We start from the raw sequence: 144,179 nt of genomic DNA, 5'->3' as shown, positions 1-144,179 counted from the left end.
GCTCATAGTCGCTCTCGGTTTCTGACATGGTTTTGAGAGCAAAGAGACTGGAATGTACTGCTGCTTCTGCTCAAAAATCTGTTGTTTAATTATTGAAATGTTGTTTCAAGGGAACAAATAGCACAAGGGAAATGTTAGGGAAGGGAAACTTTTAAGGGAAATTGGGAAAAATATATGAAATAGGGAGTTTAAGGGAAGGAATGATGATATATCCTATCACACAATTATCATTTGCAAAGTTTTTATGAGAAGCAGGGTTTAGGATTAGATTCTTGATTTTTAGGAATAGGGGTAGGGTTTTAGGGCTTTTCATATTTTTGGTAGAGAGATTGAGTAAAAATGATGAGGGAGGTGGAAATGGGATGTAGGGAAAAAGTGGGGGTGAAGAGGATGACCTTGAAAACAGCAAGACAAAACCCTAGCCTTACTAACACTTTGAGTTTCTTAAGCAAATATACATTGAACTCATTATTTCAAAATGATGACTTTAAAATACATCCTCATGCTTTTCAAGCTTTGGCAAACAATGTATTTTAATGATGGGAGGCCTACCTGCAATCTTGAAGCAATCCGGAGTTGTTTTGCAACTTGCAGGCGAAATTTGGTGGAAGAATTCCCAACAGGTCGCACGCAAGGTTGGACGGGTCGCGCGCGCCCAACGGGTCGCGCCTGTGTTATTTTTGAACTGCGATGAGCACCTTGACGGGTCGCGCTCACCCAACAGGTCGCGCGCAGGCTTGAACGGGTCGTGCGCGAGCACTCTATGCAATTTCGCCCAATTTCTCTTCAATCACTCTTCACTATTGCTTTGAGGCACAATGATGAATAAATGGAGGGAGAAAGGGGCTTTATAGTCTTGTTTTAAATTAATTTCATTTCAAACCCTCTTTCTAATGTTTATCATGACACTTTTTCAAACTTTGAATGTTGCTGACTTTATGGTTTCCTTTTGTCCTGAAATTGGTTGAATTGATGTTTTTCTTGAAAAATTTTGCAGGGATAGCTTCTGAGGAATCTTGGCAAAGGGGACCAGGGCTGCATGCTGACTTTCGAAGAATTTTGAATTTTTACAATTTTTTACAAAAATTTGAGAAAATGACCTTGGGCTTTAAAAACAGGGTTTTTAAATCCAAGGTAAAAATTAACTGTACAAGATGAAATCTTTTGAAGAAATACTTTGATAGTCATCCCTCTGGCCTGCTAGGCATTTATTGACTTTTAAAGACATGACCTTAAAGACAAATTGGACCTAAACCCTAGACCTAGGACTTTTGACCTCAAGACAAGACAAGTAACCTTGAAAGAGTTTATTGACTGAAACAACTTGATCCAGCAGTGCCAAGAGGGGAATAAAGACACCAGCTCCTCCATCAGGGTTATGGCATGCCTAATGGAATGCAATGAGATGACACTGATGAGACACCTACTTATGCAAATGCAAAGAGTTTTGATCGCTGATGGAGGGCTACTAGACCGACTCTAACAGGTCCTGTGGGCGGATATTGATTTGATTATAGCCGGAAAAACCATCCATAAATGAGAATATTTCGCATCCGGCACATTCATCAATAATTTGGTCAATAAAAGGAGTAGGATAATTGTCCTTTGGACATGCCTGATTTACATCCCTATAATCGACACACACTCGAATTGTCCCTTGTTTCTTCATGACAGGAACAATGTTGGAAACCCAGTCAGTAAGAGGTACAGGGTAAATGAAACCAGCGCGCAAAAGTTTTTCAACCTATGCTTTAATTGCAGTGGCTTTCTTTGGATGAACAGGTCGAATTCGTTGTCGAACTGGCTTGACATTAGGGTACATTTTGATTTCGTGTTCAACAATACTAGAGTCAATGCCTAGCATCTCCTTGTAATACCATGCAAATATATCTCTAAATTCACGAAAGAGAGTACGGTAACTATCAAATTCTAATGGAGAACAAGATTTTTTGACTTGAATGTTCTCTACAACATTAGGCTTGGTCGAAAATTAATAGAAATCGTTTCTTCAATATTTGACAGGTTTTGCTCAGATTCTGCTATGTCTATGAAAATTGAATTCGAAAGGAAACCAACAACTAAAGGGTGGTTTAGTTCATTTGAATAATCTTGGATGTCATCTGGAAGATGGGAACGATGATGATAATCTTCCCAAGGTTCTTCTCCTATCATCATTGATTGGACGATTCCTTCATCCGTAGAATGTATATGTGAGAAAGGATCCAAAGAAGTACCATATTCTAACGAATGGTATACCCATACAATTGGTGAATGCGGATTTGGGTTTGCCACACAAGCCTAAAAAATTGATTCCTATGCTAGTTTAATGGGGCTTAGCGGCATGACCTCAATATTACTATCAACTTCAAAATTATTGTTAATCCTCCTTAATTCAGAATAGGTGGAGGAAATCATGTTGCAAGTCTCTACTCTTGCTACTTCCACCAAATCAGATGGTGATGATAGTGTAAAAGTACCCACTAGGGAAGGATCTTTAAAGAGACCTACTCCAACACTTTGAAGTGACAGTGGGGGTCCGTGTACCAACGGAATGCTTCCTATAGCCTGTGAACTATTGGCAAAGAAGGCAAGTTGATCGATGACTGTGATTCCACCCTTATGAGGGAATGAAATAGTACGAAAGTACGTGGAAACCACAGCAAATGTAGCATATACCCATGGCCTTCCCAGTAAAATGTTGTAATCGAGGGGTCCGTCAACTACCTCAACTTCAACAGTAACAGTTTTTCCCCCTAGTTCGATTTGCAGGTTACTCAAAATCCCACAAGGAGTATATGTTTGTTCGTCAAAGGCTTTTAGCGTAGTTGGTGATTGTGACAACGGTGATGAACCAAGTGTTTTCCAGCAGCTCACTGACATAATGCAAGTAGATGCCCCCTCATCAATAATAGTTCGGTGAACATTCTTATTGAGAGCTTTTATTTGAATTAGGAAAGCTAACTACACCGGTAACTGTGGTGTATATCTCGCATGGTTAAAAACCACAAGATTGGAATCCGTAGGGTCTATTCCGCCAATTGCTGACAGTAAAGCCTGCTTCTGGGAGGGACAGTTTTGTAACACCTCGAGTGTCGACATAGCAGAAGGTGATTGAGCAAGATCTTCCACTATGTTATAGTTCTAAGTTGCTCGAGCCCGAGGGTTAAATGTCAATTTATGCACAACTCCATTTGGTGTTTTTATTGCCAATTTTGGTGCAATAGGTGGTGGAATATTTTTAGATGAAGTCGAAGTTGAAGGATTAGGTTGATTAGTGGCTTGGTTATTCGACGATGACAGTGGATTTCCATAATCTTTATTTCTCGTTGACACCAAAACTTCGTTTTGTGGCTTTGTGATGGATAACATGAGTACTTGGGATGTGGAAGCATGGTCTGTCGCAACCAAATGTATCTCCGGGTTTGGAAATGGATCGGTCAATACTGCGGATGTGTTAGAAGTCTTTAAAAGTTTAGAGACTTCTGAGCGGTGTGGACAATCTCTTCTAAAATGCTCGTCATTATAGATTAGACATGGATAATGAGGTTTCCTTGCCAAAGTAGAGGAATCAGATGATTTCTCTTGAGGGGAATTATCTTGTTTCTTCTTGTTTTTCCCTTTCTTCTTTCCTCCTCGTTGCTTTTGATTTTTTTCCTTTATCAAATGACACGGCATTAACTTTAGAAGCAAGAGTTTTTTCTGATGCATTGGTAGTTTTATTGGTAATAGCAAGAGTTTTACCAGATGGTCTTCCTGCTGTTTGCATGCTCAAAGAACCGATCACACCATCATTGGCATGAGAGTCCTTACTCGATTGTGGAGGAGGAGGGACAGTGAAAGTTGGTCGGGGTGCATTGGGAATTTTGTCGTAAAGCATGTCGGATTGTGTGTAAATCAATTCCAAGTATTGGGCACGAGCAATTACTTGCTCTTCTATGACAACTCCAGCTTTTGCCACATCCTCGGTGATTGATGGAAACAAGGAGTTTATGAACCACTCAGCCAAAAGCTAATTGGGAACATATGTCTTAACCATTCGACGACGACGTCGCCACTCATGAATATGATATGATATATGGGTAGTAGTAGTTTGTTTAAAGTTGGTTAGGAGTTCTGTTCCAGTCTCATATTTGATAGGTAACTGGAAGTGGGTCAGAAATGTGGTGGCTAAAGTTGTAAAATTTCCAAAAGAAGCTCTTGGTAACTCAATTTACCATTTAGCAGCCAGACCAGTAAGTGTTCTTTGGAAAAGACGGAGTCTAACCGAATCATCATTTAAGGAGTTTGATGAACACCACAAATGAAAGGCCATGACATGATTTGATGGGTCTTCTCCTAGATTTCCGTTAAATTTCGAAATTTAAGAAGGTAACTTATGCGGAATCACCGGCCACCAAGGTGCATATAAGATTGGATCATTAGTGAGCCGATTTAAATCTGGTAATTCTAAAGTTGCTACAAATGGCAACTGTCGATTCAAGTCAGGTTGAGCATACCCAGGATATGATGGAATTGCCTGAGCAATAGGTCTTTGCATACCAACATAGGGCATCTGCATTTGGTAACCTTGATAAGGTTGTTTTTGAAAAAATCCAGCATAAGGTGGTTGTTGATAACCAGGTTGAATTTGCGGTTGTCCATAACCTGCAAAGCCTTGTTGACCAGAACCTTGGTAAGATTGATATTGTCCAAGCCTAGGTTGAGCCTGTTGGGCAAGTCCAAATTGGGGTTGGAATTGCTGGAATTGTTGGAATTGAGGTTGTTGAAATTTGGGTTGCCACGATTGTTAAATCAATTGTTATTGTTGTTGGTACAACTGTTGTTGATTTAACAGTTGTTGTTGCCTAGCAATGAAAGGTTGGCCAGGTTATGAATAAACTATACCAGTGTAAGCTTGGGTTAGTCCAGATAAGGGTATACTAACCTGAGGTTGTTGTTGAACCCCGGACATAAGTGGTTGTTGTACAACAACCTAAGAAACTTGAGCTTCTTGACCCGAAACTTGTGGTTGTGAGGTAGAAGGACCACTTTGTACTGGTTGAGATACAACAGTTTGAACTTGTGACTTTGGTACAATAGTAACAACAGGTGTAGTTGGAATCTCTGACGTAGTTTTCATTGGTTGTGTTGGATACACAAGCCTTGGTTGAACTGGCATTGCTGGTTGCCATTGACAAACTTGAATTCTAGGTTGACCTGAATACTGTGGGATACTTCCATATGATGGTCCTCCATAGGGAGGATAAGGTGAATAAGCATATTGCTCTCCATATGGTGGCAATCCAGTATTTAATGGATACATAGGTCTTTGTTGACTAGATTGCCTAGCTTGATATTGATATGCAGGATCAAACTGTTGAGTTCCCGTTAAAGAAGAACTAGGTAGAATTCCAGTTGAGGACATGGGTGATGACCATGGTGTAGAAGCAACCCCTGAGTGGGTTCCAGATAAATATTGGTAACCAACCAGGACGGACGATTCACCATATAGGTGCGACTCAGGTGTGGTAGAAAACATCGAAGAGGTTGCAACAAAAGATTTTGCCACAGCTGCATCAGATGATACAGTCTGGGATGTTGACAGTTGTTCAGCCATAGTTAACTGACCCAAAAGTTGTCCTAAAGAATCGACGGGTACTTGAAAATAAGCAGGATCAAACGGAGTAGTAAAATTAGGAGTATGAGGGTAAAGACAAAGCCAAGTTCCAAAGTGGAATGGGGTTCCAAGTGTGGAATCTTCTTCCAATTCTTCCTCGACAGCAATTAAACCAGGTGGAAGGACTTCACCGTCCGGTCCATAAAAGATTTCTGGTGTTGATAAAGTGGAAGTTTTAGTAGTTACTGATGTCCGAGGGCTAACCGGTCGATCGTCTTTCAGTAAAGTAACAACTTTTGAATGTTCAAATTCGAAGTCCAGATGTTCAGGTAAAAGAACAACAGTTTCAGAAAGAGGTTCTGGAACAACTTCAGGTTCAGATGTAACTTCTATTTGAACTATGATAGGTTCTGGATTAACTTTTGGTTGAACTGATTCAAGTTCAAAAGTAATTTCTTGTTGATAAACTTCAAGTTGAAAATCAACTTGTTGTTGAACAACTTCGATTACTGTTTCACTAGGATCAGTGCTAATGTCCTCAGGTAATTGTGAAACTTCCTCTGTAGAAACGGATGTAGCAGAATGGTTGGAGTAACTGGAGTCTTAGTACTTACCGAAATAGATGTTTCAGGTAATTCAGATGAAGAACTAGGATTTCTTGATGTACTTGACTCAGTTAAGTGAGACCGCTTTGACCGAATAGGTGTAGCTTCGGGCGGAAAAGGCGGTTTACTCGTTGTTCTCCGTGAACGACGAGGTAAGGGTTGATGTTCCTCCATGATTGTTGATTAATTTTATTATCAAAAAAGAAATAAACAAAAAGAGGTAAGCTAGGCAAAAGGTTTACCAAGCAACTGTGAACTGTAGAATACCTCCTGGCAAACCAAGAAGTACAGGCAGATAATCTCCCCAAATGTTGTGTTCGGTGTATCACAGTGTACAAGGCAGCTGACTCGGTTACCTAAGGATGGATAGCAACCTAGTGTTTTCCTCCCATATATACCCGAAGGTACGTGGAGGCCCAGTCCGTATAAGCGTTGTCTAATGAAAAACCGCACAGTGAGAGCATTCCCATATACTTTACGTACTGTAACACCGCCCTATATACCCGAAGGTACGTGGACGAGCTACGATATACTCATGTATGTGGAATGAGGTATCACACTCAAGATGTATTGCAGACAAGTTAGCGACAACTGCTTTGTTTTATGACGTCGGAACACGTCTCTAGCCTAGAACCACTAAATGTTCTCGTTAATGACAACGCCCCATTAGGTAAATTAATGTTAATTTTAAGTTGATATTGCTTAGGAATTTACCTTTCAGGTTCACCACGTGATGTATTCTGAAATTGCTAGGAATGAAACTATCATGATAAGCATTCTTTCCATTCAATTTAACAATGAAAATCCTAGCTACTTAGGGATAGAGCAATCAGATTTCTTTCGATCAAAGAGCAAAGAACACAATCTAATGCAATTTCCCTACACTATTCTTATGAGCACACACAAAAAAATTTAATGCAACATGCATATTTCTTTTCGATTTCCTTAATGTGAATATGAACAAAAGGAAATATGCACATACAATCAATCAATCTTTCATAAGAACGAAGACTTTTACAACAGTTATGTTTTAAAGGAAAAGAAGACTTTACGACACTTTCTTTCAAACGAAGATTAATCAACTATATTCTAACTTTGACTATAGATCGATAATGACAAAGAAAACATTAAAGAAAAATTAATCAATCAAATCAAAGTAGGGCTAGACAAGGAGATAGAAACTTGTTCTCTGAGACATAACATTCATTGATCAATCAACAAACAAACAAACAGAGAAAAGTTGGCAAAAACACATTCCAAAGGTGGGAAACTGACCCTAGGAGGATCAACGCAGCCCTGAATGGGAGACAGTGTGCTTCAGAGCACTATCCCTAAGCCAGGGGTGCTCTGCAGCGCATTGTGTCCCTCACAAGCCTACGCTGGTGACAGTGAGCCATTTCAAGAGGAAATTTGACACAATTTTGACCAATTTTTCAATGCAAAGAGCTGAATTACAATCTATGAACACAAATAAGGTCTGCAAGGATGTCCTAGGAGGTGGATAAGCTACTAGGAAAGAGGATCTTCCCCAGTATGGTCGCCAATTTGTTTTGGAGAATTTGGTATCTACGGATAAATACTAATTCCCTAGATAAATAGCCATCTCTAGAACAACAGTTTAAAGTGTTTTAGTCTTTTCCTATAAGCAATAGATAAGATGAGAAGACCGACTTGTAGTTCCACTTTCCTCTCGTCTCCCTTGTATGGATCCTGTCGCTCCTTCTCGTACTTAATACGCTTGAGAAGTACATGTAAACACAATAGAAAACAAAGAATTGATCAAAGCAAAAGATCTATTGAATATAAGTGAATGGAATCAGTTACATTTCACACATATAAGCATTATAAAACAATACAAACATATGGGAGAAAGGTTCAAACACTTTATTGAATAGAAGAAGGAATTACAACCATTGGTGTCTGATTCAAAGCCATTCCTCCAGCTTGGATCCCATCCACATCACATCAAAAGCATGACAAACTTGTAGCATTACAATACTTGACTCAAAGCGAAATCTCATAGCAACATTATCTCCTTACAATTCAACATAATTCAGCCCCTAATCACTTAGATGAGTGGTCCATTTATAGGAAGACGAAGGAGGTTTTGTCATAAATGTTGGCATTGAATGGCCTTCCATACTTAGAAGTCGTTCCATGGAGGAAGGGATGAGAGGATAGGATGCATCTTAACTCATTCTTCATCCATTTTTTAGCTCATATGAGTTGATAAGTGAGGGAACCTTCTACATGACTCCAAAAGATAAGAATATTCCCCAAACCCTATGTGAATTTCACTCAATCTCGCCCAGTACAGGTGAAAGGAGGCCTAAGTGCTCTGCAGAGCACCCTATGATGGACTTAACTACTCTGCAGCGCACCCTTACATGGGCCTACCTGCGTTGGTCCCTCTAGAGGCTATTTCTGGATGTCTTCAAGTCATGAAACTATCTGGGAAGGAGGCATTCAAATGGGTGACTTGTTTAGGGCATGTAGCAACTGAAATTAGGGTTTGATGAGCCCTAAAACACTGATCTAGATGATGGGATTGATGTGCCCAAATGGATCTGTAACAGTTAGGCAAAAGATAATACTTATGGTTCCCTTCTAGTCAATGAAAAAGATGGAGGGAAATATAGTCACACATTAGTTTATAATGCTTTTGTGGGAAAGCTAACATATGAGGAAAAGGAAATGAAGAGAGAGATTGCCAACATTTGTCAAAAGCTACAAAAACTTAATAATTATCTTATACATACATATTTAAGTGAAGGAGATTGTGTTTTGGATTTATTCTCAAGTTTAGTTAAGATTTATGGTATAACATTTATAAAATCAAACTTCTATTTTTATTAGTTTAAACTTATGTGTGTTTACACTAATTTACTTAACTATTTCTTCTGTATTTGATGATTACGTACAACATTATCGTGTTTCTCACTCAAAGGAAGAAATTGCATTGCCATTGAAAAAGCTACAATTTAATTATATTTAGCAAATAACTAATGATATTAAAGCTCTTTCAAATGTAACACAAGAAGTTGGTTTCAATAAAGGGGATTTTGGTGAACCATGTGTGGCAAATATGTCAAAGGAACCTTAGCCAACATCATATAGATTAGTTGGAAAGAATCACTTTGGGGAAATCATGGACATGAAAAGCTCCAATTGGAAAATAAAATGACCAAGTGGAAAAGCAAAATGACCCAATGGAAGGACATAATAGTGTTGAAGAAAATGATGACGGGTATATGAAAATGATGAATATGACATATGATATTGTTGACTAGTTTTAATTTGTCCTTTAAAAATATACTCAATTTGTAACTAAGTTGTCTTTGAAACACAAATTCAATTTTGTAACTCACTAATAAGTTATAGTCATAATGTTTTGACTTTGAAATTTTATAAAATAATAAATATCCATATATTGTTGTTTTATGGTAAATCAATTTTGTTATGTTTTTTTACCATTTAATATAGTTGATCTTTTCACATTTATTTTTATATAAATCATTACTAGAAGGAAAATAGTATTAAATATTCCCTTTTTATTGAAATGTACAAAATTCTATAGAAAATAGTTAATTTTTTTTTCCTCTTTTTTTAAGCCCATTTTACCTTTAAAAAAATCATTTAGTTGAAAAAAATAATTATTTACTTAAATGTTTAAAAATAATTTTATTAAGTAAAAATTATTCATTATATATTGAAGTAAGAATTAAAATTGTTAAATATAATATTTTCACCATAATTAAAAAATATGGCACTCAAATGAGAACTCGGTAATATTCTTGTTAAATTGATAACTTTGTTTCATTTCACAGTTTTTTGAAATGTTAAAAGGCACTTCCTAATTATCTTCTTTATTTTGTTCTTTCACGTTTTTTCATTTATTTTTATGGTCCTCTAAAGCTCTGTCCCAATTTGTTTGGACAAACACATTTCAATTTATGAATATCATAAACTCTTTTTATAAATAGTTGTATATTTAAAGCTCCACAAAGAACTACATGGCGCACAAAGCTAGCGTGATCTCTAGCTTTGAGTTTTAAGCATGAGATTTCAAGTGTGTGTCTTCTCAAAACCTTTATAAGTTTAATTGAATGATCATGTTAAGTTCTTTGCATATGTGGCTTTTTTATCTTCATCTTGCCAAATCATATGAGATGTTTTACTTTATGTTATGTTGGAAGCAATATGTTATGAAATTGCTCATTTTATTATTTTAAGTACTTGTATTCTACTCATCATTTTAAATATTCATTTCCCTTGAAAGGCTTGGTCTTAGCTCAACCAATATTTCTACCTATTGTTTTATATTTATCATTTTTTAAAAGAGGAGTACCCTCTTTCCGAAAATGAAGAAAGAATTTCCTTTGTAATGTTATCTCCAAGACTTTGAGCACTTCTAGAGATCAACATTTTGGGCAACCTAACTATGGAACCAAAATAAAAGGTGGGTTTTGCATACTAGAGATTTTGAATGACTTATCAAAATACAATACAACCATAATTACCACTTATACTTGAACATCAAAGAAGTGCCTTGAACTAGTTATATAAATTGATCTGGTTTATAATAAGAAATCGAGAGGAACTCAAACATACTTAGTAGATCTTGGCTCAAGAAGAAGAATTAACTTAAGTAGAGAGACAAAAATCATTACAATAGAATCATGAAGATGAATTCTTTTCGACCATATCAAGGACCCTTAAGATGAAGCAAAAAGAAAGTTCTAAAACTATTCAAGAAACTCGACAATGTAGTTCTAAATCGCAAGCTTTGGTTGAAGTATCTATAGCATACTAAAAGACATAAGGAATTGAAAATCCCAGTAATGAGAGAAGGGAATATTATAAACGAAGAGATAAAGGAGAATAGCACGAACTAATCCATTAGATTTGCAAGGGGAGTAACACCATTTTCCTAATATTCCCCCTAACGTTTTGCCTATATTTAGTGGTTATGGTGTTATCAATACAAAAAAAACACCTATATGAATTTCTTACTATTTATGACATCCATTTAATTGAGAGTGATGGCACTATGGTTATAGTTATTCTCCAAACTCTACTAGGTATAAATTATTTGTTACACATTATTTTGTCACATTCATGGCAATTGATGTTGTACCCCTACCCTTTGCTTTCGAAGCATTATTTCCATTAATCCATAAAGACTATGGAAGAAAGTCCTCTCCCCAAAAGATGATAAACTTGTTCAAATCCCTTCAAAAACCCTGATTCAAAAGGAGGTCACAACTTACACATTAACAGCCTGTGACATTGTGGATTCCCGCATGATGCATACCCTATAAACTATGACACTAATGCATGTCATTCATTCACAAGGTGCGACATTATTTTAACAAAGGTAAAAATAAAAAAGGACGAGAAACTTCTAAAAGATAAGCCTCATGGATGGCATATCTCCCAGTCGGGTTGGATCTGGTTCACATCCCTAATTTGTTGGATCTTAACCTGCTTCCCTTTTCTTCCTCTTATCCTCTTCCACACATATAAGTATGACCATCTATCATTGAAAGGGTTAGTTAGTTAATCTCAAAAAGGCTTTGGCTTTAGCGAAATCCTGCGAAAGTGTCCGACCTATGGTCTTAAGGCTTTTGAAGGCAAGGTGTTGATATGAAGAATAGTTGGAAGGGGACCTACAACATCAAGGCAACATCAAGTTGTAACCTCTTCTTTCTCATAATACAATTATATGTTCCTTTCCCACAATTATTGTTTATCTGTTTGGCAATTTTTGGTATATATTTCCTTGATCATATATATATATATATATATATATATATATATATATATAGTATGTAAGTTTTATCAAAACATTTTTGGATTATATGTGCTTTGATGCTTGTTTGTTTTTGTTGTTTGCAGGTCTTTGCTTTGGGAGCATTGAGGACAAAGTTGAAATCTACAACATTTCAAATGACCAGTGAGGACAACCTTCGATAAAATTTATGAGTTCATGTCACTCTTTCTTTCATTATTGATTTGATTGTTTTGAACTTAGGGAAATCTACATGTTCCTGTATGTTTTGTTCTAGATCTAGGTACCACTAGATTTAAGGACATCTCTCTTGTCACGTCTTGTCCTGAAAAAATATGACTAGTAAATTCCAATACCATTAATATCTAGTATTTCCTTTGATGATATGGGAGACATATCTATGGCTAGATATGCTCGACCCATTTCACATTATACTCTTCTCACACAGTTCATGCAAATACATCTTGAAAAAATGAGAAGATTAGAGATTTAAAAATTCATTTCTTCATAACTTTGCAACAAATTCCTCAAGAACAATGTTAAATGTCCCAATTATCTTTAGATGTTACAAAAATGCAATGCCAACGAATATAAAATATTCAATAAGGTTAGCCCAAATCACTACTTTAGAAGAAGCTATGAGAAAAGCAATCGAAGTTAAACAACACATGTCTGAAAATAATGCTTATCTATAAATTATTCTCAGATGAATCAAAAGACAAGTATTGAACTTATCTATATCATCTCATGCTCCTTCTTCATCAAAAGTTATTGAACAAAAACTAAAGAGCACATGTTTGAAAATAATTATTATCTAGAAATTATCCTTAGATGAATCGAAAGACAAGCATTGAACTTATCTATATCATCTCATGCTCCTTCTCCATCAAAAGTTATTGAACAACAAGGTGTTGGAGGAGGGCTATTTCAACAATAACCTCCAAATGTAAGTAATATTCATATTCCTAACTTAAATCCAAAGGAATAATCAAGATGGAAATATAACACAGTGAAATTGAACAATCAAACAAATGCAAAATGAAATAATTTGTTTGAAAATAAATGATGATGTCACTCCACAACAATAGTGTCAATATGCAACTGCCATGCTAGAAAACTTCCGAGATCAAAGAAAATATGAGCATAGGCTTAGAGGACCTAGAATACCAAATCCAATTGTTGTTGCATTAGAAGAAATTGTTGAAGAAGATAATTCACTTAAAGAAAAAACAAAAATGATTGAAGCACCAATCGCTGATAGAAATAAAATATGGGAAACCATGGAAATGAAAAAAAAAAAAATTGCCCCTCGTTTAAGGGGATTTTTCCAAAATCAAGAAAATATTGTCTAAACAAGGAGTCAAGCAAGTAATTTTAAACTAAACAATCAAACGTACAAACGAAACACAGTGAAGCAACACGAAATTCATCATTTGATTGCAAATAAATATTAGGACTCGATATAAATGACTTATAATATGGTTGATTAACTTACTAAGTTGTGAACTATTTTTCCACTCCTTGAAATAATCAAGATACCTTAACAAAGGCATAATTTGCTCAATTTGTTGTAAAATATAAGCTCGTCAAGCTCTAGAATAGAAGCAAGTGTTGTACAACAACGATAAATTTATATATCAAAAGGTAGAATTCCATCTTTCTATCAATCACTTGAAAATAATAATTTCATGTTACATGACTGTATGATTGATAGTGGGGATATCAATAATATCATGCCACTTTCTATTATGGAACCTCTTGGATTGGAATGTACCAAATATTATTAAACTAGAGAAAGCATTTATGCAATTGATTCCAAAAAAGTTCCTACATGTGGAGAGATCATATATTTTTATGCCTAGATAAGTTCAACACCTCATATTACAACAATTTTTATAATAATAGTTATAGACTTTCCAACTACATATTGTGTAGCTCTTGGTTGAGATTGGTGTTTTATGATTCGAGGATACATTATAAAATAATGGAAGTTGCATGATGTTACCAAATAAAGATGGAAATATTACTAAAGTACCACGAGAGCAAAGAAAGCCCATCTCTTTAAAAAAGGAAAAGAAAACATAAATGATGGAACATTATATTGATGATGGAATTGGAATTTATGCTTTTTTCCGAAGAAAAACACCCATAATTATATTCGTTGTGAAACAATGGAACAAAATTACATTTTGCATATGCTAAAAAGCATTCTGAAATATATGCCTCTCAATTTATGAGAAAAAATAAAAACTAAAGAAAAGATGCATATGAAACATGAAAGTTAAGTGTGATAATAATCACTTAACTTCTCTTTCTTGCCTTTCTTTTTCTGCACTTTCTGCCTTACCCCTGAGTTGGGGTCAAGTTAAAAATAGCCAAATTGTTTTCTATTATCTTCGGAGGGATTTCTTTATCTGAGTTTACGCTCTCGAAGACCTGAGCTCTCTTTGTGCCCTCTATCTCGTTTTCATTGTGTGCCTCCTTATTCTATTGTTCCATTGCTTTGATATCTTCTGATTCAGTTATATTGTTGCTTTGATCTGAAGCATCCCTTCTGCTTTATTTATAGAGTTCTTTGTGGTTTCTTCATCTTCCTCTTATAACAGGTAGGGATAAGAAGGTTTCCATTCTTATGTTTTTTTACCCTGTCTCTTTTTCTTTTTTGGCATCTTTTTTGCCCATGGGCATGAATTCTGCAAGTGTTTTGTTTGATAATAAATACAACATCTGAAAGTCATATATTCATAATCTAATAGTTGGGTCCACTAAACATTTTTATGTTTCAATTGTATGTGATCTGGTAGGCCTTTGTTGAGGTCTATTTCAACACATATTCTAGCGAAGGTGAATAAACCTTTCTCTATTCTTTCAAGGTCCGTGTTTTTGAATGTTCCTATGGTGTTCTCGATTTCCTGTAGAACCTTATGTTGCTAGAAAGGAAGGGGGATATTTGGTAGTCTCACCCACACTAGCATTTTTTACACCACCATTGTTGTGGCATCAAAATTAGGGAACCAAGGGGTGATGAAGAGCCTAATTCTTCCCTAAAACCATGGTCCATCATTTAATTCTTTCTCCATATCTTCATGAGTATCAAATTGAATAGTAAATAAACCCTTAGAACATAAATAAATATAATAATTTAGGGGCGAGGTTGAGAAGGCTCATTGGTGTACAACATCATATCTAGGTCAGAAACCGTTGAACTTCAAATACAGCCTTAGGAGAGAAGAAAAAAGGTGGGTTACCTCTAGAAGATTTACCTCCATGGCAGGCACTTGTTTCATTTGTTCTACAATGTAAGGTTGTGGGATGAATTTATATCGATCCACTGGATTGGGGCCCTTCCTTTGCGATGCATCCTTGTAGGAGACATATCCACCCTGGTTCCTAGATCCCGAGCCCCCTCCATGCTACCTCAAATTCATAATAATGGTAGATTTTTTGGAGATTCGGTAGTCCTCCATCTGAGAATAATCCTGAAGCATCTTCCATTAAAAAAGAAGACATTAAGTGTTTTTAAGAATACTCATCCTGTTCTCTAGACTTTGCTTTAGTTTTATCACTAAGTCCAAATCTAAGAACCAGAAAGCAGGTACTCCCCATTTAAGTTCTTAATAAAGATTTGATAAATCTCATGTTCTCACTCAACCATTCTACCTTCCCACCCAGACTAGAGAAAACATGGGGAATCCCCTTACCATTATGTGCTCTACGTAGCAGTAGACACCAACACCATTGATGTCGCAAACAAATCAGAGATATAGGCCAACACTCCTTTCTGAGTGACAAAAGAAGTGTGCCCATGAGAAATCCCATGGATGGACAAGATTATTGTAGGGGAGGAGGTTCCATCCTATATTTTCACCAAATCATCCCCGAGAATGAGAATTCCACAATGAAATGTCAACCCCAACTTTACATCCCTGGGAAACCAACTTTCACTACCTGCATCAACAATATCCCTCATATTGGGATGCCTAAATTCTGTAGGTTATCTCACAGACACCACCGTGGCTTCGTTCGCGGGAGCTTCCTCATCTTTCCATGCGCGACAGTTGCATACACCTCTTGGAAACCCTCGACCTTTTTTCCTTTTTTTTGTTTGAATTGGAAACTATGTTGTTTTCAACATGGGGGGAATTAATTATGATAAACAAAAGAATCAATACACTTTTCAAGGAATTTAGAAAATGTCATTTGACGGCGCTTGTTCTAAACCTAGTATCAGAGTTAATATTGTTTGGAAGAGTCCAAAATCTTGTATTTTCCACATGTATTTATATCAGAGTTTCCTTGCATCAACAATGAAGCCGAATATGAGGCCCCAATTCAAGGATTAAATTTAGTGCTATAAATGCAAATTAATGATTTGGTTATATCTGGAGATTCTTATTTGAGCATAAACCATATAGGAAGAAATATAAGATCAAAATGGAGAAGTTGAAAGCATATGCATGGAGAGTTTGGGACATTATTGAAGCATTTAATTCTTCGAATATAATTTTGTGCTTCAAGAGAAGAATAAAAAAGTAGAATCATTGGTAGTTGTAGTTTCTCTTTCCAATCCAAACAATTCCGAATCTACTAATACCTTTCATGTCAAAACAATTTTTTGTTCATCAATATTAGACAATGAAGATTATTGGCAAGTATTTGAAAATGATGGGCACATTGCTAATCTTTTCATATTTACAACCAATACCATTGAAATATTCCAAATAACGATGAATTAGAATCATTTATAAAAGATGGAGAATCTCATCAAATTAGAACTTATAATCAAAGTTGTGGATATCCTCCATAGTATTATGTTATTCTGATCAAACAATGAAAATAAACACAATCAGTGAGACTTCACTTAGGAATGTTCAGGAGACATGGAAAATTAACATTGCTACATCATAAGCTCCAAAGTACCTAAACCTGGGTACTAGCTATACGAGTGGAGAAAGTGATTAATGCACTCTTTTGTTTAAGGAGTTATAGGATGTTTTTTGTATGGACTTATGATTATCTAAAGGAATATCAAATCCATCATTCAACATATCATGCCTCTCAAAGAAGGTTCCAAGCATTTTAAGAAAAAGTTGAGCATTATTAATGCAGAGCTGAAGCCACCTGTAAAAATGAAGAAAGCTTGTATATATTTTTCAATCATACATTTAGAATGGATCTCTGATTTATTTGTGGTTAGAAATAAGAATGGTGAACTTTGCCTTTGTGTGGATTTCTATGACTTGAATCAAGCATCTGAAAAGGACAACTATTCGCTTCGAAATATGGACATGTTAGTACAACAAGTAATATGATCTACATTAATGTCCATGTTGGATGGATTTTCAAGATATCATTAGGCACTTGTTACTAAAGAAGATAGACACCTTGGGGACATTTGCATATGCATGAATGCCTTTTGGATTGAAGGATGTTGGTGTTACATTTCAAACAGCTATGTATTATGCTTTTTAACATATGATTATAAAATCTTTATGGACTATAAAGATGATTTAACAGTTGATTCAAAATTAAGAGAACATCTAAAACATCTTATAATGGTTTTCCAATGATGTAGGAAGTATGACATCTCTCTCAATCCCAAAAAATGCTTGTTTTCAATATCAAAGGGAAAATTGCATGGGCATATTGTAAGTAAAGAAGGATATTTATCACTTACAATAATATTTTGGATTCCATATAGCATTTGGATTGTTTTCATGATTGATTTTGCCACTGTATTTTCTTTATAAGGATGAGAAAGAGAGCAAAAATGGGCATACTTTGTTAGTCAGTTTACTAGTACCATAATGACTTTCTTTCCTCTAGATTTTGACAAACCTATAATAAAATACATTGAAACATCTTCCCAACATTAAAGTGGTATAACTAAGGGCTATAGGAGCCTCGGGGTCTTGATTGTCTCTACCTTTTCATGTTGGAAAACCACACATTCAACCATAAACTTTTGAACATAGTTTTAAGACCTTCTTAGGAAAAATACTTCTTGATCACGTGGTAAGTTTTCAAGAACCCCAAATGTCCTCCTATAGGAGAAGTGTGTGATTCCAAAAGGACCCTTTGTTTGAGTTGGGAATTCTTACATAATATAGGTGATCTTTATGCCACAATATATCATTCTTGCACAGAAATTAATCTATTGCACTTGGGTCCTCTTATAGTTGTTGAATGGTCTTGCATACATTCAAATATTACTTCCCTTATGTCCTTGTTTCTTCCATTCAATTAATTGTGGAATATAAATAACATAGTAAACCATCTATTTATTTTTCTTTCCTTGAAAATGCATCTACCACCATGTTGTGTTTTCCTCTTTTGTAGATAATTTCAAAGTCATAACCTAGCATCTTTGTAACCAAATTTTGTTGCTCTTCTGAAGATAATTTTTATTGTAGAAAGTACTTCAAACTATCATGATTTGATTTTACGTTGAAGTATCTCCCAATTACGTAAGGGCGCCATTTTTAATCGCATGTAGTATGGCCAACATTTTTTTCATAAATGGGTTTGAATAAGTTATTTCCTTTAAGTTGGTTTCTTTCAGGTTAGGGACTTTACTTCTCATATTATAATTGCACTAATACCATGGCCCAAGGAATCACACTCCACAACATAGGCTTTTGTAAACTCGATTGTGGCTAGAATAGGAGTTGTATAAATAGCCTCTTTATTATTTTCAAAGGTTTTGGTTGCTTCTTGAGTAAAAGAAAATGATTTCTTCTTTAATAATGATGTTGGAGGGGCTACTATTTGAACATAATCTGTGACAAACTTGTTGTAATAACATGTCAATCCTAAGAACCCTGTAAGTTTCTTCAAGGATTTAGGGATTGGTCATTTTATCATAGCTTTAATTTTTTAGGGTCCACATTGACACCTTCATGAGATACAATATGACCCAAGTATTCCACTTCTCAAACCCCAAAGGCACACTTGGTAGAATTTGCATATATTTGTTTATTTTCTAATAACTTTAAGACTTGTCAACAAGTGTACATGATTTTCCCAATATGTTCTATAGATTAGTATCTCATCAAAAAATACTAACACAAATTTCCTGAGGAAGGGTTTGAAAACGGAATTCATTAAGCTTTCTAATGTTGAAGGTACATTATTAAGTCCAAATGGCATAACCAAAAGCTCATAGTGACCTTCATGTGTTCTAAAGGTTGTTTTAGGATTGTCTTTTTGCGTCATTATGATTTGATGATATTCCTAACAAATATTCAAATTAGAAAAGAAAAATGTTGCATGGGATTCATCTAATAATTCATCAATGATGGGAATAGGAAACTTATCTTTGATTATCATTTTGTTAAGTTGTATATGATCTTGACGCATATGCCATAAACCATCCTTTTATGTAACAATCGCCATTGGTGAAGAGAAAGCACTTTAGCTAGGTTGAATGATGTCAACTCCGAACATTTCTTAAATCATATGCTCAATCTCACTCTTCTATGCATATGGATACCTGTAAAGCCTAATGTTAGCTAGTATACTTCTAGGCTGTTAAATAATAACATGGTCAAGGTCTTGAGTAAGTGGAATACCCTTGGGAATCTTTCCAAATACCTTCGAATTATTGCTAATAGCTTCTTGGAGATCCATTGGAGCAAATGATGTTTATGTTTGGAAATCTAGTAATCACAATTGTGCAATTATACCATGGTGTCCCTTTATGAGAAATGTTGTTATGTTATCATTCCTCGTCACTTTAGAGGGTTTACATTGGATACCTTAAGCCCAATTTCCTTGTCTTATGTGGAAAATCTCATGTAAAGATCTTGAAAATTAAGGTTCATTATTTCCAATGGTTGTAACAATTGGAACCCATATATAGCATCAAAACCACCAATTTGGATTGCAATTATGGGACTATCCAATAAATATTTCCCCTATTTTTAGCTTAATACTATGGAACTTCCCTGAATAATTTATGGTACCTCCATTTGCAAATATTACTTGAAATTTTGTTGCTAAAAATACAAAGCAACTAAGAAGTTTTGCTAATTTGTAATTAATAAAGTTATGGGTACTACCTAAATCAATTGACATTGTTACCTTTTTATTTTTTATATATCCTTCTATCTTGAAAGCTTGTGTAGTATTGATGCCAACCAATGCATGACATGATATTGTTAGAGTAGTCTGTTCTAGATATAGCTCTTGTGATGATTCAAATACTTGATTTTATTCCTCTTCATGGTTTATGTAGAATATTTTCTTCTCACTACATTTATGCCCAATATTGTACTTGTTACCACAATTGAAACATAGTCCATTTGTTCTTCTTTCTTCCAACTGTTGAGGTGCAAACCTTGTCAATTGGGTGAGGTTAAGAGAGGAAGCATGATGTTCTATATTGTTGTTAGTAGCCACATTTCTAGTATCCATACTTTTACTTTCAACTTTCCTTGCCATACTGAAAGAATGATTTAAGCATTTAGGGTTCAAAGGCACACACATTGTGTTGGATGCTTTCTTTTAAAGTTCCCATAAATAGTCTTACAAATTGTCCTTCAGAATGTTCTTTACCTTTAAATTCATCTTTTGTAATAATGTTGAATGTGCTCTATAATTGTACCTCTTTGTCGAAAATTTATAATTTGACTAAAGAATGTATCTCTCTTAATATCCCCGTAATGTGTTATTAGTTCCTATATAAAAGTGGTCCAAGTTGAAATATAATCCTTTTTCCTTCCATAAAGCCATTGATGCCATGAATATTGAAATTGTTCTAAATACAAGGGTGCAATGGTTACCTTTTGTAAACATGACACTTGGTGTAGGTCAAAGTATTGCCCTACATGGAATATCCATACTATAGGATCTTTATTATCAAACTTCCTCATATCGATCTTGGGAACAAAGCAATTTGTTGGTGTTGCATCAAACCTTTCTATCGACGGTGTTGGATGTCCCACCAACGGCTGGGGGTTCTCCCCGGTGTGAAGTCCCAATTAGACCTCACACCATTTGGGATAGGAGCCCCATCTGGTGTGTATTTTGGCTACCATCATGTTAGTTTGACCCCTGGCTATTAGATGAGGAGATGTTAGAGTGAAGACAAGAATTAAATTCCCAGACAATGGGAACAAGGTCAACCCATGATTGACAGACTGCATAATGAGATACAAGAAAGTAACAACAACAATAAGAAGTATGCCATGAGAAGGATTAGTGAGCTGAAATCGTCTCAGGCATACATGAACATGAACATGCCAGATGTCAATTACAAACTAGTTCACAATAAGTTACGAACATGGCATGGAATAATAAAGCAAAGATTCAAAGCAAACACACTTGCAACAACTTCAAAATAGTCCATAACATATTGCGTGAGTGAAAGCACACGTACAAATACAACGAAAATACCAGACAACCAATACAACTACTATGTGTAAGCATGTGAATCAATGTCAAAAGTGAAGAACTTCTTATTAATGTTGTTGCAAATACAAGTACATATCCTACAAACCATCAAAGCCCAGTAATGGAATATGGGTTACTCATATCGTTATCTAATGCAAAACCCTGGCCTGGCCACAACTCACCCTACTAGCTTCCAAGAGTTGGATGTCTCTAGCTCCTTAAGCACAATTCAACTATCTAATCCTAACCCCAGATCAAATGCTAAATTCCTCCTTTCAAATAAGGCATGAGGGTATATTAATAGAGGTGAGGTTATTGTTCACCTACCATGAATTTTCGCCTACTCTTGTGACTCTTGAACTTCCTCATTGCTCTCTCTTATATAATGATTGTTATATGCTCAAATTAATCTTAGCATAATTGTCAGTATTATGATGAGAAATATTTACAATATGGCAAAAGAGAATTTACGAGGAGAATGCAAAGGGTTCTTGGAAACCCTAGAATGCTTGTTGCCAATGTTGTTGTTGGGTCACAAGACAAGCATATTTTCCTGCCACTACACTTCACTTGCATCTAACCAACCTTTGATGTTGTGCCTTTGATATTGTTGAATGGTTCTAGAAGCTTGTATGGTTTTGGTTTTCTGGCTTGTCGAAACCCTAATTACACAACCTCTGTGAGAAACCCTAGATTCATCCATGCACATCAACATTTTGTTCCCTTCTACTTGCAAACAAATAACATTGGCCATACGGTTGGGCCTCCAATTTGTCATAATTTTGTTGATGAAACCATCAATTTTCAAATCATTCCATTCACCCATTGTCATCATTTTTAACTGTATTTTTTCATAAACGCACCAAATTCCCGCATACATGTTTACATGGTTTATTATTATTATTTCCATTATTTTTAATGAATTAAGAAGAATTTTGCATGGTTTTACTAATGACAGTTTAGAAAGTTCAAGTTTTTGCAATTTTGTCAAGTTTCCGTAGCACCACTTTAGAAGGAAATCTAGCACATGGACATGGTTTCTAAAGGTTCCAATATGGATTTATATTGGTCAAGTTCCACCCAGATCGCACGTGTTGACTTCCAACATCAAATCAAGGGAAAAAAACATCAGTTTTGACGAGTGAACTTAAAACATATTTTCTGAGCAAATGAAAGCGAATTTCAGAAAAGAAAAACATGGGTTTTGTTCAACACGGGCCCAATTAGGTTTTTTATGAGCAATTTTCTCAAACTTGTTACCATTAAGAGATTTTTGAAGTTCTTTGGAGCCTTATTCTGTAGATTACATGGATAAATGGTTTTCCAATTTGTCATTTAATGCACAGTCAACAAAGAGGCCAGAACGAGCCGTTCTTTAGCAAATTCATGGCAAGAAGATCATTATGAACAGATATGGGTTCATCTTTTATCCTAAAATCCTTCAAAACATATTTGATTTTATTCTCAAATTGATTTGTTGAGATCTCATGCTAAGAATTCATGCAATGAAATTCTAAGTTTCTAGTTGCTTCAAAGATCTATAAAACATTGTAATCTATTTGATCGGGGGATTGTTATTGTTTTGAAAACTTTGTTTTCACAAATACAAACTATGTTTTTTGTTTCATTCCTTTGTTGTGTGTGGTATCGATGCAATATAGTCTTATCGAGGAGTCATGCTATTGCCTACATCTCACAAGAGGGCCCCCTCAAGTTGTAAGGTTTTCATTGTTTTAATTAGCATCTTTAATTTTGCATTTTATATAGTATTTTACTAACTGGTTAGTTTTGATTTTGAATGAATGTTTAGATTGAGTTTGAAGTAGGATTGTTTAATCATTTTTGTTGTAGGAAGAATGAGTGAAGTCGAGACCTCTTATGCACATGAAAGCAGTTTGATAGAGTGTGGATTGATGTAGATTTGTAGTGTAGTTTGAGTTATTAAGTGAAGAAGATTTCAATTTCCAATTGGTGTGATTGTAGAGTTAGTTTATTTTTGAGTAATTTAACTTTAATTTCATAAGCAAGTGTGATAATTTCCTTTCTGCAAGTGTGATCTTTCATTTAAGCAAAGTGTGATCTTTACTTTGAGCAAGTGTGATAATTTTAGTGTGACCTTTCTTTTAAGCAAGTGTGGTTTTATTCTTTTGAGCAAGTATAGTGATTTTGGTTTGCAAATAATTTCTTTCAAGCAAGTCTAATCATTTTCATTTTAAGAGTGACATATTTACTTTCATATAAGAGTGATAATTGTTAGGAAAACATGTGTATAACGATATCTCAATTTAATTTAGGAATTGCTCGAATAATAGAGACTTCTAGCACATACAGTGCATGTACACTTCATCAATATACTAGCCCTGGTTGACAATTTATGTAAGTAATTTAACATCAATTAAATTACCAAACACATACATACTTTCAAACAAAAAATGACATTAAAATACAATCAATCGATTGAAAAAAAAGACATTAATTTAGACCCATATACAGTCCCCTTTTGTAATTCAATATCCTCAAGATATGTATATCCCGCGCAAGATCCAAGGCCTAATTCAAGTGGTGCTCTATCAACTAGTGTTTTATGTAATGGATTCAAGGATTTTCCATCATCCATCCCCTATTGGGCAATATTCTAAATATTTTACAGTCCCACTAACAACAAATGTACCTCATTCTTTATCATAGAAGGTAACAGAGCAGATGTTAAATGCAATTTCATTGTCTTGTGGTGTCGTGAGGGCCTGTAGTGTCACCAATTTTGAAACCTAGAATCCTTTATGCACCCACTTCTTTGAATCTGTTTTGGGTAACCATAACACTTGTCAGGAATGGTTTACCAAATGCCATGGTCTCAAGCCCATTGACATTGCTTTCCACTTCTTCAAAATGTTATTCCTTCTCAAAACATGAATGCTAGAAGGAATATAATTATTCCTTGGAAAACCATCGAGAGGAACATGTATTCGTTTCAAAAGACCACTAGGACTGCGAGCGCAGAACAATATGTATTCAACAACTTAGATTTGCATCTCTTTGTTACTAAAGGGATGCATTTCCCTTAAAATAGTGTACAATGTACTTTTCTACTCTGCCACGAGTCAGACCGTAGTGTTTTTCTGGCCCATTCAAAATGACACTTAACAACTATGGCAGAAACTCCTCCAACGACTCCAAATGTTCACATTGAGACTTGCATGGATTCATACCAAGTCTGGCAGCTAAAGTGGGCAACATATTTATTTGCAGAGATGATAGCGGAGCTGGGAGTTAATTTTCTTGCCCGCGAATCCAATGTACGACATCCAAATATTGTATATATTCCTCAATGCAGTCATGAAACAACGATTCTGAAGCAACTGGTAAAATAGCCAACGTTTCACCCAGTATCCTTGTTATAAGAGTTGTCGTAAAGCTGGAGGCAAACTTGGAGAGTCATGGATTATCTTTACCCCTTGATATTGCATTTTTCATCACAATACTTTTGTTTCTTTGTATGTTGGTCACCTGCCATCGTATCCATGGAACAAGATAATGGTGTTTTCAAGATTTTTCAAGATGGTGTTTTATTTTATAAGATCAAATAAAACCCAAAAAATGGATTTCCCCGTCCTCTTTCCATTATAGCTTGTTCAAAGGGGCACCCATCATCAAGCACATACATAGCCATGGTATCAATCGCATGACGCAGATGATCCTCTTCTGGAGGGATGACCTCTACGTCTAGAAAATTTGGGTGACAACTACCTCAACAACCCGACTTGTCACAAGACAAGGTGAAGCACCTTGACCAGATCAAGACACTTTACCACTCTCTTTCGTCCCGGCAACCATTGTGCAAGAAGATCTTAAAAATGGAGTGGCACAGATCTACCCCAACTGCTTCCTAATTCATTGTAATACACAACAACACCTTGTGTTTCATCATTTACTGCTTGAGCCACATCCCTATTCATAAAGGCAACAAAACCATAATTGCATTGTATTCCACTCTCTTCCTCAGTTCTTGACACTGGAAATTGGACCAAATCATCCAAATGCTCATAGCAAGAAACTTTCATCCACCTGAGGTGATAAATTTCTAGCATAAAGATTTGTTGTCTTAGGATCCCCATCATCAGCTGATTTTGGAATTTTCCCAAACAGATCCAGTTCATCTGGAAGCTCATGAAATCGACTTGAGTAGCATTTTCTATTTGTGCTCCTCATTTTGTTTGTCTCTCAACTCTTGCTCAGCATGGAATTGTCAATGTTGCGCAACCTCCCCTTTTGCCTTTCCTTCGGACCTTCCTCTTTGCAATCACAGTGCGTTGACATTATATGCGACCACATGTTGATACTATAACATTCGATATGCAAGACTCTGATGCGATAGCAACACATGATAGCTCACGGTGTAGGAATGAGTCATTATTTTCTAGCAACTATGGCGTATTTGTAATAATTTGTTCTATTTAATGAGCGATATTCCCTTCACTACTTCTAATCAAATTGTCTACAAGTTTGTATGGTTTGAAAGAAAGAAAGATAGGAGGAAAATTATTTTAATGTTTTTATTTGTAATAATTTGTTCTATTTCATGAACGATATTCCATTCACTATTTGGTAGGTTGATTCCAGTCAAATTGTCCAGAAATTCGTATTGTTTGAAAAAAGAATAAAAAAATTTATTTTAACCTTCACGAAGTTAAAGATAACTTATATGATAGATTATCACAAAAACTAACTGCCAAATAACAATATGTATAGTTTAATACAAAAATGCCATCAAATAACTCTTTTTTTAAATTTAATTTATTGCAAAAGGAAAAGAGATCCAACTTCCCACATGTTTGATGAAGCGTTGAGTTATTGCTTTTCCACCACCTATGTGCATCATGGCTTTGTCCATGTGATCTACATATTACCCTTCATGTGCCTTTTGTGCCATTATATGTACAATGCTTATTGTTTGTGTAGTTGCTCCAGATTTTCCATCAATGCACAACGCATTTTTTTGGTGGCTCTTACGACTCCTTCAAATCGTCTCTCAATGCATCCCCTTTGTGATTTCTGAAACAACCTTCCAAAAGTGTTTAATTCCCTATTATTATTTTTTTAACTGGTCATTGTTTTCCATGTCCGCATTCTTGCTATTGGTCTGTAGTGTGACTACATGAACCCCAACTTATTGCTATGGACTTCGAAGCATGTGCTTTGCAACAACGTTGAATATCCAACTAAAAATATACAACGACCAGAGTTATGGTGGTAGGCCCCAAGTTAATGAGATGCATCACTGATACATACATTATAATCAAGGCATATATCATAATGGAAACTATGTCCATGAAGGTAATTGTTGCATGATCTTTTATAGTTGACATTTTTTTTGCGAAGAATGGTTGCAATGTGGCCAGTGCATTGCCGCAATAACATAAACCTCACTTATAGCTTGTTAATACATGTAATGTTACTTTTGAATTTGGCTAGGTCGAACTTATACCTTATACCTTGTTAATATATGTAATGTTATTTTTGAATTTGGCTAGGTCGAACTCATGCTTGCAATGAGACAATCAAATATTTTTTATTAGGGTGTGTAACACCTCACTCCACATTCACCTATTTGTACAAGTTTACTAGGGTAAACATGCGCTGAGAGTTACTATGCATGACCCAACATCCAAGATGCACTTATAGAAACAGAGCCTAACTTACCAACTTGTACCAAAATTATTGCAACACCCAGATGTCAAAGAATTCACATTGGTGACCTTTTCCCTGAACTGGAACCACTTTCATCCCGACTTTACAGCAAAGCTGCATGAATAAAGTCTTGTCAGTGCGACCATAGGGCTCCAACTACACGCATAACTCAGCCTCCGTGTGGGTGTGGTCGGAAATTCCCTGAACTAAGGGTGCGACCATGAACCCTGTTCTGATTTTTAAGGCTAGCCTACAAGCCAACTGCCCAAAATTGCTCAGAACTTTCCAGAACCTTATCATCGATAATTACAAGTTTGCATACTCTATTCTTAGGCTCAGATTTTTCCGAAGCTTTCCCAACACATAGGAATCTTTTATACAAACACTTGGTAAACATAGTAATTGTGGGTCATGAATGCATATTTGTTCACTATTTCCTTAGGTTCATCAAATGTTCATCAAGAAGGCTTACTGCCCTCTCAAGCTAGCTGGATCAAACACTTGTTAGCTCATGCATTCATATAACCATTCAATAACTTATCAAACCATGAACAAGATCCATAACAAGAGCACGTCATATAATAAGAATGTGCCGTGCCTATAACCAACATTTAACGAGAATGAATCTATGACAAACCGGACATAAAATCAATACAATAACCAATACTTGTGCTCATTGATCTCAATAAGAAATAACACATAGTAACATACGCATAAAGTCAACCAAGTTAGGGACTTCCACGTACCACCCGACCATATATTAGTATGAAAAAAATCTTTCTTTCATCCAATCACTCCCATGTCATATTCCAAGCATGAATGTGGGATCACACGAGATAAAACAAACATAACCAAATAGGGAATCTAAAGGTTAAACCACCTCCACCCTCAAGCCACAGTGATTTCACCTAAAACAGTCAAAATCATCAAAACCAATACAAGCTTAGATGGCTCAGGATTTCTTCACCATACTCAGAAGAATTTTCCTGTCTCCGCCCACTTGTCAAGAGCTTCTCGGAGAAAACCATCTATGATCTCAACCCTTGGGATTTTTCCTAATACCACCTCAACCGGATCCAAATCCACCGACAATCCAAAACTCAACCAAAATGAAAACCCACTCTACCATGGTTATCTAAGAAATGACAAGTCAATACTATACACCACTGTCAATCCAGGAAAATCCCATGCCAATGACAACAACATAACTAATAAGCCAAATGCATGAACCATGCATTCAATTCCTAGCAAGATAATCGCACATGCAACATGTTAACTATAAAATCCTCTTGTTGATTATTATTCCAATCATCTTCTTGTGCTCATTTTCTTTCCTTGCTTGTCCTTTGCTTGCTTGCTTGTGTCTTCCTTGTGTCCAAGTGCTCTTCCTCTTGCTTGCTCCTTGTCCAAGTGAATAATCTCCAAGAATGTTTCTTCCCTTTTTCTTTTTCTTTTTCTTTTCTTTTCATTTTCCTTCATTTTCTCTTGCGTGCATATTCTTATCTCTTCATCTTCCTTTTATTTTCCTTTATTTATTGTATTAATTGCCATTTATTTCATTTTGCCTTTTTCCATTATCAATGTCCATGCCAATTTCTATAGCCAATAGATTATTAACCACAAGTTGATCACAATATAATGTTTTTCCCCTCCATTCAACTTAGAATATGTGTCCTATGACCTTGGTCTTATTTTGCCTTTATAATGCCCATTTGTTACATAGAAACTTAACTCAGGGTTATTACAAGGTGGAACTTCAATCATACAATTAATATCTTTCGAAAAAGCCACTTATACTAGCTTTATGGTGCATGAGTTGCTCATACTTTGGAAACGTATATAGAGGAATGGTATCCAAATAGAAGAGAAGTTGGTTTAACAAACCTCCTTGAATGCAAATATATATTTTACCTATTACCAATTCCACATTTAACGATATTTCTTTACCAATTTAGTCACGATATAGTACGTGAAGCAACCCTTTTAACGTGACGCTCCCACATAATAACAACATGCTAAGAAATGATCATGGGGATCTGGGTTGGGGAATGTAAGTTCAAATATGAGAATTGGGTCAGGATGGCACAGGCCTTTACTCTCGGTCATGATAGTCTAGGTTTCAAGGATGGATGAGCTAGGTGTTAGTTTCATCACCCTCAAACGTTAAAGGAACCGTCACCATGAGACACTTTCCTATCGCAACAAACCCTAATGTATTTAACCAGAATGATGAGTACATTGGGGAAGAACAAGCATGTGTGATATGCACAATGAAAGCATAATCATCATTAGGGTTTAGTAGCGACTAGGCCCAAAACGTAGGTGTAATATTTAGGACCTTGAACAAACAGGGGGGGCCCAAAAATTTAGTGGGAGGCGAATTTTTGGGTGGGTGTTGTAGCAGCTACAACAATTTCATGTCATCGATCTTCGAGTGATAAATGATCATGATTACACAATATTTGTGCTCTCTAATTGTGGTTAAGTGCATCCCTACGTGATTGATTCCCAATGCAATTATTCTCCTTATATTCATGATTTGCTGGGGTGATGGTATTTTCAAAGCCATTGGAAACAAGTTGGGCCATTGTATCACTTGTTCACATCCCAAGGAGAATATCTTCTCATATGCCAAAATTTGTGTTGAAATGGAATTTGCAAATGGACTCCTTGAGGCAATTTAGCTTGATTTGGAGGGATGTAGTCATCTTCAATCTCTGGATTATGAGTAGACTCCTTTTAATTGCAACATTTGCCATGAGTATGGGCACTTCGTGAAAAGTTGTCTCAATGATCTAGCATCTCAACCTCCTTTCATTCCATCTCCATCTTCTCAAAATAATGTTAATCAAGGAGCATTCAACAAGTTTCAAGGAAGCAAAAGAAATCTAAGAGGTCTCATTCTACCAGTAGGCCTGAGTCTCACTAGCATTTTCCCTCCAATAATAGTTTTGAAGCATTGGAATATTCGTTGGAAGAAGATGAGGTTAAAGAAGCATGATCTCATCTAGCACTCCATTATTATTAGCCAACTCTAAATCAAGTGCAATTAGAGAACATCAAATCACCCATTAAGGAAGAGGTTCTATCCAAGGAAAATTACAAAAACTCTTTTTAGAAATGAAGTAAAAGTTGGAACGATGCAAGAGGACATGGTTAATGTTTCCTCCTCTTCTCATTCTCATTCGAATCTTTTAAAAGAAATACACATTCCTCCCCTCCATGAGCAAGAAGTAAAAAAGGTTGAAGAAAGAATTCCCCATAATATGGTGCCCAACACTCTTTTGCCTTCCGTGGATTTAGTGGGGGGTCGATTTCGCTAAAATCTTAGAAATGATTTGCTTTTGTATCATCTTGTGTAAGCAATTTGTAAAAGTATACTCATATACTAAAAAATAAATATGTTTTAGTTTTAATGGATTTATTTTTAGATCTCTCTTTGTCCTTTTATTGGGAGGAGGATGGTTTTTTGTCCTCTTCTTCTTAGAACCATTGAAGAAATTTTCCTTGTAGCATTCATTCCAATGTATGAAGAAATTTCAACCCCCACTCTAGTTATCAGTTTTCCTTATCACTCCATGCATTTAGTTTTAAATCCAAGCATGATAAAAATTCTAAAATCTGGAAATGATAATATTTTTATGAAAACACAAATTTAGAGATTTTACAACTGTTGAAATTGCATAAATAAAACTCAGCAAAATTATGACAGCCACACACATAAAATAACACAGTGATTTTTTGTCAATGTGACCCTGGAAAAACCCCCTACAACTCTTGGGGAAAACCAGTTTGAGAGCTCTTCTTTATTTCTGAAAATGCTTTTACAAATAAACTGAAATATACAGTAAAAATTCCAGCAACCACAAATTACAACTTATCTTGATTTTCGTGCTTGAACTCCACCTCGAAAATCATGCCAATCAGCAAATAGCCAAAACATAATTTTTTACAGCAATAAAACAGAATTAAATGTTGTATGGCCAGCCTCGAAAAATGTGCCCAGAACTTGTTGTCACTCTTTTTCTATTTTTGTGCCTTTCTCCTGTTGTACGGTTTCTCTTTGGGATGCATGCCAATAAATTTTGTTGCTCAGGTTTGCTTAAATGTCTTCTTGCTGCTCTCCTTCACTTCCTTACTGGTTAGAAATTTTCTCCTTGCTCTCTCTTCTCTTTCTCTCAAATGCTCATGAAATAATGAATTGATCTTTTCCTCCTCTTCTCCTTTTATTCTCTAAATGACCTTTTGGGTTACCTTAAGATTTAATGGCTGAGATTCATTTAGATCTAGGGATGAGAATAAATGTGCATTTAATTCTCACTTTCTACTTTTTAACTCACCCACTTAAATAAAGACCCACTTAGCCTTTTATTTCCATAGTCGCTTTTTCACTTTCTAATTCTTCATTCACTTTAATAAAATCACCTTTAAATTAAAATGTAACTTTACCACTTATAAAGTAACTTTTAAATTAGAATGTAACTTTACCACTTATAAAATAACTTTTAAATTAAATTGACTATACCACTTATAAAGTCACTTTAGGAGAAAAGTAAAAAATAAATTTGGACACTTTTCCCTAGGCCAAAGATCAAAGCCTTAGGGAACCACTTGTCCTGTGGTACCCAAATTTTAACAATGTACTCCAGTTATATGTTTTAGTCGCATATTTTTTTATTAACACAATTTTCTTGTTATGGTAGCACTATGTGTGAGTGTGTGTGTATCGTGCGAGGGGTTATCAATAGCCTTGATGAATAAATCAAGAGTCAATACACTTGGGGATTGGGAATCACCACAAATAACCAAGCAAAATGCTTAGTCTTGTGGCAAGGGCTAGAAATGACATTATTAAAGAATATCCATCATCTAATGGTATTTGGGGATTCAATGATATTCATACAACAAGAGCTCAAATTGAGAGAAACTCTTCATTATGATCAAATTCCTATTCTACAAAGGATCCACATACAAATTGCAAAGTTTGAATCCATCAAGTTCTTCATGTCAAGCGACACCTTAACACCAAAGCAAATACCTTAGCAAACAAAGGAGCCTCTTTGGACCAAGGGATGGTACTCGAGGATAATAAAGGACATGCATATAAACCTTTGCCATGATCAAAGTAATAAAAAATAAAGTTTTAAGAGGAATGGATGCAATAGCTGCAAGGGGAGGAGTGTTGGGTGTGGAGCCTGATTATCTTCTTTATTTATAGGTATCGCCGCATTTGACCCAAGTTTGTAATGGGGCAGCAACGCCGCCAGTTTGTTCGCCGCCAGGGGGGGTCCGGGGCGGGGCGGCGAACGTAGTCAATATGGGTCGTTCATTAGGTAGATGATCTGTCGGTAGAAGTTATGTTTAATTTAGGGTTTTTTGCCCTAGAAGGCAACCCCTTGCTATATATGAGGGAAATGTATTGCGGCCGAACATATGTGTATTTTGAGTGACAAAAGAGAGACGATATTGTGTGAGAGCGAAGAGGAAATTACAACGGATTTGTTGTAGGTTGTATCTCTTCATTTTGCTAGATAATATAAAGTAAGGACTAGTTATTTCTCTGTGGACGTAGCCTAAATTAGGTGAACCACGTATATCTGTGTCTCTCTTGTTTTATGCATTTTCTATGTTTGTGTTTCTGCAATATTTTATGTGTTCCATTGCTTTGTAATATATAATTTTCTAACAAGGAGAAATGGGAATTAAGGAGCCCCATTATTACATTGACAGAGGCATGGCAAGCCACCTGAAGCTTATTGCAGTTTTTCACAACTCTATCTAATGGAGGGTACGAGACTTTCATTCCCCACCTTGCCAAAACAACATCATAATCTCAAGGAAGAGGACAATTGGTGGTCTGGAAACATCCCTCGTTATTGCATGGAGGAAAGGTGTAAAATGGTTTTAACACCAAAATTGAGTTTGATATGTTTGATTAGGACCATAGTAATGGAGATTTTTTCGATCCCTAGCTACAAATGTACATATCAAGGACTGATGGACATGAATATTAATGAGGGGGTAAGTTATTTAAGGCCTTTGCGTGAAAGCAGATGGAGTTAAAGGGGTTCTTGTAGGCGACACAACGGTATGTTGAGTTCTTTTACTAGGGGTTGTGGGTCATGTATGGTTTAGTTGTTTCCATGGAGCACCCTCGTGTCAACAGGCCACATATAACATGGACGATGCAACTCAGAGCATTATGGTTTAGGGGAATGCGAACATAACAACGCAATTGGATCATATGACAACCACCATGAAGCATATTATAAATTTGTTGAACAAACAAAGGGAAATGTTGGCTAATGGAAATCGAACTCAATCCCTTCTCATTAATCAAAAAATTGATCTACGTTGGGTCAAGTTAGATAAGTTGCAGGCAAATGCGGAAATGCAGGATCTTCGTTTGGAAAGACTTGAAATCACTACACAATTTGGGTCAAAGGTGGTGAGTATGGAGCTAGAACACTATGCAGAAATGGGCTCTCCTAAATTCAATGTTTTATGTTCACCAAGAGGGCGAGGAAGCGACAGTAATAGGAAACGGTATTGAAGATGGGTCAACCCAAGTTGTCTAGTTAATTTACCAAGCCTTTCTCTTTGAATACATATTGCAAATATGTTCTAGTTTCAGGTGTTTTTTTGGAAGATTTCTAAGTGTAGTCAGTTAAGAAATAAAATAAGCAGAAGGAGTAGTAAAAATCATGATCTTGTTTGGTTTGGACAAATGATAGAATCTAAAGAAACAGTTGAATATGTAAACGATGTTGGCCATGAAACCAATTTCTATTGCTACAAATCATAATCATTTTGTTTATTTCATAGTCTAATCTTCATTGAAAAATGTTAAAGCAAAAATGTCAAAGTGACTTGTTAAGGAGAAATTTCACGATTTGTCAAAAACCCTAACTTCCACCAGATATATCTCATAAAATACAATGAGTCAAAATCTGGAAAATTTTCCACATGTAATTCACTATGTCTTCTTGATATTTTGAAACTTTCAAAGTTTGAAACTTCACTGGAAAAAATTTATAGTGAAAAGTCTAAGGTGGCTCTTTTAAAATTGATTTCAGGATTAGTCATAAACTCTATCTTACATAGACTATACCTCCAAAAGTATAATGAACCAAAACATGAAATTTTGACCACCTATACTGTGATATTTATCCTTAATAAACACAAATTTTCGCCTTTCTAGAAGTTCCCAAAAAAGGTGATAGTGAAAATAAAAACATGGTTCATAAGACATTGATTTCATGATTAATCACAAGCCCTAAATTCCATAGGATATATGTCCAAAAGTATATTGAACCAAAATCTTAAAATTTGACCACATGACTTCATTATTTCTCCACATTATCCTCAAAATTTTGTTGCTAAAAGCTTCCCCAAGTAAAAAATTATTATGAAAATATTGTGCTTTCCTAATTAAAGGAGCAAAACCCTTGGATCATGGGTTCTGATACCAAATGTAATGATCCAAGCACATAAAAAATGATAAAAAGTCAGTGAATACAATCCACTTTAAGGGGGGAATCTCTTTTTACAATAGAATATAATACAAAAGATGAGATGAGATGATCCAAAGACTAGGTCTCCTTGGCATATATATTAGAAAGCGTACAATGAAAGGATTTGGCTAACCTACTTATATAACATTGTAAATGTAATGACACAATATATGGTTTAATAAGGTTTTTATGTTTAACAAAGGAAGCCAAGGATAAGACACCCATCATTGAGGATTATTCAGTGTTGAAGGAGTATGAGGATGTTTTTGGTAATATTCCAAGGTTTCTGCCCAAAAGGGTTATTGATTTTTCAATTGATTTGGTGTTTGGATCCACCCTAGTTTCCAAAACACCATACAAGATTAGCACATCATAACTTAAAGCATTACAAATGCAAATTAAGGAGCTTCTGAAGAAATGGTACATATAACCAAGTGTGTCACCTTGGGGGCCCCCAGTTTATTTTTTAAGAAGGAGGATGGTACTTTGAGATTATGTATAGAATTTAGGCAACTCAACAACATGACAATAAAGAACAAGTATCTTTTATCGAGAATAAATGAATTGTTTTATTAGCTAAGAGGGGCTAAGGTATTCTCCAAGATCAATCTGAGGCCTGGATACCATCAAGTCATAGTTAAGGAGGAGGACATCAACAAGACAACCTTTAGAATCAGGGATGGTCACTGCAAGTTTATTGTGGTTATCCAATGCACGAACTTCCTTCATGCACTACTTGATGATTGGGGGTTTCAAAGAATTCATAGACACATTTGTCATAGTATTTTTAGATTACATCCTTATGTATTCAAAATGAGAAGAGGGATATGAGTAACATTTGAGGATGGTGTTACAAGTACTCAAATATCATCAACACTATGTATGTGTTCCTTTTACCAAAAGCAAATTCATTACTTGGGTCATATCATCTCATACTAGGAAACAATTGTGGACCTAGAGAAGATCAAAGCTATCAGCTATTGGACAACACCTGGAAATTGTAGGTTTTAACCCAATACAATTAATTGTTGCAAATAGATTCTTAATAAAACATAAAAGGTGCAATGGAAAACCCACACACTTAACACAAAGATTTTACCTTGAAAATCCAAACTGGGGAAATTAGAAAGATTTTTTAGGATATTCATCTTTACAATATTACAATACAATATATATATCCCGTGACATCCATAAAACACCAATCCATTTACCCTAGATTAGAATACAATTGGCATTCCTTAATTGAAACTACAAAACCATGGGCTAGAGTACCATGCACCACAAAATTTCTAAAGGTGAAAACCATGTGTTGAAAATCACCATAAATGGATGTGAAAGACCAGGAAAAAAAAAATTATTTCAAGGGCATTTCCCCCAAACCTCCACGTATGGGGGCTAATGCCCCCAAGTTACACCCCCACTATGCCTGACGCAACATACGACAAGTGGAGGTAGTCATGCAAAAAATATAACATGGAACCAACATTCTCCTACTTTTTTTTTCCACATAGGTGATCGTAGGAGTACATGATCAACAATCCAAGGCAATAATACCCATTGTTTCTCTATACCAAGAGAACTTCTCAGTGTTCACAAATTTTGTTAATGAATTTGCAACATTCTTAAGTGTCCACCTTCAATAGAAACACCTTCTTTTCTTCAACCATATCTCTCACAAAATGTTACTGAACATCAATCTCCATTGTCTTAGAACGATACACTAGTTTCTTTACTAGGAATATTGCACTCTAATTATTATAATCTATCCTCGCAATTCATTGTACCAACCCAATACTTGAACACAAATTCTACAACCATACTGCTTCCTTGCTTACATGAGTGATTATTATGTATTAAGCTTATGTAGTTGAGATTTCCTTATATATTGTCTCTTATTCATCCAAATGATTACTCCTCCAAATAGGTTAAACACATACCCACTTGTAGATCTTCTATGGTCCAGATCTCCAGCTTAGTTTGCATCAATAAAGCCATGTATGTCTAACACTCTGTCCAACCCTAGTCTTCCTTGGCAGCATAATCCATAACCAATAGTGCCATACAAGTACATGAAAACCCTCTTTATTGTTGTCCAATGCTCCTTCCCCAATTTTGGCATATATCTGCTCAACAATCTCATTGCATGTGCAATGTTCAGTCTAGTACAAACCATTGCATACATCAAACTTTCAATCGCACTAGCATTTGGACATGGGGCATGTCCACTTCCTCAAATTGTGTCTTGGGACATTTTTCTGCAAATAACTTTATACCTAAAAATCTTTATTGGATTACATTCATGCATATTAAACCTCTGTAAAATTGTCTTGAGATATTTCCTTTGATTTAACCATAGTTTCCTCTTTTCCTAATCTCTTTTAATTTCCATGTTGAAAATGAAGTTTGCAGCACCAATATCCTTCATATCAAATTTAAATGACAACTAAGTTTTTACTTATTGGATGATTTCCCTTTCATTTCCAATCATCAACATATCATCCACATACAACACCAAAATAAATAAGACTATCACCAACTAATTTGAAATTCACATAGTGGTCTTCTTTGCTGCTTGTGAAACCAAGTCCCAATATATAAGTATCAAATTTTTTAGACCACAGTCTTGATGACTACTTTAACCCATATAGGGACTTTTTTAGCATGCATACTAGCTCTACCTTTCCTTTAATAGCAAATCCTTCTCGTTGCTTCATGTATATTTCTTCTTCTAGACCCCCATGTAGGAAAACGTTGTCTTTGCATCCATCTATTTTACTTCAAAATAAAAAGCAATAACAATAGATAATAATAAAATCTAATAGAAGTAGCAACAAGAGAAAAAATCTCACCAAAGTCAATTCCCTCTCCCCAAGAATAACCCTTTACTACTAATTGAGCTTTGTATTTCTCCACTTTGCCTTATGCATTCAACTTCTTCTTAAATACCTATTTGCTTCCATTGGGATTTCTTCCAATTAGCAACTCCATTAGGTCCCAAGCCTCATTTAAGGTTGCCATTTCTTTAAGTATGACTTTTTGTCATAGTTTCCATCCTCTCGATCCACTTCCTCCCTAACAATTCAAGGATCATTATCTGTAATAAACAAAACAAAATTTGAATGGAAATTGGGTGGAGTATACCTTTTTGGCTACATTCTTTCCCAATGGATCTCCTCAATATTGGAGTATGTGGTTCTTCTTATTATTATTCATGTTCTTTTACAAAGTCTAATTCATTATCTTTCAATTCAAACCATATCTTTTCTGGTTCTTTCTCCCTTGGTAGGAATTCCTATTTGAAAACATCTTTTATTTCTCTAAATACAACATCTCTAATATACACAACCTTCTTGGTTTATGGGTTCCAAATCTTACAACCTTTCAAATCATCTTTATATCCAATAAAGATACACTTTTTAGCTTTCATACCCAACTTACTCCTATTCTCCTTCAGAATGTGTACATAAGCCTCATAGCCAAATACCTTAAGATGTTTAAGAGAGGGTTTCTTACCAGTCCATACCTCATGTGGAGTCTTGTCATCTAATGTTGACGAGGATGATATATTTACCATGTAACATGTAGTATCCATTACCTCTGCCCAAAATTCCTATCCTAACTCGACACCATTGAGCATCCTCATTTCTTTCTCCATCAATGTTTCATTCATCCATTTTGTAACTCCATTCTTTTGAAACGCATGTGGAGTAGTCTTGTTCCTTGTTATACTACACTTCTCACATAATTCTTCGAATTTATTCCCACAAAATTCTCCACCTTTATATGTCCTCATCACCTTAATTTTATTTTCTATTCGATCTTCCACAATAGCCTTAAACTCTTTGAATTTGTCAAAGACTTTAGATTTCTTCATGAAGAAATAAATTCATGTATTCACCAAGAAGTCATATATAAATGAGGCATAGTACACAAATTATCCAATGATGGAACTAACATAGTTCAAAACATGTCATCATGCACCAACTGTAAAATTCCTCGTGACATCGTAGAACGGGAGGAGAATCTTACCCAATTATGCTCCCCATATAAATAATGTTCACAAAAATCAAAATCCAAAAATCAATTAGATATACATTCTACCATACTATTACCATGTAGTACTTGAAGGCCCTTTCCTCCAATATGTTTCAGTCTTTGATGCCACAACATGGTCTTTTCTCTTGAGGTCGTAGGAGTTTTTCCTTCTTCTGCTCCAATCTTGAGAACAACGAAAGTATTACACCCAGCACTAATAGTTCTTCCCAGTAGTTTATCCAGAGTTCCAATCCAAACTCCCCTTAGCAATACCATTACTCCTCAAACCATCTTGAAGGTATCCTTTTCAAAAATTATTTTTACACCTGCATCACTCATCTCGCTTATAGAAATCAATTTTCCAGCCAGTCCTGTGATGCGTAGAACACTCCCTTCCACCCATGATCTTCAACTTGTCTTTTCCTTGTCCGATGGTTCCAATTATCAAGTCATCTCCTAATAAAACATCACCAACATGATATCTTTCATATTCACAGAACCACTCTGTATGTGGAGTCATATGAACAGATGCACTTGATTCGACCAACCATGCCTCGTTATTGTCACGTGTAATTGAATTATCCAAATATACATGCCCTCCTTCATCCTAGGAGGTATTTGCTTCTATAGGGGGAGTATCGTTGGATCACTTCCCTTTTTCAACAATTTTGGATTTACAATCTTTCTTGTAATGTCCTTATTTTCCACATCTCCAACATATCTTTCCAAATTTTCCTAAAGATTTAGATCTTCCTCTAGATACAGATCTCCCACTTAAGGACTTATTTTTATTTCTATTTTGGGAGTGTTCTCCTACAAACAAAACAACTATGTTTTGACTTTCCATATTTTCCATCTCATCTCCTGTGATAACAAGGATGATATCATATCATCAAAACTTAAAGTATTTGCATTACTACCTATGGCAATAACCAAACTATCCCACAAGTCTGGTAAATAACACAACAAACTAATACACTAGTCTTCATTTTAAATCTTAATATAAACAGATAATAACTGACTTACCATAGCATTGAAGGTGTTTATATGCTTTGTCACCAAGTCTCCATTTTTTATCCTTAGGTTATATAGATTTTTCCATGGGAACAATTTGTTCACTAAAGACTTAGGCTGATACAAAGTCCCTAACTTGTTCCATAATGCCTTCCCTATATCCTCTATTGAAACATTCAATAATATTGAATCTGAAAGGCACAATCATATTGTTTTCTCTGCATTTCAATCCAACTTGGTCCATTTTTATGTCGACATCCCTATTAGTGTAGTACCTAGATCCACAATGATCCACTGATCTTTGTCCACCAACATTTCTTCGATTTTGAGCTTCTACAACTAAAAACTTTGCCCATTAAATTTCTTTAGCTCTATCTTTGAACTACTCACTATTTTCTTTCACCACAAGAGTTGTTTTTGTAGATCTCCCACTATAACAGGGTTCACCATGAGCCCAAGCAAAATGCCTTAGCCACAAAGGCATCCCCTTGAAGCCAAAACTACTTTGATACCAAATGTAGGTTTTAATATTGTACAATTAATTACTACAAATTGATTCTTAATAAAATATAAAAGAAGCAATGGCAAAGACACAGACACATTTAACACATATATTTTACCTTGGGAACCCAAACCGAGAAACAAGAAAGATTTTTCACTGTTCATCTTTAAAGTATTACAATACAATACATATATCCCACAACATCCATAAGCTATCAATCCATTTACCCTGGATTAGAATAAAATTTTAGTTCCTTATATGAAACTACAAAACCATGGGCTAAACCACTATATGCACCGCAAAACCACTAAAGGCGAAAACCATGTGTTATAAATCGCTAAAAACCACCCCCAAAAAATTCAGGGGTACCGCCTCTGAACCCCCACACAAGGAGGTTTCCGCCCCGTTGTGCTTGGTACAATTTACAATGCTTGGAGGTGGTCATGTAAAGAATATACACATACCCAACAAAAATGTGACAAAGGTCATGTTCTTATGGGATTAGCATGTTACTACCAAAGGTTCATTAAGGTGTTCTTAAAGATAGCACACCCAATTACTTCTTTGCAAAAGAATGGTGTAAAAATTGAATGAACTTACGAGTGTGAAGAGGATTTCCAACATGTAAAGATGTTTTTGACAAGTGCACCATTTCTAAAGATAGCTAACCGGAATGTGGAACTCATTGTGTGCACCAATGCATGCAAGGAGGGGCTTGGAGGATTCCTCGTGCAAAATGGACGTATAATATGTTTTAAGCCCATAAAATTAAAAGACTGTGAGAGGAACTATATAACTCATGATTTGGAGTTGGTAGCCATAGTTCATACTCTCGAGAAGTGGAGACAATACCTCATCGGTAATAGATTTGAACTCATAACATACCATAGTGGTCTAAGGCATTTTACTTGGACAACTAACTTTAAATATTAGGCAAATTATATTGCTGAAATTTCTAGATGAATATGTTTTTGAAATCAAGTACATAAAAGGGAAGGAGAACAAGGAAACAAATGCACAATAGAAGAATTTATGAAGTGCATGATATAACCATCAATGTGTGCAAGTATGATCTAAAACCATTTTTTTTTTTAAATCTAGAAATATAGATCAACATTACATACAAATTAAATAGAGCTTACAAAAGAATAATTTGTAGCTCAAGTACATGGACTATGAGCTAAGTGAGGATATATTCCTCATGTACAAAACTAGAGTTTACATACCAAATTCACAAGCGCAGAAAATGATGGTATTGAAGGAGATGTTCAATGTACCCTATGCTGGACATCTTGAGTACCAAAAGACTATCAACTATCAAAAATAAATACTATGGTTGGTTATGAAAAGGGTAGTGGCTAATCATATAGTTAGGTGTTTAGAGTGTCAAAAATGTAAGGTTGAACATAAACATATAGCTGGATTGCTACAACCAATACCCGTTATTGAGTGGAAGCGGAAGGTTATTTCTACTTAACTTCAATACCCAATTGCCAAGGATTGTGAAGCAACATGATTTCATCATGGTGGTGGTGGATAAGTTCACTAAGTTTGTTCATTTTATCATAGTGAAGTCAACACATAAGGTAACCATCATTGCAAAGAAATACATGAAACTACCATGTTACATGGAGTGTCAAGGCAGTGATTTAAGATAAGGATCTCAAGTTCACCTCAAACGCCTAGTAGGGTTTGTTCAAAGGATTTGGGCCCAGTTTAAACTTCAACACAACACACCACCTAGAATCAAATGGACAAACTAAAAGAGTCAATTAGGTGATTGAGGATATGCTTAAGATGCCTGTGATGGACAAACCATATGAGTGGGAAGAATATTTTCATCTAGTCAAATTTGAATACAAAAATGGGTGTCAACCACCCTTGAGGATGGGCATATTTTAGGCCTCATATGGAAGGAAATGCACTACACTCATGAGTTGGGACAACCCAATTGATAGGGCATTGATGCATTATAATTTCTTAAGGAAATGGAAGAGAGTGACGAAAATTAAGCATAACTTGAAGGATTCCCAAGAGCTATGCAGACGAAGGCTGGGAATTAAGAGCGATAGACCATATCTTCTTGAAAGTGAAGGCTAGGAATAGTTCATTGTGATTAGGACACTGCTCAAAGTTGGTAGAAAGGATTGGGCCAATTTCATATAGGCTTGCATCACCTACATTAATGCATACCCATAATGTGTTTCATGTAATATTACTTAAGAAATATGTTGTCGATGATAGCTGTGTAATCAATTGGCATGTGATTTAGGTGAAGTTAGAGGGTGACTTTTAGGTATAGTTGGTATGTGTATTGGACATGAAGGTCAAATTGCTCTCGAATTGAGCCATCACACTAGTGGAGGTGTAGTGGATGTGTTTGGTCCTGAGGATGTTATATGGGAGCATGAGGGTGCATTGAGGGAGAAGTACCCTCATCTTTTTTAGTAGTTTTGATTGTATATACATAGATATAACCCCTTGTGTGTGGTAAAAGGCCAGCAAGCTTGGTGATGCAATACAAAACCACAACATGTTAATGAAGTACACCACTGTTGTAGACCAAGTTAGACACAAGAGATGGAAGCCCAAGACTCCATGAGAGGGAAAGGTGAGGGGATGGAACCATAACATGGTTCCTAAGCCAAGAAAACAATAAAATATTCATAAAATCACCTTATGAAAATGACCCAAAATCATGAGGATGTGGTATGAGCCTAAGTCACAATTTGATGGCATAACCTAAGTCTAAAAATTGAGGGATGAATGGTTCATGTGAGTTCCCAAGTGGTGGGGTGAGTTCCTTGAATGACACTTGGTGAAAATACCACATAAATACATATGTCTTATTTCCTTTCATTCTCTCCATTATTCAACCATCATTACTTCATCATTCTTCCTTAGTTCCTCATTGGTTCATCCTAGAGACTAGAGGGTAAGTGAGCATGGACAACCACTTAGCCTTATGACTTGGTAAGCCATTATGAATTCCCAATTGGGATTATGTTGCCAATTTTCGATGGGTCCCTTTGGGTAAGGTTGGAGCCCAAAGAGGGAATTGGTTAGGTAGGATTGTCCAATGTAAGGCCTGAGGGGTGCCTGTAAGATTCTTGAGGGAAATTCGAACTTTCAAAGCCACAATGCTCTAATATTCCATGGTTGGGTTATGTTGGAAGCCCTACAAACATAATGGCACAACTTGATGGATTGTAGAGGTAGAGAAGGGGGGACATTGCGTTAGGTTGTGCATGCTAGTGGGTGAGAGACTATATGTCGAGAGGTTTCCAAAGTTGGTGCCTTAACCCAGTACTTGTTTGGTATCAATTGCATGACTATAATTGCCTTTAGGCGAATCTTTGTTGTGGTGTAGTCATGGCCCCATCTTGGGGGTGACCACTACTAAGAGATTTACAACAACGAGGCTTATGGCTAGGTGGAATATTTGAGATTTGTAGGCAATGGGTGGACAATTACACAAGGTCGGTATTCTTGTGTTACATGTGTTGTTTATTATGCACATTTACTGGTGTTAGTTATTGTTATTAACTTAATGAATTGTGGCACATATTCCCCGTGTGTGTGTTAGTTATTATGGATTGTTTTGCATGTTGTTGAACTTGCATAATTGCATCAAATGCTATACATGGTTATTCTACAATAGTAAAGAAGATATAGGTATATAATCAACAAGCAATTGATGGATAATGATTCCATGTAAACCATTGACGAGTATTTGATGGTTAGTAGATCTGTATATATAATTGACGACAGTTAGTGCGTAGTTAATGGCCAATAGATTTGTTTTGTAGAATCGATGAAAATTGACTTAGTATAAAGTCAATGGACAATCAAATTGATTATATAGTTGATCGATGGTTGAGGGATAATAGACTCAAGTGTATAATCAAAGATCAATTTATATTTGTCAACCAAGGGGTCCAAGAAATATGATCAAGGAAAAGTTGGTATCTACAACAAGAGGGAAAATCATGTTTTAGATGTACACGTACTCTTGACTATGGATAGAGGCCAATGGGTATGCTCCAATATATATTCATGGTAAAACTTGTATTTGAAAGGAAGTTATTCATAATCCACAAGTTGAAGATATTTCCAACCATCAAAAGATAATTAGATATCTTATGAGTGTTCATTCTCTGGATCCATTTCCATGCATATTCTGGCATGGAAGAAGAGAGAGGCTCAGTGTGCTAAATGCATTTTCCTAGGGAATTTATAATGGCTTTGAGGCTAGCTTCATTCCAAAAATTAATAAGGTGAGGTAGACAGACCCAGATAGGAATAATTGAAGGGATATCATTCTTACAGTTGAAGTGCAGGATCGATCTGTTTAGGTACATTCCTTTAGACCCATAAAAATATGGTCCACTTCTAAAGATGGGATCGTGGTCTTCCTTAGATTTAAGGAGGAAAATGAAGAATCCCTTCCTATAGAACAATTACATCAAATTTCCTTTAATCATTGGATGCTATATTTTTTAGATCCATAACATCATGACTCTTGGGGATGACCATAACCCTATAAATTGCCTAATCAAGCCTTTTTCACCAAGCTTGAGTCGCATATAATAAACAACCACCAACATAGGGATATCAAGAACTTCTTGGAGTCTGTTAACAAAACGAGCATGCAAAGCTCTTGTGTGTTTTTCAGAAGTGGTGATTATGGAATGAAATACCTCTATTTATGAGAAGGGATGGGGGAGGATGCCCCCTTTGACAACATTGACCATGGTCGAGAGTAGGGATATCGAAAGGGAAGGGAAGTAGAGGCTTAAGGTTTTAGATAAGAAATCAGATGGATGTAAATTAGAAAATTGTTTTTTCTTTTATTAAACACCATGATTATAAACATGCATAAAAATGATTGATTTAAACATTTCTTCACAATTGTACATTTGAAATTTGGGATGACAACTCTCTAGCTGATTAAGATGTTACACTTGGCGTATGTTTCCTTGCATCTAGTAATAAGATGCTTCCTCCTCCAACCCAAATCATAAGAGGTATGTTATGCCTATAGATGTAATTAGTTTAAATTCATATTAACCCTAAAATTATTAAGCATCAAAAGATATCAAACCCTTTGAAGTACAAACCCAAAATAAATTTATAACTTAAAAAAAATTGATTCCTTGTAATTGTTTTTTTTTAAGCAAAAGATATTTCATTTAAAGCATGTAAAAAACAAATATGTTGGTTTGCTTTGCTCTACCACTATGGAAACCAGACTAGTGGTAAAACCAAAGTTCTTTGAGCATCCAAATATTGCCTATGTTTTGAAAGTTCAAAATTATAGATCTTATCCGATGAGGCCTATGGCCTACTAGAGTCGCTATGAACTGCTAACTAGAAATAACTAAATAAAATAGACAAAGAAAGTGTAAGCACAAACCATTAACCAATTTTGGGGAAGTCTAATTCCTTAACAACAATGGCTTCTTTGCTGCTTCCTAGTGAGCAGCCTAGATTCACAGGGAGGCCAAAGTATGCCTCAATTCTTTGCATCCTTCGATCTAATCCCTGTGCTACGAGTTGAATTTCACAGGACATCGACATAATTTCATCTTGTGTCGCGTTTTGATCCAATAATACTTATCCAAGTAACATTTTCATGTGCTAATACATGTCTATGGTATACATATACTGGTTAAAATGACCCCTTTCGTGATTGACATTTGGAACCCAATATCCTATTTGATTGTAAATTTCCATGTCCAATAGGCAATCTCGCCCCCCTACAATCTCTTAATTTGCATTGGCAATTTCTTCTTGAATCAGTTGCAGTGTATGAGCCAGAAAAAGCTCAGTTGAGGACTTCGTCCTCTACTAGGTTTGAGAGTTTACCGTTACCATATAGTACACTGCTCCACGACAACTTCTTGTGTGTTGCCGAGACATTTTGAGTTTCAAGCATGTGTCGGGGTAAAAAAAGGATAGGTGAAGTATGGCAGGAATATGGAGTTGGGGAAGGTGAGTTTAAACTAGTAGGAGAGACCTGCAATAGAAAGGGCTTGAATAAAGACATAGGAGTCTTAGAAAGAAGGTGCATTAGCAAAGAGGTTTGGCAAGAGCGATTGCTGTAAGAGCAGGGACAAAACTGAAGTAGAGTGCAACTCTTTGAAAAAGTGAGGGAATAACAGGGAAGGGGGGTGGGGTGGTTGAGACCTAATCACCAAAGATAACAAATAACAGAGGAAAAGTAGGGAAAGCCTAGACCGTGAGGGAAAGGGTGGGCATACAAGAGTGTTAACTGAAAAGTCGAGGAGGAGCCTTGCTCTAGAGAGAAACAACAATGAATCACCATCACAAAAGGCAGGAAGGGAATTTAAACCAAATCTTAACACCTTGCTACAATAACTGTTGAATGCAAGAGCCAAAGGCCATGAATAACTTTGATTCTTAATCATATCATAGCCTAGACCAAAAATTACTTTGCACCTCGTGTGGAACCGCTCTGGTACATAAACCAAGCATCCTCTACTACATGTGATGAACAATTTGCATGATGAACTAGCCTGGGAATATCTCCAAGTGCGGAGGTGGTGGATTATCACCAATGTAGTCACCTTTTGAATCAATCTTCATGTGTAGCAACATTAATCCTCATTCACTTGTGTAATTGTGTGATCCCATGGAAAATTGTGTTGACAAGATTGACTTGCACTAACATGGCTTAAATGAAACATTAAGAAAGAGACGCTGTGCCCCGTCAACCCTTACTTATACTTATTAAGGCAATGGCCATAGCCCTCCCCACCTATCCCTTTTCCCTCCCCACCTATCCCTTTTCGAGCAACCCTTAAAAATAATTCCTTATAAATTTAAATCTACAAAATTTAATCTTAAATCTAAACTTAAGTTAAAACTCTTGTGCTTAACATCATTAATTTACATTTGTGATAGGAGTGAAGAATAAAGACGTGTAATTTATTGGGTAGAAATGAGGTCGCGTTTATCCTACTTGAAATTTCTCGGTAGAGGGCAAATCTCAATAATAAAGAGACTCAAGATGAATGAATGAATGAAAGAAAGCAATTTTAATGTCCACGAGAATGAGACCAATATATATATAGGACTACATCTTCATCATGTCCAACTTCTCACCTCAATTAGGGGATAGAACAAGATTTTTCAATGAGACTTCATTTCCATGACCATTGCCAATTGAGCTACCCCAAACACACATACAATATCACTATAGATCACAACATCAATATCACTTTTTATTTTATTGAATTTAGGCTTCTGTGATCTATTTCAAATTTATTGAGAAGGTTTTGACGATAATCACATCAAAATTTATTTGTCAAGGCGTTTTAAACCAACGAGTGTGGTTCATCTCATCTTGCTAATTCAAAACAGGTCGACAAATAAATTTTAATGTGTTTATCACCCAAAAAAAACCCTTCCTAATAATTTTTTATTTCGTTAAAACTATCCGATGGAAATCTAGTCAAGTTTAATTTGTACGTTGAGCTGCTTTTTAATAATAGAAATTATTGCATCCCAGGAATATTAGAACTGAAATGTTGCTCTAGCTCACGACATGTTAATTTTAATTTCTTACGGGTACTTTTATATGAGAAGTTTTTCAGCTACTGTTATTCCATAGATTTTCACCCCTTGGCAATGTTCCCACACCATTGAGGTAATGTGAGCAGCTTGGAATGCAGGGTGCATGCCACAAACGACACGGTTGGCCCAGCTGATGATACCCAAATAATGGAAAACCACAGTTTGAAGTTCATGACCCCCTCAGTCTGTAAACTTGTTTTGTTTGGGTAACGAGTAAAGAGTTCGGTCTCCGAAACCTTGATAAAGAGATTATAATAAGCATATGGATGGTGGTGCTGACATCGCTTTTTTATTTCCAGCAGGACATACGCTGCGTCTGAGTATCTGATCTCAAGCTCTTCTTTGATGGGTAAGAGAGCAACTCCTGATAAATTTTAGGTTTAGTTCAGTGTTTTACGAATGTATTTTGTAGGTTTAGTTCAGTGTTTTACGAATGCATTTTGTAGAGAAAATAAATGGTATTTTTCTGTTCAGATTGGATAAAATTGCACGTATTATGATGGCACATTTTGCCCTGGATTTGTTATATTTTGGTTGGATGGTGGATAGCGAAATGGACATTCTCAGCAGCACTTGGATTGGACTTGTACAGAACTTCGATTCGGCTGTTTGTCCGTTCAAAGTGCAATGAAATCTCTCAATTGGGCCATTGAATTTTTCAGGCTGTTATCCATGCTATAAACCAAGAGAATGCTTGACACACTGACTGTAATTTATGAGAATGATTAATTCCTGGAAGGTGGAAAGGGCATTTGAAAAATCTTTGTTTCTGTTGGATTTTTAGGACAGAACCAATGTCTGGCAGGTCCAGGGAATATTGAAAGAATTTGGGTTTCTTATAGTTTTTGAAACGAGGGGAAATCTATCTATTAAATGCCTAGAAATGCAGAATTGGTGATAAAATATAGTTATGAATCAGAGTTTGTCATTTGGGTCGAGGCTAGAGCTTAATTCTAGACCAGATGTCAAGTCTCTTAGGAGATGGGTTATGTGTTTCTGCATCATCAGGTTCGACTTGGAGCAGGGGCAGGTCATTGAGGAGTGTTATCCACCGGGATCTCTCAGCACCGACGAGGAACTTGACGTTGCTTTCAGTTCGTTTCCGGACTCTATGTCACAGTCTCACAATCGATCTAGTGTTCACGACTGTATGTTTTTCTTCCGGGTTAGAAGGAGAGGGGCAACTCCTGCTGCCCAGTCACCTGGATTGAAACAGGATGCCTCTGCTGTTCTTGCAGGAAGAGAGGAGACTGATCCATCCTCAGATGTTCTCGAATTGGTCCCTGAAGAACAGGAAAGGCTGGGACAAAATCTTGTAGAGGAAGATGATATTGATAATGCTAATTTAAAGTCATTGGGTGAGTTGGGATCCAAAACTTCTTCTGTAGAATCTGTTTATGATTCCACAGTTCAAACAGATGAGATTTCGGGCAATGATGGAGTGGGGTGGTCAAGTATGTCCGTTCCTAGAATTCTTGCAAGTGTTATATCTAATAGATTTAGAGATAAAGATGTAGCAGAAAAAGGTGAATTTGGCTCTTCCCAATCAAGCAGTTCTAGGCTTGTTTTCTCTCGGTCCTTACAGCGAAGTGAATCTGACTCGGGGATGTTCCAAAGTTCCAAAGTTATTGAGAGGACAAGCAGCAGGGGTGTTCCAGGGAGCGGTGGTCCTAGATATCTATATGGATACGTTTTCAACAGGCAGAGGCAGGATGAAAGACTGAAACGAGGCGGAGAGCAAAAATCAGTGGTTATTCTATCACACAGGCCTTATTTAAGTGTATTTAAGCCTCTATTACAGATACTGGGGCCCTTGTATTTTGATCTTGGCAAACAAGCACTTGAACATGTGGCTACATATGTTTCAAGATGGCCTAGCCCAGCTCTGGGGAAGTTTATGGAGCTTCCAATAGGAAACGCAACTTTGAAAACTCACTTACCTCCTGCACACACGTTACCTACCGGTTGTGGGAGCTCCACTGATGACTTTATTTCAGCGATGGCTCCAGTAGCTCCTTTGAATCAATCCATTCCACAAGGAATTTTCCACGAGGCGGATCTATTTGGGATGTTCAGAGGGATTTTGTTACAGCTATGGGCACTCTGGGAGCTTCTTTTAATTGGGGAACCATTGCTGGTGATTGCACCAACCCCATCCCAGTGCTGTGAAGATGTCGCTGGACTTGTGGGTTTGATGGCACCTCTTCCTTGTAGTATTGACTTTCGTCCATATTTTACAATCCATGATCCTGATTTTTCCATGTTGAATTCCCTCAAAGAAGATGAACGGGCTCCTCCTATGATTTTGGGTGTTACAAATCTCTTTTTCTTGAAGGCTCTTCGAAACGTCCCCCATGTTATATCAGTTGGTAGTTCACTTTCAAATAGTAACAGGCTTTCCCTCATTCCCCAGTCGTCTATTATTAAAAATGGGAATCAAGGAAGACCACAGCTACAACTTTCGGCATTGAAAAAATTTTCTCCTACAAATTTGCTGAAGGCTGTAAAGGTCAAGAGAGATGGACCTCTTTGTCTTATGACAGAGCATAAAGAAGCTGTTTGGACTAATTATGTAGCCACAACCAAGCCAGACACCTCTGTGTTAAATCGGCTTGTAGATGCTGGCATGTCTCCAAGGATTGAGGAATCAATGTCAGTTGTGAATAATGAGATTTTGCGGCGCCACTTTTTGGAATTTACGACCAACTTTCTTGCTCCCTTTGGCCCATTTTTAAGAGCCACTACCCCTCCAGAAGGAGTTTCACCGTTTGCAGATCCTCCTCCTCTTCCACCATTTGATGCTCATAAATTTCTGGAAGGACTAGCCGCTAGAGGACCAGGAAAGTTTTTATCCAAACGGATGAGAGCAAACTGGTTAGATCTGTACAGGTACTGATTATGGGAGGTAGATCAACTGCTTTTTGGTTATGTTCTTTTCACACTCTGAATAGGATTGCATGGAGTTTAAAACTTTAAAAGTGCCATTTATTGTGATTTATGTGCCGTGTTCTTGGGAAAAACGTCTCAAGAATTTTAATAGAATGCAGTCATTGAACAGACGCTTTCTCAAGGGACCTAATTTTATGCCATGGTTTCAAAGAAGACGCTCAGTTGCCGAACAAGAGCAACATAGATTATGGAGGCAAGCTCGAGCCAAAGCTGACATTCAACAATTCCTCTCAAAAATGTCTGAGGTGGAGGTTGTTGATTCATTTAATGCTGTGGAGAAGCATCTACTTGCGGAGATACAGGTACATCAACCCAGAGTATAATGTTTGTGCCTTCACCTCTCTGTTTATGCTTCTCCTTTTAGTTAAGATGTAGAATATTGCAGTCCTTTTGGATTCGTGAAACTGTTCTCCATAAAATGTTTCACATAGGTGCATAGGATGGAGGAAGCTTTCCCTTCTTGGTAGTAGTGTATACGTTTCCAATAAGGGTTTATGCATTTGGATCATGAAAACGTTTATCCTTCTAAAAGGCAAGCAATGTCTACTGATCTGCTTCAAACAAATGTTTTATGACAATGCATCTCAACGTGTTTTGCTCAGATGGGTGCGTTAAGTCATAAGCTTTATATAAGAGGTAAAATATAAATGTCTGTTGGGTTGTGATCTAGTGGTTGAGATGGGTTCAACCCTGGTGAGCATCGAGTCAGCTGGCCAAGTTTGACAGTATTCAAATTTCATATCAAGCATTAACTAAAAAAAGGAGCCAAAATTTGGATCTGGAATCTGCAGTACACTTCTAGCGATTCAGTGGTAATTTATGGTAGATTGCCCTAGGTCTAATGGAGATAGTTTTTTATTTGATGGAACTGCAAACTTTTATCTAACTGTATGGATAAGCGTTTAAGGGTTGTACGTTCACTGGCAATTCTAACATAGCTTTTGCTTTTAGCCCATTTCGTATTTACATGAGTATCAGATGGAAAAGGAGGGAATTACAGCTGATTTGTTACAGTAGTTATGGGCAAGGTTGCTGGGGTTTGTTGGTGCAGCTGTTAGTGCTGGTACGGGGATGACATTTTTAAAATCTGTGTTGGTTGGGGTGTTGGGTGCTGGTGCATATCACACACATTTATATATCATAGTTGCATGGTTACCTGTACTTGCCATCCTCGCATCCTGATGACCTCCTCCTTCAGAATGGAAAATTGTCATATATTGTAAAGTGTGGTTCAATTTTTTCATCCTTATTGTAGCATATCAACACTTTTACCTGTACCCAGACTTATCCATGTAACATAGATATTATATTTGTATGCAACCACCTCTGTTATATGTAGAAAAAAAAACTGAAAGCCACAAAGCCTAAAATGTATGAAAACATATGAGATTACTGTTCAAATAACGCATTTCATCAAGTGATAAGATCCTATTTTATAAGAGTTAAAACGAACATAATATAAGCAGTAAGTTATTAAATTATATTGCCGATCTGTCATATGTTTTGAAACTTCAGAGTAGAAATATCAAGCCAACAATGTGGAAATCATATGATAATACGAAAAAATTCAGAGTATTCAGAGCAAGATTAGACTACTGATCAATGCCAATGCTAGTGGCAAAAAAGATGGTACCCTCGTCATCTACATCCTCAAGACCCCCTGCCAATTGATGTCCTCTATATACTCAACATTCGCATGCTTTATAAGCCTTTCCACGGTTTCTAATTTTATCTATTCAATAAGGCTATTAAGTTCAATCTCTGCGTCAATACATATGACATCATCTTATTGAAAGGCAGACATTGGGTAACGACCTCCATTTCTAATATCTCATGTATTAAGTGATCATGTTTGTAAATGTTAGACTTTCAGAACCCAACACCCGGTATTCGGTTCCCAGCGATTACTAAGCAGAACAAATACACAGCGAAATTTCTAACTCATAAAAAATATAGCGGAAACAAAAATAACTCAATCTGAATCACACACACACATAAACAGATTTCTGCCCAATCACCAGTTCTTCATTAATAATTTAATCACAAAACTTACTTGGGCTCTTGTAACAGGGATAATGGCCCAGCTGAGAAAATACAATACTGATCACTAGCCTCACTGCATTCTCTCGGACCCAACACATGCTCACTGAGAAGCCTCTCTCAATCTTGTGCTAATGTTATGTGCCTTAGCACCTCATGTTAGGCTCAATTTATAACTTTCCTAGGCTACGATTGACGGTGAAAATTAGCGTGTCAAATTAACTGAAGATAAGTGACATTACTTTAGTTAACCATCCTATCTTTAGCTTTCTCTACTTTAACTCAAGTACAAGTCATAAATCTAGCTTGCTTTACATGCACATCACATCAACATTCGTGCAACTTACTTGCACACTCTGCATGTCGAATGCAAGCTCCTAACGAGGCAAAGCAAGGTCTTTCTAGTCAAGACACAAGACTAGAAGTACCTTCCGAGCTACAAAACTCAACACTTTGATCCAGATTTATGAAGGAACGAAATGAAATACAAACTTAAAACATAAACACAAAGATACAATGAAATTGACTTCGATTAATAAATCGCAAATACTGAAAATTGTTTACATGCACAATGAAAGCAAACTAGCTCGGACAATGGTAGCTTATCTCTGAGAAGAGATGTGATGACTACATGCCTTCTAAATTGTGTTACAATGAGGCTCAGAGGCCTTTTTATCATGAAGAAACAATGAGAAACCCTAAACATTCAAAAACCTAACCCTAGGAGATGAAGCGCCAAAAGGTATGGGCCCTGATGGGGTTAGTTGGAACGTCAACTTCCCGGGGTCGTAACTTTGGCATACAATCTTCGTTTGGCATGTATGATAGCCCGTTAGAACGCTGTATCTGAGGACAACAACTTTGCACTGCAAACATGGCTTTTTGAATCATCCATGTTTGCTCGTTCCCCCAAAAAACGTTGTTTAGGGCCTCAAAACAATTCTGGAAGTTTAGGACTCGAAAACTACCAAAAATAGAAAACTGCCGAAATAGGAAGTTGTGTTGAAAAATAGGAAACTGATAAAACAATGTTGGGAGTCCAAGTGGAATAGGTGCGTCACCACCAATATACACCTGGATAAGTGATCTCCCCTTAGGAAGCAATGGTCCCCATTGTGTTGAGTGCCTCCATGAGGTGAGGAAATTTCTACTGAACTTGGTCCCTGGTGAGCCACTTTCCTTAGTGCAGGAGCTGACTGACTTTGACAACCTGATACATTTGAATCCTCTGTTGGTGAGTGTTCTTAATTTGTGTGTCCATGATCCGATCAATTGTGGCCTGTTCAATGCAATTTGGGTTTAGGTCTGTTGGTGTTAGCTGCTTAACAATGTTTGATGTGTCCAATAATGTTGGAAAGTATGGCCAAAGGAATGAAGGGATACTTAGCTCGAAAGCATTGTCATCCACAACCTTGGTGATGGTGTAAGGCTCATATTGGAGTGGTTGAAGCTTTTGATGGGCTTCGACATGGTGTTCCTTCTGCGAATGCAACCAAACCTTGTCGCCCACTTGAAACTTATGTGGCACCGGATGCTGATCATGACATTGCTTGTACTTAGTATTGACTTTATCGAGGATATCATGAAACTGCTGGCGAATGTGTTGAATGCATTCAATAAACTTGATGGCCTTATGTCAACTTTGGATTGAACATGTGCAAATTTTGTCTGTGTAGTTGCAAGAGGCATTGCAACATCATTGGGACACAATGGTTGAAATCTTAGACCCACCTGAAAGGGACTGTGGCCAATAGAGCTATGGAGAGCTTTGTTATAGCTGTGTTGCACATAGGGGAGACTCTCATCCCATTTTTGTAGATGCTTAGAGTTGTACATGCGTAATATGTGCGTTATCATCTTGTTGACGACCTTTGTTTGGCCATCATTTTGGGGGTGGAATGCAATCGACTTGGTGAGCTTGGTGTCCAACAATGACGAGAGGCTCGACCGAAATGCGCTGAGGAACCTGTTATCTCGATCTAATATAAGGGTTTGTGAGATCCCAAAATGTGCCCATACTTGTTCGAAGAAGAGCTTGGCAGTGGCTTTTGCTGTGATACTCTTTGCAGGCAACCAATATTGCCATCTTAGGAAATCTATCAACAACCACAAACACAAAGTCATTACCATGCTTGGTAGAAGGAAGGACAGACATATAGTCCATGGAGATGGATTCCTAAGGTCTGCTAGGAGTAGGCAAAGGAGTGTACATGCCTTGCTTCTTAATGGTTGGTCTGGTGGGGGCACATGAAGTGCCAATAGAAATAATTCTATAGCACTGCGACTGTCTTTTCCACATCAAAGTGTCCTGCGACCCAACTGTGATGCGCTTCCCAAATCAACTTGGCACACTCGCTTGAAGGAACACAAAGATGTCTCAGATAGCACAATAGTCCATCCTGAAGGTGGAAGCCTTGAACTGGCTTTCCAACCATCAACATCTTGTAGGTGGTAGTGAATTCTGAGTCATTTTCATATAGGTGTGGCCATTCAGAGGTATCGTGCCCACAAGAGTTGAGAACTGTGTTCAGTGCCACAATCTGGGGCTAGCTAAGGCAGTTTGCAACGCGATTGGTGCTACCCTTCTTGTATTTAATGTTCAAAATCGAATGGAATTGTTGCAAGTATGTGGACCATTTCTGATGGCGATCGTTCTCCTTCCCTAGAATATAATGTTTCTATTGTCGGCAGGCCTGCATGATAGAATACATTTCCTTATCATAGGTGGGGTACCTTTGAACAATATCAGAGAGCATCTCACTGTGATAGGCCACTGGATGCCCTTGCTGAGTGAGGACTGCACCAATAGCATACTCAGAGGCATCTATCTCAATCTCAAATGGTTGTTGTAGGTCTGGCAAGGTGAGGACTGGTGTAGAGCAAAGGCAATGTTTCAGTTCAATGAATGCCTTCTATTGTGACTTGGACCAAAAAAACTTTGCTTTTGCTCTACCCTTGGTAACTTGACTCAAGGGCCAAGTGATATGAGAGAACCCCAACACGAATCTTCGATAGAAATTAGCAAGGCCCAAGAAGTTGCGAAGCTCTGTTAGAGTCGTCAGGGCCGGCCAATCCTAAATGACTTGGATCTTAGCTGGATCCACATGCACGCCTTGCTCATCAATTATGTAGCCCAGATATTGGACTTGGTCCATGCCAAAGGAGCATTTCTCCAAGTTGGCACATAACTTGTGCTGTCGCAGGGTTTGAAGGACATGTCGAATATGTTGCAAGTGCTATGCCCAACTCTTGTTGAAGATGAGGATATCATCTAGATATACAGCCACTTATGAGTTGGTGAAAGGTCACAAGATGTCGTCCATCAACCTCATAAAAGTTACAGGGGCATTTGTCAACCCAAAGGGCATGACCAACTTCTCAAAGAGACCCTCCTTAGACTTGAAGGCGATCTTCCATACATCCATGGGTTCTATTGGAATGTGGTGATAACTGGACTTCAAATCAATCTTGTTGAAGTACTTAGCCCCCTTGAGCTGGTCAAGAAGGTCATCAATCTGTGGGATCAGGTATCTGTTTTTGACTGTGATTTTGTTCAGTGCCCGATTATCAATGTAGAATCTTCAAGTCCCATCTTTCTTTTGCATGAGTACAATTGGGCTCCCACAAGGTGAGGAACTTGGTCGGATGTGCCCTTTTTGTAACAACTCCTGGATCTGTCGCTTAATTTCTTCATTTTCCAGAAAGGAGTGATAGTAGATTGACCCATTAGGTAGAGCTGCGCAGGGGGTCAGATCGATCAAATGCTTGACCTCACAGTGCAAAGTTACCCCCATCGATGAGGAGAAGATGTCCCTGTACTCTTCCACGACCTTATCCACTTGCTTCTGTTGCGCGGCAAAGCCCTTTTTGGAGGCCATGGATGTTGCTACGATCTTCCCCTTACTTTTGAGAGTGAATCAGGAAGAAAACAAATTTTCCAGTCTGGGAGATGATCGTACTGCATTGCTTAACAAAGATCAAGGAAATGGTGGTAGGTGGGGCTACCTTCAGTATCCTATATAGTTTTTTGCCCAAAGAAATAATAATAGTACGAGGTCTGGACTCATACACAACACGATGCTTCGACAAGTATGGTTGGCCTAATAAATCATCACAAACTTCGAGGGGAGCACACAATACCTCGTCGTTGAAAGGCTTGATGTTGTAGGGCAGGCGACACTGCTGATTGACATGGAGATCTCGCCCTTGTTGGAACCACCAGACGGTGTAGGGCTGCAGGTGTGGCTTTGTCGAAGGGCCCAACTGCTTAATGACCTCTACTGAGATGAGGTTCTTTTGACTCCCACTATTGACAATGAACTACAGTGGAGCACCCTTCACCCACATTTGTGAGTGGAAGAGATGCTCACCCTCCTTCGGATCTTCAGGCTCACTTTTCTTAACCTTGGTGGTGGCAATGGTGGTGCTGGGTTCTGCATCAATGATTTGTTTCCCCTTGTCAGGTTCTGGCTTAGAGTCGAAACATGCATTTGACTCAAAAGCTTTCAACTAGACCTCCAGTGACTACTTTGCGCGACATTCACTTGTGTTGTGAGTGGGGTTCTTGTGGAACTCACACCACTTTCTTGTGTCTTTCTTCATCTCCCATTGCTATTCTTTGCTTGCAACTTTGACGGGTTGTCTTGGGTTGTTCCACCTTGGCTCTGTCATTTGTTCTGCGATTTGGGGGTGCCCTTGCCCTGCTTTGGATTTGCAGATCCAAAGTTGCTAAAATGTGCAACTATGGCCAAATTCCACTTTGGACAACTCATTGGCCGATGAAGATGTTTGGACAAAATTCCTCTTTCCGAGACAACCAAAATTGACCCTGGAAGCATTGAATTCAGACAAGGAGAAAGATGTTTTTGATATCAAGCCCACAAGTGCACATTTGGTCAAGGTCGGCTTGGGGTCAATTAGACAAATTGAGCCCCCCTCCATCGCATATAAATAAAGGAGACCTTTAACCTCATTTGTCACACCAACATCACACATCATTTCTTCTCTCTCCTTGTTAAAATTGGCAACTAGGGCCAAATTCCACTTTGGACAGCTCATCTGATGGAGATGATGATTGCATTGAATTCCTCTTTTCGAGAGGACCAAAATTGATCTAAAGATCGTCAAGTTTGGACAAGTAGAAATGTGTTTTTGAATTTATTCCCGCACATGTGCAAATTGTCAAGGTCGGCCACATCGTCATGTAGGCTCGTGAAGCCCAAGAGACATGTCACTTCACCCTCAACGACTTGTATAAATATCAGTGACCTCTCACCTCATTTTGCACCTCACTCACTCGCATATTCTTCTCTCTCCTTCACTCATTGGTTCTTACAACTATTGGGCAACTCTTCTCTCTCACACGTGTGGCAAGGAGGATGAATTTCTGGGCAGATTATAGGGCCATAATTTCAAAGCTGTTGCAGTGTTTGACCAATGTTGACCAAGCACTTTAACTCATCCTTTACTGTGATTTTTGTAGGAAAATTTTGTTTTTGGCAGGCCCTGCTATTTGGCATAGAAACCAAGATTTTTTGGGCACTTTGACATGCATTGACCGCAGAGTTGACTTCAGGTTGACCAAGTTTGACTGCTGTTTGGTTGACATTTTTGGGCTGATTTTGACTAGCTAAGGATGCCGAGTTGAATGCACTTTGACCAAGCTGCTAAAGGGCTATTTTGACCCTTGACCATTGACTGGTTAGGTCACACACTGCTGCAGGTTTGACTGCTATTAACGAGGGACATAATTGTAGAATTTGTCAGGGATGTTTTGATCATCTATTGGCAAGTCAATTTTGACTTTATTGTACTCTCTCTGCTGAACATTTGAATAATAATAAGAAGAATTGATCAAAGGGTTTTCCCCATCTTGGAATTTTTCCCTGGCATTTGCCAAATCTAGTGTTCTCTTGTCCTGGCTTGTCTTCTGCATTTTATTGTTCATGTTCTATCTACAGTTACTGTCAAGGTGTTTTATGGTTAATTTGATTGCTATTGGAAAACTAAATTGGAAATTGTCATTGGGCTGCTAAAGGAACATTGAAATAATTGTGCTAAGCATAGAACATACCATTGTTAACTAAAGTTAACACTTCTTCATTGATTGGTTTGTACAGATCTGAGACAACCTATTCTTCTTTACATGTGCAAGGGTTTGGAGGCATCTTTGACTTTGTGCGTTGACTTTTTGCAGCAAGATAGTTTGACTTTGGTTTGACCGAGTTTCTCTCCTTGGTTTGATTCACTTTGACCAACAAAATTTTGATCTTGGAAGACTGAGTTGTTTGGCACAAAAATCGAGGAAATCTGGCACTTTGACCAATGTTGACTGCTGTTTTGACCGCAAAAAAATTACAACATATTTTCTCTCTCCTTTGACTAGATTTCACTGAACTTTGGAAGATTGTTTTGGTTTGATTTTCACCAACATTGGACGCTGAGTTTGACGGAGTTTGACCGAGCTCAAGAGGAGTTGTTTCACTGTTGCATTGACCATTGACTGCTCACTGGTTAGGGCACATTGGTTGTTGTTGACTTTTTAGGATTGCAGACTTTCATCAATATCAGATTTGACTTTGGATATTGGTTTGGATTCTTTACAAAAGTTAAGTCCCATTGACTTTAACTTTCATCATTGTACTCTATTGGATATTCTCTCTGTGCTGAACATTTGATATTTGATAATAAGAAGGATTGATTAAGGGCTTTTCCCCTCTGGGGTTTTTTCCCTGGCTTTAGCCAAATATTGGTGTTCTCTTGTCTTGACTTGTCTTCTACATTTATTGTTTATGTTCTATCTACAATTATTGTCAATGTGAATTAACGGTTTATGTGGTTGCTGTTGGAAATTAAAGTGGAATTGTCATTGGGCTAATAAAATGACATTGAAGTAATTGTTGCAAGCATAAAACATACCATTGTTATCTAAAATTAACATGGTATCGGAGCTCAGGTGAGGACAAGCCCATGCAAGAGAAACACAAAAAACAATCACCAAGATATTTGTTGACAAGGACTAGTCTCTAGGCTGCTACTTCAAATTTCAAGGCTGAGGATAAGCTCAATGACAAGTCAAATTATCATGCCTAGAAAATGACTCTTGATTTGACCTTGGAGGAGCATGAAGTATTGGACTATGTTCAAGGGAAAGTGTTGGAGCCTCCTTCAAATGCACCTGTTGCTACTATAACGAAGTATAGAAAAGGTGAGGTCAAAGCTAATAAAATTTTGATTGAATCCATTCAAAAGCATTTGGTTGCCTATATTTTTGATTTGGGAACTTCTAAGGAAATATATGATAGGTTGGTTGAGATGTTTAAAGTGAACAATGCAAATCAATCCTCTTTCTCAAAAACAAGTTGAAGGATATCAAGATGGAAAAATGGGAGTCTATCCCCTATTTCATGAGAATAACTCAAGTGAAGAATGACCTACTATCTATTAGAGAAGTTACTGCTGACAGGGAACTCATTCTCATTGCTCTTGGTTTTGATGAGCTATTGGCTAGATGCAATCAAGAGGAAACAAGGATGATGGAGAGAGATAAATCCTCCATTGGAAGTGAATCTACCGCTTTCTCTGCACATGCTAAAAGGAGGAAATATTCAAGGAGACAAGGTCAAGGATGTAAGAAGGGATTCAAAGGAAGAGGCGAAGGAAGATGCTACAATCGCATCAAGTTCGACCACTATGCTAGAGAGTGTCCTCACAAGAAAAGTCCTCTAAGGGATGACAACAACAACAACAACAACAACAACAATTGCAAAAGCAATAACAATCAAAGAAACAACAGGTACAACAATAAAGGAAAAGAGGAATGGTCCCGCTACTAGAGAAGGAAATAATTGACCTCCCAAGAAAACAAGAAATGCCAAGTATGATGAAAATAATGTTGTAGAAAAACAAGATAAGTTCTATTTAATTTCTGCTCTATCAACTACCTCTCCTCCGGATACCTTCGATCATTGGTTAATTGATAATGGAGCCTCAAGGCATTTCACTGGATATAGGGAGGCCCTCTAAAATTTAGTTGAGAGGAAAACTAATCTAAAGATTATTCTTGGAGATAATGCCACCTACCCCGTAAAAGGGATAGGAACTGTCACTCTTCACTTGAACTATGGTCAAACCATACATCTTCAGGAAGTCTTGTATGTGCTCGATTTGAAGAAGAATTTGGTGTCTATTTCTGCAATGGAAGACAAAGGCTTCAAGGTAGCTTTCATTGATGGAAAGGTACGTGTATGGCATAAAAATTTCAAAGATGCTTTTACTCTTGGGTTTAAGGTTGATGGTCTTTATCAAGTTGGTGGAAGTCTTTTGGGAGCATTGGCAAGTGATACCTCTATTCAATGTGAGCTATGGCACTGGAGATTTGCCCACTTACATTACAAAGCCTTACCTGGGGTAAGGAAGATGGTCACAAGAATGCCCGAGTTTCATATGAACCATGAAGGAGTCTGTCAAGGTTGTGCAGCTGGGAACATACAAAGGGACCATTCTCTTCTAGTGAAAGCAAGACAATTGATATTCTCCAATTGATCCATTTTGACCTGTTTGGTGTCTTGCCCGTAACTTTATTAGGAGGATACTCATGCTATGCAATTTTTGTGGATGACTTCTCACGTAAAACATGGATTTATTTCTTGAAGAAAAATGATGAAGTATTCAAATGGTTCCGTTCTTTGAAAGCGTTGGTGGAGAATCAAATAGGAAAGAAGATCAAGACGTTCATGACTGACAATGGAACCGAATATGAATCTAATGAATTCAATGACTTTTCCAGAGATGCCGACATTAAGAGGGAGACAACCGTTCCATATACTAGAGCAAATGGTTTTGCTAAAAGAGAGAATCAAACTGTTATGGAAGCCATTCGTGCCATAATCAATGATCAAGGTATACCAAAATTCTTGTGGGGAGAAGCGACTAACACTGTTGTATATGTTCAAAATAAAAGCCCTTATTAAGCTTTGGATTTCAAGACACCCAAAGAAGTTTTCACTGGTAAGAAACTCGATGTTTCTCATTTTAGAATCTTTGGATGTTCTGTGTATTTTCATGTGCCTAAAGAGAAAAGAAATAAGTTGGAAGCTTCTAGGAAGAAAGGTGTATTCATTGGATACTGTGAAAATTCAAAGGCATATAGAATCTATGTTCCTTGTCAAAGAGAGGTAGAAGCAAGTAGAGATGTTACCTTTGATTAAGACACTACCCTCGAGAAAGCCAAAGATCTTCCCATCTCAAGGAAGGATGATGATGTTGCTGAAAAACAAGAAGAACCTCCGATGGATGAACCTATGCCCGATGTTGATGGCCTGATGGATCCTCTTGATCCACCTCCTTGTGATCCCTCTACCTCAAAGAAAAGACCACTATGGCTCCAAGATACTCTTCAAGATGCAGAAAAACATTCTGCCCCTAGAGGAACATTTCAAGAAAGTAAGAAGCCTAAAAAATATCAAGGATACTTGGTTGCCATGAGTACTATCATTCAAACTGAACCTTGCACTTTTGAAGAAGCTGTAAAGCACCAGGTATGGAAAGATGCGATGGCTGAGGAGTATGAGTCAATCATGAAGAATGATGTCTGGGAAGTGGTGCCTAGACCCAAGGACAAGTCTGTGGTCACTTCAAAATGGATCTACAAAATTAAACATGGAGCTAATGGGAACGTTGAAAAATATAAGGCAAGGTTCGTGGCTCGTGGTTTCTCTCAAAAGGAAGGAGTTGACTATGATGAAATATTTGCACTAGTTGCTCGATACACCACTATTCGATCCATAATTGCTCTTGCTGCCAATCAAGGGTGGAGCCTACATCAAATGGACGTCAAGACTGCTTTCTTGCATGGCTCACTTAAGGAGGAAGTCTACTTGGAACAACCTCAGGGTTTTGAAGTAAAAGATAGAAGAACATATATATAGAGATTGAAGAAATCCCTCAACGGGTTAAAACAAGCCCCTAGGGCTTGGTATGAAAGGATTGATAGCTATCTTATGAAGTTGGGATTTACAAGGAGATATGCTGATCCAAACCTATACTTCAAGGTTGAAAAGGACATGCCACTTATTTTGGTCTTGTATGTCGATGATCTATTTCTAACTAGTGCAGACCCTCTCATTTATTGATGTAAGAGGGAGTTGACTTCCGAATTCAAGATGAAGGACCTGGGACTGATGCATTACTTCCTAGGTCTGGAGGTCTGGTAAAATCCAGGTGAAATTTTCCTTTCTCAAGGGAATACATTATGAAGCTGTTAGATGTGGGATGTTGGAATGCAAGTCTGTGTCTACTTCGATGGAATTAAAGAAGCTATGCGGAAGTGCTGCTGGTCCCGAATTGGCAAATCCTTCTGAATATAAACAACTTGTGGGGGCCTTGATGTTCTTGGTAAACTCTCGACCGGACATATGCTTCGCTGTAAATACTTTGAGTCAATTTAGGGTTGAGCCTCATCATATACATTGGATTATTGCAAAGAATCTTCTAAGATATCTTCATGGCACTATCAAGTATAGACTAAGATATATTGCCGTGAATTTGTAGTGCCGTTAATTTGAGGCTACATTAATATTCTGATGCTGACTTGGCTGGCAATGTGATAGATAGAAAAAGCATGCCAGGATGTTGCTTCTCTTTGGGACCTGCTTCGATTTCTTGGATGAGCAAGAAGTAGAAATTGATTGCTCTAAGCACCGCCAAGGCCAAAAATATCGCAGCTAGTATGGCCTGTTGTGAAGCTATTTGGTTGAGGAAGCTCTTCAGTGAGCTATTTGAGCATGTGCTAGAGACCGCTGTCATTTATTGTGATAACCAAAGTGGGATTCGCCTTTCAGAGAATCCCGTTTTTTATGACCAATCCAAGCATATTGATATCAGGTACCACTTTATGCGGGATATGGTACAACAAAGAGAAACAAGGCTCCAACACTTTAGGATTGATGAACAAGTTGCTGACATTCTCACGAAGCCCTTGGGGAAGGCCAAGTTCTTAACCTTCCAAGAGAGACTTGGAGTTGTGGAAAGACCCTCTCATGAGGGTCTCGCTTGAGTTAGACATTGAGCTCTGGGAGCTCCTGGGGCACCTAGGCTACTTCATGGAGCTATATGAGCACAAGGCGAGTGGTTCACCTTCCCCTATGGAGTATATACCCCAACATGTTTGAACATAGGGTGAGTGGTTCGCCTTCCCCTGTGGAGTATATACCCCAACATGATTGAACATAGGGTGAGTGGTTCACCTTCCCCTATAGTTGATGACATATGCATAGGATGAGTGGTTCACCTTCTCTCCTATGGCATATTCTCAAAATGAGTGGTTTACCTTCTCTTACGGATGCCCCAACATACATCCTACCCTTGCAGTCCGGGACTCTTGGGAAGTACTTCTCATTTGGCCAATAAGTTGGGAAAAGTGGTTAGGGACCATAACACGACAAATGGATGCATCGTGTACTGCCGTACTCTCTATGTCTAGGATGTATGATGTTCAACAACTTGATTGCTCGGGATCAAGTCCGATTGGGGTTTTACCCCTGGTTATGTGGACTGACTTTTGTCAGTGGGAAGAGAGTGGTAATGTCTTGTGACTCACTCTCGATTGATCCTTCTTATTATCTTATCAATCTTTATCAAAGATGAGGCGAGATGGAAAGATAGTACCTGATGATTAAGATGGCATGACGATGGATGGATATTGGTAGGTGGAATTCTCTCTAGTTGAGAGATAGTGTTAAAATGTGCAACTAGGGCTAAATTCCACTTTAGGCAGCTCATTGATCTAAGATGATGTTTGGACAAAATTCCTCTTTCAGAGAGGACCAAAACTGACCTTGGAAGCACTGAATTTATACAAGGAGAAATATGTTTTTGATATCAAGCCCACAAGTGCACATTTGGTCAAGGTCGGCTTGGGGTCAACTAGACAAATTGAACCCCCCTCCATCACATATAAATAACGGAGACCTTCAACCTCATTTGGCACATCAACATCACACATCATTTCTTCTCTCTCCTTCATTGATTGGTTCGTACAGATCTAAGGAAACCTATTCTTCTTCACACGTGTGAGAGTTTGGAGGCATCTTTGACTTTATGTGTTGACTTTTTGCAGCGGGACAATTTGGCTTTTGTTTGACCGAGTTTATCTCCTTGGTTTGACTCACTTTGACCAACAAAAGTTTGATCTTGGAAGGCCAAGTTGTTTGGCACAAAAATCGAAGAAATTTTGGGCACTTTGACGAATGTTGACTATTGTTTTGACCGCAAAAAATTACAACAAACTTTCTCTCTCCTTTGACCATATTTGACTGAACTTTGGAAAAATGTTTTGGGCTGATTTTGACCAACATTGGGGGTCGAGTTTCACTGACTTTGACCGAGCTCAAGAGGAGCTACTTGGCTGTTTGTGTTGGCTAGTTAGGGCACATTGATTGTTATTGACTTTTCAGAATTGCAGACTTTCATCAAGATCAGATTTGACTTTGGATATTGGTTTGTATTCTTTACAACAGTCAAGTTACATTGACTCTGACTTTTATCATTGTACCCTATTGGATATTCTCTTTCTGCTGAACATTTGATATTTGATAATAAGAAGGATTGATTAAGGGTTTTCCCCCTTTCGGGGCTTTTCCTTAGCTTTCGCCAAATATTGGTGTTCTCTTGTCTTGACTTGTCTTTTGCATTTATTGTTTATGTTCTATATATCGTTACTGTCAATGTGAATTAATGGTTTATGTGATTGGTGTTGGAAATTAAAGTGGAATTGTCATTAGGCTAGTAAAAGGACATTTAAGTAATTGTTGCAAGCATAGAACATACCATTGTTATCTAAAATTAACAAAAGTTCTGCTTCTTTTGTATAAATTCTTGTTCGATCTTCGCAACTTATTGGTATGTTGCACCAAGCGAGGAGATGTCGAGGAACTCCGTTTTTGCCTGGATGTATTTGTGCAGACAACCATGGTCTTCGAGTACCAGATGTCGCTCAGAGTCCTTGATACACAGCTTCGTGCATAGGGTATGAAAGATATTTGTGAACTCTAGCACTTCTTGGTCCCTTTCTTGTCGTAGAGTGGTCCATTTAATGTACTTGTCTTCATAGCTCCCAACAGGGTAATACAATTCCTTAACAACATCTCGAAAAGAGTCCTAAGAGGGTGCGGCTGAAAATATTGAGGATTCCTCCTTGGCCCTTTGATCACATTAAGTTTCCCACTTGTCCTTGACATTGGGGGCGATCTTAAGGAGTGCAAAAGTAACCTTTTCTCTATTGGAAAAATTATGGACCAAAAAATATCCTTTCAGCAGATTTAACCATTTATCTAGAGCATTTGCGTCTATCTGGCCTTCAAATATAGGAATGTCAAAATTAACTTGTACCTTAAAGGGGGTGACGCCTCCAAATTGAATGCTGGATGAAAATGCTTCGTCCATTGGTATCCGTCAAAGGATCTGGGAAATATTATTTATCGTCTCGTTCCTCTGTCGCTCAAGGGCTTCTTTGAACAACAATTTGATAGGATCCCCTACTACTTCGTCTTTCTTTTCTTCCACCATGGGAGGCCGTTGGGGTTGGCGAGAATGGTCTTGCAAGGGTTCAAGTAGTTCGAGTCCCAACTCCTCGTACCCGACCTCGTTGGGGACATGCACATCAAAAAAGAGAGAGCATACCGCTCTGATACCATTGATCAGCATGAAGGAACGAAATGAAATACAAATTGAAAACAGAAACATAGAGATACAATGAAACTGACTTCAATTAATAAATAACAAATGCTGAAAATTGTTTACATGCAGAATGAAAGCAAACTAGCTCGGGCGATGGTAGTTTATCTTTGAGAAGAGATGTGACGACTACATGCCTTCTACACTGTGTTACAATGAGGCTTGGAGGCCTTTTTATCGTGAAGAAACAATGAGAAACCCTAAACATCCAAAAACCTAACCCTACGAGATGAAGCTATAAAAGGTATGGGCCCCGATGGGGTTAGTTGGAATGTCAACTATCTGGGGTCGTAACTTTGGCATACGATCTCCATTTGACGTGCACGATTTCCCATTAGAAAGGTTTATTTGAGGACAACAACTTTCGACTGCAAAAGTTGATATTCGATCCATGTTTGCCCATATCCCCAAAAAACACTGTTTAGGGGTCTCAAACAACTCCGAAAGTTTAGGACCCAAAAATTGTGAAATTTCCTAGATATAACAATATTAGGAATCCTACTGCAACCCGCTGAATCTACTTCACCTAGATTTTAAATTATATTACAAACTTATTTCAGATTTCTTCTTGAAATATTGAAGCAAATTACTAAAGTAGCCTACACCAAATTAAATATGATTATGAAACATAGAAACTGAGCAACGAAATACAAACACATAGGACACTGTTATTTTTGGACAAATGTCCCCGGAAAAACCCAACGCAGGAAAACTGGTGCAACAACGCTGAGCGTTTTATTATTATGTAGGGGGAAATCTGAGTACAATTTTATGATGTTTAACTAGCAATCCGATACAGAGATAATACTGAACAAAAGACTGGTGAAATGATTTCACCCTGTCACCAGAGAATCTGTGACTGATCCTACTGAACTGGAGGCTCTGCGTCACCCTCTGTGTGGCCTTTGCGCAGAATTGCGTCACCCCCGACAGTTTTTGCGTCACCCCTCTTAGGTATTACGCTGCCCCTCTTCCGGATCCTCTACTGGCTGAGAAAATCGATCTTTTGCCTCTCGGACTCACACCCCAGCTTCCGGAAACTGAAACTTGAATTCCCTTAGAAGGAAACTCGACTTGCCCTCAAGGACTGCATTGCCTCTGCATCAGCACTGCGTGGGCCACCGTCAGCCTTCCTCTGGACGTCTTTCTATTCTCCCTTTGTCTCGTACTCTCCGTAAATTCCTTCTTCCGGATTCTCATTGCCCCTCTGCTACAAGAAATCTCCTCAATCGATTTTCTTCCTGAGAACTTCTCACTTCAGAAAAATCGATTTCTTTGATCTCTCAGTGTGTCTTCCAAATGACCTTCAAGTCCCTTCTTATATCTTCCTGGTGGACAACCAACAACCTAGATTAAATCATAATCAAAGGCTCAGATCGTTTTGGCTTGATCCGTGTCTTTTTCTAGAAGTTTCACCCATGATTAGATTAATACCCATAATATTTTAATTTTCGTAAGTTTAGACTTAGGAACTCCATCAAAATATTAATTATTTTAATAAAATCACTTATGGGTGGGATTTCCCAAAACACTCTTTGGGTTCTTTGGAATACATGTGCCCAAGCTTCCCTGCAAATTTTGAGGCTTATAGCACATCTGATGCGACCCCAAATCAACAAAAACTGCCAAAAATAGAAAACTGCAGGAATATGAAATTGTGTTGAAAAATAGGAAATTGATAGAAAATTGTGTTGGGGTCCAAGTGGAATAAGTAGGCGGCCACCAATATCCACTTGGATCATACTCCCTCTTAGCGAGGGAGGTACTTATGGAAGAACCCCCTCCACCTGAATCTGTCTCCAAGCCCATCTCAGTATCTGTAGCTACTTCCTCTGACACTGAAGCCTGTCCTGCTACTTGAGCTGAACTTTAGCTGAGAACTTGTCACACCCAACCATGCTCCTAGGATCCTTCTCTTGAGCATCCATTAGTGTCATATCATACTAGCTAAGGCTCATAGTAGTACCTGAAGAATCATTCTTCCTCCCCACATGCTCCCTCTCAGCGACTGAGATATACCCACAGGTTGTCCCAACAAGCTGTATCACTGCCCCTGTCTGATGCCAAGCAATACAACTGCGTCCAAGGTCGCTCCCTCTGAATAGCACTTGTCCATCTTGGAACAAAACTCTATATCCACCATCCTCCAAGGCTGATACTGGGAACACGTGTACCATCAACCCTGAAACAAACAACATCGCTATCACCTCCAGAGATCCTCCTGACTTTAGTTGGAATCTGACACATCTAATCCCCTTCATTGCATGCATGGTGCTAACTCCACAACTCACATGGCAATTTGAGTCTGTCTTTGAAACACTGCGGAACACTGACCTCATCTCCGTCAGGTGACTGGATGCTCTATTGTCCACTAGCCATAACCCACTGTCCTCACACACAACAATACTACTGTTAGAAACACAGGAAACTAGAGAAAATTCCTTCTTGAATTTCTCCATAAAGTCATCAATCTCCGTTGATGTTGATGCAACAACCTGATCCTTCTTCTCCTTCTTGTTATGTGGACACTGGCTTGCATAGTGACCAGTCTTGTGACTCGCAAAGCTCTTCACTTTGCTCATGTCCTTCATGAAAGCAGATCCCCCACTTCCCTTTTCTTTACCTTTGCCCTTTCCTGCAAAAGCAAAATTCTCCTCATCATCCTTCCCATCATGTTGGCTTGCAGTTTTCGAATGTTTCTTTGTCATCCTCCTGTACGAATTCATCCCACAATCTATCCCAAGTGGGTAGATTCTCCCATGCGAATCCCATCAACAATGACATCCCACTTCAGCGGAAAGCCACTCAAGGTTGATCTGACCAACGCTTCACTGTCAATAGTTTCCCCCATTACTGCCAGATCATCTCTAGCCTGAGTGATCTTGGTAGGTATGATGCAACTGTGTCAGTTTTAGACATCTTGGCATTTTTCAATTTCTCCTTCAACCAATGTTGCAGTAATCGTTATTGGGATATTATCGGCGAGGGGAAAAATCGGAAAAAATTGTAACATACAAAAATATTCATTTTTTTTTTCAATTTTTTTAATATCTAAAGCATCTACAACATAAAATTAATACATTGACACATAAATATGATAAAAGAACTAATATATAAGATGTGTAATATCATTTCTAGTGCTATATCACACATAACAGTGAATCATGTCTTGAATAGTAAGTCCTGACTCCTGAGTCCCAACTCAGCCTCAAAATATCAACAAAAAATATAATAATGTATCTCATATCATGAGTCATAACGTCATATACAATGAAATGAACCAAATAACTAAAGTCTAATACTACTGATTTCCTCTGCCCCTCTAGATGTAGATGCTGGTGGAGTTGGCAATGGACTCTGCTGTGCTCTAGAAGCTGAAGAACTAGGAGCTACAGGAGGTAGACCATGTCCTCTACTGGTGACAGGGGTAGCTTGGGTAGGTTGTATCACCTCCTCCTGCTGTTGCTCCTCCTCATCAAAAAATCAGAGAAATTATATTATATTATATTTTTTTATTCTTTTCCCCCCTAAGATTTTTTCAAGTTATCGCGATTTTTTTGCAATTTTTTGTGAAAAAAATTTAGCGTAAAAATCATGCGATAATATCGCCAAACTCAAAAAATCGCGATTTTCCGATATTATCGCGATAATATTGCGATTTTCGCAACATTGCCTTCAACACCATCTTCTTGTTTTGGTTTGTACTGTGGTACATCTTGGTTAAGGATGCTCACATCTCATAGGCATTCTTCTTCTCCGTCACATGAGGTATAACATGGTCTTTGATGGAGTCCAGGATTATTCTCTTGGCCTTCACGTTTATCTAATTAAATGCAACCAACTGTGTATGATTTGTAGGAATTTGGACCGCCTTCTCCACGATGTCCCATAACTCCTGCTCCTCAAATAATAGAGCAATATGCTCCTTCCATGGGCCAAAATTTTCTACCTCATCCAACCTATCCTCATAACATAGCCCAGTAGCCATCGCTTCCAAATTGACAAATAGCTAACTTTTCACCTTCTTCACGCTGCCCGAGCTTGTTGCCTGCTGCCCTAACTTGCTGCACACTTCCTGGGGTTGCCTAGAGCCTTCTTGCTTCCTACCCGAAAATCGCTGGTGCTGCTCGAACACTTAGAAGTGTAGCTGCGACTTTTTGTTTTTTTTTAATTAATTCTTGCCGATGTCGGTTGCTCTAGTGCTTGTTTACTATGTCTGTAGGTTCTCTCTACTCGCTGTCACATGCATAACCCACAACAGCTCCTCCGCAATCTCCATGCGCGCTAGTCGTTCTTTGTTAACTGCAAAAAGTTGGCCTCGCTCCTGTTGCCTCTGATTGCTTCGTGAGCCACCTTGCTCGCTCCCTGTGTTGTTTGTCACATTTACTTAGTCTGCGGCCTAGGTTTGTGGCAACTTTTTCTGCTGCTGCTCGCAACTGCTCAATTGCCTTTCTCTGTGCCTGTTGGACCACTGTGCTTTCGCCCCCCTGTCTCTGTTGTGCTGATCCGTCTGTTGTTAGTTGACCCTGCTTGATTACAACCTGGTCGCTGTTTTTGTTCAGTGAGCCAACCCGATAGTGTCTGTGATCTGGTGTCTGCCGTCTGTGTAAGCCTCAGTCGACCAATCTCTACATCCCCTCCTGCGCTGTGTGACGGTGCTACAACTGCGGTTATGTCGGTCGGTTGGCTACCGGCTGCTCTAACTGCTGGTGGCTCGGTCGACGGCTAGCATACTGGTTGTCGGCCACCAAGCCCCTTTTTTATTTTATTTTTAAATGACCTTTCTTTCCTTTTTTTTAACGTATTTTTTTACTTTCATTCATAAAAAAGACCATAAAATAAAATTCCTTGGCTTAAGAAAAAATCTCTCCACCCCCTAAAAGAAATTTCCAGTTCGTATGTGTTGGACACCTAATCCTCTATGGGTTAGTGTGGAAGCTGAATAGACTAAGGAAGTCCAAGAGACCTTGGGATGTAGAACCCAATGGTCACACAATGTACTATAAATGTATATCATTTGATAATAATAAATGTACTCTCATGATTTATCTTTCATATAATCTCTACATCCCCTCCCACGCCGTGTGACGGTGCTACAATTGCGGTTATGTCGGTCGGTTGGCTACTCGCTGCTCTGACTGCTGGTGGCTCGGTCAACGGCTAGCATACTGGTTGTCGGCCACCAAGCCCCTTTTTTATTTTATTTTTAAATGACCTTTCTTTCCTTTTTTTAAACGTATTTTTTTACTTTCATTCGTAAAAAAGACCATAAAATAAAATTCCTTGGCTTAAGAAAAAATCTCTCCACCCCCTAAAAGAAATTTCCAGTTCGTATGTGTTGGACACCTAATCCTCTATGGGTTAGTGTGGAAGCCGAATAGACTAAGGAAGTCCAAGAGACCTTGGGATGTAGAACCCAATGGTCACACAATGTACTATAAATGTATATCATTTGATAATAATAAATGTACTCTCATGATTTATCTTTCATATTTTGTTGCTGCCATGTGTGTGTTTAACATGGTATCAGAGCGGGCGAATTCCTGCCTTGCTCAAGTGTGAGCCACTATGTGTGTGTGGCCTTTCTCTGCGTGTGATTCTGGTCACTACTCTTGATATGTGGGATGTATACATTGAATTGTGTTGGATGCTGTGAATTTGGTTGAAAACATTGAAAACTTAGACACTGCATTCATTTCAGTCAGCTGCGTTGAGTTCTGTATGCTGGTGTTGAAGTGTTACTCAGAATAGAGCGATGAAATAATGAATTGCAGGATTTGTTTTTATAAAATTGATTTGGAATAAAATCCCAAGACTCCAAAACGTTGTTTTTGAGTTTCCTGTTGTATTACGAAGTTGTCTGCCGCTTTGCAGTGCTATGGAGGATTTAAAATTTGGGTCTTTGCTGCCTTGAAATGGTCTATTTATTACTGCTGCAAATTGTATGCATGTGTCCTTATGTGAACCTTTCACCTCCATTGCCAAGTTCATAGTCGAATGTAGTGGCATTTGAATCTCAGACCATCAAGATTATGATTGAGAATACGAACTCTGTCAGCGCTATTCCATTGCCAAACGTTTTTATAAGATATTCTTGAAGCGTTATTTGAAGGACTGAGGATTGCGGATCAACTTGATTAAAGAACCGTTACAGCGTTTTAGGCATTTCAATTGCAGACCTGTCTTCCTGTTTATCAGGTTTCTGACCTGCAGCAAACCATTCTGTCTGCCATTCTCTGTTGATTTCCTGCATCCCTGTCAATATGCTCAGGGTGTCGTGATGTCTCTCTGCTCATTCCTGCTTAGTCCTATTTGTCATAACCTGCATGTCCAACGTTACATCCTCCATTGTAACGTTACATTTGTTCTATCGGTTATGGTTACAATGCATCCTTTCTCCTATTAGTGTGTCAATTCATACACATCTACCGTTACATATTTGTTTGTAATGAATAGCTTGGCCTGAAGCTCCTCCGCTAATAAATTCTTATTGGCTGTTATCTTTTCCCTAGTATGACCATACCAGAATAAGCACGCTTCCATGGAAATGTGGTAATGGCTTCTCTATGGAGAGCTTAAATCGCCAAAGCTGACTTTGAGCTTGTCTGTGAGTGGTATCCAAAGGAAAAATTGTCAACTGTTCTACCTCGGCTTGCCATTTCCTCGACTCATTGTCTCCATTTTTCTGCAACTGTAACTCGATGTGGCCCTACCTTCCTGTTGTTCGATGAAACCCACTGCCAACATCAATGGATGATGCAACAACAGATCCAACAAAGCAATTTGATATTTTGTGGTTGCTGTAAATAGCTGGCACTAGTTCGAGGCATTTCTATGAAGTCTGACAGGTTCTCTTTAAAAGGTTGTGTGCTTCTGCAAGAGATCAACATTGTTCTAGCATTGGCTGGGAGCGAACTTTGTTCAAACAAGGGGATGTTGTTGCTTCAGTCACCACTGCCACATTCACCATTTTTGTCCGAGGCTATTGCTGCAAGATTCTTGAGAACATGAAATTATTGAATCCTGGAGGAACTGTAAAGATCTGGTGGCATGAAGAGGAGCCCTCGGACAACAGTAAAAAACAATGGCATCGAGATGAGGGCAAGCTTGGCCACCTGGCACACATGTCATTCACACACCCTGGCGAAGCAGAGGGCAATGTTGGAGAACATCATGAGGGTATGTGTTGGCCTAGCTCTTGTTTCTAGTACCCTTTTGTAATATGATCTACTTGATGTCATCTCGTTATGCCATGTAAAGTTACAGTCAAGGTCATTTATGACTAATAATAAGTGATTGTAGAAGTGTGACTTGTTTATAAGTTCTTCGAACCAAGATGGAGAGTTAATTCTGTTTGACAAGAAAGAGATACTTCGTCTACCTCAAGATGTCAAAATTCAACAACAAGCTATGAGTTATTGTAAGTGGCATGTAGGTTGTGGAAAATTTTTGAGATAGTTTTAACACTGTTGGTCTTCAGCATTTTTCCTCATACCCCTTGGCATATTTCGAGCTTATTCCTTGGATGTGTATATACATATGTGGCAATTAGAAAAAAAACAATAGCTACAAGGAAAGGACTGCAGAACAAGACAATTAAAAACAACTTCCTTCGAAAAAAAAATCATCAATTGGCCATAAGCATTAGGGACCGTTTGCATTCTTTTTAGTTGTAGCTATTTGGCATTGTTTGAGCTATCTGTTCATAAGTTCACTTGTACTTTTACATTGTAAGCAAGTGCATTTGTAGTTGAAGCATCCTTGTGAAATGGATCAAATGGGTGATGTATTAGAGTTACTGAATACTCTGATACATTCCAGTGTTGATGGGATGGTAAAAATCAGCAAGGACACTCTCTTTGATATTAGAACTTGTTTGCAAAATGCACAAGAAAAGATCGAGTTTTTGTAGCTTGAATCTCAGCTACAACAAGCAGAATTACAACAATGGAGTCGTCATTCTGAACCTGTTTCTGTTCAGAACAATGAAACAGACTCCCATAAACAACAAGTCAATATTTTTGAAGTTCATTAAGATCCAGTGCCCAATAAAGCAACAGTTGTACATGCAGATGCAGAAGTTTAGTCTGCACTTCCCAAGCCCATCATCAGACCTTGGGAACAACTTGTCCACAACAAGCACAAAACTGGTCTTGGATATGACAAGGACTTGTCCTTTCATATTCCAGACTACTCCAAATCAATCCAATTTCAAAGTGTTGGATTTCTTCAGGACGGTTCGTCTTCACCTGCTCCTCATGACAGTTCACCTCCAGCTATTCCAGATTTTGCCTCTCTTCCACAACAACAGCCACAACAGATTGTGAAATGCCAACACTGTGATCGAGTTGGCCATTAGAAAGATCACTATTTTGATCTTCATCCATGTAAGCACTGTCATAAAACCAGTCATTCTTCAAACAGATGCTTCATAAACAAACCTCCTGCAAGAACAAAGATTCATCTTGGATGGATCTCTTCTTGGCAATGGGCATCAACAACCAAGAAGATATTCCAGTCACATGTCAGAACTTGTTCTAGAGTATTGAACAGTCTTGCAGTTGAGTTTTCTCCACCATCTCACATTGTATCTGGCAGGGGGGGAAATGATGGTCATCTACAAGCTTCAAAGCCACATCAAGCGAGCCTGAACCACAACTTGCCATACCAGATTTAGAGTTGTAGCTAGAGACAAAGATGCCCCTGAGCATGCCTTCAGTTGGTAATTTGGGACACTTCCTCTAGCAAAAGACTTCAGCTTTTTGCCAGTTTCGGAAGAGTTCCAAGAATAGAATTGGGGACACTTCCTCTAGCAGAAGACTTCAACTTCTTGCCAGTTTCGGAAGAGTTCCAGGAATCGCATTAAGCATTCCAGAGTTGTTGGTCATCCTTAAACCATCACAGGTTGAGACTTTCCTTTTCAGGTTGAAGTTCTCCCTTTTATGCGTGGTGAGACCTCCCTTTATTGGTTGAAGGTTTCCCTCTTCAAAACATCAGGAGCACTTCCTCTAGTAGAAGACATAAGCTTCAAGCCAGAATTGGAAGAATTCCGGGAATTGCACTAAGCATTCCAGTGTTGGTGGTCATCCTTAAACCACCGCCCTTTATACCAACATTTCAGAGAGCACATTTAGCCTAGTGCTGCCATGCATTTTTGCACATTTTGTATTACAACTCTCTTCTTGGACTCATACATAACCCTTTAGATTAAGGGGGGGAATGTTGGACACCTAATCCTCTATGGGTTAGTGTGGAAGCTGAATAGACTAAGGAAGTTCAAGAGACCTTGGGATGTAGAACCCAACAGTCATACAATGTACTATAAATGTATATCATTTGATAATAATAAATATACTCTCATGATTTATCTTTCATATTTTGTTGCTGCCCATGTGTGTGTTTAACAATATGACCCTGGCTAACCTAGCTCTGACGATCTAATATGAACTTGGCTTCCTGTGATTTTGAGATCAATTTAGAGTTTCAACTCTGATGCCATGTTAGACTTTCATAACCCAACACCTGGTATTCGGTTCCCAACAATTACTAAGCGGAATGAATACACAGCCAGATTCCTAACTCATAAAAAATATAACGCATATAAAGATTACTCGATCTGAATCACACACACACATACACAGATTTTTGCCCAATAACTAGTTCTTCATTAATAAATTAATCACGCAACTTACTTGGGCTCTCGTACCAGGGATAATGGCCTAGCTGAGAAAATACAATACTGCTCATTGAGAAGATTCTTTCAATGTTGTGCTAATGTTATGTGTCTTAGCACCTCACATTAGGTTCAATTTATAACTTTCCTAGGCTAAGATTGACGACCAAAGTTAGCTTGTCAAGCTAACCGAAAATAAGTGACATTACTTTAGTTAACTATCCTATCTTTAGCTTTCGCTACTTTAACTCAAATACAAGCCATAAATTTATCTTGCTTTACATGCACATCACATCAACATGTGTGCAACTTACTTGCACACTCTGCATTTTGAATGCAAGCTTCTAACAAGGCAAATCAAGGTCCTTCTAGTCAAGACATAAGACTAGAAGTACCTCCAGAGCTACAAAGCTCAACAGTAAAAACATGACGTTAATGATATTCAACAAATAGTGTTAAGGTTAGTTCGGTGGTCAGGTCAACTTAACCATTTTATGGTACTATAAGTAATAATGATGTAATGTATGGGTAGATATGTGAGAAAGCAGTACATGTATTCAGTGTATATGGGTTGCTTACCAGAGGGTAACCCTGTGGTGTATTGTTGCAACATCATTAATAATCTATGGCATTTATTATTCTTTCCACTACATTGTGTGTTTATTTTCATGTGCATATGGAGTTATAAAATCTTATACATCTGTGAATTGGTTATATTGTTCGGAAAGACCTTTCTTGTACCCTAGGTCTTTGTAATAAAGATTTAAGATTTGAAGCGTTTTGTGAATGTAAACTAGTTTTTTCTCCTTACATCATAATCAACTTCTCTTCACTAATTAATTAACTTTTAGTTATTCCAATTCCTCTCAAAAGGAAGAGGAATTGGCTAGCTATGAGAGTCATTGTGTATCAAATGGTTGTGGCTTTGGGCATGCCTATCATGAAGTGTCCCCCAATATATTTGATCCTTGTAGACACCCCTATCATGCAAAGCCTCCATGCCAAACTTACCTTGCTCTTGTGAAAATTAGGTAAACTGGCTTCCGATGATGGATTCCTCTTGTCTTGTACCATAAACCGTCTTCACTACCGTCATGAATCCCTACATTCCTCTTTTTCATTGAGGAGGCCTCTCCCTTGTTTCTTTGGTATCATACCATCTTGGATTCAAGGCGTAAAATACCATATGCAAAGATCCGTTCAACTTGCTCCACCTCCCAAGCATCATGGAGTCAAGGCGTAGGATGCCATATGAAGGGATTTGTTCAATTTGTTCCACCTCCCATGTATATACTGCTCTAATTTTAGATATAAATTAGGATCTCACTTATTTTGGATGGATTGAATCCTCTCAAATTGAGCCAATATTTTCATATGTATCTTTTCTTGCCCACCACCTGTGGGTAGTGTATATAGGAGAATTTTTTTCTCCTAGATGGTCATCAATCGGCAGCCAACAACCCCTTGCAACCACCAGACAGCTCGACGTGCCATTATCTCTGCCACCTGAGCCAACCATGTGGTCCCTCGCCCACTTATTATGATTGCATGTTTGAAGGTGGGCCTCCTGACACCGAAGGCATGACTTTTCATTGGTATAGGTAAATAATGTTCCTTACTTATCATGGGCACCTTTGGGATGGATTGGTGGGGGGATTCGGTGGAAAAAGTGGGTTAGGTTTGTACTTTTGTCTCCAATGCACGATCTCGTGGTTAGCCTTGTATCCTAGTCCCGTGGGATCTCCTTTGTTGGCCATTAGCTTTAGGGTTGGCACTACATGGGAAACCCCAATTTTGGTTGTGTGGTCCCGCTTCCCGACACCATATATCACTCCCTTCCACTCATTTTAGCCCCATTCATCTCTTTTTCCGTCCAGGTCCACATGTGTCCACTGGGTCCACATAGGGTTAACCTCTCCCTCGCCTTGTCCACACCTTGGTCGGGCTTGGAACGATGCCCAGAGGTTGATTTAGCTGAAAAGAAAAGAAAAAGCATAGTTTGGCCACTCTCAATAGGCAATGTACCACAAAATGCAAAAGATTTCCAGGACATAGAAATTTAGCACGTGGGCAAAAGCTAAACGTGAGTTCTACCCCTTTATCCATGGCCATCACCTTGTTTCCCATGGGCCTTAGATGAGCCCCCTCCATCATCAAGGAACCCATGATTGTCCCAACCCTTGGTGAGTGATGAACTGCCCCACTTTAAAGGGCTATCCATTGCTATATACCACACAACATGCTCTCATCGCTTGGAGCTCCAGTAGTTATGAAGAAAATTAAATCAAAGGCAAAAGTCATATGAAGAACAGTGGAAAAACAAAGGCTGGGGTAACTCATGTATCACGATTTTCTCTCGTCTACATTCATATACCTAGGTGTGGACTTCCCTTTATTATAGCTACCCTTGTACCATAACATGTGGTCTAGATGATTCCCTTGATCCTTACTCCGTTCCATCACTTTATCATTTGCCACCTACCACTTGACGGATGTACCATGGACATGTCACCCCCTTTAAAGAATGAAACCACCTAATAGGGTCCTTGGTTAACCCCCTTATTGAGCTTCGAGACACTTGTACATGCCAAGTCTCGCTATGGAAGGGCGTGCCACCATGAAGTGCCCCATTGATTCCATGACTTGTAAGCTCTTTTACTTGATTATTCTAATGATGTGTTGTATTGGGGGGCAAGGGGTCACATTGGATCTTATGCAAGATTGTAGGAGAGTCTCCATTTGGAGCTTGGTCTCCCTATACGGGGTCCTAGCCCTCCAGAGGGCCACATTGACACTTGTAGGGTGAGCGTTGAGAGCCATGGGTCTCCACCATAGTAGAGAGTACTTCATGGATCCCCAGTACCACTCATTGATTACTTGTGTTCCACCTTTTGGATGAGGATGATGCACCTAGTTCACCATACCCAGCGGACTCCACACATGCACCACACACTTGGTAGATGATCTAGGGTCTGGATGAGGGCTTATGTCATTATCCAAGCCTTTACAAATGGTTTACAGGAACTTTTGATTCACTTGGATACCCATGAGGATGTCCTTGTGCCCACCACACCCACTTGGAGGCACCACAGGGATTTGCTTGGATAACAAGGGGCCAATCCCTTGTCCACTATGTTTGAGGTCCATTCTCATATCATGACACACTCTAGATTTCATTAAGCATCCTCAAAGGCCCAACGACTCACTTTATTGATCATTCAACCCTCTCGATAGACTTATTATTGTATTATTGAGCTATCTTGGTGGGCTTGTCACTAAGGATGTTATTACTGCACATTATTTTATTATTTGGGGCTCAATTAGGCAAATCAAACTCCTTAGTGATTGTATAAATAGAAGTGAGATGATTCATTTTGATCATCATCACATGGATTGGGTTATTAACTCTTGTGAGATTCACTATCCCTTTTGGAGGACAAGTTTGGATGAATTTTGATGTTTGGTTCTATCTCTCTTGTCTTGCATTATTGACATAATTTGATGATTGGATATACTCTTTGTACATGTGAGTGCTCTTTTCATGCTTATTCTTGTTAGTTACTTTGTCACATGAATGTTGTTGGGATTTTTCGTTATATAAGTTTGAAATTTACTGCTTTACAATACAAATTGGTGGAAATTTTGATCTTTTATAGCGTTGCATCATGTCATGGGCCATGCATGAATGGTTGAATGTTCCTAGAGATAATTTGTGCTAAATACATCTCGATAAGTCATCAATTATAAAGTCCTTGAAGTAGCTGCTTTCATGCCCTAATGCCATGCAAATTTGCTTGAAGGCCTCCTTGATTGAGTTAATTCTTTCCAAACAATAAATTCTCCTTGACTCCCTCTCTCCCAAAGGACAAGATAGTAATCCTTCCATAGGTGGTCGTCACTTTCAAATCTTATTTCTCTCAGCTCTCTTCCTCTTTCTAGGCCTAGCCTCCTTAGGTTACACATGTCATCATTTATCTCATGTTCTAGCCATCAAGGGACTTCGATCTCTTGCCCATAGTTGCGCTAGGGTTTTCTCTAGAGGCCCTCCAAATTTCAGGGAATTTCGACGGTGGGATCTTGAGATACACCAAGCCCTAGCTTGAAGATCGTTTCTTGCCTTAGGTTTCCCATTGCTGGGATCACCGTGTTTGATCAAAATAAAATTTCTCCTTTGATCCTTTTCTCCTCCCTAATTAGGTCAAGCCCCTCTGTTGATCAACTCCATACCCTTGACCTAATTTTGGGTCTGCTTGGTCTCGTGTGGTCCCACAACCTATTAATGCCATTTTCACAAAGATCACATAGAAGCCAAGTCTCCATAAAGATCTCTAGGTCTAGGAGCCTTTTTGACAAGACATACTCTCAAACCCTAGCCCTAAATATCCTCTTAGCCCTTCCTAGAGAGTCTATCACCTTGCTTCTAAAAGCAAGCAACCTATCTAATTGAGTCTCTCTTGTGAATAGGCCTAGGAATCACTTCCTCATCTTATCATTGACTATATTTTCTCGTGTTTCCTTGTATATTGGGACTCCTCCCATCGGTGAAAGTCCGTAAAGAGCAGGAAGCTTTAGCTAAGATAGTGGGTTATCGCTCCATTGTTGCCCTCGACCTAGTAGTTGCTCTATAGGATCCCCTCTTAGGACCCCTGCTAGTTTGAGCGGTAACATTTTGGTGATGTTCCCGAGGAGGAAGCAGGTCTGCCTCCCTAGTGAATCATTGAGGAATTGTTTCATAAACGAAATTTCAATTATTCCTCTGGCGCTGCACAATACCATTCTTAGAATGGAGAGCCTCAAAACCGTGACATACTATCGAAGAAAGGATGAAGAACCCCACACTCCATTCTTTGACACGAGGATCAAGAAAATGAAGCAAAAACATGATTTTTTTGCTCCTTTGAACTTTTCGAATATGATTAGGGCCCCTTTTAGTTTCCCTCCAGAAGATCCGGATAGGCCAAAGTTCACTGGGAAGGAGGATCCCCAAGAGCATCTCTTAAATTTTGAATACCAACCATGTGGTGCGTCATACAATGGATGAAACCGCATGATCTCCTTTGCCATGACCTTAGTGGGGGATACCCAAGTATGGTATTTATCATTACCCCCATCCTCCATCTCTTCCTGGGGAGATTTTGTTGGGACATTTGAAAAGAGGTGGTTCCATGAAAGAGATGTAGTCGAATTATACAAAGGTCTCTTGTCTAGCAAAAGGGGTGATAATGAATCCATTGCTGAGTTCAACCAAAGGTTTAACATGATAATCCATTCTATTCCCCAAGAGCTAACCCCCCCAAAGGAGGTGACCCTAGTTGCATACTTCAATGCTTTCATGGGGAAGTTGGCCTTCGATGTTAGAAACAAGAACCCTACTAATCTCCTCCAAGCTCAAGACATCACCTTTGACCTCGACCAAGCCATGAAGCAAGCCTCCATTAACATAGTGCAAGTTGATGATCCTGACACTCCCACAAGTAGAGAGGAGCCATCTCTTCATGAAAACAACACGTTGCCTGAGACCAATAAGAAAAGAAGGAAAGGTTACAAAGGAAAGCCTCTTGACTTAGCTACATTGAACCTTCCCCTAAGACTGACTTTGAACATGCATGACCCTTTCTATATCGCCTTAGGGATCAATGGCCACACCTTAAGAAATTGCATTTTGAATTCTGGGAGCCCAATTCACATCATGTCTTTGAGTGTAATGAGGAGTCTTGGACTCAAGATTTCTAGGGAATGCACCAATAAACTGATCTTGAACTATGACGAGTTCAAGGTGCACGAGATAGTAGAAGGAGAAAGAGTTTTTTTTCATATTTATCTCGAAAAGGAATTCACCATAAACATAGTCATAGTAGAGATGAATCCTACATGGGTTGTGATTGTGTCCAAGCAATTAGTTGAGGAGTTGAACATGTCCATCAGCGAGGATAAATCCACCATATACCTCCCTTTGAGTGAAAACTCTTATGCATACATTCCTAGGCATGAATTTTCTGTCCCCATGATCGCTTCTTCACAAAACCAAGATGAAAACCGAAAGGAAGAAAACATTGAGCTTGGGGAATGGAGGATTTTCAGGAAACAACATCTTAAAACTTTACCCCAACAAGGAATTTGGGTCATCTATTTTGATGGAGCTTGTTCTAAAGCAGGAGCCGGGGCTGGTATTGTCATTCTCTCCACTTCTAAGGAATATTGGATGTTTTCCCTAAGACTCCAATTTGCATGTACCAACAACGTAGCTGAATATGAACCCTTGTTATTAGGCCTTGAAGCTGTCCAAGTAAAGAGGATTCAAAGACTACTAATCATAGGTGACTTTGACTTGGTTGTTTTGCAAATAAGAGGGACTTTTAACACCAAGCATCAAAGGCTCATACCATATAGGGAATGGATCATTCACATGATAAAAGGCTTCGAAGAAGTTTCTTTCCGGGTTGTTGATCGATGCCTGAACCCGCTGGCTATTACCCTAGCTGTGGCGGCATATGCCTCTTCCATAATTGACAATGACACTTTAAAACTAGGAATATGTGTGGTCGATACCATCTACAAACCTTCGATTCCTGATTATGAAGACCATTGGCCCATTTTTGAAGATGAGAAAGACAGACAACTTCCTTCAAAATCACGAAGAACCCCTCAAGAGAATGAAAGAAATAATCAACAAAAACACTTTGATAAGGTTGATCATAGCATAGCCAAGCTCGATAGTCATGATTCACCTGATACAATGGACCTAAACCTTGGATTCAAATCTTCTCCGGAAAAAGTTTGTCTAGAGAAGAAAGGGATGAACTTGAAAAATTGCTAAGAGAATTCAAGGACGTGGTCGCTTGGTCCTACGATGACCTAAAAACCTATAGCCTCGAGATTATTCAACATACCATTCCTCTCAAGGAAGGGGTAAAACCCGTTAAGCAAAAGTTGAGATGAATAAACCCCAAGCTTTTGCTCCCTTGGTTAAAAAAGAGCTCCAAAAAATGGTTGATGCTGGAATTTTTGCTCCTATACGACATTCGTCCTGGATTTCCAACCCTGTGATCACTCACAAAGAGACTGGAAACATTAAAATGTGCATTGATTTTAGGTTCTTAACCAATGGTGCCCAAAGGATAACTACCCATTGCCCAACATGGAAAATCTATTTCAAGGGATAACCAAATCACAAATGATGTCATTCTTGGATGGGTTTTCTGGATACAATCAAGTCATTGTAAAGGAGGAAGATCGTTTGAAAATGTTAAATTGGCAACTAGGGCCAAACTCCATGTGGGTCAGCTTATTTATGGCAGCTGATATTTTTATTGGATCCCTCTCGTCGAGAGGTGTAGGATTGATCCAAAGATCATCCCGTTCCGATAAGTATTTATGGAGATATGAATTTATTTTGTTTATGTAATTATTATCAAGCCGACCAGCACTTATGTAGGCTCTAGAAGCCCAACCGACGTGTCTATTCAACCCCTACAAGTTAGTATAAATAAAAGAGGATTTGATGTCATTTGAGATATACATTAGTGTGGTGATCTCTTCCTCTCCACGTTTTGGGTTTTTGGAGCAGGAGAGAGACACCATGAAAATGTACGCTGGCCTATGATGCCCTAGCCACAGTAAATCTATCAGCGACATTTAAGGGTGCCCTAGCCATAGCATTTGAGGGTACTCTTGACAGCAATAAATGATAATCTAATGCAGCAAAGGGAGGCACTTATACGCAGTCTAGAAGAGACTTAATTCCACTAAGAAAGGAGGTTCTAAACGCAACCATAAGATGCCCTAAGTCACAGCAAAGGGAGGCTCAATATGCAGTCCATGAAGGCACAGTAATTAGATTCTTATACGCTGTTCTATATGCAGCAAGAAGAGGGACTTCGCTGTCCCTATAGACACAGTCCTAGGAGACCCTTTAACGCAGGTAAGAAGATGCCCTAGGTACAGTTCAGTGGGTGCCCAATCCGCAGTCATAATGTGCCCTAGCCGCAGGCTTATGAAGAATCTTATAATGCAATTCTGTTCACGCAAAGGATACATGCAGTCCTGTACACTTGTTATATGCAGTCAAATGGATTAGAAGTATCCTCGGGAGGGTCTAAGGTACAGTATCCCTGTAGCAGACAGCAGTATAACTTGGCATAGGAATATATTACAATGAGAAGACCAGATCTATTATTCTCAGCATACTTGTAACTTGATGATCTCATAATAGTATACCTCAACGTTCTTCATTCTTGCTTCAACCACACATATTTGTGATCACTGTCTCAGTCCGGATACCTTCGTGGAAAGATACAACAGAAAAATGATCTTGGTGATACAGCTGTGAAGTTGTAACGGCGATGGTTTCAGTATCAAGTAAGATCTTGTTAAAGGCTGTTGTAGTAATGACAATGATAGTTACATTCTCGGCATATACAGAAGTATTTTTGTGCCTCACTGTCTGGGTCTAATGGAGATCATAGTAATGCTGTAGTTGCTATCTCAGTCTCAGCATTGATGTGATCATGTTGGAGAGGATTTAAGTGATGACTGTGTCCACTACACTCTAAGCATAATCTACAGTGATAGAATGGCATACCTGTAGCAGCCACATGACAATGAATAGCAGTGATAGAATGTCATCTGTTAAGGCAGCAACATGATGATGATGCACATTAGTATGGGCAGCATGAAGTTGAAAGATGATCATGGATATGAAGGGCAGCATGATGATGGATAAGATCATGGACATGGGAAACATGATGTAGATCATGGACAGCATGATGTATGAGCAGCATGATGTATGAGATCATGAGCATCATGATGGTGCTACACAGTAAGGTGCAGCAAATGGACGAGATGCAGCACAATGATAGGTGAAGGAGTCACCTTGGAGGATCAGTTGAAGCAGAATGTCTTCAACTGATCTCATCGTTATAGAAGATGATCTATGCTCAGATCTAGACAAGTCAAAGTGTTGACTTCTGTTGTAAATGTACTCTCTCTCTCTCTCTTTCTCTGTTGAACTCTGAAGATAAAAGAAGAATTGATCAAAGGGTTTCCCCACACATTGTGGGGTTTGTCCCTGGCTCGCGCCATATCTTGTGTCCTCTTGTCTTGGCTTGTCTTCTGCGTTTTATATTTATGTTCTATCTGCAGTTTATCATTATGCTGATGTGATTGCTATCTGTGAAAATTTAAATAAATTGCTCTAGCATAGAACATACCAAAATTTAACATGGTATCAGAGCTAAGGTGAAGACAATGCCCAAGCAAGAGTGAAAGAGCAATCACCGAAGACAGTTGGGACAAGACAAAAGGATCAATGGGTTCCTCATAATTCACCTAGGGTGAAGTCTAAGCAGAGAATGTTATCAGAATGGCGCAGCGGAAGATTATGATGGTCCATCTTAAGATCACTTCATTGGGAAGTTCGGATCTAAGGGTGGAAGGAAAGGCGGATGCCTTGTTGAAATAAGTTCGGCCGTTATGCGTAGGAGTGTTCGAATGGCAGAGACACATATCTTGATGAAGATAACAATCATTCCTTGGACATCTTCTATGATCAAAAGATTGACTGGTAATGCAGGTCATCAAGGAAATGGTTGACGCTTCCACGAAAGCAAGGAACCCCAAAATCTCTTTTATGTACCTGATTGAACCTGATGTCCATCTCGGAAATGGAAGTCAAAGGTTACAAGGTGGCACTTATCAATGGAAAGGTACGTGTTTGAAAATAGATATTTTAAAGATGTTTTTGAGTTCAGGGTTGTATCAAGTTGCAGGAAGTCCACTGGGGACCATGTCCATTGACTCAGCTCTAGAGGTCTGTGAGTCAAATGGTGACTAGGATGCCTGAATTCAAAAGGAAGCATGAAAGTACATGTCTGAAATGTACCAAAGGAAAATATTATAAGGGTACCATTCCCCTCATGCAGCAGGTTCACAGGTTTGGAACAACCCGAGGAGTTTGAGAATCATGATCAAGGAATCTCATGTATACAGGTGGAAGAAAGCCCTCTATGGCTTGAAGAAAAACACTTCAGGCATAATATGAGAGGATTGATAGCTGTCTAATGCAGCTGAGATTCACTAGGAGTGAAACCATTACTCAAAGGTTGTGGATGATAAACTTCTCGTACCGGCACCTATGTCTGACAGGTGCAGACCCTCTCATTTATAGGAGACAGAGGGAGTTGGATTCTGAATGTGGGAAGATAAGATGCAAGCTTGTGACTGCCTCGAGGATCTTAACTTTCAGAAGTTATATGGTAATGATGTCGGACCAGATTTGGGAAATGCCTCTAAGTTTCATAAACTCATTCGCATTGATGTTCTTAGAGAACCTCCGTCCGGACATCTGTGTTGCAGTTAGCATGGTGAGCTCATATTTGGTTGAGCCTCACTAGATTGGTGCCAAGAATATTCTAAGATATCTTCAGGGCACAATCTCTCATGAATTGAGATACACTGCCGGAAATATGAAACCACATGATTATTCGAATGATGAGTGGGCAGGAAGTATGGAGGATCTCTAGAGCACTTCTCAGTGCTGTTTGGAATCTGCCTTGATATCCTGGATGAGCAGGAAGCAGAAGTCGGTGACTCTGAACACCACCAAGGCAGAATACATTGCTGATAGTATGGCCTTCTGTGAGGCAGTCTGGTTGCTGAAGCTCTTCAGTGAGCTGTTTGTACACATGATGAATACCACTGTGAATCTCTGTGACAACCAGAAATGGGATTCGATTATTGAGGAATCCCGTATTTGACAATTGCTCCAGCAGATAGACATCAATTACTGCCTTATCTGGGATATGGTAAGTCGATGATCAAGGAGGCTCCATCGCACTGAGATGATGTATAGGACAGAGCCCTGAGGAAAGATCAAATTTGTGATTTTCCCTAACGACTTGGAGTTGTCGAGAGACCTTTGTAAAAGGGTCCTGCTTGTTGCATACATTGAGCTCTGGGAGCTTTGGGGGGCTTGCAGTTCTATTGGAGCAACATACGACCACAGGGTGACTCACCCTCCCCTGGTGGTGCGCACTGAAACAAGATGATTCGCTCTCTTGAGGGACAAGATGATTCGCTCTCTTGTGTAGCAGGATGATTAGTTCTCCTGTGAGGCCTGGATTGATGTGTTCTCCATGGCGATTGTAGCAGGATTGATGTGTTCTCCTGTGAGGCCTGGATTGATGCGTTCTCCATGGCAGCCTAGATTGATGTGTTCTCCATGGCGATTGTAGCAGGATTGATGTGTTCTCCTGTGAGGACAGGATTGATTAAGTTCTCCTGTCGAGGCATCCTACCCATGCAGTCTGGGACTCATGGGAAGTACCTCTCATCTGATCAATGAGCAGGGAAATGAAGTTAGGGACCATAGTAGTACCGATGGACGCATCGTTGTATCTACCGTACTCCCTACGCTAGGATGTCCTCCATTGATCTGGGATCAATGATACTGGTCTGGGACCAGTGGTAGGAGTTGTACATGCTATGACGCTGACTTCGGGTCGGCTGAGACTGGTCTGGGACCAGTGGTACATACTCCGAGACTGACTTCGTGTTAGTGCAGTACTGGTCTGGGACCAGTGAGAGTGGTACATACTATGACGCTAACTTCGGGTCGGTTGAGACTGGTCTGGGACCAGTGGTACACTCTCTGAGACTGCGATACTGGACTGGGACCAGTGGTAGGAGTGGTACTTACCTTGAAGCTGACTTTGGGTCAGTTGAGACTGGTCTGGGACTAGTGGTATGCACTCTGAGACTGACTTCAGGTCAGTGGAGAATGATATGACTCATTCTCGATCAATTCTTCTTCTTCATAGTTCAGCGGAGATGAGCAGAGCAGAGCAAAGCCAGCAGAGCTGAGTAGAGCCAGCAGAGCTAGGCAGAGTAGTGCAAGGCACTAATGGCAGAGATAGTACAGTCGTACATATGGATCAGCAGATGGAGTTCTCCCTAGTTGAGAGGGAGTGTTAAATTGGCAACTAGGGCCAAACTCCATGTGGGTCAGCTTATTTATGGCAGCTGATATTTTTATTGGATCCCTCTCGTCGAGAGGTGTAGGATTGATCCAAAGATCATCCGGTTCCGATAAGTATTTATGGAGATATGAATTTATTTTGTTTATGTAATTATTATCAAGCCGACCAACACTTATGTAGGCTCTAGAAGCCCAACCGACGTGTCTATTCAACCCCTACAAGTTAGTATAAATAAAAGAGGATTTGATGTCATTTGAGATATACATTAGTGTGGTGATCTCTTCCTTTCCACGTTTTGGGTTTTTGGAGCAGGAGAGAGACACCATGAAAATGTACGCTGGCCTATGATGCCCTAGCCACAGTAAATCTATCAGCGACATTTAAGGGTGCCCTAGCCATAGCATTTGAGGGTACTCTTGACAGCAATAAATGATAATCTAATGCAGCAAAGGGAGGCACTTATACGCAGTCTAGAAGAGACTTAATTCCACTAAGAAAGGAGGTTCTAAACGCAACCATAAGATGCCCTAAGTCATAGCAAAGGGAGGCTCAATATGCAGTCCATGAAGGCACAGTAATTAGATTCTTATACGCTGTTCTATATGCAGCAAGAAGAGGGACTTCGCTGTCCCTATAGACACAGTCCTAGGAGACCCTTTAACGCAGGTAAGAAGGTGCCCTAGGTACAGTTCAGTGGGTGCCCAATCCGCAGTCATAATGTGCCCTAGCCGCAGGCTTATGAAGAATCTTATAATGCAATTCTGTTCACGCAAAGGATACATGCAGTCCTGTACACTTGTTATATGCAGTCAAATGGATTAGAAGTATCCTCGGGAGGGTCTAAGGTACAGTATCCCTGTAGCAGACAGCAGTATAACTTGGCATAGGAATATATTACAATGAGAAGACCAGATCTATTATTCTCAGCATACTTGTAACTTGATGATCTCATAATAGTATACCTCAACGTCCTTCATTCTTGCTTCAACCACACATATTTGTGATCACTGTCTCAGTCCGGATACCTTCGTGGAAAGATACAACAGAAAAATGATCTTGGTGATACAGCTGTGAAGTTGTAACGGCGATGGTTTCAGTATCAAGTAAGATCTTGTTAAAGGCTATTGTAGTAATGACAATGATAGTTACATTCTCGGCATATACAGAAGTATTTTTGTGCCTCACTGTCTGGGTCTAATGGAGATCATAGTAATGCTGTAGTTGCTATCTTAGTCTCAGCATTGATGTGATCATGTTGGAGAGGATTTAAGTGATGACTGTGTCCACTACACTCTAAGCATAATCTACAGTGATAGAATGACATACCTGTAGCAGCCACATGACAATGAATAGCAGTGATAGAATGTCATCTGTTAAGGCAGCAACATGATGATGATGCACATTAGTATGGGCAGCATGAAGTTGAAAGATGATCATGGATATGAAGGGCAGCATGATGATGGATAAGATCATGGACATGGGCAACATGATGTAGATCATGGACAACATGATGTATGAGCAGCATGATGTATGAGATCATGAGCATCATGATGGTGCTACACAGTAAGGTGCAGCAAATGGACGAGATGCAGCACAATGATAGGTGAAGGAGTCACCTTGGAGGATCAGTTGAAGCAGAATGTCTTCAACTGATCTCATCGTTATAGAAGATGATCTATGCTCAGATCTAGACAAGTCAAAGTGTTGACTTCTGTTGTAAATGTACTCTCTCTCTCTCTCTTTCTCTGTTGAACTCTGAAGATAAAAGAAGAATTGATCAAAGGGTTTCCCCACACATTGTGGGGTTTGTCCTTGGCTCGCGCCATATCTTGTGTCCTCTTGTCTTGGCTTGTCTTCTGCGTTTTATATTTATGTTCTATCTGCAGTTTATCATTATGCTGATGTGATTGCTATCTGTGAAAATTTAAATAAATTGCTCTAGCATAGAACATACCAAAATTTAACAGAAAACTACCTTCACCACACCATGGGGAACTTACATGTATCTTAGAATGCCTTTTGGTTTACTCAATGTCGGATCTACTTTTCAAAGAGCCATGGATTTCACATTCAGGGACCTCATTGGGAAAATCATGGAAATATACCAAGATGATCTGACTGTTGCTTCCAAAGATAAAAAAGACCATTGCAAACACTCGAGGAAGGTATTTGAGAAATGTAGACAATACAACATATCCCTCAATCCAAAAAAATCTGTCTTTGGTGTCGACAAAGGTAAATTTCTTGGGCATGTGGTGTCTAAATACGGGATTAACATTGACCCTGAACGAATCCAAGTAATCAAAGATATCCCTACCCCAAAAGACCAAGGTGCCCTTAGATCTTTCTTTGACAAAATCAATTTCGTTAGAAGATTCATACCTAATTTCGCTGAAATCGTGAAACCCATGAATGACCTCCTAAAGAAAGGCACTCCTTACATATGGGACCATACGAAGGATAGGGCTTTTGAAGAAATTAAAGAAAGAATTGTTGCTGACCCTGTCCTTGCCAGCCCTGATTATACCAAGGATTTCATTATTTATTCATTTACTTCTAAAGACATTATTGCTGGCATACTCATGCAAAAGGATGACAAAGGGAGAGAGAGACCCATAACATCCATGAGTAAACCACTTCGAGATGTGGTGACAAGATACACATTCACTGAAAAACTAGCTTATGCCATTGTCAAATCTCTCAAGTATTTTAAGCATATGTGGTCACAACAAGATATATGCATATGTCCCTTACCCCGCCGTAAGAGATGTGTTGTCACACACTGATTGCCTTGGGTCTAGAGGGAAGTGGATGACCAAAATCCAAGAATATGATCTTGATATTCGTCCCAAGAAAGTCATCAAGGGTCAAGGCTTGGCTGAGATGTTGAATGAAAATAATAACGAAGCCATTAAAGAAGGGGAAAAAGAGCAGGTCTGTGCCACTTTGGTTGAACTTGAAGATGATGATTGGTATAGGGACATCATTCACTACTTACGCAATCTGTCGGCCCCTCCTCACCTTACTGATCACAAAAGGAGAGCCCCGAGATTGAAGGTGTCTAAGCTCTGTTTGACTCAAGATGGCCTTGGTTGGATGAGCCCTGATGGAGTAATCCTTCGATGTTTTAGTAGGAAAGAATCTGAAAAACTAATAAAAGAATTCCACGTTGGGTTTTGTGGAGGACATTACGCCTCTAGAACCACTACTCACAAGTTCTGAAGGGTTGGCTACCATTGGCCAACCATTTTCGCTGACACATTGGACTTTGTACAAAGATGCCAACCATGCCAATTATTTGCTGGAAAACAACAACTCGTTGCTATGCCTTTAAGAAATGTTGTTGTGGATGCGCCCTTCCAACAATGGGGCTTGGATTTTATTGGTGAATTCAAGGATAACTCAAGCCATGGGTACAGGTGGATTCTCACGTCTACTGACTATTTCACAAAATGGGTTGAGGCTATACCAACTAAGAAAGCAACTGATCAGGTAGTTATGGACTTCCTTGAGGACAAAATTATTACCAGGTTTGGTGTCCCCGCCAAGATTGTTACTGACAATGCTAAGGCATTTGACTCCATGGCTTTAACATCCTTGTGTAATAAATATGGTATAATATTGTTGCATTCGTCTAACTATTACCCTCAAGGAAATGGCCAAGTTGAGTCAAGCAATAAGAACCTCATAAAGATAATCAGACGAACTATTGGGGAGCATAAAAAGGATTGGGATAGCAAGATTAAGCAGACTCTATGGGCTGACTGAACGACTATGAAGGCATCAACGGGGTTTAGTCCATTCCAATTAGTCTACGGTTCTGAGGCCAAATTGCCTATCTAACTCTAGTTGCCAACCCTAGAATGTCTAAAAGCTTTCCCCAAGCAACAAGATGCCATACAAGCCTGTATTGACCAAATTGTTGAGGCTGATGAAAATAGAAGGAAAGCCCTTGATCAACTTGGCTACAGTCACGATAAAATGAAAGCTGCTTTTGATAAACACGTTCAAAATAAAGCCTTTAAGCTCGATGACCTTGTGCTTTTGTGGGATAAGAGGGGGGAGAAGCCTGACATGCATAAGAAATGGGATAACTTGTGGATAGGCCCATACAGGATAGTTAATATAGCAGGCATAAACTCTTACCATCTAGAAACTCTTGATGGGGAGTCCATTCCTCTTCTTGTGAATGGGCAACTCCTTAAAGAGTACTATCGTGAAGGCACTTGGCATTGTAATATATGCATGTTAGAGTAGGATGCATTGCATGCCCATTTCCTCATTAGAACTAATATCATATGATATTTTCATGATAGATTAGTTGCATTTAGATTAAAATTTGTATTTTTATGTTCTTATTGATTTTTATGGCCTAATACTAAACATGGGTGATCATAAGACACCGCAAAAACATGCTGCCCTGTGTGCTTAGTCTTTGATATGTGCAGGTAACAGTTCTGTTGTACCAAGAGATTGCTGGTATTCTCATGACCTCCCATTCGAGTAGCTTCATGCACATTTCCGAGAGTTCATGTCCCAGATGGAGCCAGATCTTACCCACCACCTCTGGGTAGTGTATATAGGAGAATTTTTTTCTCCTAGATGGTCCTTAGCGGACAGCTAACAACCCTTTGCAGCCACTAGATAGCTCGACGTGTCATTATCTCTGTTGCCTGAGCCAGCCACGTGGGCCCTCGCCCACTTTTTATGATTGCATGTTTGAAGGTGGGTCTCCCGACCTCGAAGGTATGAATTTTCATTGGGATAGTTGAGTAATTTTCCTTACTTGTCATGGGCACTTTTGGGCATGGATTGGTGGGGGGATTCAGTGGAAAGAGTGGGCTAGGTTTGTACTCTTGTCTCCACTGACCAATTTCGTGGTTAGCCTTGTATCCTAGTCTTGTGGGATCTCCTTTGTTGGCCATTAGCTTTAGGGTTGGCACTACATAAAAAACCCCAATTTTGGTTGCGTGGTCTCGCTTCCCGACACCATATATCACTTCCTTCCACTCATTTTAGCCCCATTCATGTCTTTTCCCATCCGGGTCCACATGTGCCCACTGGGTCCACATAGGGTTAGCCTCCCCCTCCCCTTGTCCACACCTTGGGTCGAGCTTGGAATGATGCCCGAAGGTTGATGCAACTAAAAAGAAAAGAAAAAGCATAGTTTGGCCACTCTCAACAGGAAATGTACCACAAAATACAAAAGATAGCTGAGACATACAAATTTAGCATGTGGGCAAAAGCCAAGCATGAGCTCTACCCCTTATCCATGGCCATCACCTTGGTTCCTATGGGTCCTAGATGAGCCCCCTCCATCATTAAGGAACCCATGATTGTCCCAACCCCTAGTTGGGCGATGAACTACCCCACTTTAAGGGGTTATCCACTGCTATATACCACACAATATGGTATCATCCCCTGGAGCCCCGAACAGTTATGAAGAAAAATCAATCAAAGGAAAAAGGCATATGAAGAAGGGTGGAAAAACAAAGGCCGAGTAACTCATGTACCACGATTTTCTCCCTCCTACACTCATATACCCAGGTGTGGGATTCCTTTTATTATAGCTACCCTTGTACGATAACATGTGGTCTGGATGATTCCCCTGATCCCTACTCCGTTCCATCACTTTATCATTTGCCATGTACCACTTGAGGGATGTACTATGGACATGTCACCCCCTTTAAAGACTGAAACCACCTAATACTGTCCTTGGTTAACCCCCTTATTGAGCTTGGAGACACTTGTACATGCCAAGTCTCGTTATGGAGGGGCGTGCCACCATGAAGTGCCCCATTGATTCCATGATTTGTAAGCTCTTTTACTTGATTATTCTAATGATTTGTTGTATTGGAGGGCAAGGGGATGCATTGGATCTTATGCAAGATTGCAGGTGGGTCTCCATTTGGGGCTTGGTCTCCTTATACGGGGTCCTAGCCCTCCAGAGGGCCACATTGGCACTTGTAGGGTGAGCATTGAGAGCCATGGGCCTCCACCATAGTAGAGAGTACTTCATGGATCCCCAGTACCACTCATTGATTACTCGTGTTCCACCTTTTGGATGAAGATGATGCACCTAGTTCACCATGCCTTGTTGACTCCACACATGCACCACACACTTGGCAGATGATCCAGGGTCTAGATGAGGGCTTATGTCATTATCCGAGCCTTTACAGATGGTTTATAGGCACTTTTGATCCACTTGGAGACCCATGAGGATGTCCTTGTGCCCTCCACACCCACTTGGGGGCACCACAGGGATTTGCTTGGATAACAAGGGGCCAACCCCTTGTCCACTATGTTTGAGGTCCATTCTCACATCATGGCACACTCTGGATTTCATTAGGCCTCCTTAAAGGCCCAACGACTCACTTTATTGATCATTCGACCCTCTTGAGAGGCTTATTATTGTATTGTTGAGCTATCTTGGTGGGCTTGTCACCAAGTGATGTTATTATTGCACATTATTTTATTATTTGGGGCTCAATTAGGCCAAATTAGGCAAATCAAACTCTTTAATGATTGTATAAATAGAAGTGAGATGATTCATTTTGAACATCATCACTTGGATTGGGTTATTAGCTCTTGTGAAATTTTTGCTATCCCTTTTGGAGGATGAGTTTGGATGCTATAGATGAATTTTGATGTTTGGATCTATCTCTCTTATCTTGGAGTTTCATTCTTGGCATAATTTGATGATTTGATATAATCTTTGTACATGTAAGTGCTCTTTTTCATGCTAATCTTGTAGTTTACTTTGTCACATGAATGTTGTTGGGATTTTTTGCTATACAAGTTTGAAATTTATTGCTTTCCTATATGAATTGGTGGAACTTTTGATCTTTTATAGCGTTTCATCATGTCATGGCCATGTATGAATGGGTGAATGTTCCTAGAGATAATTTGTGCTAAATATATCTCGAAAAGTCATCAATTATAAAGTCCTTGAAGTAGCTGCTGTCATGCCCTAATGCCATGCGAAGTTCCTTGACGGCCTCCTTGATTGGGTGAATTCTTTCCAAACAATAAATTCTCCTTGACTCCATCTCTCCCAAAGGACAAGGCACTAATCCTTCCATAGGTGGTCACTTTCAAAGCTTATTTCTCTTACCTCTCTTCCTCTTTCTAGGTCTAGCCTCCATAGGTTACCTAGGGCATCATTTATATCATGTTCTAGCCATCAAAAGACTTCTATCTCTTGCCCATAATTGCGCTAGGGTTTTCTCCATGGTTACATGGGTGCCGCTCCCAGTCATTGGAGAGCACGTACCCCACTCTCCCCCACTCCTGGGAGCTTGGGAGCTGGAAGGAAATGCTCCAAAATCGCTGGAAGCTTCAATGGGTACTTTGGAGCTTTTTAGGAGCTTCACTGCAACCAATTTTGACGTTTCGGGTACTTATTTTGAGCAGATTTTGATGTTTTGGGTACCTATTTTGAGCAAGGAAGGTACCATTTGTTTATTTTCTAAGTGATACATGCTAGGTAAGGGGGTTGGACTGCATGAGCTCTGTAAAGAAATAGAGACGTGGAGATGTAGCAAAGGTTTCAACAAAATATATACAAATGCCAATCATTCCTTGGCAACTTCTGTTGCAAATCTTGAATTTCAAAAATTTCAAATAAGTCCACTCTCTTGAAGCCTATCTTGAAACTTTAATGATAAGATTCAACGAATTACGGTGATGGTCTAAAAGAGAAAGAGTAACGTGTTAGTTTCATTTTATAAATTTCCAAACTTGGATTTCGAAGTTGAATATAATATAGCATTGCATGAAATCACATAGTAATCGAGTAATAACATTTTTCCGGTTTGGGAGTTCCACATGTTTCTTTGCTGGGAAGGAATTTGATTGGCAAAATGTTGATGGATTAATATTTTGCTTTTTTTGGCAGTGTTTCAAATTTCAATCTTTTACATATTTCTTTGCAAGATGGAATTTGATTGGCAAGTTTTGGATGGAAATAGATAAATTATTTTATTTTTATTTTTAATATATATTAAATTTTAATATATTATATTATTGCAGCTCCCAACTTGACGTTTCGTGTAAATTTGGGCAAAGCTTCTAGCCGTGCCGGATACTTGTTCCCTCGTACCCGAAGTACTGGCGTACTAGAAACTCGTGCAACATAGGTTTTCTCTATAGGCCCTCCAAATTTTAGGATATTTCGACGGTGGGATCTTGAGATACACGAAGCCCTAGCTTGAAGATTGTTTCTTGCCCTAGGTTTCCCATAGCTTTTTGACTCATTGGGATCATCGTGTTTAATCAAAAGAAAATTTCTCCATTGATCCTCTTCTCCTCCTTAATTAGGTCAAGCCCCTCAGTTGATCAACTCCATACCCTTGACCTAATTTTGGCTCCGCATGGTCTCATGTGGTTCCACATCCTATTAGCGCCATTTTCACAAAGATCATATAGAAGCCAAGTCTCCATAAAGATCTCTAGGTCTAGGAGCCTTCTTGACAAGACATGCTCTCAAGCCCTAGCCCTAAAGATTCTCTTAGCCCTTCCTAGAGAGCTTGTCACCTTGCTTCTAAAAGAAAGAACCTATCTAATTGAGTCTCATTTGTGAATAGGCCTAGGAATCACTTCCTCGTCTTATCATTGACTATATTTTCTCGTGATTCCTCGTATACCGGAACTCCTCCCATCAGTGAAAGTCCGTAAAGAGCAGGGAGCTTTAGCTGAGGTGACAATGGGCTATCGCTCCATTGTTGCGCTTGACCTAGTAGTTGCTCTATAATATCCCCTCCTAGGACCCTTGCTAGTTTGAGTGGTAACATCTCCTAAATACAAGCCATTTTTATTCACATGGTGGATCATGTCACATATTGTTTCAATAGCAACCACAAATTAAACATCCCAGAGCAATCATAAAAATGCTTATGCCTCACCTCAATTGCAGTGCTTAATAAATATTGACCCATAATGTAACTATTTGTTTTATGAAGTAATTTATGATGCATTTCTCACAAAAATGATTGCCTCCATGGTGTTCACGTATTTGACAATATTAGCCCATAAAGCCTTAACCTCCTATAGTAGCTAGAAAAGAATGAAGTATGAAACAAATGGAGCATCAACTAGATTTAGAAACCCTACCTTTTCAAACTAGTGATGGTTATATAAATACATTTGGATTTTTCGTCCATCTCCAATCAATGTGGCAATCTCAATCCATTTTGCCAATGTCCTTCGTTGCATTATTTAATTCTTGCACACAACCTATGGAACAAAACATACGCTTGTATTGTTTTTGTTGCAACATCCCTACATATTTTCAAACATAGTATGCATCTATGATAATCATACTATTGCCCTACCTTCCAAATGGTCTGGCAAAACTGGTCCTCCTAGCGGATGGTCTTTGATGAAATCATTTTGGAGGACTCTACAATACTAGTAATGCTAGTTTCAATGTTCTCATCTTGGAGGATGTCTCAAGCATTAGAGCTTGCACCTCTAGTTGTTGATCCACAAGGTGAATGAGTGGAAAGTAATAGGTATTTTTTTATCTTCTCATTGCCTTTCACTTTTTCTTCTTCTAGATCTCCTTAAGTTCTCACTGCTTTTCTTGGAAGTTGATTAAGATGGACATTGGCTCTGGTGTAACTGTCACTTTAATGCAAATTGCACAATTTACAAACAACTTTTGTTGCCCCCCATGAATCCTTAGTACACTTTTTTATTTATCTAAAACGATTTCCACGAATAAAGTGTTATTGAGAATGGGATTGGAAAATATGGGACCACTCAAGGATTGAGCGACTAAAAAGAAAGGAAAGTGTTATCCTTGGTCAATCTTTACTTGGTGTCAAGCCTTTCTAGTTTTGATTTCCAATTGGGAGACCTTGTTGATATTCCTACTTGGGTTGTTGACTTGTCGAGTTGTGGAAGAAGGTTATATTTCTGTTTCCCTTTTTGATCCACCTCATCTTCTATTTCTATTTCCAAAAGGATTTCCCCTTTCCTTCAATTTTGACTCATGATCTTGTTTACAACATAAAGGCTCTCAACTGTTAGACCTTCCCATTGCATGTAAAAAAAAAATATTCTTGAATACCCTCTTGTTCCAAAACTTTAACTTTTTTTCACATAGCTGATTTTTGTGTCTACCGTATTTTGATTATACTTTGCTTCATCACTACTTAGCACTTCTAGATATAGGTGAGAGAACCACATTATCTTAAATCTGAAGAGGGCATTCACCAATATTATTTTTTCGTTGTTTAACTACCTATTGTTTAATTGACCAATGAATGGATTATGCCTCTTTCATCACAAAGCTTTCTACTTCCATACTTTTGCAAAATCACTGTTTTTATCCCTCCTTGGGTTGCACGTCTATTAGGTCCATCCTTTGTATAAAATTTCTCAAGAGGCTATTGGCCTTGTACTACTATGTCGCACCCTATCTCTTGCCATTCAGAGATAGTATTGGTTTAGTATTCTTTTCTATTATCTGATGGGTTTTCATGTGTCCTTTCTTAGAGCTTCTAGAGAATCCCAATAGGTTTTCTTCTATGTTGCACGAGTTTCCAATATGACGGTACTTCGGGTACGGGGGAACAAGTATCAAGCACGGCTAGAAGCTTTGCCCAAATTTACGAGAAACGTCAAGTTAGGAGCGACCATAATATAATATATATAAAAAATAAAAATAAAATAATTAATTTATTTCCACCCAAAACTTGCCAATCAAATTCCATCTTGCAAAGAAATATGTAAAAGATTGAACTTTGAAACACTGCCAAAAAAAATCAAAATATTAATCCATCAACATTTTGCCAATCAAATTCCTTCTCAGCCAAGAAACATGTGGAACTCCCAAACCAAAAAAAATGCTGTTGTTGCTCGATTATTATGTGATTTTATGCAATGGTATATTGTATTCAACTTCGAAATCCAAGTTTGGAAATTTATAAAATGAAACTAACACGTTACTCTTTCTCTTTTAGACCATCACCGTAATTCGTTGAATCTTATCATTAAAGTTTCAAGATAGGCTTCAAGAGAGTGGACTTATTTGAAATTGTTGAAATTCAAGATTTGCAACAGAAGTTGCCAAGGAATGATTGGCATTTGTCTATATTTTGTTGAAACCTTTGCTACATCTCCATGTCTCTATTTCTTTACAGAGCTCATGCAGTCCAACCCCCTGACCTGGCATGTATCACTTAGAAAATAAACAAATGGTACCTTCCTTGCTCAAAATAGGTACCCAAAACATCAAAATCTGCTCAAAATAAGTACCCGAAACGTCAAAATTTGTTGCAGTGAAGCTCCCGAAAAGCTCCAAAGTACCCGTTGAAGCTCCTGGTGATTTTGGAGCGTTTCCTACCAGCTCCCAAGCTCCAAGGAGCGGGGGAGCGTGGGGTACATGCTCTCCAATGTTTTGGGAGCGGTACGTGTGTAACCATGGTTTTCTTCACTTTCTTCCCCGTTGAAAATTTTAACTCGGTTAGTTCTTCATAATTATCATTGTACGTGTATTAATATGGTTTTCATGTAAAAAGAAAAAAGAAGAAAAATAAATTATTATTATTATTTCATTATTTAAGCATGTTCTTCATGCTTCAAGGGTTTATTGAGTCAAAAGGAAATTTGTCACGAGTCAATCTATTTTACTTGAGTCAAGTTCCATTTGGACTTTTGAAAGAAAGAGGAAAAATATTTTTATTTGACTCAAAAGAGTCATTTTGGCACCCACAAGACCAAGTCGGCCTTGGAAGGGACAAATTCGACCTCGTGGATGTTTATATCTAGAGAGAAATTCGACCTCTCTGGAACACTAATTTAGAACTTCGATTTCTGTGTAAGAAAGAGCAAGAAGACAAGCGAAAGTTAAAGGGGAGAGAGCAAGTATTAAAGGAGGAGCGAAGGTCAGAGGAGAGAGAAACTTACATAGGAAGGTTTGAAGGAGGGTTGACTTGGGTCTTGTGGGAGGTCTTGGTCTTGGTTTTTGGATCTTGGATTTCTCACTTTGATCTGATTCTATAAGAAGAGAAGTTGGTTGGGTTTTCCCCCTTGTGGGGTTTTTCCCTGGCTTGGAGCCTATATCTTCTGTTCATTATCTTTTGTGGCCTTCATGTTTATGTTCTGGTAATTGTTTGATGAAGAGAACACAATAAAAGAAATAAGAAGCAAACAAACATATACAAACAACTATCAAGAAAGAGAAATCAGCCCTAATTTGCTAGCTTATTGGTTTCTTAACATTTCCTTTGTTATTAGTTGGGGCAAACATATTATTTAGTAGGAGAGGTAGGTTTACGGTTAGTCTAATAAAACACATAGTCATTGTCTATACCTTAATAATCCTCCCAATTACTTTTTTTTTGAGGTTAATGCTACACATTGCACCTTATTCTATATTTCAGTGCACTTCTATGATTATCTTTGAAGATGAATTATATTATGCTAGCGCACATTTTTATCTTTCACCTTTTATCCCAATAAAAATGACATCATTATTTTTGGACAAATGTCCTCGGAAAACCCAATGTGGGAAAACTGGTGCAACAGATGAGTGCTACACATTGCACCTTATTCTATATTTCAGCGCACTTCTATGATATCTTTGAAGATGAATTATACTATGCTAGCGCACATTTTTATCTTTCACCTTTTATCCCAATAAAAATGACATCATTATTTTTGGACAAATGTCCTCGGAAAACCCAATGTGGAAAAACTGGTGCAACAGATGAGTGCTACACATTGCACCTTATTCTATATTTCAGTCCACTTCTCTGATCTCTTTGAAGATGAATTATACTATGTTAGTGCACATTTTTATCTTTCACCTTTTATTCCAATAAAAATGACATCATTATTTTTGGACAAATGTCCTCGGAAAACCCAATGTGGGAAAACTGGTGCAACAGATGAGTGCTACACATTGCACCTTATTCTATATTTCAGTCCACTTCTATGATCTCTTTGAAGATGAATTATACTATGCTAGTGCACATTTTTATCTTTCACCTTTTATCCTAATAAAAATGACATCATTATTTTTGGACAAATGTCCCAAGAAAACCCAATGTGGGAAAACTGGTGCAGATGAGGGTTTTATTATTATTATAATGCAACAGTGAAAGTCTAAGTACAATTTGGATGCCCAAAACGGGCAATCCTCGACAAATAATCTGGCCAAAATTAAATAGAGAGAATTTTCTCTCCACGAGCATTCCCGGATGACTTTCCATAGAAAACTAGCCCTCAAAAACCCTGTGCAGTGCTTGCGTAAACCCTCACACGCACAACTTGCATCTGCCTTTGATCAAGTTGTTATGCCTGCTGCTGCTACTGGAAGTGATCCTCCGGCCCTTTAGAAAGTTTTCGTGGCCTTCGACCACTGAATCGACCCCTTGTGCAGCCAAATTGAACTGCTACATTGAAGAAGTTCCCTGCGCAACCTCTAGTGGAATAACTTGGCCTCTTTGCTGCTGCCTCTCTGTAACTGGAAATCTCCTCCAGAATCTCTGCTTCTACTTCGTTGCTACTGCTGCAACTACACCTGCATCCTTTCTAGCTCGAACTTCTCTCCCTTGCTCGATCTCTGCAACTGGGTAGCTTGATCTGCCAAGGAACTCACACTACTTTTCTTGCTTCTCCATCCCCATCGAGTTGTTATTATAATCTTTTGTTGGTGAACCAATGACCATGATTAGATCCCCATCAATGACTAAGATCATCTCCAACTCGATCCAAATGAGTTTCTAGAGAATTTTCACCTTTCTCAATTAATTGTTGTTAATTAATCATTTTTCGTAAGTTAGACTTAGGAAATATTTAATTATTGGTCAACTTAATTGAGCCATCTCTAGGTGTTTTCCCCTGAAACTTTTTCTGGATTTTGGAGATCATGTGTTCCTTAGCCTCTCTGACCAAAGTCAAGACTAGAACACTTGTTTGATGCTACAAAAACTAACACTCCCTCTTAGCGAGGAAGGTGTTCTCTCACTCTGTCTTCATAACATCCTCCATACATGTCGCTAATGTCTGACAATTGTGACAATTTGCCACTACCCATCCTGTTGTTGAAGAAAACTGTAACTAGGTTCGATATTTTTAAATATAATTTTGATCTTTGTACTTGTCAAGAAAAAGAAATATTATTTTTGTAAATTATTTGAATGAGTTTCTTGTTCATTCCATAGGTCTAGGAAAGTCAAAGAATCAAAGTCATGTTAAAGAGCTCTTCTTGAGCATGAATATGGGTCAACCTAGTGTCAAGTAGTCCTCCAAGACAAGCATCATCCTCCAAAGAAGAAGACTGCCAACAAAGTGAGGTAAAAGACAATCATGCTGGCCTAAAATAATTAGATTCACTCATGTCGACTCAAAGAAATAGACACAAATCTTCATGGATACACGTCGGCTCAATATGAAAGACTAACCACTATATATACCCAGCTAGGGTCAGCGTAAAAGTACTAAAATAATTCAGATTCTCTCTGTGATTTTCAGATGGTTTAGCAAGTGAAGGATCTCGGATGTTGCAGATGGAGTACAGGGTACAAAATCTCGGACAAATCTCTGAAATCTCGGATGGGTGCAGGAAAACAGAATCTCGGATGTCTCTAAAGTTTCAGTGGTGATTATAGTGAGTAATCATAGTGTTAAGATCTCGCATTCCTCTCTAAAATCTCGATTAAGTCAAGTGTTACAGGAATCTCGGATGGAGACATTATGATAGTATCTCGGTTGGAGGAAGGATCTATGGTTCTAGGATGAATGATATAGGAGTACACTCTCGGCATAAGTATTACAGTGATGTATGCACAACATGACAATGACAAGGATGATCTCAGTGAAAAGAACACAATCATATACTTGGTGAAGTTCTCAATGCAGTCCTGGTAACAAAGATGATCACAGTCTCAACATAGAGAAAGGATCTCAACATACAGGTATCATCACAGTCATGAAAGATTATAATGAAGACCTCGGTGCAATAGTGATCTCAATGAAGGAGTAGTCATGATGCAGCAATGATCTCGGTGAAGGAGCAGTCATGATGATGATCTCAGCAGTGACAAAAAAGAGGATTGGTGTCTTGGTCTTGGAGTGGCATAGCATGTCAAGGGTCATGGTCTTGGTGTTCGTCAATTGGAATCTCTATAAGAAGAATTATGTGCGGGTTTTCCTCCAAGAGGGAGAGGTTTTGGCCCGTAGAATGCCAACATTTTGTGTTCTTGTCTCTTTGTTTTTGGTAGCTATTTGATGAAATAAGAAACACACACTCTAATAATGTCAAAGAGAAGATTGTGCTAATAAGAAAATTAATATGCTTCACAAATAATTATCAACATAAGAAGAATCACATTAATCCTACTTGCCCTAGATTCTTCAACACATGTCACTGTGCAACGCTAATTCATCTGCCACTCTGAGCTGAACCAAGCTTGCATCTACGCTGCTGCTGACATTGCACTGTACAAACTATACTGCTGCCAACTCTGCTATGTGTTACAACTGATCTCATGCTGTTACTGCTGTTGCAACTACTGCAACTGAGAACCAAACTCTGAATCAACTGTATCCTTGTACTGACTCTGTAACCGTCTCTTGATTCTTTGAGTGCAACTAGTATTTGCACTGTCCATTGAGTAACTGTTTGTGCTGCAACTGCGCTGCGCTCCTCAGCGTTTGACTGCCACTAGCTTTGCAACTGTCCCTCAAGATCTTACTGCGCCAACTGACACTGACCCATTTGACACTGAATACTGTGGGCCCTTGTAGCCAAGGTAATGATCTAGGAAGAAATACTTGTTCAATGCAATCTTCCTTGGACCCTACCCAAATCTCTGCAACTCTGAACTTTGATCTACTCATACTGCTGCTGCTATTGCTACTGCTCTCTGCACTGTTGTTGCAACTACTGCAATAATGAGTCTGATCTCCTCAGATCTTGAAGCACTAGCTTCCATTGGGATGCTCCCTCTGAAGCTAGACTCCCTCTGAGTCTCGATCTACCCGTGGGAAATCTCTTTTCTCCCTCTTGACAAATTACACTATCCTCCTCCACTGAAAATTTGACTTCGTAGCTCTCGCTGGGAATCTTCTGACTAGAATTGCACATGCATTCTGCAACTGGGCAATTCGCACTGCCCGTGTCACTGCATCTAGCTCTACAACTATCTCATGTGTATTGACTGCAACTAGATCTGCAGCTGTCATCTGAATGACTGACTGCGCCTGCTGACACTGAACCTGCTACTATGATACTGTGGGCCCCTGTAACAAAGGTGATGATCCTGCTGCAACAATTTGGAACTGATCTAATTGATCTCCTTGTTGCCACTATGCTGCACCTTGGCCAAATTGATATGCATAGGTATCAAGCTTCTCCTCCACCTGGATTTGGTGCTCTACTATCTCCTTTCAAGCCTAGTCCCTGGATGGGACTCTTCTTCGCTTTGCATCTCGGACTAGACCACTTGCACTTCCTCTAGCACCTGCCTCCGGCAATTGGAAGTCGATCTGTTGCCTAGATCTACGTTCTAGCTAACTCGCACGACCTCCTCTGGCGATCTCGTACGACCATCTATGGAAAGCTACAAAATTTGCGAAACTCAAATACTGGAGAAATAAACAAGAATATCCTCCCTTTTCCTGCTTGGCTGCTTGCTCTGCCACTTGCACTCCCTCCTGGAATGCACAGTTCTGCTAGTTACTATTGCCACCTGCAAATAGAAATCAAGGATTTCCTCCAAAAAACTGAATATGGAAACCCTCTGAGAAAAATCCCTTCATGTGTGCTATTTCTCTTCCTCTCGACGTTGATCTACTACTGCAATCATTTTTGCAAACCAACTGTGCCTAGATATGTTCGACGAAATATCTGATCTGCTCACCGTAACTGCTTCCCGACAACACCACTGCTTGCTTAAACTGCTGCTGGCTTGTTCGAACTTTTCTTGCACCTGCAACTGCAAAATCGAACCCTTTGCCCAACAATTCAAATTGCCGGGCTGGCCCTCTACACAAACCCGGAAATTGTGTTGTAGAAATCCCTCTGACCCTACACAAATTTCCTCCTTGCTTCTGAACTTATGATTTGTCTTCAACACTGTGTTGATACCATGTGAAATTTTCAAGTCTATTGTAGCAACTGGAAATTATTCTTCTAATTGATTATTATTAAGTGCAATTTATTTGCTACGACAAACAATGAATAAAATCACAACTGCAATTTTCACCATAAAAATGCCGCGGAAAGTAAAATGTTGGAACTAAGAAATATAGAGCACATACACAATAAAAATGATAGTGTTATTTTTGGACAAATGTCCCCAGAAAAACATATTGTGGGAAAACCGGTGCAGCAGATGAGGGTTTTATTATTATAATGCAATGAAAATTTGATTACAATTTAGATGCCCAAAACTGGGAATTTTCAGCAAATAATCTGTCCAAAATTATTAGAAAGAATTTTCTCTCTCCATAAGCAATCTTAGACAACCTGCCTCAGAACACTGGCCCTCAAGAACCCTTGCGCATGCCCCTGTGTAGTGCTTGCGCAGACCCTCACACACAGCTTGAATTTGCCTTTGATCAAGTCATTCTGCCTGCTGGTACTACTCGAAGCGATCCTTTAGCCCTTTGGAAAGTTTTCTAGGCCTCCGACAACTGAATCAACCCCTTGCTAAGCCAAATTGAACTGCTACACTGAAGCTAGTTGCGCAGTCCCTGCGCAACCTCTAGTGAAATAACTCGACCTCTTTGCTTCAACCTTTTGCCTCTTGAAATTTGGAAATCTCCTCCGGAATCTTTGCTGCTACTCTGCTACGATTGCCACAGGTACACTTGCGTCCTTTCTGGCTCGATCTTCTCTCCCTTGCTCGATCTTTGCAACTGGGTATCTCGATCTGCCAAGAAACTCACACCACTAGTCTTGCTTCTCCATCCCCATCGAGTTGTTCTTATAATCTCTCGTTGGTGAACCAATGACCATGATTAGATCCCCATAAACGACTAAGATCATCACCAACTCGAGCTGTGTGAGTTTATAGAGAATTCTCATCTTTCTTAACTAATTGCTGTTAATTAATCACTTTTCCTAAGTTAGACTTAGGAAATATTTATGTATTGATCAATTAACTTAATTGAGCCATCTCTAGGTGTTTTCTTTTGAAACTTTTTCTGGGTTCTGGAGATCTTGTGTTCCTTAGCCTCTCTGACCAAAGTCGAGACTAGAACACTTGTCTGATGCTACAAAAACTAACAATTCAGAGAGAGCTGATTGTCATGTAACAATAAGATATTTTGAGAGAAAGAGATGCCAAAGGTTGTATGTCCTTTACACAAGGACCATGATGTTGCGGTGTCCAACGATTCCGAATAAGGAATATGCTTTCAACAAGAGAAGGTTTTGATGAGATATTGGCTTCTGTTGCCCGATGCATTATTATTAGATGTATGAAGCATTCTTGGAACTTCCTTAGAGCATCGTAGCTCCTCTTGTCAGATGCTCTATTATTAGATGTTTGTGAGGTTGGCTTCCTCCATGATGTTCTTAAGGATGAAGCGTATGTGAAGTTACCTCAAATATTTGAGGCACATGAGATAAGATTCACGATCACAGATGGAAGAAAGTCCCATATGGACTCAAGCAAGCCCTTTGGTCTTGGCATACTTGGATAGATGATCATCTGATGCAAAAAGCAACCTCCAAGTTGCAGATATGTCTTTGATATTTGGTTATGTATGTTGACAATTTATGACAGGATCAAATCATCTTCGTGTTTAGTCCCAGAGGGAGCTGACCCCTGAATCTAGATGACCAACATCTTGAGATTAGAAGAGATAATGAGGATTTGATTGTTAAGGGAAGTATGGTTTCAGAAACTTGGCATGATGATTTACATTGAAATAGTTGAGAGCGATTTATCTTTAGATTAAGATTTGATGGATCCCATGATGAGCAGATAATGAGATGAATTCTTGCTTTGCAGCATGAGCCAGACAAAGCATGGGTATGTATATTGGGTTGCTGTTGAATATGTGCAAAGATATCTACATGGACTACGACACTACCGAAAACTTGATGGATACACCGATGTTGACTAAGATTGGGAATATTGTTGACAGGTATGGGTGTTGTAGTAACTTGAGGTTTGCCATGATTTATTGGATGAGTTCGAAATAGAAGTCTGTTGATTTGAGTACAGATGAGGCAGAGCAAATTGTTGCTAGCATGGCTAGCTACAAGGTAATGTGATTGAGAAAGCTCCTTGGAAGAGTTGTTGGAGCATGAGTTGGGCACGACTATGATATGTTGTGATGAGATGAATTTTAGAGAATCCCATGTTTTAGGTCCAAGCATTTGTGATATTGGATATGATTATATTTGGGATATGTTGCAGAGGGAGTGGTGTGGATCTAACACTAAGGTGCTATGGTATTCAAGCAACAAAGCTTCCACAGATGTTCTGCTTTGAACTTGTAGCTTTTCTCTGCCTCTATGCTGTCAACAACCTTCCTCTTGCATTCGTTGCGTGCAAGTGTGTTGCCTTCTGCTGTTGCTGATGGTGCTGCTCGCTGTGATGCCGTTGCCATTGATCTTGATATCCTTGTCCATGAACAACTTGATGTCTTCGTGGATAGGTGAGTTCATAGACACTTGACCGACTACATCTCCAATTGCGCTCTTAACAGAGTCTTTGACTCTACTCTCCTGGAAGCTGTTGTACTTGTGCTGCTAAGATATAGACGAACACCTGTGATGCCTGGAGACATAGAAACACTCATGGCAAGCAATCTGTCAGTCGAAAACCAAAACAAACTTGAGGACTGACTTGCAACATATCTGTGTGATTGAACGTGAAGGTTGCGTGATTTCCGCTGGGAGGTCGGGAAACTGACTACCAAACTGCGCAAGGCACAATTCGGGCTATCGGGACGCTGACTGACTGCTGGAACTGCGCAATGCATAGTCTAGCCTGGCCCAATGAGGAATGAAATTGCGGAATGCTCAATTTCAGTCAGCAGTGACATGCAACCAGCAAACTGCATTGCGCAGTTTCTGGGGCCAGTAGGACACTGCCTCCAAGAATTGCACAATGCAAGTCTGGAGGTCAGTGCTTGGCCAGGCTTGCGCAATTTCTAGAGGGAAGGCAGAGCCTTCGCTTCCGGAAATGCGTAGTGGTAGCCGGGCAAGCCACGGTCCGAGCCAAGGCAGCTCAGTTTGGCCGATGGGAGATTGAAAACATTTGAAGTTTGAATGCATGGTGAGATGAGTGCAAACAAGAGTGAATGATCATACATGCAAACAGCAAGTGCAGGATTCAGAAAACGAGAAAGCATGCATGTGTGTGAAGCGTGTCGCCGCGAAGACGACCGTTCGTGCAAGACAGCGTGATGCATGCAACAACAGTGAAATGCCTACGAAAACTGAAACGGTGCTTCTACAAGCTAACATACATTAAAACAACAACAAGCGTTCACTGAAATCAAGTAGACAACACTCACACAAAGCGAAACACAAAAAGCGACAAAAATGCAGCGCAAGACATGTAAAGCGGGCTTACCCTGAAACCACTGAGCTGAATGTGTTGACAACTCCTAGATGCAATGTGGGATGTCAGAGCTGCAAGGTCGATGTGAGGAATGAACTCTGCAGCGTCCGGTTGATGAGTTTTGATAAAATCGAGGTTGTGATGCACATGCCACAAATCTAGGAAAAGCGACACTTGGCGGGAGGTTTATGAAATGATCCTTGCATGTAACCTCCAACTGCTAAAAATAGATCCCTGAATCAAGGGATGCCTTTGCATGCTGCCTTGGGAGAAGCAGTCCATGCATGCAAATCAATTTTGCTCGATCCCGGAGGGAACCAGTCAACCTGAAGGCACATGCATCGGTTTGCGAGCCTGGGATGAAAATCTGCGCAGTTTCTGGGCTGAGCAGAGATGGCTGCCCTAGAGGGATTGTGCAATTTCTGGGAGGAACATGTGACTGTCTCCCAGGATTGCGCAATTTCTGGGCTGAGCAGCTGTCCTGGGTCAGACTTCACAATTTTCTCATGAAAGCTTGTTTGACTACATTGTGCCCAGCAGGCTAGCTGGCTGGATTTGCGCAATTTCTGCTAGTTGCTGGGCTGGCTGTCCCAAAGAGATTGCGCTATTTCTGGGCTGAGCGGTTGTCCTGGGATGAATTGCGCAATTTTTGGGAGGAAGACTGTTAGGAAGAATTGCGTAATTCTGGAGCCCAGCTGGGTTTGCGGAATTTCTGGAGGGAAGGCTGGTTCCCCTCCATAATTGCGCAATTACCAAAGGGAGCTGCTCAACCAGCAACTGACACTAAGTCAGGAAAGCGGCTTGTGAAGGGGGTGGAACAACCTTGCATGCACACGCTGACAAGACTCTATGAAACAACTGAAGTTGATGTGCTTGATAGTGCAATACATGCTGCTGAAGATGGTCGGTAGGGAGGCTCCAAAACAATGCTAAGGAAAAATTTTGGAGGGTGGTTGTAGCCACTACAACACTTGGTGGCACACTGGTATAACTCCAGCTCTCTGAATGGTCCTTGTTCGTGAAAAGTGTGTCTAACACCTCCGGAAGTATTGTTCAGTTCTCTGGTCGTCTTGGTTTCCACACTTGCTTGATTGTAAGATGTAGCATCTGCCAAGCTCTTGGTCGGTCGACACACATTCCAAGACAAGTCAACACAGTGGTTTCAATTGGGGTTGAGGGGTATATTGGTGCACAAGCAGTATAGTCGTCAGAGTCTTAGTTTCCTCTCTGGTGTCGCTCCGCAGCAGGCCTAGACAGTACCTTGACGGATTCACGTAGGAATACAAGCATCGCTCCGCTGTCAGCAGCGAGCCTGGTCAGTACCCCGACGAAGTTACTTGCATCACCTCTTTGCGCAGGAAGCCTTTCTCTTCTTTCGCCTTATTCATTTTTCATTTTTTTCATAACTGTGCATAGCACTTATTCATTTTAGAGGCGAAAGAGGGATCCTGACTTATTGAGAGCAAAAGATGTTGTTCCTTCAGAGAAGTAGTTTATTATATACCTCTGACGTGCTTGTTAAGGTTTTCCCCCTCACCTTACTCTACTTGATTGAGCTGCCAAGGGTTAACCCAAAAACAACCGACTAGAGTAGGTGACACTAGTTAGCACGCAAGTGTTGTGTTTTCACCAAGGTTCACTTTGAACAGTACGTATTTTCCGTCGATGTATCATGGACAAGGCCTCTTGTACTTTACCTAGCTTGTTTCAAGAGTCGCGCACAGTTTCATGTGAAACTAACCTATGAACAAAAACAAGCAAACAAACAACAAAGCAAAGCAGAAGCAGAAGTAAATGCGAAAGCAAAGTGAGTAAGCAAACAAGCAAGCAAACAAACAAACATGCAAAGCAAGAAAGCAAATAGGCATGCAAGCAAACAAACTGAAAGCAAACACTACTCCTACTCCTAAGCTAACGGTGCATGGGCTTGATCATGTGAAGTGATATTTCCAATGCAGCCACCGATGCATTGGTTGACCCGGGTTGGTGAAGGCTTGGTCTGCAGGCAACCCGGTTATGCGAACCAACAAACAAGAAAGATATAACAATGAAGACAAACACACTTCATGTTTAAAAGTGTCCACAGGACATAAGTGAGTGCAAGTACATGACATGTGGTCCGTGGACTTGTCACGGTGTTGTGCGACATTGCGTGCAACTGTGAAGCATACGCATACTCTTGACTGTGACATGCAAGCAAACGAAAGAAATAAAGACAACTTGCGTCGTGCACGTGTGCTTGCAATGTAAGATTCCTCCAATGCATGAGCGATGGGATTGTGCAGTTCGAGTGGAGGAAGCATGATTTGTGTGTGAGATTGATCTTTAATGCATACAGATGAGTGATGAGGAGCCTCAGGTGATTGAACAATTTCCTGATCGGAAGCGAAACCAACCTTAGGACAGCGAGGGCTTGACATAACCATCAACTCGGGTTGAAGTGCCTCGATAGTCTGTGGGGTTTCGACTTCGTCGTCAGATAGATCATCATAAACAGGTGGCTTCGAAAAATCAATTGCGATAGAATCATGATCGTGATCGAATATGGGAGTAAATAGATCACGACAACTACGATCAGAAAAATCAATGATTTCATCGGCATCCTCATGATCTGATAAATCAAATAGAGGGGTAGATGAGAAGCGGACAAATTCATCCTCTGTGTTTCCGGAAAAGGCAGATGAAAGGTCAAGTGGATTTTCAATGAATAATTTATCCTCTCCGTTGTCAGATGATGGACTGACATTCGGTGTGTCCTGCGAGTGATCAACAATGGGTGCATCCGTAGATGAAGATACACATGCGAAATCATGGATGGCAAGTTCACCAAAGATGTTAGGAAAGAACAGAGGAGGCTCGGACAGAAGGGAGTCATCCTTCGTCGAGTGTTGATGCTCAAGCTCCCAGTCATACTCTTCATGAATGACAGCGCATGTTGGTTGTGCAACACCAACTCCGTCGATGGCTTGATCCTCGTTCACAATAAGTGTAGAGTTCGGAATGGAAGAACACAAGACAATATCATCCGGAGGATCATCCGAGTATGAAGACGGAGGTTGTGGTACAAAATGCATATGACAACTCGATGGACTCACAACCAAATCTGCGCAAAATTAAGCGAAGTGATGTTGGGAGGATGTGACAGCTGAACAAATGTGTGTGCCTGTTCTCTTGCATCACTCTACAGTGGTGGAGTTGTTTGATGAGGGGACGGTGGACAGTCACTTGTGACAGTGACCGTGTCCGTCTGTGATTGCGCAGCTCCATCACTGAAGTATGCTGAGCGAGGCTTGGGCTCAAATTTCTTCTTGGGATTGACAGATTTGATAAGGAAATACTCAAATCTGTCAATGAGATATTGAAACTTCATCTGGCTTTTCGGAGCTTGAAACTGCAAAACACGGAAGTGCTGCCAAAAATCATCAGGCGATTCATGCGGAGCCTTCCGTTGTTGTAACAGTTTGTGGTCAAGATGTTCTGGATCAAAATGATGGAAAGTATCTTCAATGAGATCACAAAAGTTCTCAAGTGAGTGCACGCTGTCAGTCGGTAGGCTGCACAGCCACCGATGTGGGGATTCGCGAAGTGTGTATGCAAGCAACAGACTGGCCTGTTTGTCAGAACATCCATCTTCCTTGTCAAGCATGGCAAGGAAGTCATGTAAGAACATAGGCTAGGCCACTTTGCCTTCACCATCATATGTGTATGTAGACAAGAGATCAAAAAACTCCCTCGTGATGTGGACAGGTTTGGCATGCGAAAAACATCATGGAGGGTTGAGAGTGCAAGACTCCATGATAGATGTGAAAAGGTTCAAAACAGGATGAGAGGACACAACTTATCATCTGGCCCTCCTTCTAGCACCAGAAATGTTGACGGTTTCTAGACCCGCCAACATGTCAGGGGATCTCCTCGGTAAGAAGTCCCAATTAGACCTTAGACTGTTTGGTGTAGGAGTCCCAACAGTGGGTCGTATGGTATCGCCTTGACCACGGTTTTGCACAGAGGCAAGTAAGATGTCCCTGTTGGTAGCAAGGGTGTGATAGCTGCGGCAAGTCAAGGAAGGTGCATGAACGGTTCTAACACACGAAAAGTGGGGTGAGTGCGCCCCTTGGAAACCTGTGATAGCACGTGACTTGGAAGGGAACACACGAGCGAAGATGCATCACAAACTGGAAAGCAAGTTAGCTAACAATCCAAAGTGATGGTTAAACCAATCAACACATTTCAGTAAGATTCATACATACTTATACAAAATAGTCCATACATGCATGTGTAAGCAAACAGATACATATATCATTTAGAGTAAACAAGATAGCTGGAATACAATATGACATATGCATGAAACGTGCTGGCTCTGTTATATTAAGAAGTGTAAGTTCTAGTTATACAATACATCCAATCATACAATACATCCATGTCCAACCACTAGTTCCGACAGTGGAACGTTACAGTCACAACTGCCTGCTCCTCCAAATAGATATACCAGCTTTGCGCAGTGGAGAAGCCAATGCTCGTTACAATACTGTCCAAGCTTTCTCTAAGATACTCCTATTGGAAGCTTCGTTGACCAAAAGCCTCTACAATGAGTTATGAGGGACTATTTATAGCAAAGGGTGAGGTGGACCTTGACATTCCCCTTTGTGACAATTCATCTACTCTCATGACTCTTCGTATACTCTATGACTGTTACATCCAACTATCGACACTTGAACTTCCAATTGACAAGACGTTACATACAATCTGCACATGTACCGATGTGAGACAAAATGGCTTGAGCAAACCATGCAAGACATCACTAGCAATCAGACTGTTGTGGTGAGACCAACTCTTTGTCATCCTTGTGATGGTCGATGGTGGCGAACTGATGCCAAGCTTGGTCGTCCGTGATGGTGTCCGTGCGCTCAATGGTGACATCTTGTTGAAGCGAACTCTTGCCTCTGTTGCATCTAGGTACACTGATATGGCTCCTCTGTCCAACTCGTCTGATAGCATGCGCATGGTCGTCCAGGGTGCGATTGGACCGGCAACATGTTGATGCATAGGGTCTGCGCTAATCTACAAGCATGTGCTGGTGGCCGTGCGCATCAACTTGTCAAAATACATGTTCAGCTCTAATTGGACTTGCTTCTTGTCTTCGCCTCGGTGAGTGTGCCAAATGGGTGGGATCGCATGCGTGCGCACAATGACATGCATGCTGTTGAATTCCCTTACATGCGATCAACAACACTGCTTACCTTGTCTGCTCCATGCTAGCTGCTGGGATGGATCCATAACTTGTACGGGCGCAGTTTCATCGTCTGTGCATGTTGCACCCCCTGCTGTACCTGTTCCTGCTGCAACTCATTCTCTCGTCTATGCAGCTCCTGTTCTTCCTTGAGTTGCTGCTTCAGCACATGCAACTCCTTCTCTGTTCTGTTCTCTGCGCTTGCGCGATCTTCATGTCGCGCCGTCACCTCATAGTCTCAATCTCCAAAGCTGCTTTTGTCATGAGTGGATCTGCTTTGAACTTGCAGCTTTGCTCTGCCTCTATGCTGTCAACAACCTTCCTCTTGCATTCATCGCGCGCAGGTGTGCTGCCTTCTGCTGCTGCTGATGGTGCTGCTTGCTGTGATGTCGTTTCCATTGATCTTGATATCCTTGTCCATGAACAACTTGATGTCTTCGTGGATAGGCAAGTTCATAGACACTTGATCGACTGCATCCCTAGTTGCACTCTTAACAGTGTCTTTGACTCTGCTCTCTTGGAAGCCGTTGTACTTGTGCTGCTGAGAGACAGACGAACACCTATGATGCCTGGAGACATAGCAACACTCATGGCAAGCAATCTGTCAGTCGAAAACCAAAAAAAACTTGAGGATTGACTTGCAACATATCTGTGTGATTGAATGTGAAGGTTGTGCGATTTCCCCTGGGAGGTCGGGAGATTGACTACCAAAACCGCGCAAGGCACAGTCCGGGCTGTCGGGAGGTTGACTGATTGCTAGAACTGCGCAATGCACAATCCAGCCTGGCCTACTGAGGACACTGCTTCCAAGAATTGCGCAATGCAAGCCTGGAGGTTAGTGCTGGGCCAGGCTTGCACAATTTCTGGAGGGAAGGCAGAGCCTGCGCTTCCGGAAATGCGTAGTGCTAGTCGGGCAAGGCACGGTCCTTGCCTAAGGCAGCTCAGTCCGGCCGACGGACGACTGAAAACATGAGAAATTTGAATGCATGGTGAGATGAGTGCAAACAAGAGTGAATGATCATACATGCAAACAACAAGTGCAGAATTCAGAAAACGGGAAAGCATGCATGTGTGTGAAGCGAGTGGCCGCGAAGGAAACTGTTCATACAAGACAAAGTCATGCATGTGACAACAGTGAGATGCCAACGGAAATTGAAACGATGCTTCTACAAGATAACATACATTAAAACGACAACAAACGTTCACTGAAATCAAGCAGACAACACTAACACAAAGTGACAGAAACAATTGAGCTGAATGTGCCGACGACTCCTAGATGCAATGTGGGATGTCAGAGCTGCAAGGTCGATGTGAGGAATGAGCTCTGCAGTGTCTGGTTGATGAGTTTTGATAAAATCGAGGTTGTGACATGCATGCCACAAATCTAGGAAAAGCGACACTTGGCGGGAGGTTTCTGAAATGATCCTTGCATGTAACCTCCAACTGCTAAAAATAGATCCCTGAATCAAGGGATGCCTTTGCATGCTGCCTTGGGAGAAGCAGTCCATGCATGCAAATCAGTTTTGCTTGGTCCCGGAGGGAACTGGTCAACCTGAAGGCACATGCATTGGTCTGCGAGCCTGGGATGAAAATCTGCGCAGTTTCTGGGCTGAGTAGAGATGGCTGTCCTAGAGGGATTGCACAATTTCTGGGAGGAATAGGTGACTGTCTCCCAGGATTGCGCAATTTCTGGGCTAAGCAGCTGTCTTGGGTCAGACCTCGCAATTTTCTCAAGGAAGCTTGTCTGACTGCATTGCGCAATTTCTGAGCCTAGCAAGTTGCCTGGTTGGATTTGCGCAATTTCTGGGAGCAACAGGTGACTACTGCCCAGAAATGCGCAGTTTCTGGGCTGAGAAGCTGTCCGGGATGAATTGTGCAATTTTTGAGAGGAAGACTATTAGGAAGAATTGCGCAATTCTGGAGCCCAGTTGGGTGTCCAGCTGGGTTTGCGCAATTTCTGGAGGGAACGCTGGTTCCCCTCTAGAATTGCGCAATTCCCAGAGGAGCTGCTCAACCAGCGATTGACACTAAGTCCAGAAAGCGGCATGTGAAGGGGGTGGAACAAGTTTGCATGCACAGGTTGACAAGACTCTATGAAACGGCTGAAGCTGATGTGCTTAATAGTGCAAGACACGCTGCCGAAGATGGTAGGTAGGGAGGCTCCAAAATGAAGCTAAGGCAAAATTTTGGAGGGTGGTTGTAGCCGCTACAACAGGTTCCTTTTGTTCCGTTGCACTATTGATGTTATTGTTGTTTCTACGTAATTGCTAATAATGTTAAGATGTTATGGGGTGAATGTGATATGAAAATGATGAAAAGTTTAAAATACAATTATCAACAACAAAGAACAATCTAGCCCTAACAAAGATTTAACACCTGTCCTATCTTGTTTAACATTTTGGCTCAGTCAAATTACATAAAAATAAAAATAAAAATAAAGTAAAATAAATTAATAATTAAAGTAAAATAATTTATTTATCGTTGACAGTTTTTGGATTCTATATTTTGAACATAATATTTTAAAATATTAAAATATAATATAATATTTAAGAATAAAATAAAATTACTCATTTTTTATTGTGCCGAGAGGCCCTCTCTAGCCCAGTGTTGAAGCGATGTTGTCTTGTCCTATAAACAATACAAATAAAATAATAAAAATAAAAATAACGATACGTTAAAATAAAATAAAAAGAACTTTTTGAGTCATTGTATAATGTATTTCAACCATGGTTTTTACCATGGTATTCTAAACCCATGGTTTTTCCCATGGTATTCTTCTCTAACATAGGCTATTTAAAATCATTTCACCCATGGTTTTTACATAGTATTCTTAACCCATGGTTTTTCCCATGGTATTCTTCTCTAAAATAGGCTATTTAAAAGCATGAATTTTCTGTTTCTCCAAATAGAAGGATTTGATTGGGGCTTTGAGTGGTATCTATTTGTTGTATCCCTGCACATTATAATAGCCATTTCCTGCTGATGTTCCATGGTTAAACATTGAATCTAAACAATAATGAGAATCAAAGTCATAGTTATAATGGTCATTCCCGTTCATGTTCCATGGTTAAACATTGAAGCTGAAGAATAATCAGAATCAAAACAATAAAAGGTGAAAACTCCAGGTATCTTCATCTGTTCACTTGATTTACACTTAATTTTGTGAAGTTCATTAGTTTGGGCATTTTTGATGAAAATTTGGTTGAATTTACCATTTAAATTACTTGGTTGCAGAGGTTTTATTTAATAGGGCGCATAAAAGACATTTCAGATTGCTGAAGATCTACTAGTCAGAGCCTTTGGAACTCAATATTAGCGAAGACCCCATGGTTTAAATGCAGCAGGACGTCAATAATTTTCTGTGGAGGATCGTGTGCAACACTTCTAAGATTTTTCTGTTCTTTGTATTCCCATTATTATTTACATTTGGCTGATATTTCACTATGTTTCTTGTCGATGTGGTTGATTCATAAAGATTGATATTAACTTCTTCTCTTTCTTTTTTATTTTTAAAAATTTTATTTTTGGCCTTTTTTAGTTTATAAGTTCAATATTCATTTAGGTTGAGAAAATTAAAAGTTTGACAATCATTTTGAGATTTATTTTAGTTGATGAAATGAGAGGGTTAAGGAGGTCGTTTTAACAATGAAAGGGGATATTAGTTTGTTATAATTATTATTAATTAAAAAATATATTTTAATTTTATAGAAAGATTTCAAATTATTTTTAATTTGTTAAGAGTCCATGTTCTTTGAAAATTTAAGAGTGAAAATATATTTTTATAAATTACTAATAAATTATTTTAACTGATGTGGTTTTCTTGGAATAATAGTGATGAGTTAATTTACATTATCAATAGTAATAACAAATTATAATTATTTTCACCCATTAACAAATGAGTTATGATAGGTTTTACCACATTCTTAAAAAAAAGAGAAATTAAAGTTGTACTAAATTACTTTTAAAATATAAATAAAAGTAGTTGTTTGTGTTTTGGAGATTCATTTTAATTGTTGAAATGAGGGTGAGGAGGTTGTCTTAATAATAAAATGGGATATTGGTTTTGTTATAATTATTATTAATTAAAAAATATATTTTAATTTTATAGAAAGATTTCAAATTATTTTTAATTTGTTAAGAATCTATGTTTTTTGGAAATAAGTAGATAAGTTAATCCTTTAAGAGAGAAATTCTACTTTTATGAAACTTGTATATACCAGCCTAGATCCATCTTAACTCCGGATCTACTAAGCGCCGAGAGGGATCAAATCTCTTTTCACTCTAAAAGAGATTTGCACCTCGAGATTTGATCCCTCTCGGCTCCTGGTAGAACTGGAGTTAAGATGGATCTAGGTTGGTCATAATATTTTCAATAGACATTTTAAATCTAAAGAGTTGTAATTTCAATCAGAATTTTGCATTTACAACTTTTGCACCAAACAACTTATCCCAGATTTCTCTAGATGACTTTTCCATGACAATATTGATGTAATTCTGAATTTGAAAGAGCAAGACCAATAATAGACTTGTCTTTGTCATCTCTGCTTTGCTATTCAATCAAGTTGTTAAGCTGAGTAGGTTCTTCTTCAATACCTTTAACTATTCCCCACAAATTTTTGTTTATTAATTACATTTGACTTTTCACCTTCCAAGTGTGAAAAATGAGACAATTGAATTTGTCTAAGACAGTTTTCATTGAAAGTTAAAAAATAATCTAAGTAAACTCTATTAAAAAATCTGAGAGAATAACAAACTGCTGCTAACCAATAAAGAACCTAAAAATAAACTTTACGTTTGTACTCTGCTCCTTGAATTTTCTAAGTAGTAGAAATACTGTGATAAAGAACTTAAAATTTTTAGTGATTTAGACTCATTGGTCTCACAGAAAAAATCTGTCATGCTTGGATAGTAGCTTCTTGCACATGTTTTTAGTATGAAATTTGAATGTGCATGAAGTGGTTCGAGACATTTTAAAAGTAACCACTAAGGAAAAGCGAGTAATTAATTCTATTTTGTAATTTGCTTAGGAAAAAGTGAAATTTCTTATGTTTTGGAGTTGACTTAACGTAAGGAGTCCAATAAGGTGTATTTAATACATTAAGGACTTAGATTTAATCTAAGCTATACATCTCAAGACGATATTAGGGTTATCCAGTAAAGCATAAATAAGACCAGATAAAAGAGGTAAATTATAGTTGAGCAGATCTAGTGAGCAGGAGAGGAGCCAGATCTCAAGGAGGTAGTAAAACTACTGTTTTCCTTGTTTTCTGTTCTGCTTGTAAGGCTCTTCAGCCAGCTGTATAGATTTGTTTTGTGGGTGATTAATCTAACCGTATAGCTGCTGGTTTAGTAGTTTGTGGAGGTTACCTTCAAAGCTTTAATTGAAGGAATCAGAATTTAGTTGGCAAATAAATCATCTGTGTGTGTATATTCTATCGATGTTTGTGTCTCAAGTAGGTACTTCTGTACATGTCTAAGTGTCTTGACGTGCAAAAGTTCCCTAATTCACCCTTAACCTTAGCAATTACTTTAATTATTAAAGTAATTGGCTTTTATAAGATAAAATGAGTTAATATAATGAAATGCAAAAGTTATTTGCATATGAACCAGATGAATCCCAACTGTTGATCTCAAGTGAAGTTGATATCTAATTTCAATCATCTATCACTTTGGAGATTAGGGTTGTGAATTCAGTGAATAAATCAAATTTATAAAAGGAACACTAGGCTAAGGAGAAGATACATCTTTTGAGCACAGGTCGCAGAGAGATAGTGAGATCTTAGTGATTGGGTGAAGGAAGACTTTTATCCAAGTCTGCAGGGTTCGAGGAAGAGCACAAGAGAAAGCAAAGGAAAGATCCAGATCAACCAACATATCGAAGGACAGGTAAATGGTTTGATCTGTTGGATAATTTCTAGGTATATTGTTGGGTTTGTGTTTTTCTCAGAGGGCCGTTATTGCAAGAAGGGAGCCCTTGTATGCTGTAGATTATTGTTAATGAAACAACAAATTTTGAAAGGCAGAAACCCTATGTGCATGTGTATGACATTGGTGTTTTAATTTGCTTCTATTGTTATCTATATTTTACTTGTTAAAATCTCAGCTGTGCTTTTATTTAATAGATTTGTACCTGTTAGGAAGTAATTAATCAGGTTGAGAATATTAACATGGTCTCAAAGAATTTTAGAGGAAATGACTTTCTTTAGAGCAAGAGGCTCAACTAGATTGAAGAGAAGTGAGGAAAAGTGCAATAGGGAATTTCAGGAGAAATTCAAGGAGGCCGAGTTGTTGGAGAAGAGGGCCGTGTTGTGGAGGGGCCGAATTATCCAGAGATGCTGATTTCTCTAGTGTGGAGGGGCCATACAAGACAAGGAGAAAGGGAGGCTGATTTGTTGGTGAGACAAGTTAATTCTCCAGAGCTGATTTGCTTCATTTGATTCGATTTACAGAGGCCGGATTCTCTGAGGCTGACTTTCCTAGTGGGGCCAAGTTTCCAGTTGCCCAACAACTGTATTTTTCTTTGTATTCTCTTGGGTCTAATCCTGAATTTTTCCAAGAAATTTAATGAAGGAAGATTGTGTTTGTTGTAGATTTGTTGTTGTGGTGTGATTGATCTCTTCATTTTATTTCCGCTGCATTTTAAAGTTAATATACTAGTGTATTTATTTTTTGACAAATTTAGAAATATTTGAGATAAATATCTTCTGGGGTTTTAATAATTTGTTGAAGTAAAATAAATCAGATCTGGTATGTGAAAAGTTAATAGGAGGCAGATCTGTACATGTGGCAAGGTATAGATTGGTTGATGGTGCAGGGGATAAAATATCATGTGTGGGAAGACAATGGTAGAGAAGAGAAAAGAACAAGAAAAAAGTAGGGTGTATAGCCAATTGGTGGCTGACATGAAAATATGATAGAGTTTACAAAAATATAAAAAAATTGGAATGCTTGATAAGTGTGTTAGGGCCCCTAAAGAAAAAGTAGACAACCTCTGTAGGGTTCTCACTTCAAGGAATCGAGCTACCATAAGAAGACTCAGATCAAGCCACTGTAGAAAAAAGAAAAAGGGTCGACACGAGGGCTGTATGGATGAGCCACCAAAAGTTAAGAAGCCACATGGCCGTATAGGAAAAGGAGTCGGCTGTACATTGAGTCACTGGAAATTTTTTGGACTATATAATGTGTGTAGTGGTATGTACAACGTAAGAACTGTATGGCACAGTGCCAAAACAGTCAACAGAAAGTCGTAAATCTAGTAAGGAAAGTAAAAATTTTGCTGCAGTGGTGATAGCAGGGCACGTTTTTTGTTATACAATAGTTTGCAGATTTGCTATCAGTGATTGGCGGAGGTCACTCTTTAGAGGTAGAGAGGGAGATTCTACTAGTCGAGAGTTTGGCAAAAAATTAATTGTGTATTTTAAAGGACCAAGACACTAAACCAACAACATTTTTATTCTTGTGGGTGCTATAAGGACTTAGCATAAGGCAGATTTTTTTAATCAGATCTAGAGATGGCAACAACTAGTTTGAGATTTGAAGATAGGTTAGATGGAACATCAAACTTCTTGCCCTGGAAGACAAGGGTTGCCTTGCTGTTGAAATAGAATGACCTTTAGGAGATTGTTGATAAGGAGATTCAACAACTAACAGATCTAACACAGTTGGCAGCACATGAGAATAAGGACATTAGAACTTCATGGGTCACTATGGGTGCTGTGAAGGATCACTTTATCCCTCACTTGGAAAAGAAGAAGAAAACTAGGGAGATGTTCAAAGCTATAATGGACCTATTCTAGATTGACAACATGAACAAGATGATCTTGAGAAACAAGCTTATACCCATCTAGATGTTAAGGTCTGATAACATTACTGGTTACTTCATGAGGATCACCCAGACATGGGATCAACTTGCAGCCATTAGGGAGAAAGTGGAGGATGTAGAGCTCGTAAATGTGGCATTGAATGGTTTTCCCAAGTCATGGGAACCATTTGTCAAGGGAATCTACACTCGGGAGAAACTTTCTAGTTGGGAGAGGCCTTAGGATGACTACATGTAGGAATAGACTTGAGAGGAGTCTAAAGCCAGTAGGCAGGGAGATGGAGAGGAGAAGCTGTCCTTGGTCAGTATGGCCAAGAAGGGAAAAGGGAAGGGTTTCAAGAGTAATAGTGAAGGGGAAAACTCTTAGCAAGGGAAGAAAGACTTGAGCAAGCTCAAGTGCGTCATTTGCCGCAATGCACTTAAAATCTTCTTTAATATCTAGTGCCCCCCAAAAAGGATTTTGTGAACTTATCCTTGTTCCAATCCAATGGCACTAAGGTCTAATTTTATGTCCTTTGGCTTTCTTGGTTTCAACTACCTTCAAATTGTGATGTAACCTGGCTGCCCAACCTTATAGGTTCTCATTAAAAGAATTAGGGTGTCAATGCTTTCGAATGTCTTTTAGCGCATTCATGTCTACCCCCTTGTGTTGGTTTTTGATAGCAGCAATTTACCTCCCAAATCCTATTAGAAATGAGGTTTCCTTGGCAACAATGCCATTGGATTCATCCTCTATCTTGATGGATCGAGGAAGTAGATTCCAAACCTTTTGTATGTTGTACATACTACAAATAACATTGATGATCAAAGTGAGAGATATCCCAAACCCCACTTCCCCTAGGTCACCCTTGCTCCCCCAAACAATATGAAGGAAAATAGGTTGTCATCATAGAGAGTGGTCATGAGTCTTGACTCTCGACCATTGCTTGAATGGATTTGGAATGGAGCCGAGGAAGTAGGTTCCAAGCCCTTTGTATGTTGTACATACTACAAGTAATATAGATTATCAGCGTGAGAGACATTCGAAAGCACACTAAGCTGGATCTGTTTCTTCAACTTGTCCTGACGATGAACCACACTGGTTGGTTCGAAACGCGTCGACAAATGATGTCTCATGTGATCTTCGCCGATTTTTTTTTTGTAAACTTGATATGGATCACAGAAGCCTAAACTCTACTAGCGTGAGAGACGTTCAAACCCCCCCACTCGGCCCCCACCCCCTTGAAGAATATAAAAGGAAATAGTTTGTAGTCATAGAGAGTGGTCTTGAGCCTCCACCCTTGACCATTTGCTTGAATGGATTCAGACCCTTGGTTGTTGAATGCAATGAAGTCTTGTTGAGAATGTTGGCTCAAGCAAGAAATATAATGACTATATTTCTTCCTTGTCTAAAATTGGATATGGTGTGCCACATCTAATGGATCTTTATTCTACATGCATTTGGGTCATTCAAATGTAGGTTGGAATGCAAGTTGAACAAGGCATCCCTCTCTTTAGTGTTCCAACAATGAGGGACCATACCTTATTTGTGTTCTTGGGTTTTCACCATGTTAAAGTATCCACACATTAACCAATTGGCTCCTCAACCATGCAAAATCCAAATGTTACCTACACAATGGCATTTTTTGAAGCATAGATATTAACAATCCCTAATGTGTGACCATCTAAGTGGTGCAAAACCTAGAGTGACCTCTAGGTTGGGCCAATGCCTTATTGAGTAACACAATTGACAAGCAAAGGTGCTAAGAACATGACTACACCATCTTGTCTTTCCTTATGGGTCAAGGCATAGGCTGTTGACCCTGGCCAAATAAAATTCAATGATGTCCTAATAGAAAAATAAAAAATATTAACCACTTGCAAAGCATATCATGTTGAATTCCTCCAACATCTAACACGTGTTTGACATTCCAATTATGGTGGGGATTTAAGGGAACTTGGACATTCCATGAGAAGACTTTCATTTAGGAGAAAAGAAGGAATCTCCAATCCCCTCTATGACTCTAGTGTCAATCTCCCTCTTGACATCTTGGTTGAATGGCCTAAATTGGAAATCAATGTCAACATTGGAAGAAAATATTCAAAGAATGTGTGGGCTCTTTCTCCATTGTACAATCACCTCCTCAATAAATAAATAAATAAGCTCCAAGGTGGTTACAACTCAAAACTTGTGCAAGGAAGGAGTCAACAACAATAAAGTAATGAATGTTCAACCAACTCCACATGGGTGTGCCCTAGAGAAGTGTGCTAACCTCTTGACACATGTGAACAAGAAGGGGACACTCAAACAAAGAAGATACAAGGTTTTCCATGTGTCAAACATAACCACTAGGACAAGGGTGCCCTCATAACTCCCTCATAGCACAACTTTCAATGTATAACAACCCTCCAAAAATTGTCTCCATCATGCATAAATCCATGTGTATCTCAACCAACTCCAAGACCAAGGGGATGGTTGTTCCAATCAAGCAAACTAATAATATAATATGGTGGTTTGCCTCAACATGTGTGCTAATGAAAAGGTGTGCTTGATCAACTTGTCGTACCATTCAAAATAAAGTTATCCTAGCAAAGCCCCACCATGTGTTGAAATTTCTAAGTCTGACACGTTAGAAATCCCTACTGCATTATCTGGTTTATTTCTCCTACTTGTTTATTCCATTAACAAGTTATTTATAAATATAAATACTGAAATAAACACAAATGCAACCTTAACTCATATACAGATCAACAACTGAAAAATACTGAGACAAACACAAGGGACACCGTTATTTTTGGACAATCGTCCCCAGAAAAACCCAATGCGGGAAAACTGATGCAATAGTTCCGAGGGTTTTATTATTATGCAGATTCTTGAGAACAACTAGGGTGCCAAAAATGGCTCACCCAACTGAGATTGTTACATGGCAGTAATACCTCTTCTCGGAGACAGATATTCAGACTCTCAGCTCTCATCTGCCCCATAAAAATCCTTCCAGTGCTTCCTCTTGGCCTTGCGTCAGTCCTGCTAGCCTCAGCGTAGCTCTTGAAGCCTCTGCGTCAGCTTCCTGACTCTCTGCGTCAATGCTCTGGCCCTCTGCGTCACCCACGCAGGCCCCTCAGCCTCTGCGCAAACCCCAACTGCCTCTGCGTAGCTCTAGCTGCCTCTGCGTAGCTCTAGCTGCCTCTGCGTAGCTCTAGCTGCATCTGCGTCAGCCTCTTCGGTCACTGCATTGATCCTCAAGCACCATCCTTGCCTCTCTGCTATGTACTCACTACCCCTCGCTGCAATAGATCACTTGTTCTAATTTTCTCAACACACTCTGCTCCAGAAAATCGAACTGACTAATCAATTTTGGTGTGTCTCCAACTGACCCTCAAGCCTTCTCTTATACTTTTCTTGTTGAGTCTTCAATGACTGAGATTAAGTCTCTAGTCAACGACTAAGATTAGATTTGGCTTGATCCATGTCAATTAGAACATTTTCACCCAGTTTTATATTAATACCCATTAATATTTTAATTTTCCTAAGTTTAGACTTAGGAACCCCATTAAAAATATTAATTATTTTAATATCTCTCAAACCGGGTGGAATTTCCCCTAACCATTTTTGGGTCATGGAGATCTTATGTGCCTTAGCCTCTCCACCAATTTTCATGGCTAGAGAACATCCGATGCTACCACAAATCAACACTCCCTCTTAGCGAGGAATGTGCTCTAGTAATGCTCCACCACTGAACATCACACTGATCCTTCCGCACCGGTACCTGTGCTGATGTTTGGCCTGTTGCCTCACATCATCTGCAATGCTGCTTCTTGTACTGTTGCCCATGACACTGCCACTGCCACTGCTACATCTGTATTATAGCTCCCTCTCAACACGCTGCCCATGCTGCCCATAACATTACCACTGCTAACTGCTGCACTGCAACTCAGTTTTTGAGAAGTAAGTAACTGATCTACTCAAATTATGACATCCTTTTCAGTGCGGAAGCCTCCTGATGCTGAAGCTACCTTTGCTGCTATCCTGTGCTCCCTCTGCTGCCTTTGCGCTACTACAAACACCTCTGTGCCTCTCGCACTGCTACAACCACCACTGCGCTGCTACAAACCTCTACACTCTAGCACTGCTTTGTCGCTCCATCGCATCTTGCTTTTACCCGACATCTGTCATCCTGCTACTATCATTAAGGGCTCTCGTAGCTGGATATGATCCAAGAGTTTGGGTACCTCAAGGATCCTACCCTTAGTATGTAGTCCTCCTGACTACAACTCAATGTCTCCCCACCTCTTCTCTGGAGGTGCACGAGCACTCATGGCACAATCATCATCAGTGTCGACCTCTTTCTCCGCCTGAAATGGAGCTGCCTTAGAATCAAAGGCCTCTCCCTTGTTTTTTTTCCTGGGACACTGGGATGCATAATGTCTCAGCTCCCCACAATGGAAGCACTTCACCTTGGAGATGTCCTTTTTCTTCCTCTTCCCTTGCTGTCTCGTAGATGCTAGAGCCGCATCTTCCTCCTCCTCTTTCTTGATTCGACTTCCCTTGCCACTACTCCCTGCCTTGGTCAACCGTTTGATCTCTTCTTGGCGAAGAGCTGCCCACATCTCTTCCCATCCTGGAAGAGTAGCTTTGCCCAAAATTCCTTGGACAAATGTCTCCCACTCCTCAGAGACTGCATTCAGGGCGGTCCTCACCATGAACTCCTGATCGGCGTGGCCCCTATGGAAGTAAGTTGGTCACGAATCTCCTGCAATCTGAGGAGGAATAGATCTATCTACTCCCCCTTCTGCATCTGATACGACCACAACTGATTCTCCAATAGCATCTTCCGCTGCACGGAAGTGCCCTGATACAAGGTCGTCAAAGTATCCCACATCTCCTTTGCTGTGTTCTTTTCAACAATATGTGGTACATCGCATTAGGTACTTGTTGATCGACGTTTCGAACCATCAATGGTGGTTCATCTTCAGGATCAACAAGTACCTAATGCGATGAATCCGGAATATGATCTACACAATTATGAAGATCGCAGAAACCTAAGAGATAAAATATGTGGTACGACATGATCCTTGACCCCGTCAAGGATTATGCACTTTGCCCTTGCCATTGCATCCTCATACTTCTCATTATCATCTGGGTCGACTGGGATAGCCACAGTTCTCAAGGCGAAGCCCTTGATGCAATGTCGATCCAAGACTTCCAGGATCTTGGCCTTCCAGATGACAAAGTTGGAAGCCCCGTCCAAACTGTCCTGATCCCTCAATCCGTTCACTGCCATTTCCGCTCTTCTTCTGGACTCCCTCTGAGTTTCGACTTACCTCTTGGAAATCTCCCTCTAAGTCCCGATTTCCCGGCTGGGAATCTTCCTGTCAAATGTCGAACTTCTCCTCTCCAATCCTCTTTGCAATTGCAACTCGAATATGGATTTCTTGGCTAGAAATCCGTCAAGGTAGCGACTCCCTCTACCTTGGTTCTGTCTCGTTAGGTACTGTTCTGCTTCGACAGAAACAACACCCTACCAGCGTTCCAACCACAATCTGCTCACAACTCCCTAGGCCCCGACAACTGAAGAAACTGAGCCTTCTAGTTTTGCACAATCGCGACAAACACTGAATCGCTCCTCTGGCCAGCTGCGTCAATCCTACCTGGCTGAGTAGGATGACATGGCTCTTTGTGAGCCTCTTCTGCGTTTCTTTGCCTCTTCGTTGGCCCTCTCTTTGGCTCGAAATGATGACGCAGGCCCTCTGCGTCACTTCTTCTCTGCTGCCTTCTGCTTAGGAGCAACTCTATCTCTCGGGACAGCTGCTACTGTTGCAAATTTTTGATATCGCTGATGCCTTCAGTCCTCCTATGATCTACAATGCTCTGATACCATGTTGAAATTTCTAAGTCTAACACGTTAGAAATCCCTACTGCATTATCTGGTTTATTTCTCCTACTTGTTTATTCCATTAACAAGTTATTTATAAATATAAATACTGAAATAAACACAAATGCAACCTTAACTCATATATAGATCAACAACTGAAATACTGAGACAAACACACAAGGGACACCGTTATTTTTGGACAATCGTCCCTAGAAAAACCCAATGCGGGAAAACTGGTGCAACAGTTTTGAGGGTTTTATTATTATGCAGATTCTTGAGTACAACTAGGGTGCCAAAAATGGCTCACCCAACAGAGATTGTTACACGGCAGTAATACCTCTTCTTGGAGACAGATATTCAGCCTCTCAGCTCTAGTCTGCCCCATGAAAATCCTTCCGGCGCTTCCTCTTGGCCCTGCGTCAGCCCTGCTAGCCTTAGTGTAGCTCCTGAAGCCTCTACGTCAGCTTCCTGACTCTTTGCGTCAGCTCTCTGGCCCTTTGCATCACCCACGCAGGCCCCTCAGCCTCTGCGCAGACCCCAACTGCCTCTGCATAGCTTCTGCTGCCTCTGTGTAGCTCTAGCTACCTCTGCGTCAACCTCTTTGGTCACTGCGCTGACCCTCAGGCACTATCTCTACCTCTCTGCTATGTACTCACTACCCCTCGTTGCAATAGATCACTTGTTCGAATTTTCTCAGTAAGCGCCACTCCAGAAAATCGAATTGACTAATCAATTTTGGTGTGTCTCCAACTGACCCTCAAGCCTCCTCTTATACTTTTCCCGTTGAGTCTTCAATGACTGAGATTAAGTCTCTATTCAACGGCTAAGATTAGATTTGGCTTGATCCATGTCATTTAGAACATTCTCACCTAGTTTTATATTAATACCCATTAATATTTTAATTTTCCTAAGTTTAGACTTAGGAACCCCATTAAAAATATTAATTATTTTAAAATCTCTCCAATCGAGTGGAATTTCCCCAAACCATTTCTGAGTCTTGGAGATTTTATGTGCCTTAGCCTCTCCACCAATTTTCATGGCTAGAGCACATTCGATACCACAAATATACACCATGGTACTCGCTGAAAAATAAAACATAATCTCTACCTAGGCTTGAACCTAGGGCATACCACCACTAAAGGATTATTACATCAATATATCATCAAACCTTAGGAAATGACTAGATCACCAAGGAAAAATATGTAGTAATGCCCCAACCCTTTAACTCAAACATAGGAAATAATACATCAAAGGGTATGTTGTAACATTTTCTTGTCACAAAAAATTCTAAATAAATTTTAGTTTTCCGCACTTTGTATTGATAATGTATAGCCTATATTCCATTATTATTATTATCCATTTTAAGGTCACGGCCAAGCCAGACACCAACTTGGTGTATGAGACCCCCTTGTTTGTGGGACAAGGGACCCAGCTCCGCATAACAATTTGACTGTTAAGTCTACGAAGGCATACATACTCTACCCCCCTCTGGTTTTGAACTGCGACCTCTTAAGAGGAAACACATGCTCTTAACCATTAGGCCCACTCAAGCTGTATGGCCCACTGAAGCACTATATATTAAATAAAAAGACACAAATAAATGTTTTTTGCAAAGTTTTTGATTACATTGTAAATAAAGTGCTTGCATAATATACATGCTTCTTTGCACGGTGTAGATGCACATGCATATATCAATGGATGAGGATTGAAAGCGAACCCCTCCGCATCTTCAATGTTTATCGCGTGGGTTTGGGGGGGGGGTTTCCACTATTAGTTGTATTCATGAAACAACTTTGGCTAATGTGGCAGATCCATATCAAAAGTGGAACTTCCCTTTGTTAAAACTACTTATTGCGCCCCTCCCGGCAATATCACTGCGGTTTGGGGTCATGTCAAAGCATTTTGCCGCCAATTGCAATTTATTACAAAGATTTCAAAAGGGGCGACTTGCGGTAATACAAAAAGTACTATTTCGCTTGTTCATTGAGTCGTCTGTTCTATCAGGAGCAACAAAGGTTTTTGCACATAATCACAACAACTAAAGCTCAGATTTGCCAACTCATCAATTCACAGAGTAATTTTCACTTTTGCTCTCTTATTCATGTTCATACCTATTTCAACCATGAGTCTAAGAAAGGGTCAGTGAAGTAAAACCAAATCCAAAACCCCATCTCCCTTAGCCTCGGTTAAAATCGATGAAATGCCTTTAATCGACCTAGATGCTAAAATTGTAGAAACACAACGTGAATTCGACCTCTATGAACTAAGAAATTGGGCATTCCAAAGATTCCAAGACCATAATGACGACTCTTACCTTTGGGAATCTTTCCTTCCCCAATTTGTATTTCCACAAAGCCATCATTTTCCTGAATTTGTTGTGTGGTGTTCAAACAAATATTTGCCTAGTAAGAGAGTTGTGATTGCCAAAAATGAAGATCCCTTGTTTTATATCACTTTTGAGTTGATTTTAGAAGCCCTACAAGTTGTTGTTCCTAATTCACTCTATCCATTTTCTAGTGAAATATTGTTGGAAACCTTTCAAAATTTAACCCTTCAACAAAGAGCTTTCATATTTGAATCCTTTTTACCGAAGGGAGCCAGCATGCCCCAGAACAACCCTCCTTACCCTTCAAAGATCTTCCCAAATATTTTGAGGCATTCATATCAATGTTGTGATGTTTATTAGGATATGGAAATGATGAAGATGTGGATGAAGTGGTGCTAGGTTTTCTATCAACTCTCTCTCCAGGAAATAAGCCTTTTGTGTACTTCAATTTCAATCAGTATCTCTCAGACACCATTCTTGAACAGTTATGTACTTTGGAATTGTGAGACCCTTTAAACGTCAATCAATTTTGGTGTATTTATTCCTGTTTCATCAGTGAAGAAAGTTCTTTCAAATACAATTTCAAAAATAGGATATGTAGGGGAGTTTATGGTCAGTTTTTCATTGGACTTATTTGGTTAGAAAACACTCAGAGGAGTTTTCAGTTTCAAACTTTGTGGATCATTTTTGTTTTGTTTTGTTTTGTTTCAGTGTGTTACAATCTCTTGAAAAGTAGTGAAGTCCCAAGGGTTTTACTAGAGATCAAGCGCATATTACAACTTAGCGAATAAACAAAATTAGGAGATTGGTATTTGTAGCAAAGATTTATTGAAATAAGGTTATATGGATGTGAGCTCCCTCCATATCGTTTACCAATCTTTCTCTCAATGAGAATTTTTGCACTTGAATTTATAAGACAAAGTTTAAACATCGATCAAATGCATTTTCTACCAAGAAAGAAAGAGGCTCATTTTAAGCTCAAGGCAGAGGTAGGACCTTTTGTTGTAAACACTAGGGCAACTGATAAAGAAGTTGAAGTTTTGTTGCAACAAATGAAATTTACAAATGGACAGAGTTGGCCTTATGATCCAATTAATAAAATTTCATCCATCAGAAGACATTGAAAGATTTCATCCATCAGAAGACAGGGCTCTACTCCATATGTTCATTCACCAAAATAAGACATTGAAAGATATGCCAATAGAGAAATATGGGAAAAAAGTACCCTAGAAGAATTATTAGGAGAACAAGAGATAGAGCAACCTATAAAACTTAAATGTTTTATTAACTCCTCAACAAAAAGAGAAGAACTCAAGAGGGTTATTGAAGATATTTCACATTCAACTTCAGATTCAGAGGGAACAACATTCAGAGTATACAAAAGGAAAAAAGTAAGGGAAATAGAAGAAGCAATGTCTGAGACTATGTCAACAGATGTATCTACACCCTCAACAATTGTTTTGTCAAAAGAGCTTGTGTACAATTTACAACGAATCGAAACAGGGTATTGACATCATCCAATACACACCCCCTTAGTCGATAACCTTAGTCACCTGACACGTGGACACAACACAGGGAGGACACAAAAATACGAGATTTGACACGTGACATGACGACCTCCCGAAACATGACACGGAGGACATGTTATATATTATATATAAAAAAATATAATATATTTAAAAAAATATAATAAATTGGTGAATAACACAGAGTTGAAATATATAAAACATTTACACGATGATGATATGAATTCAATCACACAACTAATGCATATAACTAAAATAACATTGAGTGCAAATGCAATCCATCTTAGAACCAAAATGAATCAACAAGGAGGCCATAAATGGCCCGTATAGTCCAAAAAAAATCACGCTACAACAGATAACTAGTATCATATCATCAAAATAATTGCCTATATTGGGATCCTCATCATCAATATCACCCTCTAAGCATTAAAATAAAATAGAAAAAGCTTAACATATCAAATCGAGATTCTGTTTGAGTGATGGGTGCATTTTACTAGGGTCATGACATAGGAGTTCAACAATCAATGCCACCAACATCGAGTTACATAGAGGGCTTGGTCCTCTTAATTAGATGCTATTTCCATACCCTCATACATGACAAAATCCAATGGAAACATTGTGATCCCCCAATCATGAAATCTTGAAAATTGTTAAGTCTATTGAATTTTGAGTCCTTTATCTTTCATTTTCATCCCTTTAAGAATTTAATATTACCATTAATAAAATTTATAATTTTGTAGGGCCTAGACAAATCCACTTCCCAACACTTGGCATCCCTTCTAACATTGCTTAATTTCCCTTAGCTGCACTCCAAAACCATTGAGAGCTCCAAAATTGTGACTGAGTTGCGTGAGAATGAGACAATAAATCGATTTCAGGATGTTTTTCACAGGACACATCCAAATTTCAGGACACCAGTGGGGCTCATGTTTGGCATGAGTCAAACTCGTGTCCTACGGATAGGACACGAGTCAAACTCGTGTCAGACACGTGTCACTCACGTGTCATGTCCGACATGAAGGATTTGTAACATGAGGGGGGGAGGGACATGTCCAGTGACTTAAGTGATAACTAATGTTACACCCTGACCAAAAACATTTATGACCACACTACATCAACACCACGGCAAAAGGAGACATAAAAAAAGGGGTTATGTCCATTAAACATCAAGTATGCCCCCACCATACATTCAACAAAAGGGGACCTTGTAGAGCACCCCCTCCTAGTAACATCACCATGCATGATCACTAGGATGCTCCAAGAAGAATATAACACATGACGTTGCAAGCATTCATATGACAAGGGACTGATCCATGAAACAAAAGCATGAAAGTAGGACCAAACTATAAGATGACTATCCACCCATAGAGAAGTGAATCTCCTCCATCAAATATCTCCATCAAATCATCCAATGCCAAGAAGAGCATAGGCTTCATGAAGGCATATACTTCCATCCAAAAACTCTCAAAGATACTAGTTGCAAACTCCATCAATGTCATGAAATTCACAATGTGGACCTCATATGGTATGAGGTGTAACAAGGCTCACATAGAACGTTTGGTGGTTGATCCCCATCGTCCCATTCTCGTGGAGTGGATTCTTGCTTGTGCATTTGTCGTGTAGAACAATTTTAGGGTTCTCTATGCATGTGGCATACCATTAAATTTTCTTTGTTCACCCTACTGACATGAAATGGTACAAGCCATCAGTGGTGCCCCTAAAGAATATAGGAGCCTCAGGCATGACAAAGCTAGATACATGGGACTTGAGATGGAAAGAGCCAAAATCCATACCGCTTTGGGAACAATTTACAAATGATTGGACTGAATATGGGTTATCCATTGTATTTGATGGTTGGACAAATGTTGAAGGTAGGTCATATTCATGGTGTCTCTTCTAATGGTGTGGTCTTCCTTTAAGCCCATGAGTATTCATATCAATACAAGATCGATATATATTGTAGGACCCTTAATTAATCGTTCAAGAGATTGGGCCATACAATGTCATTCATGTTGTCACCGATAATGTTGCTAATTGTAAAGGAGCAGGAGCAATCGTTTCCCTCACAAACTTTGATCAGGGTGTTTGGTTCACACAATGGAGCCATAGTTTTAGAGCACTTGGAGGCTGAACTTTTGGGTGATCATATTCATGCAGCAGAGATGCCATCCCCATCCACCAACACGTTTCCAAATGCAGGACCTTTTCCTTTCACAATGTTCAACATTATGTGGGGCCATGTAGCTGCTGGTGTTCCACAACCACTTCCACCTGTTCCTACTCTTCTTCATAGATGATGGGAAAAGAGACTTGAAGTTCCTCATGGCATCAGGAAAGCTTAGTAGATATTAGATTTATTTATCTTTTTCATTAATATGGCCTATTTTGCAAAGTTTAAGTTTGAATGTTGAACTTTGTACCTACCTGTGAACTGTTGACTGCATCTTACAAGTCTTTGGTAATCAATATGATTCTTTGCTTCATTTTGTGTTTGGTGTTATCTGTTACAGTTTGTTGATGACAAATGTTATATGTTGAAACTTGAAGGTTGGTGTTATTATTGGTCATTTGAATCTTTGATAGCAATGTTATAAAATATAACTGCTAGATGATCGATGTTATATCTGTACTGAATGATTGATGCTTTAATGATCATCATTAATCCAGTTGTTAAATCTATTTTTTCATGTTTTCTGCAGCTAATTTGCATTATATGTTTTTTTGAGTATATATGCATCATAATATTTTAAAATACGTATTATATAGAAAACACTTCAGGAATGCTCCGGTCCTTGAAGCTTTTTTGAAAATTGCACTTCCTGCTCCTGCTTCTGCTCCCATTCCCCCCTCCCAACAGCCTTGTTCTTGGTAGATAAATTTCTCTATGGGCTGAGCAAGGACTTTTGAAACCCTTGAGTACTGGACTGGAACACCAGGGAAATCTACCCATCTTGGGCAATGCAAATTGGCCGAGACATCTGCAGAGAAGTTCTTAATCCAGTGAGAGAAAATCACCAAAGAATTATGATACAGCTGCGGCCTGTGTGGCAAGATAGCCAAGGAGATTGAGGCCTTCTTGAACCTATACATAATTTATCGCTTGGTCCTGTTCTGGATATTTGTAATGTGCTACTGTAAGATTCCCATACTTGCCAGATCCATGCTTTCAGATAGGGGTATGTCCAGTAAAACAGCTGACTAGGGCATAACTACTGCATCCAGCAGAAGCACTTTTATATTCTATGGAAATTTGTGCTGGAGGATCAGACAGCGGAACTGAAGGAAAATGATTACTACCTTGCGGAAGACCTTGGGATGAAACTTTTAGGTTTTCTTGGGATCCATTGTCCTCTGAGGTGGATGCAACAATATGACTGGTGCCCAGATTTTGTGCCATTTTGAGGGCCCTGTCTACATCATCAGGGAAAGCCACACTACAAGCAGAGATGTAAATGCAAACAAGGACTAGCAAATCTACAGCATCTGAAGATCACCAGCAGTAAAACCAGGCATTAAGGAGACAAGACTCTCTGCAAAAAGCCCTTGGAGCGTAACTGTGATTAGTGATACTTAGTGATTTATGTTTTTAATATTTTTGTCAACAAACTTGCAGTAAGCCCACAATGTTTTCTTGGGACCCTTTTTGCAAGAAAATAGTGAGCAAAAAATTTGTCTGCAAAGTAAAGGACTGTCCTGTACTTGCAAAAACAACCAGTTGTTCACCAAACTCAGCCCTGGGGAGTGAAGGTCTATTGGCTTCTAACATGCAAAAATCAGCTTCACAGAGGAAATGCAACTTTCCAAGGCTAAATAGGCTGGCGATGTTCTGTTTCTACATGCCCACAGTGCACATTGAAAACTGAGTACCCAGAAAGGTGAAATATAACCAATGAAAAACAATTTTGTTTGTTGATGTCAGCAAAAAAGATGGAAATAGGGGGCCCCTTTTATAAGAATGTTGATTTGGTAGAGGGTTTAGGTTGGATTTCTTTTCAATTTTATTCAATCTACTTGTTTTTTGATTGTTTTTGAGGGTTTATGTCTGTGGTTTATAACTGGGTAAGTAGTGTATGTCCCGGTGACCCTTGGAGATGTTCCATCGTATTTCGGGTGTATGTGAACCAGAGGGATCTTTTTTTGTGGCACCCACTACTGGGTATAGGTAATCATGCAACAATGGTATACAATTTTTTTGTCTTTTTATGGACAATGTGAGTTTGATGATGATCCATTGATACAAAACCTGAGATGAGCATGAGTGATACTTTCATGGCATATGATACAGATAGTTAGATCAAGTTGCCATACATGCACTTTCTCAGGGGACAATTTTCTACTGCTGCGTAGGAATTGATGCACATATGTATTCATAATGTCAAGAGACTCTGTTTGATGTCAAAGTGAGCTGAAAACTTGGTTTTTTTCAAAGCTAACATTTTACTGATGTCACCTAGAGATATTTGCTTGATGGGACTTTCTAAAGCATGGGATGAGAATCACGAAGACACTTATTTGTAGAAGTCTAATAGAGATGGCCTCTCAGAGTCAGCTTTGGAAGATGATTCACCTGAGTTAATGGCTTCTCAGGGATAACCTCACCTTTCGATATGATGATCTTGATACATAGCTGTGTCATTGTTTCTTCCTGATTGCTACTACTGAGTTTTGAGTCTCAAGTTTTGGTTACTCAGTTGTCAATACTCTTGGATATGTTTATGTGATGTACAGATCAAGAAATATGGCATCATGAATGTGTAGTTTCTGTAACAGGATCAATGTCCAAGTGACATATCATCGGAATAAACTTATGATTTGGCTCATTATATAATAGAGATAGTGCTATTATTCTCTTTGCTTATATTTTTGTATGTACAATGTTGGAGATATCTCCATGCCAATGCGCAAAATTTTTGGGAATCTGTTCCAGGTACTAGCCATACCTCAGCTACCCCGTACACTTGAATCCATGCAACTGTCACTTATACCTAAGCAGGAGAAATAAATCTGTACTGATTCAGACATTGTATGGCATGTCAAGTGTAAAGAATTTATTTTTTACCCTAGAAAGTAATCGTTATAATGATTTGAATGTATTAGTGTTTCATGTCATACTTAAACTGCTTGTCACATGATAACTCTATCAGGGGAGATATCTAATTTCTAGAGTTTCTGTATTTCTTGCGATCAGCGAAACCTTTTCTTACACTTAGTTGTGCTTCTTTGTGTACATTTTAGGAACAAAGAATGGTGATTGAAGGAAAAAAATGCTGTTCCTTTTCTTCTTTTTCTGGGTCTACTGTAAATGTCATTTGTTGTTTGGCCCCAAGCTATGGGGTCAATGTGGATCATATTCTGGACATGTACGTTTTCTGAGAAATGTTTTTATTTTTAAACTGTATTTTTCCCAAGATGAATAATTTTAGACTTTTTCTGTATTCTTTGGACAATGCTACTTAGTCACCATGTATGGTGATGTTTTTCTAACAAACATGAGTTTTGTCAAATGTCAAGCAATGACAAGTTGAATTGGCCATGCAGGATTTCGTTTAAGTTTAAAAAATGAATGTTAAGATTCATTTTTTTGTTAAACTTTAAAAATACAAAAGCAAAACCATATATCTATTTATCTGTATGTATGTATGTACGTATGTGTTCAGCCTTGACATCTAATTTGACATAATTTTTGGGTCAAATTTGGGAAATGTTTGTATTTGTTTTTTGTTTAAATATATGAAGTTAGAATGCAATTTTCTTAATTGTCTTTATCGAACCCAAAGGCTATTTTTATCATATTTATTAAAAATTTGCATTTGCAAACTTTTTTGAATTCATTGTTACCAAATTCAAACACAAACACGAACATGAACACGAACCATGTGACTTGGGCTATTGTGGTATAGACTTATATCTTCTCTTGTTGATATGATGGGCCTTGTATATTCCTGAATGGATGGTTCACATGTTTTCTTGATTTGCATAACTTGGAGAGTGTGGTTCTGTTTTCAGTGTTAACTCTCATATATGCATGTGTAATCAGCAGGGAAGATTGACTGTTTAGGGTTTTCCATAGATTTGATGAGGGCATCTTAGGCATATATTCCAAGAACTATTGCTCGCTGTTTGCTGTCTTTGAGAAGACAAATTAGATTGTTTTCTAGTGCTGATATGAGGCATGTGAGACCTATTCTGAGGTGTATCAGTGGTAGTACTTGTGTATGATAGGGTAGCTTACTTCCAAAGCTAAGTTTGAACTTATAGGAATGGTGAAGGAGTGTTTGCATGGTTGGTTGTTTGTCGAGCAAGATCGAATGCATGATTGAATATTATTTGTGATTTTACTTGGAGGACATATCAACACTGACATGGTTTATTTTTGGCATTTTATTTAGATGTGATGAACGATAGTCTAGCCTTAATGGTGTTGAAAAATGTAACTAGGTTCGGTCTTCATAAAATTTATTTGTCAAAATAATTTTTATTATTGTTACAATGACTTATTAAAGCATGGGTTTCATGCTTGGGTCATCATTTTATTAGTCAAAGTCCCCATTGTGGACTCCTAGGATTAACAAAGAGTCGTTAGAGTCATTGTATATTTTATGAGACCCTCTTGGGCTTTCGAATGATGTAAAAATAATTATTTTTGAGTAAAAAATGAATTATGTAACCTCCACACCAAGTCGGCCTCAAGAAGATCAAGTCAGCCTCAAGGAAGACAATTCGACCTCATTGGAAGGCTATATATACAAGGCAATTCGACTTCATTTGGAGCATCTCACTCTCTCTCATATAGTTTGATATCTGAAGCTGGAAGCTAGGAAAAGTGCGAAGGTGAAGAAGGAGGCTAAAAGGAGTGCGAGTTTGGACAAGAAGGAAGGGGAGGACAAAATTGAAGTTTTGGTATCTCTCTCTCTCTCGTGTGGGCTAGTTTAGGAGATCAAAGTCTCCTTGTCAAAGTCGAAGCTGACGCTGATGCTGGAAGCTGTGAAGTCAAAGCTGATGCTGATGTCGGAAGCTGCCATGTTGAAGTTGCTAAGATCGAAATGCTGCTGCTACTAGGTTGAAGGTTGGATCGAAGAAGGAGATGCTGGCTTGGTGTGAGATAACATTATTGATTTTCGTCTCTTTCATCTTTTTTCATTGTCGTTGTACTTGGCATCAGGAATTCACAACTTAAAGCATACTTCTACAAATTTTAAGTGATGAAATTGAATATCAATTCACAGATTTGAGGAATCTGCCTGCTGGTCTGCAACCTCTATTTTCCAATCTGCGCTTTCTATTGCTGAATAAAGCCTTTATTTGCAGATCTTTCCAGTTCAATTAGCGAAGTTACGTTTGGAACCCCTGTTTGGAATCAGCATGCACTTGTTTCAAAGTGAGAGATTTGGTGCTATGCCGGGGACAATGGATATAGACATTCTTAGATCCCTGTGGGACTGATGTCCTCAAGGGATTATTTTTGCCCTTGTTGTGAAGGAATGAAGACTCATTCCCTGTGATCAGTAGATTGGCTACATGACTCATTGGTGAGAAGTAGTTGGTTTGGTGATCGTACTCTCACCTGATGATTCCAACTTGGGGGATTTAGTAACCTTGATTGATGGTGTTGAATAGATATGCCCGATTGGACTTTACTCCCACCCCTGGGTACCCTAATCCACTCCTTAGTGGAAACTTGTGGCATGATTACCTTCCAAATTTAGAGGTTATTCTAATTATGTTAAGTGATGTCTTAGGGTTTTTGATAAATTGGTTGACCTTTTTGGTGTTATACATGAAGATGTGTTGATAAAGTTGTTTATGATTACCCTGGAGCATGATGTCATGATTTTCCTTGCAAGTAACATTGCTTTATTACATGCTTTTCAACAAGATTTTAGACATTATTGCGAAGAGTTAAGACCCTAATAATGATGATTATTTTTCAGAGGATTGTCCCGAAATTACAGTATCCTCTGATCCTACAGAATACTCAACAATGATGACAAAGATGATTTTTGCTATGCTTTCTACATTTACCATTTTTAAAAGAGAATCAACACCTGGGATGGAGTTCACGAGGCTCCTAAAACCAATGAAGATATGCCTCTTGTTACCTATCTTTTTATCAGGGTCGCTAAGGTCTTGGCAGCCTTGCTAGATGGGAAAACACCGGTCAAGGACCCATTGTCACCTCGGCCCAAGCCACCGCTCTTTAGGCCCAACACCTTCTAAACAACCAAGGGAGGAGTCGCTAAATATCCCCCAACAACTCCGGTTTATGTCTAGTGCCTTATATGGAGTTAATGGGGTGGACGTGTTCTTGAATTGTTTGCTATCTTTGCGTAAGAAACAGTGCTAAAAACAAAGTAGATTACTATAACAGATATTAGTAGCCAAGATACTTCAAAGATATAGCATGTAACCTATGGATTTTCGTCTATTGGAAATTTGGAATTACCCTAACCAATATGTGATTATCAATTAATTTTGAAATCTGGTTAAGGAGCTATGAGTCAATAACTTCTTGTCCTGTATGAAAGCCCTTAAAACCTGTGTAAAAATCAGGGACAAAACCAAATCTACTATGTGAAAAACACCTCTAGGGAATTACCGTAGAGTGTAGAAGGGCTAGAGGGTAATTGTGGAGGTTTTGAGGCCTCCCTTCTATTAAATTTGGGCTGAAAAGACAATTTCCAGCTAGCTGGAATTGATTTTCAAATTTCTGGGTTATGTTTAATAAACCAGACATTTTCCAGAAAATTATTATGCAATTTTGATGGCTAGAAAATAAATTTTATTCAACTCTAATGTGAAAATTTTGCTGATAAACAATTATAGAGCTGAAATTACAAGTTCTAGTATAAAATACTTACCTGTAGGTCTGTAGAACTTGTTTCGAATGGTTGAAAATGTAGGTCTAGCAAGCAGAACACCCATTTAACATAGTAAATCTGCAACCAAAAGGCTAGATACGAATGTAAAATGCAAGAAATAATAACTTGTATCTAAGTGGAGTTTAGATCTATCAATTTTATTTGTATTCCCCTATAAAATGCTTGCTGTAAATTAATATGATAGTAAAAACCAGCAAGCAAAAATCCTACTCTATTGCAGAAATGTAAAAGAAATTTGAATAATTTTATATTTTTGGTTGTTGGGATTTTTACCCATGCCTTGGAGTCTCACCCTTTGCTAGAGTGTGAAGTAGATATTCCTCGTAAGGCACTATGCCTGGTTTATGTCCAGGGAGTGGGCTTGGTCCTTCCAGAAGTTGTCCCCGCTTTAGCTTAATTCACCCTGCAATCTTCAATACTCCTTAGGAGTGACCCTCTTATGTTTTGTCTCCAACCTTTGCTGTATGTGTGTGGCAAGATACGAAGACCTCTTTCGAAGAGGTTTAGAATCCCCTGACTGATTTATTTGCAAAACCAAAACAAACAAGTGGGGTACCCTAGTTATTTGCTTCCATGTTGCGTATTATCTCCTCAATGGCAGAGAACTTTAGTTTTAGGATAAATATACTAGTTATCAAAATGAAATTAGATTAAAAACTTAATACTCAATGGCAATAGCAAGAAGAAGAATATTAACAATAGTCACTACACAATTCGACAAAACTAAAAATGTTTGCAAAATGGATGAGCTCTTTTTATTAAATAACACTTGTCTCAAGTTAACAATAACAATTACAATGGAGGAGAGCCTAGTTTTTTATAAAATAATCTCTAAATGGATAGTTAATGGCTAGTTGACTCTCCTTATTAAAAATATTGCTAGTCTTCCACAATTCGTGACTTAACAATTTTTATTTTATTGAAATTATTACAGAAATATTAGATAATTCCCCAAGGGGGTCAAATTTGTCCAAGCATCCCAAGAGAGACCATGACTTTCCCTTTGAAATGGTCTTCAATGCTCAAAAAGTGAAATAGCACCAAGATTCCCCCCAACGTCTAGCTTCTTTGGTCCATGAGTGACTTGATTTGTCCACATAACAAAGTGCGAATTGACTAGGTGAAGTCGACTTGGTCCTTTGGGGAGAAATTGGTTGCAACGACTAGTTGATAGGTCCATATTCTAACTTCCCGGTCTTATGCTTAGGAAGGTTCTTGGGATTACTCAACTGTTTGAGATAATAAATGATGTCTTGGTACCACTCTGTATTCTCTAACTCTTGAGTAGTGGCATTCACCATGATGCATGTTTCATTATCTAAACCCAAAGCTTTTTCATTGCCTTCAACCACAAGTTTCACTAGTCCCTGACCTTTAATAACTTTAGTGGGCTTAATTTCTAGATCGTACTTCTGAATTTTAGCTACCCACTTCCCTCTAGTTCCCAAGCAATCTTGCTGAGATAGAGTTTTCTTTATAGTAGAATGGGGAACAAATGTGACAATCCTAGAGTAGCCCACATAAGCACTACTATGCTTAAGTGATTTGACTAAGGCATAGGCCTTCTTTCCATAATTGTTCTTTGGATTACTCAACTATTTGAGATATTAAATAATGTCTCGGTACCACTCTATATTCTCTAACTCTTGAGTAGTTGCATTCACCATGTGAAAATTCCTTGAACTGCAACAACTGGAAATTCATTCTTCTAACCGATTAATTATGCAGATTATTTGTTACTGCAAATAACAAATAAATCACACTACAATTCTTCACAATAAAATTATACTGCGGAAAATAAAATGGAACTGAGAAAAATAGATGCACACACAATAAAAATGACACCAGTCTTTTTGGACAAAAGTCCTCGGGAAAATCCCAAAGGGAAAACCAATGCAATAGATGAGGGTTTAATTTTATTATTATGCAACAGTAAAATCTAAGTACAATAATTTGAATGCCTGACTAGCATCCTTAGCAAATAATCTAAGCCAAAATAATTTGTGAGACAATTTGTGTCACTCCACAACTGATCCGGCTCCAACACAGGCCCAAATTGAACTACTGGAATGCCCCTGCTGAGCCTTTGCGTAGTGTTTGCGCAAACCTTTCCATAATTGTTCTTTGGATTACTCAACTATTTGAGATATTAAATAATGTCTCGGTACCACTCTATATTCTCTAACTCTTGAGTAGTTGCATTCACCATGTGAAAATTCCTTGAACTGCAACAACTGGAAATTCATTCTTTTAACCGATTAATTATGCAGATTATTTGTTACTGCAAATAACAAATAAATCACACTACAATTCTTCACAATAAAATTATACTGCGGAAAATAAAATGGAACTGAGAAAAATAGATGCACACAATAAAAATGACACCAGTCTTTTTGGACAAAAGTCCTCGGGAAAATCCCAAAGGGAAAACCAATGCAATAGATGAGGGTTTAATTTTATTATTATGCAACAGTAAAATCTAAGTACAATAATTTGAATGCCTGACTAGCATCCTTAGCAAATAATCTAAGCCAAAATAATTTGTGAGACAATTTGTGTCACTCCACAACTGATCCGGCTCCAACACAGGCCCAAATTGAACTACTGGAATGCCCCTGCTGAGCCTTTGCGTAGTGTTTGCGCAAACCTTGCACTGCCTGTGGAGCGGCTCAAAATCTGTTGTTTTGCCTGACTCTACCTCTAGAGATGACTCACTTGGCCTCTTGGAAATTTTCCCAGCCACTAGCAACTGAATCGACCTCCTCTTTAGCTGAATCGAACTGCTCTTTGAAGCTTTTGCACTGCCTCTGCACAACCTCACTGAGGAAATAATGCGGCCCTCTTGCTGCTGACTCTTCGACACTGGAACTCCATCAGAAATCACTGCTGCTGCTCCCTCAATCACTGATCTCTAGCTCGAACTCTCTCTTGTTGAATCTCTGCAATTGGATAGCTCAATTTGCCCAAGGAACTCGCTCTCCTTCTTACTCGATGTGTCTTCTCCATCCCCATCGACCTACTCTTATAATCTCTCGTTGGAGCACCAATTACTAAGATCATTATCAATGGCTAAGATCATCTCAAACTCGATTCATGTGAGTTTCTAGAGCTTTCTCAACTTTCCTTAATTAATTCCCTTTAATTAATCGATTTCTCTAAGTTAGAATTAGGCATTTTTTAATTATCGATCAATTAATTTAATTGAGCTGTCTCTAGGTGTTTTCTCTCGAAACCTTTTCATGGTTTTGGAGATCTTGTGTTTCTTAGCCTCTCTAACCAAAATTGAGACTAGAACACCCATCCGATGCTACAAAAACTAACACTCCCTCTTAGCGAGGAAGGTGTTCTCTCTGTCTTCACTTGTAACGTGGTGTTCTCTCTGTCTTCACTTGTAACGTCTTCCCTCACGCTGTTGATGTCTGGCAACTGTGACGGTCTGCCACTGTCCACCAAGCCACTGCGCATACTTTGATTCATCTGCCACTCCTATAGATGAACCATACGGAATTTGTGCTGCTATTGACACTACACTATACTCCTAGACTGCTGCCAACACTGCACTGCGCTGCAATTGATCTCATGCTGCTGCTGCTGCAACTATTGCAACTGAGAACTGATCTATTGGTCCACTGTGTACCTGTACTGGCTCTGCAACTGTCTCCTGAGTCTCTGATTGCAACTAGTATCTGCACTATCTACTGCGTAACTGTCTATGCTCAACTGTCTCTGTGCCCCTCTAGTAACTGACTGCAACTGTCTCTCAAGTTCTGTCTGTGTCTACTGACACTGATCCTCCTGCTACTAAAAACTGTGGGCCCCCGTAGCCAAGGTAATGATCCATATGAAGAGTATACTGCAACTACTGCTGCTCTTCCATGGACCCTACCCTAATCTTGCAACTCTGA

At 39.0% G+C, this 144,179-nt stretch overlaps 1 protein-coding gene across 2 annotated transcripts; it reads left to right on the top strand.

Moving 5' to 3' along the window:
- The first annotated feature begins 47,685 nt into the window (after positions 1–47,685).
- Positions 47,686–136,783, top strand: LOC149263923 (polarity axis stabilization protein). 2 transcript variants are annotated; one of them, XM_089426859.1, is made up of 4 exons: positions 47,686–48,086; positions 48,212–50,626; positions 50,796–50,988; positions 136,631–136,783. In XM_089426859.1, the coding sequence occupies exons 2-4, from the start codon at positions 48,648–48,650 to the stop codon at positions 136,766–136,768; spliced, it is 2,310 nt and encodes a 769-aa protein (XP_089282985.1). In that variant the 5' UTR covers positions 47,686–48,086; positions 48,212–48,647; the 3' UTR covers positions 136,769–136,783. The 2 variants fall into 2 exon arrangements, with proteins under 2 accessions (XP_089282985.1, XP_089282989.1); XM_089426863.1 differs by having other exon boundaries at positions 47,686–48,115; positions 48,150–50,626.
- The last annotated feature ends 7,396 nt before the right edge of the window (positions 136,784–144,179 follow it).

This window comes from Pinus tabuliformis, chromosome 6 (genome assembly GCF_031772625.1).
Source record: "Pinus tabuliformis cultivar Carrire ecotype Pingquan chromosome 6, CPIR1, whole genome shotgun sequence".
Classification (NCBI taxonomy): domain Eukaryota; kingdom Viridiplantae; phylum Streptophyta; class Pinopsida; order Pinales; family Pinaceae; genus Pinus; species Pinus tabuliformis.
The sequence above is the reverse complement of the archived record's forward strand: the minus strand, read 5'-3'. Positions and strand labels throughout refer to the sequence as shown.

Excerpts from the sequence above, each read along its gene's own strand:
- LOC149263923 (XM_089426859.1), top strand. The coding sequence starts at position 48,648 with ATGAATCAGAGTTTGTCATTTGGGTCGAGGCTAGAGCTTAATTCTAGA. Across the intron at positions 50,627-50,795 it reads AACTGGTTAGATCTGTACAG|ACGCTTTCTCAAGGGACCTA; the intron begins GTACTGATTATG and ends GTCATTGAACAG. Across the intron at positions 50,989-136,630 it reads ATCTACTTGCGGAGATACAG|GAACAAAGAATGGTGATTGA; the intron begins GTACATCAACCC and ends TGTACATTTTAG.